At 42.8% G+C, this 144,179-nt stretch overlaps 2 protein-coding genes across 4 annotated transcripts; one reads left to right on the forward strand and one right to left on the reverse strand.

Annotated features, from left to right (window-relative positions):
- The first annotated feature begins 30,313 nt into the window (after positions 1 to 30,313).
- FBXL4 (F-box and leucine rich repeat protein 4) lies at positions 30,314 to 95,486 on the forward strand. Of its 3 annotated transcripts, none has more exons than XM_086631279.1 (9): positions 30,314 to 30,344; positions 36,286 to 36,451; positions 37,254 to 37,844; positions 47,368 to 47,713; positions 57,251 to 57,495; positions 68,104 to 68,317; positions 85,147 to 85,218; positions 86,432 to 86,744; positions 95,061 to 95,486. In XM_086631279.1, exons 3-9 carry the CDS (start codon positions 37,336 to 37,338, stop codon positions 95,222 to 95,224), a joined length of 1,863 nt encoding a protein of 620 aa, XP_086487405.1. In that variant the 5' UTR covers positions 30,314 to 30,344; positions 36,286 to 36,451; positions 37,254 to 37,335; the 3' UTR covers positions 95,225 to 95,486. The 3 variants fall into 3 exon arrangements, with proteins under 3 accessions (XP_086487405.1, XP_086487407.1, XP_086487406.1); XM_086631281.1 differs by lacking the exon at positions 30,314 to 30,344 and adding an exon at positions 31,249 to 31,298; XM_086631280.1 differs by lacking the exon at positions 30,314 to 30,344 and adding an exon at positions 35,109 to 35,238.
- A 26,224-nt stretch (positions 95,487 to 121,710) lies between these two features.
- On the reverse strand, positions 121,711 to 123,030 carry POU3F2 (POU class 3 homeobox 2). The gene has a single exon (XM_009986192.2). It carries the CDS (start codon positions 123,028 to 123,030, stop codon positions 121,711 to 121,713), a length of 1,320 nt encoding a protein of 439 aa, XP_009984494.2.
- Positions 123,031 to 144,179: the final 21,149 nt, after the last annotated feature.

The following is a 144,179-nucleotide window of genomic DNA, read 5'->3' on the forward strand; positions in this document are numbered from 1 at the left end:
GACCTAAAATCCATGTCTTCAGAAAAAATGTCTGCACCAGCTTTAGATGCCAAAATGAAAGGCAATTCTGAGAGACTTATATTTACAATAACACGTGGGAGAAAAAATCCTATGACCAGGCTACAGTTTCTTTCAAGCTGGTGCAAAATTGTTCCTTAAGAATAAATGCATCCCTCGTCCTGAATTGGGATGTCTGCAAACGCATCTTCTGACCCTTTGCAAACATGAGACCTCAGCTCGGGAAAAACACAGTAGGCTTAAAAATCTGATCAGTCTGGCTGAGACAGACTCCGTGAACCGCAGGACTTGCTTTTCATCAGCGAGGCGGTTGTTCACCTCCTGAACGTTTCAATCAGTCGGCTGGCAGATGTGCTGCTGGACAAGCCTGCACGCTCAGCCCCGCCGTGGCTTCCAGCATTGTTTGGCAGCACTGCGGCAGGAGCGAGACAAAGATAAATGGAAGTGCGAAAGCTGTATTTACACAGCATTTAAACATACTTTATACTGGAGATCGAAGGGCTTGCTGATAGGTGACACTGCAGGTTTCTATAGGGAGCACATCTAGTAGAGCCCTTATGCCTCATTCGAGTCAAGCAGCTCCCATGACTTTACATAAGGGTTATTGTTTTGGCTGAAAAACAGGTTTTTTGTAAGTAAAATCCAGACAATAGTGAAGTTTGAACCTTGATCTCAGCAATGCAAGAACATTGCTCTCCTGGAAATGTTCTTCAACTGTTCAAACATCATCAAAATCTAAATAGGATATAAATCGAATGTGAAAAGGAACATGTACAGGATGCAGAGGTCCAGCAAAAAAAGTTACTTTAAAAATACGCTGATTTTGCTTCGTAAGCCAAAAACATGAAGCAAGAATAGAAGTATTACATTAATTCCTTATTGTTTGCCATTCAAATAATGTCTCCATTTGGCATACCTTTAGACAGTAGTCTTACATTTCACAGAGTGTGAATATTTAAGCTGGAAGAACATGAAGCTGCTAGAAGTATTTGTAACAAAGCATATCTTCACAGAGAGGCCTGTTTGCAAATTCACATAACGCTGGCAAAACTGGAGTAAATTTATGACATTTTGAAGACTGTCAATCCATTTCTATCATAGGGTGACTTTGGAATTTTACGTTGAAGACTGGCATAAAGGAGATATCGAGATATTACAAGATATGTCTTTAATGAACAATATTTTATGACGTAGATCTAAAAAAATCACCACGCTTACCATGTGTCTCCTTTCAAGAAATCCTTTCTGATTCTGTTGTGACTCACTGACTGAGAATACAGACTATAAATGGCAGTAAACACAGTGGTATAAAAGAATAAATAAATTTTCATTGTAAAAGGTTATTTTAACCAGGTCATCTTGGCTGGTGAATAGAATATTTATGGCACGAAGGCAGTCAAAATCTTGATGTTACTGCTCTGCGAGTGCAAGGGATGGAGGACTGTTAACGTTACCAGCATCTCTGTTAGACATTAAGTACGGAAAGGGATGTGAGTCATGCATGTTAGTTGTACAACCAGTGCCTCAGCACCCTGAAGAGGTGTATCCGTTGTTCCACCACAGCAAACGCAGTGGGATTCAGCTGCCGGCTGTTCCCTGCAGGCAGGTCTGTAGAGGTTTGTGGGAACTCTGGCCAGAGTTGCGAGGTGTTACTTTTTCTCAAAAGCTGGTTCTGATCCTTAGAGGATCCTCAGGATCCTCAGTCCTGATGAGACTGGATCCCTGGAGAGATGGGGTCGATGACTACAGAGACGTATATAGCTGCTCCCCCATCATATGCTGGTAGTTACAGCCCCTTCGGCTCCTGCTGTTCCTCCCTGCCCATGAAACTGTGCCTGCCTTATTGTAGTGCAAAATAATTCAGCAGAAATAAAAGTAAAATACTTCAACCAGATGAAATTTAAATAGTATAAAATTGTGATTTGTGAAGCAAAACTGCTGAATGAGTAAAAGAAAAAGAAGCATGAAAGATTTCTTATCAGTTTTTCCATTTCAAAAGGCTCGCCTGTGGAATGACCCATCCAGCATTCTTCAGGCTTTAATTAATTAAAAGCAGGGAGAAAGTTAGGATTTTGGCGCAGGATAAATACTCCAGACTTGAAGAGATGTTGCTTTAATGACCTGGATGCTATCCAGGAAGTACGCAAAGGCTAGCAGGCACTTCTGACAGCTAATATATCTGATAAAAAAGAGCATTCTGGCCAATTAAAGAACTGGGATAGAAATAATGGTTTGTCACCAAGTGTGTAACTGAGGCCAATTGGTCCAGATTAACCAATGGGTTATCCTTTGTAAGTGAATTTAAAGGTCACGATGAGCTGTCTTGGTGGGTAAAAGATAAAAATGTTAAATTAATATGGTGGCAAAAGATTTTCAAATGTGAGACGTGGAGATAAAAATTAGATTTGCAAATCATGTGAAATCACCTGGAGTGGACTAAGCAAATTGCTCTTATGGCAGAAGGTCATTAAGAAAAGAGTGTGAATAAAAGTATGAATTTCCATCCACCGTAGAAAGCAGAAGCCTTCTTTAAGTATTCATAGGCAAATGTTCTCCTGAAGGACTTTATTATAAACTAACAGCTGGGAGCATATACAGCTGTATATGGGGAGAGGTAGGGCTGGTTTAGGGCAACCTAGTTTCCACCTTCTACAATAAAACAACTGGTTATGTTATTGATAGCTGACCTATGCGATACTACTAGACCATGAAGAGATTATCTCTAAGCCAGCTGTAAATTTCCATCGTGCTGACTGTCCTGGGGACAAATCTCATCGAGATGGATTTTTCCAACATGCTTTTCTCTACGATCTTCCATTGCTCACAAAGATGTAAAGTTTTCCACTGACTCTGGACAAAGAAGACGGTCACAGACCTCAGGATCCCCACAAGGCCTGTGGGGAGCCCTAAGATGTCTGTGGGGATGGAGCTTTGGTGTCCCTGTTTTGGCTATGGCAGCTTGTGACAGAGTGGAGTCACTAAGGTTACGTCGCCTGAGTATCCCAAACTACAACCAGGCACCTGGGGAGAGAGAACTGAACCAGAAAGTTTGCACTCAGTGCTGGGGAGTGAAATCTGTTCTTCCCAGCCTTGCTCTTCACCTTGTCCTTGCTCAGCCCTGCTCTCTCCCCAGGGATTGATGTAGGTGGAGATGTGAGTGGCCACTAATGAGATTAAAGGATGTTTACACTGTAAATGATTGTCTGGCTCCCCAAATCCAAGAGAGCCTATTTAGACACAGTGCGATGTCTAGCTGAGAGCTGAAGCCTCTCCGAACTTGACTGTCCCCATGGGAGCAAGGTAAGACGTCTGGCCTTCATGCCTACTCCATGCACAAGGGATGTGGAGGCTGCCCCATGCCTCTGGCTCTCATCTGCCAGCACTGGAGTCTCCTATCAGAGCACCCAGCTAGGTGGCTGCTGCTCGCTGCTGGCCAGCCAGCTGCTTCTCACGAGCACCTCTGCCCCATCCCTCTCCAGAAAGTCCTATTGTGCTACTAACATCAGAGAAAGCCTGTCCACCAAAAACTTGTGGTTTCATGCGCATTGCAGCCAGCAACTGTATTCAAATGGCTCTGTTTCTGCTACTTGAGAGAGAAGATTCCCAAAATAAGGCAATAAATACCCACAGTAGCTGTTGCTTATTTTCACAAGCACCTGCAACATGGCCATCATCACTGCAGCACACAAAAACGTAGATGTCTATAACAGGCCGAGCCTAACTGGCCCCGTAGGTCAGCTTCCCATCCATGCTCAGTGTTTCCTTCCCACCTAGAGTGGGTAACCTCCAGCCCCCCAACCAGGGGGATGCTGCTTGCTGCCTCTTCTGGGTCCCTCTTTCAAGCAGCTGAATAGCTGGGGAAGAAGCCTGTCTGCTGCCTACCCGGCCCGGGAATGAGCTGCTGGGGATGGGCAGGTGGGCACTTTCCTTGTCTTCCAAGGCTGCTGGTGAGGAGAAGAGGAGCCACGACAGCCTGAGTGCAGAAGAAAAGAGCAGGAGCAAGGAGAGGCTGCAGCTGGCTGTCCCTTCCCTCCTGGTACTGTTTGCAGCAAATGTTTGTATTTTAGCACCCTTCTTCCAGCCCCAGGTCTTCTGGAAGGATATGGGTGGCTTTGAAACCACAGAAAATAGCAAGGACTCCAAGAGGTCTCAAACACTGTTAAGAAGTCTAGAGCTCCACTCCTGCGCATAGCATCGAGATACTGGTGCCAGATGATGAGATTTTGTGACTTCAGAAATAGATTATTGCAAGTATATAACCAGTGATCATAAATGGTATTTATTTTTCTTTATGTGAGTATCTAAAATAACCAAAACACGCATAAAGCAGCTATTTATTTCTCCGAGAAGCATTTAAAATACTTGTTCTTCCATGGATTACCCGCGTGAGTGAATGAACTTGACTAACCGGCTGATTCGGAGCCAAATTTTCAATGGATATTAAAAAAGATGTACACATACCTAGGAAAGTGTGCATTGCCACATGAGGTAAATGCATGCAAATGAAGATATCCAAGTACAATGGCCATAAAGCTTTGATGAAAGGTATTTTATTGACACTGAAGTGACCTTGTTGAATTGCAAATTTTGGCTTCATTTCCTTTTCTGTAACCAGCTGAACGGCAAAGAAAGGATCTGATTTCCTGGAAGCAGGTTTGTCTTATCTGTTAATATATAGTCCCACCTTTTACACTGGGTGAATATATTTATAAGTCTTTGGTTGGCATAATTTGGGACAAAAAGAAGATATCTTGATTTTTCAGGGAGAAGTGGTTATTTTGAGGATGAATTCTAGAGAAGTATTCTGACATTTCTATAAAGAAAATGTAGAAGCAAATCACGTCTAGTCAGAGCATTAGCAAATTGCCCTTCTAGTAGAAGGAATTACAATACTGAAACTTTTGGTGCCTGGTTTCCTATAGGTAGGCTACCTTACAGGGCTTTATAGGAAGCAAGACAGCCAAGCTGAAGTTAAATCGTACGTGAGATTCCTTAGGATGAGAACTTCAGAAATATTAAGTGGTATGTGACCTTAATGATTATTTTTGAAAATTACTTTTGAAAGTGACTTTGAAAGGAACTTGGGCCAAGGCTGAGCTTAGAAACATGAAAGCTCATGGCAGCGCACGTGGGCGATGATGTGGAAAATCCTGATGGCTGCTCCGGCTGTGGCGGTATCCGCCTGGGTCTGCCTCTGCATGGTGGTGGCTGTGGTGGAACTAGCAAGCTCTTCTGATACCTGCTGGTGAGGTCGGTTTCAAGGCTGTGCTCATTTGGTGCCATTTCAGGAATTTCTACATCACACTTAGCGGCACGAAGGTCCCGTTGATTCTCAATTCAGTGCAGGCTCCCCAGTCCCTTACTCACTTTTGAAGGCTCACTTAGGAAGCTTCTGACATCTTTACCTTAAGTTTCTTTGCTGGCACCTTGAGAGAGTGAGGGTCCGGATGCGAGTACCCATGTAAAATAAAAATATGCGTATTGAATATTTGTTATTTCAACGGAACCACTGTTCTGTTTAGAGATGGCACTGCCCACTCGAGTGCTAGAGTGAGAAGCATCCCATCTCAAACCACAGAGCTGGCAAAATCTTCTTTTGAAATCACAATATTTTCTTCATGAGATGCAGAATATGGGGAAATAAAGCTCAGTCGAACTTTTCCTCCTGTCTTGGTAAGTAACATAGAAAAAATATACCCAACCAAACAATAAACAGAGCCTTCCTGACTCAGCTGACTTCACTAGTCGGTGCCTCGTTTGCTTCCCTTTCCTTAGCTGTCATTGCTTCTCGCCCCCTGTAAGCAGCTCAGCCTCATTAAAAGCAACGTGGTGAAACTAGCCACATCATTATACTCACTTAGACGGAGCTCTCGTAGCCAGCACTTACCGTTCACAGTAACTGCCACTTAGGATCTGTGAACCCCCTGTTGGCACCTTCCTGGTGGTTTGTTGGGGTGGTTTTATTCTTTGTGTGTCTTACTTTGAAATTTACATGTCTTCAGAACAACTAAAATCCACAAGAACAAACTAATTAATGGATTCCAGTTTTGACAGCTACAAGAAGACAGATGAGAAAGTAACATGCTTCTGGCAGCGTGTTATCAATTGGGAGGCACCAGTGCATTGCCTCTACGTGGTACAGTGAGCTGGAACCGACACTGACAGATGACACAGCCCTTGACAGTGAAGCCCGTACAAGCTGACAGCTCCACTTGCACTAGGGCAGGTCCACGCTTGGCGCTGGAACTGAACCAGCTTGACGTGCAGAATATGCTTGCTTTTATCTTCCCCTTGCCTGTACGGCGGACAGGCTGAGCAGCACGGGCAGGTGGATCTCAGGACCTACCTTAGAAAGTTACAACCACGAGTGTCAAGATTTTACCAGTAAAAATAAACTAAAACAATTCACAAGTATCGTTATCTTCCAACCAGCGCTTCGCTCTCCTGTTTTCTGGAAGTAGGGTGGCTCTCTGGTCGGTGGGACTAAGGGAGTCTGGTTTCCTATGGACCAGTGTGTTTCCTATGGACCAGTGGGTGTCTCCTGCTTGGATTCTCGAGTGTCTGCTAAGGGGCTTGCTCCGAGCAAGCCTCTGCCACAGCTGGCCCCCCCCCAGCCTCCTCTGCCATGTGGATCCTCCAGTGTAGAAGAAGGGCTGAACGCACACATCTGCCTTTCCTTCAGGTGGATCTCTCTTCTCTGGGCAGCTGCCTGCTTTCACAGGACTGCAGGAGCTTGTGTCTTTGGGCCTGCTACCCCTCTGTCAAATTTGGTCAAAACTGGCCAAAGGGTTGAAGGCTGTGACTTAAAGTTTAAGTTCAGATGGTGCTGGAGGGGAGAGAGGGCGCGGATGCAGATGCAAATACAGAGCATGACAACGTAGACTTAATTTCCTTTGAAAACAAGGGTAGTACAGCATGGGTAGAGTTTCTTCACGCCATACATTCACGACATATATCTACAATCTTAAGATTAGATTAAGTCTGAGTGTAGAGGCCCCAGCAGCCTTATCTAATTCTTCCCTAAGGGAACAGGGATGCTAGAGGCACCAGCGTAACTGCTCCATGTCGTGGTGAATTACAACCCTGCAGCAAGTACCCCTTCACAGATTACTATGATAGATCTTTGTTCCAGTTCTCCTCTTAGTGTACATAGATGAGCTCAGGAAGAGTCCGTACGCTTTCCAAAAAGGAACAGAATATCAGAATCAATATTCTCTCATGGATTTAAGAGAATTTTGTCTTAATGAAGAAACAGTCTGGTCAAATTCATTTGAAGCTTCCTTTCCTTCATCTCTAATGTCGTAATTTTTTTCAGATCACATTACGGAGGAACCAAGAGCCCTATTAAGGGGAAAACCCGAGTTTTATGGCTCCAGCGAGGGGATTTATTGCAGTCAACACATCTCTCTCCCTCGCTCCTTACGGCTCCATGTGGCACTCCTGCCTGCTTCGCTCCTCTTCATTACAGCCTCCTTCGGCCCTCGAGAACAGCTGCCAGTGCTCCCTTGGCCTAATGCCGGGGTGACACGAGCCATAATACCAGCAGAAGCCAGGATGGCGTTGGGCGTGCTTGTCTGCATTCAGCAGCTGTCAACAGGAGCTATTTGAAAGATAGATGGGGGTTTCCATGGCTTTGTTGGTGCACATGTGCCTCGGAATAGGGCGCTTAACTAGAAGGAACATAATTCCACTAGCTTCACTGGGACTATTCGTACCCTTAATATTGTGCTCATGTTTTAGGAACTAAATCTAATTGGGACCTAAATTTGTGAAATTTGGTGTTGTGCTGGATTCCGCTGTGCTGTGGCTACCCATGCATGCTGTAATTTCAGCTACTTGAGAGCTTGGTAGTATGATGTAACAGGAGGTACGTTTCACACAATCTGTTTTCGACTGTTTTAAAACGTAAGAGGAGAAAAAGGTTCATTAAATATTGGTCTACAAAAAAGACAGCTGGGTAATTCGTTTGAAGTGCTTTTCTCTGTGAGGCTCTGTGAAGAGAAAACGAAGTTTTTTTCCAGATATTGATACATTTTCTTACTGTTACATATCTATGTGATGCATAAATAATAGATCTGCTGAAAGTCTTCAGAAAAGAATTGTTTAGTGAGGACCAAGATTAACAGGACTTCCCTTTAAGTCAACAAGAAGGAACAGCAACGTGATGGTCCCATGTTGAGCCTTGCAGCCTGTATTTCCTCTGAAGCAATGGAAATCCATGCTGTCATCTCCACTTGGTCCCCCTTCTCCCATTGAGGCATCGGCCTGGGTGACAGTGTGAGAGCTCACAGGCGCCAGCTCAGTCAAGGCAGCGTGTTGGAGGGCAGCATCGCCGGCACTGCCTGCCCGAGTCGGGCTGGTCAGGTAGGGGTGGAAGGCTTTGTTGTAACGTTGCAGTAGCATACCATAACTGCGTTTGAGCAGACTGTTATCGCTAAGTTCTTTCTTTCAAGATCTTACACCTACTTGAAAAGTTACCTTTCAGAAAGAAATTCAAATGTCTCTTCTTAGCCTAAACCAGTTTGGAATTAATGGAATATAGAAAACCAGCTATTTTAATCACATCTTTTCATAGGCAAAAATAATGTATTTCCTGGATCTAGACATTTGAACGTATATATTGCACCAGATAATTTTTTAAAGAAAAAACTTACAGAAAAGATGAGAGAAGGCTACATGGCCAGAGTTCTTTCTCTCTTATTTCATACCAATGAAAACTAATTTTATATAAGCAAATAGAAAAACGTCACTGGTGTTCGTAATTTTTAGGCATTAAAAAAAAACCCTCTCTGGGGATAAATATATCTTATGGATATGGCTCGTGATTTGAGAAAAGTCTTCCCAAGCATAGAACAAATATGTCATGGGAGGTGTTCAACGGCATTATACCTGAGTGCCCTGGATAGTCTTCTGCAAAGGTCAATAGAAATAACTATTTAGAAACCAGGCCCTCCCTTCAATCCCCCTAATATGAAACTGAGCAGTGAATTGACTGCCCTTCGTAATGCACCTCGCAGCAAGAATCTAGGGTGTTTGACTATTCAGAATGGAAGGTATTGTCCTTCAGGTGTTTTCTTCCTTTGAGGTTTTTTTCTTCTATATCGGTTGCGAGAGTCACCTCCTTACACACTTACAAAACAAAGCAAGATCACTGAACAGGCAATTTGTGAACTCTGCCTATCTAGGTTAGGAACTGAATCCAAATTTAAACTAGATCCAGATGAAATATTTATGAGTATGCATAGACAGATATTTACACAGAGAGACATGGATATAGACAAATCCAGATTATCTGTTTTTCTCCTGCATGATCAGACTGCTCCTGGATTGCTCACTTAGATATATTTTAAATGGTTTGCATTTATATTCATGGTGTTGCACATATCTGTGTTCTTGCTGGTTTAGATGTATTTTAAAATATGATACCAAAATTTTATGGAGCCTGATAAAGTTGGATAGCAAACTTTCTTAAACAGAATGAAATTGTATTATCTAACATCATACAAGGCTATCCAAGACAGTCTTTAACTTCTTTAAATACAACATAGACCATGCAATTCTTTCTCTATGACGTTTTTTGAGTAACTTCTTCTCAAAAACCTCCATCATTTATACCTGCAACCCAAGAGTAACAGCCTTGTCTATCAAGAAAATCTCAAGCAGAGGAGTTTGGTGAGCCAAATTTGCTGGTGGTGTAAGTGGGAAAGCTCATTGACCTCACGGAGGCTCTGGCAATTTGTACTAGAGAATAGAGTCTGACTTTTCTGGTGTATCCACATTATGGACATTAACAAAACACACTTCAAATTTCAGCTCAGTATGTACTGTGATACCATCAGCATGAGAAAAAGCATATTCTACACAAGGGAAAACGAGCTTAAGTTTTCTCTTCACATTTTCACTCCATTGACTCTGTCCTGCGTTCGGACAGGTAAATGTAGTGTCTCTGACTGCTCCTTGCTTCTGTTTTGAAGCCATCCATGGAAGAGAAATCCACCAAGGGCTATCAAAAACAAAACACACTCTCTGGCTCAGAAAGCCCCTGAGATGCAAATTTGTGGTTGCTAGGAGAGTATTTTGGGAAAATACCACTGTGTGTTTTCTCTGTTCTCATACTTTTCTGTAGCCATCTGCCCTCGGACACTGCTGAGAACAGGGTCTTGAGCTAGATGGACCTTATATGCGTCACAGTCAAAGAGGCTAGGAGAAGATGTAAACCCACACCAGTTTAAATTCTCAAAGTTGTCCTACAAGTAGAAATGTTTGCCGATACTCAAGAGTGCATTAGATTCTGATAATGACATTTTTCTATTTTCTAGATGGCCCTGAGTCTTTTCCTCAGAAGTATATGGTTGTGTTTCTTTCTCAGAATTAATAATGAGTAATCAGATGAATCTTATTCAAAATATTGTGCTCAGAATGTACTCACAATGCCCCTTGTCCCTGCCTCTTATATCTGGGAAGGACCAGCACTTTGTTTTTTGTCACAAAATCACACCTGGCACATGAGAAATGGAGTTCCATTCTGTGCATGGATTTTCTGCTGTAACTCTGGAGGATAGAAATGGGGAGCTGAAAGTGGTGAGGGCAGCAAGGGGGGAAAGAGTTCCACTCCTTTGAGAGTATTAAACACTAAATAAGAAACTAGAACTGTCTCGTTTTTGTTTGTGTTTTTTTTTTTTTTTAAATGATGTTTTTTCACAGTAGATGAAGTGAGGAAGAGATTATCCGGTGATTGAGTAACAGGGCTGAGATTCAGGACATGCAACTTCAGCTTTTGCCCTGTCCCAGCAATTTCTTGCATGTCTGTAGACGTCTGTCCATACTACTAAATGAATACGGACTGAAGAGGAAGTTTTCACTCCAGCCCCCAGTTATGCACCCTGCTAATTGCTTTCCCACCCCTGGTTTTGGTCTGGATCACTGCAGACAACCCATTCGCGGACAAGGCACAGGTACCTTCTCTGCTGAAGTCACTCACAGGTCTGTTCCTTAAAGGCAGTATGGAGGAGATTGCATTAGGTCTGACTCCTCCTGCCTGGCACAGGTCTCCAGCACTATCTCACCCACTTTGCACCCTCACATCGCCCTCCAGGACATGTTGCATGAAACCCTTAGTTTTGCAAAAACACTGCGCTAGTGAGTTGCAGAGCAGGTTTCCTATTATTCCAGCAGTTCAAACGGAAGAAACAGATGGAGGAAGTCATGGTTACATCTAAAATCTGCAAAGGCACCTCTTGGCCCAGAAGAGACTCAGGTGTCGTGTGGATGATCTGGAGAGAGCTGAAAGGAGTATCTCCTGCTTTCTTCTCTGAGAAATCTGAGTCAGCAGCTGTCTTTAACAATATTTTTAAAGCGGCTAGGTTAACAGCTGGAAACTCTGAGCGCTACTGTAAGCTTAGTAAATAATAAAAACAAGGCTAGCTTTTTGATAAAGTAGTTCTGGTAGGAAAGAACAAGATTTTTCCATTACTCTTCCTGAATGTGATGCCTTTAAAGGGTGGCTCATTGGAAATGTATATTGCAATTTTATTTCAAGATATTCTCAAGAATTTCTTTAATTAGCCATCCATGTTTACTGTGCTTGTCCCTTATAATATGTGCAGTGTTGTATTTGCTATCTGTAATCTCTTTGTTGATTTTGATTCTTCTGAAACGCATTTTTCCCTCCAATGCAAAATACCAAAAGGGCTTTCATTCAAGAAAAAATGCTTGGCATCTGAAAGCTTGGAATATGTGGGAGTCACATCCTTTTCGTACAGTTTCATTTAGTACAGTGGGACTTTAACTCCTTAGTGTCTCCTGCAAAAGGAATAAAAGGAAGTCAAACCTATGGAGCTTGCAGTGTAGATGCTCAGGGAGAGGGGAAGGTTTCAAGGGAAAGCCCAGCAGCTGCTGCTCTCCTGGAGAGAGGGCAGGTGGGAGAGAAGGAGAAGGAGCTCTCCCTGTGCTCGCAGCGCTGTGTCCTAAGAAGGCAGACAGAGCATTGCTCTCACCACTGCAAAATAGCTATTGCAGGTGCACAGCAGCTGTAACTCTGTAACTCTGAGGCTGAAAACCTCTGCAGGCTTAATAGGCTGCATTTTCAGTTGTTATAGATCAGGTTTTGTGCTGTTAAGGATCAGGCACAATACCTCCATGTTAAGTGTTTTACATTGCTCCTCTTTTAATTTTCAGTACTGTTCTGACTCCAGAGTCAGGTTAAAAGTTCTAGAAGCTGATGAGAAAGTATTGGGTGCTGGACTGGAAAGAAAATAGACAATATTCTGATCTTGTCACCTTCTTAATTCTGTGGTTGATCTGTGGGCCACGGGGGCTTCTCTGCTCCCCGCTGTCTGTAGCTGTTCTGCTTTGACAGCCTTGCATGCTGGTTACGGTCTGTGTCATTATGCACACTTTGCACACTAAATACATTTTCTCCCACCCATGAGCCACCATCTCCCTCTCTTGGCTACAGTTTTTCATCTGAGACTATATGGCACAGGCATAAGAGCAGTACAAATGCAGGAAATGTTGAAACCGCAGCACCAAACAGTTCTTCCCAGCTCCTAAACTGGCTTAGCATCCAACCAAGGTCTGGACTGCACAAAAGCAAGAGAGCTATATGGTCGTTCTCCAGAACGACCCTTGAGGGCACCTGCCCTCAAGGAAACAGCCATGGGGTAAAGGAACAGCCATGGGGCTGATATACTCTTTTTGCACCTGCAGAATTGCCAGAGATCTTTACAGGCTTTTTACTCTGCAGGATGAATATAAAAGAAGGCAGGAACCAGTATCTGGCTCACTGACAAAAAGATTTCAGGCCAAATGACTCACCTCTGGAGGAGTCAGACAAAGCTTTTCAGAGGACATGACTTACAAGGGAATTCAGTAGCTGAGATTTATTTATTTTTCAGGGCTTGTTGAGCTTTTTTTAGCTCTTAAACAGTAAATCTGCATACACAAAGAACATAGACTTCAGACTCATGAGGTTTGAGGACTGACTTCAGAAACGGTCACTTGTTGTGACTTACTCACAGAAGAAGAGAAATAAGGTTTTTTGAATCTTATTGTTGACCAGATCATAAGACCTTGATGCTTGTTTATGTGAAGATGGCAAGCTGAGCATTTGCCTCTGGTTACAAACACATCATCTGTGAAAGCATCCATCCTGAAAGACAGGATTTTGCTCCTTATGAGAACTGTCTCCTTTTCTCTCGGTTCTTCAGTTGAAGCTTTGCCAAAGAGGTCAAGTAGACAGTAGTCTCACAAAACTGAGAGTCACCTAATGTTCTCAGTGTATTCAAAACTCCGACGGTTTCTAAATATACTGCTAGAGAAGGATCAGAATGTTCAGGAAAAGACCCCACTGATAAAAATGTGAACATCCAGTACAAATAGCCAGACACAGAGTAAGATGTAATACAATGGACTACTTGGAGCGTAATTCTAAAGTTGTATCACCTTGAAATTCTTCACATTCTGCGCAATAGTTTATACCTTAAGCCCTTCAAGCATTTACCACAGTATAAACTACATATGTCAGAATAAACTCACAACTTACTGTGGAAATCACTGAAAATTAACTGGTGAGTTTGCCTGAAATTGAGGCTATTATAACATGTGGTAGTTCTAATAAAATGTTTACTTTTGTTATAATAACTGGAAATTATTATACTACACAATTTTCAAGTAGAACCTCCCCACTGAATTAAAAGGGTAGGAAATTGTTTAACATATATTGATATTTTTTCCCTTTGAGAAGTCATATAACAGATTTGTTATACGTAACACTTTGCATCTTCAGAACAACCTCTTCTACATGAGACAGAGAATGATTTGATATCTGCTTCTGATAAAATTACAGGCTGCGTATCATTGCTGCTTCACTAAAATATGACTTGAAATAGTCTGAATTAAACTCTAAAAACAACAGTTCCAGATTGACAGCTTTTGCGTACCCTGCAAGTCCATTTTTAATTAACCAATTTGCTACAGATAATATAACTGCAAACAAAACACATTTACAGAAAGTTTTTGTGTTCAGAATTTTAAACCTACCAGTAAAAACCTTGCCACAGCATTGGATAAAAACAAATAAAATATTACACTTTTCTGTTCTATGAGTGTTAATTGGGGTTTCCTTGTCACAATGAAGGGTAATACAGAAGGTGATCTAAAGAGACTTCTGATAATCCACTGTACCAGTACTTACAGATGGCACTTTTACTACTACTACTGGCCTGACTTACTCATTTCACTAGGTTTACATAATATTTCTATGCTTATCTGTTGCAGAAGTGAAGAACAGTCATAAATAATGTAGGAAGTCTCCTAATTATAAAGAAAAACTTACGTAAGAAATTAAAAAGAGTATTTTACCAATGGACTACAGCTGCACTTTACAATTACAAGGAATTATAATGGCTTGATGAGCTAAATCATGTAGCTTGTCTAAGCACAACAAGGTGAGCTGGAAAAAACAAATAAAACTTCTTTCTGTTAATAGTTCTTGTACTGGGACCAGATCTCATAGTCTACTACAAGGTGGAAATGGCAGCAGCACAGGAGGATGAGTGGGGAGATGTGAGGAAGGTGCTCGATGCCCAAGAAGCTAAGGTTTACATAAATGGCTCCTTGCCCGCCGCTTTCCTGCCAGCAGCAGCATGCAGTGTTAGGCAGACACCTACTCTGCCTACGTCTAAAGCCAGGTCTGCTCAAGGTGCTCCAGTTTTGTCAGAGCTGGAATTTTCAGCATTTATGGATTTGGAGACCTGAGGAAGGATTCAGATCAATATTAAGATACCTTTGCTTAGGGTTGCAGACATGGGTTTCAGTGGCATCTTGCTTGCACTAAGCCTCCAGCTGCTGGTCTGGAGGGGTGCAAGTTGCTCATAGCGCTGTGCAGATGCCTTAGATACCACAGAACATCTCAAATAACACCCAGTGCCTATATTTAGGCAACTAAATTGAGCCTCAGGAGTCTACATGGAGATTTCTACAGGCGATCAATCTAGGTATTTAATCTTCCTTTGTAATCTGTGAAGTTCTACTCTTTACAGACAATGGAGACCTGAGTTCGCTCTCCATGGTCCACTGAAGGTATTGACAGGGTCCCTATTTACTGAGACAAGGACTTAGATACCTGCCTCCTATGTAGACATCTAAACATATGCATTTACATCCAGAGCTGAATTCCACTGCAAATTCTGATTTATATTTTGGGTTGTTCTGTTCTCATCGAAACTAGCCATTTTTTTATTGCTACCTAAATTATGGTGATGTCTAAGATGCGTGCTGCTTGAGATTAAATAACTCATTAATTAAGTCAACTTTAAAGTCTAGCTGGATGGTGGCAAAACCAGCACATTCACCTGTGGCACGCTGGCAACATGGTAACAATGTGATCTGGTTACTACGGAAGACTATGGAGAGTAAACTATGAATTCGATGTGAGTGTGAAGGTTCTCTTCCTGCTGGCATGTAAAACGGACCACTGTGGGAAGCAGTATTGCTTTTAATGGAGCTTTTATTGTTCTTTATTGCAAGATAGCAAACTCCTCTCAGTCTATCAGAACATGGGACTACCAGGAGGTGTAGAAAATGTTCTTTGCTCTTGGTCATCTGTGCATGGCTCCAGGCAATTCTGTTTGTTCCTTAGCTCTGTCAATACCAAACTGGATTAGAAATTAAAAAAAAAAAAAAAAAACTATCAAAAGTGAATTATTAAGTGATTTCTTAATTTCCTTCTAATCTTGTACTTGAGAAGCCAAAAAGGAAAATGAGAACTAGTCTATTTCATCTAGGTACTGACTACAGATCAGAGAAACAGCAGAAGGAAGTAAAAAATAACACTGGACTAGGCTGGACTTGAATGGTCTTGGCTGGATGAAGAAGAAATGCCCATGGACAAACTTGGAGAGCTCAAACACTATGTAAAATTTATCTAAGTAACTTTATTCACTTGGATTCAGCTTGTAAAGCTTGGTGCTTAAATAGGATATATAGTCCCAAATTTGGGTGTTGTAATGGGCAATTATTCCTTGGTGAATAAAAATGAGGCAGAATTTGTGCCTCCTATTGCAAATACCTAAGTATGAAAAGTTGGGTTCTAAATATTTGCCTTCCTGGCTCAGAACAATTATCAGACATTATATTTTAAGGAGTACACTTTATAGCTTGCAAATAACAGTCATGTGTTTTAATGTCTTTAATTTTACTGGCCTGACTTTCACATATTTTAAGAGCTCTCTACCTCTCCTTGGCAGCATAAGAAATTTATCTTGCCAGAGGGATATAAAGGGTCTGTAAATGAAAATCAGGGCTCAGTTATTCTATTTCTGAACATCAAGGTCTCAGGTATTAGGCTGTTCGAGATTATTGTTACCTACTTAATATGAAAGTGAAATCATGCAATGAAGAATGTGTTAGGATGAGTGAAATATTTCCCCCTTCTGCTGTCTTTTGTTTCCTTGCAGTTAAGGGAAGCATAAAATGTGCAATTGAATTCTGTTTGGTTGATATTAAGATAATAATTTCACGCACATACCCATACAAACAATGCCGCAATGAAGACTGAATACATTCCTGCAGCCTATGAAAACTTGCAGTAAATAGCCCTACTCTAAATTAACTCATAAAACTTTTCTAATTATGCATGCTAGAAGGGGTAAAGGAGAGTGATAGCAGGAAATCCCTTTTGCCTCATGTTACGGGTTTGGAAATGTAGTGACATCATTCCTATTGCCAGGCACTAGAGGAGATCATAATGGGACATAATTGTTGCTTGCTCATTTGATTGAACTCCAAAACTATATCAAATAACACTTAATTATACACAGAGAATATCATTACAGAAGAGAACTCAGAACTGAGAGCTCAGTGTAAGCAGAAGCATTTAATAATTATACAACTCCTGTAGATGCAAACAGATAACTTGCTGCTAATTAGTCTGGAATTTTACGCTCACGATATCCTAAGTAAATTTAGTGAAAATTAGTTGGGAGCCTGAACATACAGTTTTACTATAGCTCCATCTGGTATGTGCCCTCCGATTACCCAGCACGTTGGCTAGCTGTTTGAGGGACACATTTGATATCTGGCCAAGTCTAAAGGTCTGCTGGAGGTAAAACAATGCCCACCCTTTTACAAGGGGATCATTGTTGCTCAACAATAAAGCTCTCTGGCTTATTTGAATGTCAACAATTCAGAAAAGTTGATGTTTGGAGCCATCAAATAAAATGTTTTTGTGAAACAGTTTATTATTTCAGTGGTAATTATTTGAATCATTCATGGTAAAGGATGTTTGCTAATGAGAGCTTGGCTGCTGTAAATTCCAGGGAGACTGAATGCTCTTTGTGCTGACAAAAAGGCCCAAATCACTGGAGAGCGACTGACTGGACAAATCATTCATCTATGCAAATGCCAGCTGAAATGGTCAGATGCATTTATTACCCTCCTCATTATAGCAAACAAGGCAGAAATCGTGACTGGCAGTTATCAACTTGCCCTGAAGTGTGATTTGTTCTCCTACCACTATTTAAATGAGAGGAAGAAAGGCATGCCACCAGGGACTTTGTCGGTTTATAAAAGAGTAAATGTCACATAGCCCAGTGCTTAAAGACTTTTGATTGACAAATGTTTTATTTGACATATCAAACAATAATGGTTTTCATATCAAATAGTTCATATTTGTTGGCAGAAATTTAACCCTTGGAAGAGTGGGAACTGATTCTTCAGAATGCTCTGAATCCAGATGGAAAGTTAAAAGTCAAAAGAAACTCTATAACTGGGTGGACTGGAAAGACTCACACAGTACTGTAGAAAAATGTTTTCAATAGAGGCTTCAAATGAACTGCTGTCTTAGTTGCTTCATGAAAGCATCTCACATCAAGAAGGCTAATAGCATAGAATCATAGAATCGTCTGGTTGGAAGAGACCTTCAAGATCATTGAGCCCAACCATTCACCCTGAACTGTCAGGGTCCCTAAACCATGTTGCTCAACACCAAATCTACACGGTTTTTAAACACCTCCAGGGACAGGCACTCCACCACCTCCCTGGGCAGCCTGTTCCAATACCTCACAACCCTCTCTGTAAAGAAATTCTTCCTGATATCTAACCTAAATTTCCCCTGGCGTAACTTGAGGCCATTCCCTCTCGTCCTGTCATTCATAACGTGGGAGAAGAGACCGACCCCCATCTCCCTACAACTTCCTTTCAGGTAATTGTAGAGAGCGATAAGGTCCCCCTGAGCCTCCTCTTCTCCAGACTAAACAGTCCCAGCTCCCTCAGCCGCTCCTCATAGGACAAGTTCTCTAAACCCTTCACTAGTTTTGTTGCCCTTCTCTGAACCCGCTCCAGCACCTCAATGTCCTTCTTGAAGTGAGGGGCCCAAACCTGGACACAGTACTCAAGGTGTAACAGAAGGAAATAAAAGAGTCACTTTTTTTTTTCCTAAAGGGAGTACCATAGCAGTTTTAGAGATCTAAACAGGACCTGCCTCATCCTCCAACTATGCTCCTAAGACACTTATGCTTGTATCAGGACAGGATATAGCCTGATTTGTTTGAGGAATGTATGCGTTCGATAACCAGAGATATTACTGAAAAAAATAAAAACAAACAAAAAAGAAGCAAACAAGAACACCAATCAGAATTCTTATTTGTATATGTATTAGGTGCATGTATTTGTTGCCACCTTTCATTTTAACAAGCACAGGCTTTTGTGTTGGTGATCTATCATCACTGAATGTGAACCAATTATTATATAGGTGGTTGTAAGACCCTGCATAAATATTTACAAAATCGTATGTCCTCTGGTATTAAACAAGAAAGAAATTACACGTGATTAAATGATGCTTCACATGATTTGCTGATGATGCCTTTTCACCTCTGTTAGTTGGTGCAAGGATCAGATGGAAAAAGCATGTATGCTATATTGAAATGTGAATGCACACTTTAAATGTATGGAGACATTTCCTACGTGCTGAAAATGGATGACCACAGCAGCAACTTGTTCTGCATATCTCCGCTAACAACATTTAAAAGTCCCTGCCTTTTCACATCGTTAAAAAGTACTTGTCATCGTGCCTATCACTACTGCCATTAGAAACACAGGATTTTCCATTCCAACCTGAAAAGATGATTCTTAATTCCAGTATCTAGCGTGTGGAGGCAAGTCGGCCTGGTGCTTCCGAGTAATGTCCTTGGCCAGTCGCGCTGTGCTGCTTTGCGTACGGAAGGAAAAATCCTCCACAGATATCCTGGACCCACAAGGACATCTGGTTAAATATACCTTGCAGACAGCAGACTACAAATGTTTTTGCTGATCACAAAATAATCCAACAGTAGTATTTTATTTTGTGATACCGTGCGAAGATGACTGTCAGAAGATAATTATTGCAAATACAGGGAAGAAAATATTCCCATTTTTTCTAACATAGCTTCTATTATTAGATCTAAGTGCCCCTTTGCATTCTGTTCCTCATGTAGTCTGAACATATATATAAAAAATAAAAAGTCATTTGTTACCAGCATCCTCTTTATAGGCATTTTGAGATTACCCTCCTGTCTTGGGATCCGGCCAGCTCTTATTTATGGGAGTCTCTGCTTCTCCTCCCTCCTATGCCCCCATATTCCCCTTTTATCATCCTCATGCTCCTGATTTCTTCCTCAGTCGCTCAGAAGCTGGTGTGTTTAAATGTTCCCATCGGTCCACCATCCTAGCTGCCATCAATCTCCTTCAAACCTGCCACATCATTCCAGAGCCGCTGCTTCTGCAGGTCTTGAGGGTGCTGTCACAAGGGGCTGATTTAACACGGTGGGAGAGGCAGACAAATAGTTGGCTGCAGAGACGGGACAGGCCAACGGAGCTTTCTAAAAGCTATAAATAGCGTTCTCGGTTTCGAGGATTTTGAAACTGAAGAAGGCAAGGTGCTAATGAGGCAGGGAGGAGCACCTGCTCTTCCATGACATTGCTGGCCTCCACCTTCTCCACTGGAGAAAAAGTTCAAGGAGTTGATTAATATAGTTCAGGAAGGTTTCAGGATTAATTTTCAGGAATGTGAAGTAATCAACATTTTCTCAAGCAGTTAGTATGTTCAGTCAATAACAATGGCACCTTCAGGACTAACTATGTGCCCAGAATAAGTGATCATCATGAAGCCAGGGACACGACAACACTCAGTCTAAAGGGTTATCGTAACAGAAGAGGGAAAAATCTCACTAATAATGCTGAATATCTTTCATTAATGCATACTGGAAGCTAACAGCAGACGGAAAAAAAAACGGTTTCATTTTGCTGGTTATTCCAAGTAACTTGGTGTTCCCTGCGTGGAGGCGAGTGGGCTGCACACACACAAGCAGTTTTCTGTGCATCCCAAACCTCCTTAACCCACGCAGGAGCTGCAGATGTCACTGTAGCTTCAGGCTCAGACTGATGATTCCTAGCTATGTCCTCCAAACAGTAAGGAAAGCTTTTGGTGCCAGGAAGCAGAGAAATCGATAGATTTTAAAAAAACAGATTCAAACTAAACACCATTCTTCTGGTGAAACTGCTGTATTCAACAGCTAAGAATGAAATCGCTCTGCCATTGAAAACATATTCCAGTGTTCTTAGCAACCACACACTCTTACCTTGCTTATGGACGAAATAATTAATTACAGTACCAGTAACTCACTGGCAAATCTCAGGCACACTATGTTGGAAAAAAAAGCTCCAGGATGAACTGACCTACCTACGATCTTCCTTAAGTGACTTTATAATGTGGTAATAATTCCAGACACTTCAAAGGAGTTACCCTCATTCAGAAGTGTACAAATCAGCAGAGAAGTAGGCTGAATATTTTATATATAGTTGTAGTCAAAAACTATTTAACAGTCATAATTACGTGATATCATTGGCAGATGTGCTGAACAGCCTGAAACTGAAGGGAGAATGGAACAAATAAAACAAACCGTGAAGATATTTCTACACGAAAAAAATTGTTCCTTACACAGTCTGATCTATATCCAATACAAAGATATTAATACCAGTCTTTTCATTATTCATAATTCTTTCAGCAACTGCATCCAAATTAACATAACCATCTATTTCCATGTGAGCAGGAATTCATGCTAATTGTACATTAATTCCCAGGATGAATAATTGAGGTATCAGATGCAACAGCTTAAAAAACTAAATCTTGTTTAGTGCTAAAGTAACAAGTTATAAGCCTTAAGTTAATCAAGAAAACTATACATAGGTCTTCATTAACATACTGGGAATCAATCCACAGCTGATAAAACCACATGCAGGTTTAACAGTGTGCGACTATCATACTTAACTCAGTCTGAACACATCGGTGTCTTTGAAGTTTCGCAGTGCTGGTAATTATATAGCTAGGAACCATCACCTCCCCATACACTACGAGCCCTCTTTCCAAAGAGATAATGATGTGTGGATGTGGAAAAGGAATTATTTTAAACGATGTCTAGTTTTTCTTGTTTGAGATCAGCTAACATTCACTCCCACTTCCCTGTATTTCTCCCTGGCAATGCTGCACAGAGAACTTACATGCAGATGTCCTGCCTATTACAATTCCTCTGTGTACTAGTATGACACTATGTTACTTGATATTGCTGCCTATTCACCTTTTCTTTGTAAATATTACCTAGATCACAAACCAACTTCATCAAATATGGAAAACAGCCAAACTCCTGCAAGAAAATATGATAATTTCAAAAGCTAAAACATGCAAAACAGAAGGGAGTTAGCTAAATAAACTAAGACCCAAGGGCTGGAGAGCCACTTGTAACTAACTGCTCACTTGTTTCTGATTAGCTGTAAGATGGACACAGAGCATTCAGCTCACTAAGGTAGAAAACTCCAGTATAATTACTAGACAAGAATGAAAAAAATCCAGCTTTTATATTCTGATTGTTTGAATGCCAACATGGTATCCATGCATACTTCAGAAGTTACTTAGTTCAGTCGTTTCTATTGCTGTAGCAAATTCATTCCTAAACAGGGAATGCTTGGGTCAGACATCCGGACGGGTTGTTTTGTGTTTGCCCCATATCCACACTTAAGCGTGCGTGCGTTTGTACACGTATGCATGTTAGAAGCATGCAAACACAGTGTAACTGTTAGCTGTTGGTATAGCAGGCAAAGGAAGGTAGCTACAAGCTTCTAGTTAGAAGCTGAAGCTCATTAAGTCTTTCCTGAAATTGGCTGCTAAAAGCTTAGATGTTTACGGAAGCGACAGTCTCTTTTCTCACACATTATCTGCTGGAAACGAAAAGCAGAAAGAACACAACTAGAGACTTCTTGCCAGTTTTACACGCCTGCCCTAGCAATATGAACCCTCTTTCTCAATCCATTCTGGATTGCTCTACATTCTGGAAAAAGGCTTGAATGACAACCTCAGCTGGATGACCTGAAGCCACTTAGCCTCAACTCTGGGAGGACTGAACTTCTGCTGATGTACAGTCCTTATCTCTTTGAGAAGATAGGTTCCTTTTTTGTGCCCGTGCTTGCTGAAGAGGACTCATTAGGTTAACCAAGAGGTCATCAGGTCATTAACTGTCAAGTTGTGGTAGATTTCCCATGACTTTTTAGGACTTGTATAAGTTTAGAGCTCTCAGATTTCCCTTCGCTAAAATTCAGGCATAATTTTGTTTTAGAAGAAAGCAACAAAATAAGATGCTAAATTCTAGTACATATTCTGAACTCTTCCATCACAAAATAAACTTTGCAACGTGCTTTGTATATTTGCTCTCTTTTTAAAAAAAAAAAAAAAAAAGAAAATGCACTAATATCCCCTTAATTTTTTATGGGTACATTTTCTTATATTGTCTTTTAACACATCACTTTTACTTTTTAAACTTGCACAATACCTTCAGCAGTGCAGAAAGGTACTAAATAAGCACATGGTTATACTGTTAGCGTATTTACATGGCTGAAAGCAGCTTTTCTGCACACAGTGAATGCACATGCTACTTTCTGACAGAAAACTTTTGCACATCTGATCCATCGTGTTGGAAGCCTAAGACACCAGTTGCAAAGCACCACCACCAACTTCTCCATTCATTGCCATTGATAACAATGCTCACATTGATCTGATTGGAACAGCAACATGAGCTTCACGGTACTTTTCACAGCTTTCCAGGTTTCTAACCCTTAGGTGGAATCACCTTACTGTTTAGCATCTGTAACTCTTCAGCCCTGCTGAGCTCTGATTTGACTGATCATGCCATTGTGAAACGCGGCAGCAGTGGATGAGCCACAGGCAGCTTTGTAGCCATGGAACGCAACTGACCTATAAAAATATCTCCGGTCATATGAACATATTATAAAGGGTTTAAAACAGTTATGTGATGCTTGATGAGAGGCTAACAATGTCTTTTTGTGAGGCAAAATGACATGTCTCTATTGAAATCAATATGGTTCAGCTCTGCAAACACTGAAGTACTGCACTGCAGCTGTACCAATTCCCTTGGTTTTTCTGCTAAAAAAACGCACAGCGGGGACATTACACATGTCTATCTCAAAACTCCCAGTCATCTGCTCCTTGCTGCCAGTCAGTTCATACTGCCATTATGCAAGAAAATACGAAATGGCTGATATATTTCTAAAGAAAAAGTACTGGCATGATAACGGGGACTTGAGCTGATTAACAATTACTACCAATCAATATCATAAGCCTGATAAAACGCAGTCTTGCTAATTATTAGAACTTTCCTTTCACCATGACATTACAATAAGACCTTGTTCAAATGTACCTTGCAGCTCTCTAGTTATGAAGAAGGAATCAATTGCCCCCGTTCCTTGAGCGTACATGCCTGTGATACTCCTCCGCACTCCTAGCAGGCTGCAAGGAAAGCCGACAGCCTGGAAACAGCCGACAGTGCACCAGAAGCACTTGGCTTTAGAAATCTGACATTCAGAAGGTTAAAGCAGCGGGTCCGGTTTGAAGAAAGTAGGTGCTTTGCCAGAATTGCCTCTGGGAAAGTTTTTATGGCACAGACACCTAGACCATTTGCTTGTCCGCTGGAATAGAGAGATGGCGGTAGCCCAAGGGCTAAGGGAATTTCCAACTTATTCTTTCAATTGTTATTCAGGTGTCAATGTTACTGTGTACCTTGCTAAAATGTTATACAGGTTTTACATTCCCACTCTTAAATTTCAAATGAATGCAGTAACAAGCTGTGCAGTGTCAACACAACAGCTTAATAAGATTGTATCTATCTCTGTCTCTTTAGATCCCTATATGAAGCCTATCGCTGGTTAAAATTAGCATATTATCCTTACTGGATCCTACTGCTGCTGACAAAGGATTCTGATTTAAAACTTGTCTGAAGATTCTCGCACAACAACCTCCTTGTATACAGTAGATTTTACTATCTCAGATTCCCTAATCCTCATTAAAAACCTCACAAAGACTTCAGTCAGCACATCCTTTCCAGGCTTTAGGATTATTGCTCATATTTCTGCAGAAAGACGAAAAGGAAAGATTTTTAACCACGATATGTTCAGGTAATACAGTACTTTGATAAATTAGGATTTTCTTACTCCTTATGCTTTTTTCTTAAAGCTTAATTACAGATCGTGCAAAGTAATTCCACAGTAAGGGCAGTGCTTAGCCATTCAAATGCTGAAATTGTTATTATTAAATAATTTGACGATGTATACTAGGTACTTCACAGGAGACATACCAAGACATCGCCTTTGCCTCAGTGAGTCTACTGGCTGAATTCTCTGCGATGTACTGAACACCAGTGCCAAGCAGCAGAGACACGGATGAAATACTGCAGTAGTTTAATTGTGTATAAAATCTAAGCACATACTTGTACTGTGGCACATTCTTCTCTTTATCTTCTAATAAAAATACAGGAAAATAAAGATAAAATGCAGCAAACATGATTAACTACACAATACGGCATTTTCATAGAGAGCACAGCACAGAGACGACGCTACACAAAATATTGTCACATGGAAAAAAAAAACAACAAACAAACCACAGGGAATAAAAAATTTCCTCTGGAAAAAAACAGAGTTCAAGCTGACAGAGAAACCAATGACTTGTTAGGCCTGGCTCATGGAAACACCCACATACATGTTTACATTTACTCAGTGAGGAGTCTCATTGACTTAGTATACTTTCTCTTCCAATTCAAAGAATATATGTAATTTCACATATCAAAAAGCAGTAATGCCGGTCCAAGAGGCAGTGAGATGCTTCCCACGCCGGGTTAATATCCTGGGATGCAGAGGAAGCCAGAGGGAACAACTCACACAAACGGCAACCGTGTTATGCACACGCACTCAGTGCTGCTTTGCAGTTAACACTTGGCTGAGTTTGTTGTATTAAAAATAACTCACTGATTAAAACGATTTCATTATTTTTAGGGTTCAGTTTAACACTTTAAAATATTAAGCTTTGCAAAGTGATAACAAAATTCAGTTCAGTTTTCTGCTGGGAGCAGGAACTGGTGACTTACAAGCCAGGTAGTTTTGTGCATGATTTGTTTATTTTCGAAATGTTTTCTCAAGTGATAGGTTAGAAATAGCCACACAGGCCTCTCTTTTTTTGCAAACTTAGGTAAAGTGTTACCCTGTTTTCGGGAGGAGCTGCCTCCTAACTCTTTACCCAAGGCTCAGGTAAGCCTCATTGCTTAATCAGCAGATTCTTTGTTCTCACTAAAAATCCCTTTGCTACACATGCTTTTTGAATGACCACCTTGCCTGGAAAAGTGGATCTGGACGTCTTCTGGGAGCGCAGAACATAAAAGATCCTTGGAGCTCAAACCACCAGACACACTAGCTGATGTAGTGGGATCTTTACTTCCTCCTACGGAAAGTTTCCCTCTGGACATTTTTATCAGTCACCACAATGGTGCCTTGTGGTGACAAGCGAGTTAAAGTACCTGACCATGGATCCAAGACCCAGCCACATGTCTCGGGAGTCAAAAGTAACTGAAATGTCGTTAGCCATATCATTCCCTTGTGTGCCTTTGGTATAGACACAGATATAACTTAATCACATTTAAACATGCCAGTTGTATAGCCTTTCCATCCTTTATACCTAATTTGAAATAACAATATTCCTACTGACTTCAGTAAGATTTCCCTCTTATGAGCAAACCCATAGCACTGCTTACCATAATGAGCAACAGCTGAAGAAGCAGGATGTTGTTAAGACACGAATTTGGTGATTACAAAGTTTGATTAATACACAGAAGATAAGTCTCACTGCTGTTTTACAAATGGAAGGTTTCTTGTGCTGTTCTGCCACCGCATTTCCTTTCGATGCAGAGGACCATTTCTGGAACAGATTTTATGCCTACTTTTACTGCTGATGTGTACACAGAAATACGTATAAAGTGTTTATGTGGTATAGCTCACTGGAAATTATCTGTCAGCTCCAGAAGTGAATAACTGTTGAATAAAAACAGATCATCAATTGATTTCTACAAAGGCTGTGGAATGACAATTTGACAGTAATTTGGGGCACATCTTGAATGCACATAGCTTAAATTTGACACAGCAGCCTAGACAAAAAGGACACTGTCAACCAATGTCCTCTGTCCTCTTCAATAAATACCAGTCTCTATGCAGTTTTAAAATGCTGCCTGCTGTTGGACGACCTCTGTGAATAACGATGAAGCTGGTTCTGCGATTTGTCGAGCTCGGTATGGCTCAGAGTGTTCATACATAGCACATTCTATTTGCTGTCTGAAAGCCTGAGCACGATCTATGCTAAGTGGAAAGAGGTGCACCTCCAAACGGTGACATTGTCTGTGTGTCTTAGGCACCTGTCATAGGAGTGAATGGGATAGGCTGGATCACCTGGAGGTAGCCATGTCTCCCCACGGATTATACAGCAAGCCAATCAGACTAGATCAAACACACAACTTCTACAAAGCTAAGTTTAAGTAAGATGAATCTACGATAATTCCAGCCGCTGTGACAGGCAGATGAGCGGACTGAGAGAAAAGCTTTCAATATCTGTCTGTTTTCTGCACTGATGCCAAACTCAATCTCAATACAGTCTTCAAACAAACACAGGATAGGAATGATTTGGCCAAACATAGACCTCTGCACGGACATCTCAACTAGTTGCCTGTTTTTCCTTTATAGTCAATAGACAGAAATAGAAACTTTTAGGTTCCTATTCTTAGGTCATATGTTTAATGCTAAAGTAGAAGTCTTAAATGGGTTAGATAAATCATGCCTTCCAAGCTTTCCCTTTCACTTCATTTGGAAAGGGAGGATAGCATGATAAGTACAAAATCTAAAATGAAAACAGTAACGTAAACAAAATAAAATTCAAAAATTCAGCTTCATGCCTAACATATTTTCTGACTCACCAAACTTGTTCATAGTCTCATTTCCTATTTTTTTTCATATTACAAATTCAGATTTTGAGATGGCCACTGCCTGGGAAGGTAATTATTGAAAGCACCTTTATAAGCACGCTGGAGCTAGCACCTGACTGCAGGATAGAAGCAAGGCTAAATGATGCAGAAAGGCACACTACCTTCCTCTCCTGTAGAAGCAGTGCTTAAATGTTGGAGCTTACATTGTTATTTTAAAATGGTACGGTGGAATCTCATGCATCTAACAAAAGTATGTATGCACGTGTATTTCTGTGTGTGCACACACACGTGCTCGGAGGTGCGTGAATCGCCTATAAACCCCTCACCCCGGCACGCCTGCTTGTGGAAAGCAGGGCCGTGTAGTGGCCTATCCGCCACTGCCGTTAGCAACAGAGAAGCGCTCTATCCTAAATTTATAGATTTCTATATTTGGAATTTATTATAAATGTATAGAATTGTGGTGTTGTGGTGTCCACATGGTGTTGTGGACACGCTGGAGGGAAGGGATGCCATCCAGAGGGACCTTGACAGGCTGGAGAGGTGGGCCTGTGAGAACCTCATGAAGTTCAACACGGCCAAGTGCAAGGTCCTGCACGTGGGTCGAGGCAATCCCAAGCACAAGTACAGGCTGCATAGAGAATGGATTGAGAGCAGCCCTGAGGAAAAGGACTTGGGAGTGCTGGTGGATGAGAAGCTCAACATAAGCCGGCAATGTGCACTTGCAGCCCAGAAAGCCAACTGTATCCTGGGCTGTATCAAAAGAAGTGTGGCCAGCAGGTCGAGGGAAGTGATTCTGCCCCTCTACTCAGCTCTCGTGAGACCCCACCTGGAATACTGTGTTCAGCTCTGAGTCCCCAACACAAGAAGGACATGGAGCTGCTGAAGCGAGTCCAGAGGAGGGCCATGAAGATGATCAGAGGGTTGGAGCACCTCTGCTATGAAGACAGGCTGAGAGAGTTGGGGCTGTTCAGCCTGGAGAAGAGAAGGCTCCAGGGTGATCTGATAGCAGCCTTCCAGTACTTAAAGGGGGCCTACAGAAAAGCTGGAGAGGGACTTTTTACAAGGGCATGTAGTGATACGACAAGGGGCAATGGATTCAAACTGAAAGAGGGGAGATTTTGATTAGATCTAATGAAGAAATTTTTTACATTGAGGGTGGTGAGGCACTGGAACAGAGTGTCCAGAGAAGTTGTGGATGCCCCATCCCTGGAAGTGTTCAAGGCCAGGTTGGATGAGGCTTTGGGCAACCTGGTGTAGTGGAGGATTCCCCTGCCCATGTGATGTGCGGAAACAGACTCCACAACTTGGAAAGTTGTAAAGTAGGTATGTTTATTGCAGCGCTGGGTGCACGGGGGATCGCTCCACCACAAACGTGCACACCCGCCGTAGCAGTTTTTCTTGTATTTATACAGACATACTCATCACCCCCTCCCCCAAAAGGGCAGTCTCTCCCTGGAGATCATTTCCATAGCCCCCGCCTCAGGATCCGCCTCAGGCTCCTCCTTGACACGCCTCCTGGTGGTCGTGGGCAGGGGTCTTTGGGATGAAGGCCGTAGGTCTTCCTCGCTGTGTGTTTCCACTTCTTCCCTAAAACTCTAAAACTCTTGTTTTGGCTGGGCCTGTAGAGCCAAACCGTTTCCCTGGCCTTGAGTGGACACCTGGTTGTCTCCTACTTGTTATTGCTTGAAGACAAATGTTAGTTCTCGTTAGTCCTTATCTCTCCTCTTTGTCTGTTTTTCTCCCTATGGGTCACGAGTTACAACCTTGCCATCATTTATTTTGTCTCTCTTACCGGCCTTCTTTTCGGGTAGTTAGTGTTTCAAAGCAGGGATTAGTATTTGATAACTTCTAGCAATTCACAGAGCTATTTCACAGAGCTATGTATTTCCCAGAGTCTTATGCCTATTCTTATACCTATCCATAGAAATAATAGCTGATATAGTCTTATGTAGTCTTATGCCTACTCCTATACCTATCCCCGTATCACATGGCAGGGGGGTTGGAAGTAGATGATCTTTGAGGTCCCTTCCAACCCTAACCATTCTATGATTCTATGATTCTATATTAAAGCATTATACAAGAAGTACCTTAGATACCAAGTATTTTGGATCTTTTCTAGATTTTTCGAACTACTTTTTCACCGCCTGGTCAAAGTGAGCAGCACCATTTTCTACCGTAACTGAATGGTTCCAGCTATCAGATAATGCGGAGCACCGCCGGGAGATGCCAGGAGACCAGACAGACTGACAGCAATTTTGGCGGCCGCAGCAGGAGCTGGAATCGGGAGCAGCGGTTGAGAGAGAACGCACCAGTGCTTGGGCATGCGTATCAAATTGAAGGATATGGAAGCAAAACATGACACTTCCCTTGCAATATGCCAGTCGGGGACCCAAGAGGCACCACAATCCGCTGGGGCAAGTGCTCATTAAGATCGATTAAAACCAGGGCTGCCCTTACACCACGACGGGGACTCAAAGCACCACGTCACAAGCACGACCCGGCTGGGCCGAAGCTAAGGAGAGACTTACGAGCCGCCTGTCAAACAGCTTTGGGAGAAACCAGGCTGGGCAGGGGGCAGGGCAACCACGGGGCAGGGGGGCTTCCCGAGGGCGGCTCCCAGCGCCCGTCCCGCGGCTCCAGAGGTAAAACGGCACAGGCCAGAGCGGGTCTGAGCCACAACCAACAACACAGTAACGACCCGCCGCCGCCATTAAAATACAGAACGGGACACCAGGCCGGGCCGAACCGACGCCTCCCGCCGGAGCCCACCCGCCGCCTCCCTCAGCCCGCGGCTCGCCGCCCGCCGCAGCCCTCCCGCCCCGCCCCGCGCTCGGGCGCGGGCACGCGCAGCCCGCGGCCCCGCCCCCGCGGCAGCCCGCCGCCGCCGCCGCGCCTCTTCCTCCGCCGCCCCGCCCCGCCGCCGTGCGGGGCTTCCGGCGGCGCGTGGCGCGGCGGCGGCGGCCCGTGCTGCTCCGCCCTCCGGACGCGGTAGGGTGGCGGCTCCGCTCGGGCGGGGGAGGGGCAGGCGCGGGGGGGGGGCCGCGCTGCCGACCGGGGCCCCTCCCCTCGGGACGCGGCCCGGGGGAGGGGGTCGCCTCGCCTCGGCGGGGGCGGCAGGCGCCGGGCGCCGCCTTCCGCGCCCCCGCCTCGGCCTGGCAGCGCCGCCGGCCCGCCGTTTAGCGCGGCGCCGGGCTCTGGAGCAGCCCGGTGCGGGTGTGCCGGTCCTGCGCGGCGGATGCGGCCGGCCGCCCGGCGGAGGCGGGGACCGGGCCGTGGGGCCGGTGCCCCGGCGGTGGTTGGCGGGGACGGGGCGGGCTGCTGTCCACGCGGCGGGGAGGGGACCCGGAGGGCAGCGGTGGCACCAGGCGGTCCCGCCTGGTCCCGGGCAAGGGTGCCACCCCGGTGCCCGTGGGCCTCAGCCGGACCTGTCCCTGGGTAGAGCGCAGGTGCCCGGGGTTGCGAAATGGTAGGGAGGAGATGGAGCACGGCGGGGGGAAGGACCGTGAGGCCGGCAGAGCTGGGCACGGGCTGCGCCTCGTCTCCTGCGCAGATCCGTGTCCGGGCTCTCCGTAGGTGCCGACCGCTTCACGGTGTCCGTTCTGCTGCCCCAGTCACGCCTTGCTGCCCCAGTTGCCCCATCACGACAGAAGCAGGATAGGAGCTTGCCCGGCAGTGGCACTTATGTGCTTTTTAGGTACATACTTTGAGGTGCTTCACTTCGTGTGGGCTGCCGTTTATTGTCAGTGCCGGCTGGTGAACGGGCCGTGGGGGACAACTGGGTGGCCTCCTAAGCTGCGGCCAGCGCGGCGAGGAGGCAGCTGGCCAGCGAGTAGACGCTGTGCGGCACGTGGCTGTGTGGCGAGGCCGTACAACATCGTCAACGGAAAAACGACAAGACAAATGCGCTTGAGTTGCTTCTCGAAAGTAATACTGAATGGGGAGGTGTATATATATATATACTAATTTTTTTTTGGCATGAGGAGGTGAGTTTCACCGTAGCTGGAAGGGCAGTTGGTCAAGATGAGGTGGTACAATGCTGGTGACTTTAAGCTTTGCGTAGAGTGAGTCATTCTTAATAGAGGCTACATGATTGTTTACGCATATTGAGAAATGATTTCTGTTATGTGTGAAGGCAACCCCCAGAAGACAGTGGTCGCCTGGAACGTGTAACAGATGCCTAAGGAACTTTTTCTCTGTTACGCTGCAGTGCTAAGCCACACTATGAGTTCTGCTCCTAGCGGTGACGAACAGGCAATCAGTGAAATAATCTGAAATTTTGGGATTTTGCATGTTTTGATGCTCATGACAGCAACAAGCAAGATTTTAAATAGATAGAATTGTCATAATGTTCATTTTTTTTTCAAACTGTAAGTTTTTAAGTTGCAAGTATGTGAAATGGCTATGTTTTAAGTGTCAGAACACGTTACAGGAAGTAGGGCCTGAGTTTAAAGTATGCTGTAAGAGTTTATTAATTTTTAATTAATATCAACGTCTAGTTTTAACAAGTCGAGTGTAGATGTTGGTATAATCTGGGTAATTAACAGTGAGAGATGCTAACTTGTGGTAAAAATACTCTGTTTTAGCTGGTAATGTAAGGTTCCAGTATTCCCTCTGTGCATTAATGTGCAAAGATAATTAAGAGATTTCCCATTTACCACCTTTTATCTACGAAGCATATATTAAATTGCATTAATCTTGCTTCAGAGATAACGCAATCTATTGTTTTTGTCATTTATGCATTCTTTGTAATTTGTCAACGTTGCTGTTTCTTTTATAGTCAAATGAAAGAAAACTCTGCACAGTACTCCCAAGTGTGAGATTAGCAAAACTGGTGTAAAGAGGAATTATTACCTCTCTGGCTTTAGAAATCAAACCTGGTGTATACATGACTTGTATATACAACATTTGCTTCTCTGGAAATAGTAGGAACTCTTGTCTAACACACACTTTCCCAGGGATGTCTCAGGAACGAAATATACCATCTTCGTTTTTTTCTCTAATATCTGTTGTTATGTTTTTACACACATCCTTTGCTTTGCAGCCCCTCTAAACCCGTAGTGTTTTTCTGTGTATTTTCCACCTTTGCTCAGCTTCTGGTTGGTGAATAACTGTGTAACTACAACTTGTTTCTGCTCTCATGGGATGAAATTGTGAATGCTGGGGAGCTGAATTTGCAAAAACAACCAAAATTAATAGGTACAATAATCATTAACAGGATGTGTTGCTTGGAAGCTGGAAAACAGATTTGTGTACATAAACTTTCTGTAAAAAGAGGCGAAATAGACCAAAGCGATCTAGTGCTTTTGAATGATTTAGTTTAATTAGTGACTGTTCCCGTGAAATCTATAGAGAAGCCATAAGACTTTATCAAGGTTTGTTGTGTTATAAAGAAGGAAATAGTGAATTACAGTCTTTGAAGGCTTTCTGTATGTGTAGCATGAAGGGAAGAAGTGTTAGTCGTAATAGAAAAAAAGGCAATTTGCCCATGTGATTCAAATAGTTGTCAATTAAATAATGATGTGAATAGGAGAGATTTTAAATACTCTGATGGACCGTAATGTGTTCTGAAAGAAGATGGCATCTCTGTCTTAAGAAAGTTTTATTCCAGGTCTAGTCCAGTTTTGTTCTCTGGAGTCCCGTCTGTCTTGTAAAACTTGAGGTAACGTTTCCATGACACTTTGAGCTGGTCTGACTTGGGGCTTTTGCAGTCTTACTGTCCCCTCGAGCCAGCACTGACTTCGTGTGCACTGGCAACGAGTTAGTTCGGGGAGATGAACAGACTGAAAACTACACTCACTTCCAAAAGTGGTTGGTTGGTGTCTGGCTGGACTGGCGTCTGGCTCCAGGACTCATCTGTCTCCCCAGCAGTGCCAGCTGGAGAGGTGGCTGTGAAGCAGAAAGGGATGGGTCTGTGCAGGGCATGAGATGGGGCATCAAAGGTCAGGCAGCCCCAAGAGAGGCTGGGGACAGCATCAAGTCTGGAAGTGCAAAATGGTCATGTAGGCATAGGACAGCACCTCACAATGTCACTGTACATTCATAGCACCTTGCTTTCTGTTTCTAATCGAACTGTTAATGTCCTCTGTGCTAGTCTGTGGTGACCACTGAAGGTCCTGGTATTCAGTAGTGCCATTTCAGTCCATTTAATGATGTCTTGACAGAAAAAAAATACGATACGAAAGAAACCAAATAAAAAAAGGGAAGATGGCTGGTGCTTGGGCGGACGATAGTAAGATACGTTTGCAAGAAACCTTTATTAAGCTTCAACTTGACATAATTATGCCTGTACAAAAGAAAATGGATAGTATACAACAGGACAAAGATGCTGCGAGAAATTGGAAGGTATAGTTGCATAGGCCCAAGTGGATCTCTTAAAAATAATGAAGCAGTTTGGGAGGAGGATGGTTTGCATGCGCATGAGCTGCTCTGTTCCATAGCTGTTCATCTTGATGCTTGGCATAGGCCTGAGTCTGCATTTTTATCTTTTTTGCAAAGTTAGATCCCTTTAGTTGGAAATCAGCTTGACCTGTGGCAGTTCCTGAAAAAAATCTCTTTATATCATCTGACCCTACTGATCTGTATTTAATGTAATTCTTTCACTAGCTTATTATCCTTCAGCCTCCTGAGCAGTTTTTCATTTGTCTTTTAACTACGTGCAATTCTTAATGCTTCTTTTAAAATGCCAAGAGTTTCTGTTTCTATTCTAGTCCTAATGCTTATTTATCCTTCTTTTATAGTATTTTTCTGTTTCCTTTAACTTGTCATAAACTACTAAATCCTATATTACTTTTAACTCTTTAAAAGTAATTTTCCTCCACTTGTTTTGTTTTTAGACTAATGTTTTTCTGTAAGCTGTATGCTTTGCCGTGTTTCTGTCTACTTAATAACTTTAAAGCTTGTTGACTGATGCCAGCCAAAATTGACAAAGTGTCAAGGTGTCAGTCTCAAGAATATCAAATATTTAGAAGTTTTATGAACATCATGACGTTGATAGAGGGGGAATGACCTAAATTAATATTTCTGCAGATGGAAAATCTGCAGCATGATTTCAAGTTGATCTGCTCTGTTAGACCTGGCTTAAACTGGCCTGCTAGTTGATGTACGGCTCTGAATTAGCTGGGGGTTTTGCTGCTTTTTGGCAAGCTGGTAGGGAGCACAGCTGGGTTTCACGACAGCAGTCAGAGCTCTGGTTGTGTAGGATGCCTGTGTGAGATAAGTGAGTCACATCTGGTGTCGCAGTACCCCAACTGAATGATTTTAAAATTGACCTCTGTAAAGCCATAATTTCCATGGAGCAGCCTTCAAACCATGTTAATCAGTGAAATTTAGAGTTAAAAACTGGTGTATGTGCTGGTCTATGTATGATTCTAGGGCTTGACAGCAGTAAGTTTGTTGAAGTTCAATGTCTGTTGGCATATTCTGTAAATACATTTTTCTTTTTAAGAGGGAAAAATCCAGAAGGAGAATGTATTTGTAATCTTCACTTGCATCTTACAGCCGCTCCATGCTGAAAAGATAAAATAACGATTTTCAGTTTTGAGTTGTTTTTTTGGGGGCTTTGGGTAGATTTTTTAAGGAGGAGAGATTGGGGGTTGTGTTGCTTTTTTCCCCCAGTGCCTTTTCTAAAAGGTGGTTCAACAGGATGTTTGGGGGAAATGTGGCATTATTGGGTTTTGGCATTCCAGGAGAGCTTGAAGTGGATCCAGCATATCGTCTTAGGCATTCCCTTCTGCACTGAATGTCGGGAGTAATTCATGTTGTTGACAGCTATGTCAACATGTGAAACTGAACGAAGGATGGGAGCTAAACAAAAAGCTAATAATAGAAGAGGCAAGAAAGTGAGAAGTGAACGCTTCATTAGTAAACTTTCTCACTGTTACGAGTAAGAGAGTCCAATAGTGCAGCCTGTCCTTATCTGTTACCACAAGCGCTGCCTTGTTGGCAACGTTGGAGCTGTTTGTACGTGTGTGTGTGTGTGTCGTGAGTGTGGGAAACGAGCAGTTTACCCAAGAAACACGCACAGTCGATCTACGTAGAGGCATACAAAAGTCACTTTGATTCATCTTCGTTTGTTTAATTATTTACCCTAATTTAAGTTTATACTTCCAAAAACTCTATAAAAGTTTAGTCTCACTTGTACCCATTGCACACATTAAATATGTGATTTGTCTCCCAGGCAATGTGAGGCATCGTGTTAATTGTTGTTTGATGTGCCCTCTGCAATAGAAGAGTCACGTCTGTTGGTTCAGTGATTACCACACTATGTATCCTGTGATAATCTAACTGGCAACTCCAGTACAGGCTGTTGAAGAAATGTTTATTCTATTTTGAGACATGCTTAGTCATCCCTGTGTTGGCCTCTGACAGGTCATGGGCATTGCTCGTTATTCTTTCCTAGTAAATCCCACGAACAAGCTAATCCAAAGGTCAGTTTGTGAGAAACGGTCTGTGGCACTGGGAGGACGTGAATTCTGGGGTGCTGTGTTATTGCCCAAGCATGTTGGGTACTCCTAGTAGAAATTGGAGAGTATGTTCCGCGTTTCGTTGTGTGTTGGGGAATCTAACAGTTTACATCATGCAGGTACAGAGCAGCTGCTAAATATGGGAGAAGCATATGTAAGAGGATCTTTGTTAGTAGGGAATACGATACAGCCTCTCTGTGTCCTGAAGACAACATTCAGCTGTAAATATTTTTTCACTGTTTAAACAGAAAACTTCAGTAGAGAGAACTTTAATTTGGCTTTTTCCAATAGTTAATCCTACTTGCTTGTTTGTTTTACTTGTGATTTGATATAGGCCATATAAAACACATTGGTACCCTTCATTATTAGAATGTTTTGTCTTGATTTTTTTAGGTGGCCTTGTGTGCAGATCTAGTACATTTAGTGTCTAACTGAATAACATAAATGAAAATATTTTCTCTTATCAGAAGTAAAATGCTTTCTATGGAGACTTCTGCTGCCAAGACTCTTCTGAAGACTTACTTTGTTGCTTGGCTTAAAGGAAGATGATGTTGTTAATGAATTCTGAATATCCTTCAGGAGGCTGGTGACCCTTCTGTAGTTGGTGAATATTGTCATGGACAACTTCAAAGGGTAAAGACAGTATTTTTGTGAGACCGTTTCAAGCTAGTGCTCTGATATAGGAAGCAGTGAGTTAAGTTTTTGGTTTAGATTAACTGCTCAAAACTCTTTTCACTCTTAAAACTATTCACAAATTATGGGAACAAACTTGAGGAACGAATTTGTTGGAGTAGCTGTCAAGCTTTCTATATGAACTGTCTTTGAAAGGTGAATTTACTGTCCAGTTTATAATGTAGTCTAGATATACTTGAGCTAGCTTGAAATGAGCTAATCTGGGTCCTGGGAGCAGTCTTACTGCAAAATACAAGCAGTGAAGTAAGTTGGGTTTTGTTGAGCTGTGTATTGCTGCAACCTGACTAGGTACCTGAATGCTTTGTTTACAGTCAGGTTCAGTTTAAGTATTTCAAAACTATACCATAGATAATTTTTAGCTGTACCTTCAGATGCTCTTCTGCAGTTGTTTACTGCAAGGGCTAGATTTTGTTTCATACTTGATTTCATTTCCATAAGTCAGTGCAAGATTTTTTCTCTTAATAAATCCCTGCAAATAATGCTTGATTTAACCATTAGTCTTTTCGTTGCTTGAGGGCTAGTTTTGGCTAATGTTTCTTTATAGTATTCTCTTTTCATAAACACAGTAAATGGGAAGCTACGCTTAGTAGCTTCCAACTAAATAATTGTCTTAAAATAAAATATAATAGTTTATTAATGTTTTAGTAGCAGTACTTTGTCTAAGAGGATACTCGAAAGCATGCCGTTTGCTTTCTAAGAATGTTTTATCTGCTCACTATGTTTATTCATTCTGTTTTATCAGCTCTTTTCCGAAACACCACAAGCAGTTACTGCCGCTTTATAAAGGACTCCTGACCTTTTGCATCTTCCGAAGTCCTATCTAGATGTCACCAGTGTTTCCCATGTTAACAGTTCTGAGCATGTTTTACTATATGTGCCTTCGGCGCCGAGCTAGGACAGCAACGAGAGGAGAAATGAACAGCCGGAGGGCTATCGAATCAAACACTCGGGCCTTACCTATCAACGTTGAAATAGTTCAGTACGCCAAAGAAGTGTTGGATTTCAGCTCTCACTATGGCAGTGAAAACAGCATGTCGTACACCATGTGGAATCTAGCGGGTATTCCAAACGTCTACCCTAGTTCTGGTGACTTTACTCAGACTGCTGTCTTTCGAACTTACGGGACCTGGTGGGATCATTGCCCCAGCGCTCGGCTGCCCTTCAAGAGGACACCAACCACCTTCTGTAGCCAGGACTACGTGGAACTCGCTTTTGAGGAACCTGTGTATCCCACTGCAGTGCAAATTCTGGAAACGTATCATCCGGGAGCTGTAGTCAGGATTTTGGCATGCTCTGCAAATCCTTACTCACAAAATCCACCAGCTGAAGTAAGGTAATTTTTTTTTTCTTCTTTATGCTTTGCTGTTAGATGTGGTAGATTGCTACAAACAATGCTGTTTAGTGAACTTTACTTCCTAGTATTTCTCTGTTTCGTATCTGACCCACTAATATTTCCTTTATTTCTGCATGTTTTTAAAACGGCGGTGATATGTTATTGTAGGAACTTAAGAGATGTGGATTTTTTTTTGTAGGAATTAATGCAGATCCTAATATCAGATTTGATTTGTGTAATGATAGATTTTGTATTGAAATTTTTATGAGTAATTACTATGTATGTACTAAAATCACTTTTGAAATAGCATTCCTGAGTTCTTCTCTTTCTCCAGTAATAAAAGAAAATCGTGTAGAAGAGGCTGAGGACTCAATGGTTGCTGTACCATCCTGCTTCAAGTAGCCATAAACTCTTTCTTCTCTCTGCTTGCTTTAGGTTGTAGGTATAGTACAATCAGGCACTATAACTATTCATATGGAAATGAGGCCAAAACCAGAAGCACAGAACAATCGGACAAAAGGTGATGCCATTTGTCTGATCTTTATTTTTGCTCTGATCAAATGGTGTGAGCCACACTACGTTTTTACACTTGCTTCACAGGCTAAAAGAATCTGATTTGGTCCTGTTGGTTTTCCTCATAGTAGGAACTTCTGATGAAGTTCCATTTGGGGGGCAGGAAGATGAGCACCTGGGGAGTGGTAAGACAATAAAGAAAAACACTGTGTATGAGGTGCGAAGCTCATAGTGAGGAGATGGGGACATAGAAATGGAAGGAGAAAGAGAACAAGTAAAAGCACATAGCGGGGGAAAAACATTGGGAAAAGCTATCAGTACATGCAATGAAAGTGTTCTGTATACATCAAAAAGAGATGAAGTGATACCGAACCCATAAAGGAAAGGAGAACTGACAGAAGAAAGGTTTAACAACATATATCCTGTAGAAAATAATATGCCAAGAAATACTGTATTTCTTTAAAATGCATGTTTTGGTGGTATATGCAGTGTTAGCTTGGATGCTGGGTGTTTTTTCCCTGACCTGCCTTTTACAGATATAGCTGAAGAGCATACTTTTAGGCCTCACTTAGTAACCTTGCTTGCTAATACTACGCCGCTGATGTTTACTGAAAACCCCTAGAAAATCAGGTGTCATGTTGTATGTTAAAAATTCCCAGTTGATCTGTTTTGTGTGATTCTATCATCTACTGTTGTTTAGTGCAGTTGTTTTACAACTCTCTAATGAGTATATACTGTGTAGCTCTGAAGTAAACATCTGAATTCAAGGAGCGGTGATAGGTCAAACTGATAATAATAGGCCACTTAACTTCAGAAGTAGGAGTGTGTTCGGCAGTGTAACACAGAACTTATTTATGGGATGGTATGTGGTGAAGGCAGCTTTTAAGACTTTTGAGCTTAGAACCTAATGTGAAGTGACTTTTGGCCAATTCATCTGTGAACTTAGATTTTACTTTTTGTTTTATGACGTAGATTTTACTTCTTAATTTCATGAAGTAGCACAGATTTATGTAGATATTATTTCTCTAACTGTTCATAATACTGCATTACAGTAATAGCAAGATAGAGTGCTGCAGGGCGATACGAGGATATAATTCTGAGGAATAAGTAATGCTATTTTATAAAAATGTCTGTTTAGATTTTGGTTCTTAAAACAGTACACTTTTTTAGTTTTGTGTAAAGACCAAGAAGGGTTCAAGGAAAGCTCAGGAAATGTTAACTGAAGGAGCTATTTAGTAAGGTGCACTGAAAAAAAAGAGAAAATTGTTCAGAGAGCTAAAAAAAGATGGCAGTGAAAATACTAATGTAAAACTTTTTGGGAAGTGCTTTATGACTCCTCTTGGGATGTGGTCAGAGTGAGAGCTCAGACTTTCCCTTCTTCATAAAAAAGGATAAAGTTTCTGTAGGACCCTGCTTTTTTATTTGTAGGCAGAAGTATGTTCTGTTCTGCCTAGCTAGGTTAACAACGTTTTTATTTAGAAGGAGGTTGTCTCAGGGAGCCTCAGAACCAGTTGTCTGTGCTGTATCTTCAGTACTTGCCAATTGATGCTAGAGAAGTGTTAGAGGGATTTCAGTTTTTTAGTTCTCTTTCTTTTGGCTTACCTTTCCTCAGCAGAACTTGTCTGTTCAGAGCTGTGCATTTAGTTTGTCTCCTTCTTTCTTCTGAGAGAGGCAAACATGTCTGATCCATGGTGTCTTGAAGGGAAGATGAGGGAACCCTTTCTCCACATAAGGTATGCGGTGTTTTTTCTCTCTTCATTTGATCACCTTTATGAGGGGAATATGAAGAGTTGCAAGAACGTGGTCTCTTTTCTGCTTCAGTTCTTGGTCCCTTGTTTTCACTTCCAAAAATTTTCAGAGATGTCAACTAAGATTTTTTTTTTTTTTTTTTTTTGGAGGTGAAATGCTACTAATAATCTCAGGTGATTCTGTGTTTAACTGATGTTTTGGACTCGAAGAACTGCTGCACTGTTTTCTTCTGTTAAGAAAGGCCATGTCCCAGTTACTCGAAGGGCACTTAGAACCTTGTTTTCCTCTTCTGACTGTTTTGATACTCAATTTTGAATTGCCTTATTTCCTAAAAACCTTAAAGTGCTGCTTTGTTTTATCTGCTGACTCTGGATCTGTTTCTGTCTGAACACCAATGTAGAAAGGGCAGGTCATTAGAAAGGTTCCTTTTCACCAGTTCTTGCTTTGATACAAAAAGAAGGCCAAATTAATGATGGAGTCAAAACTGTTGAGAGGAAGAAGTCTGTTGAGACATGTTTAAATGTTATGCTTAGTGGATTATACTAGTGCAGCTGAGTAATCTTTTTTTTTCCTCTTTGTTTAGTATTTAAAGCATCAGCTCATCCAAGACTGCTGTATGAAAAAGCTTCTAACGTAGAAGAGGCTCCGTAAGGACGTGGTGTACCACAGTCCTTGCCCAAGAGGACTTCTAGAAGTCTAGAATTCCAGAGTATTTTATCGTCTAGAATTCTATTTTTCTCGAAAAATGGCTGTAGCCCACGTAGTTGGCCAATGCGTTGCTGTGTATCTCCCTTTATGCTTCAGTTGTGTGAAAGAACGACTTATGCAGGTGTTCAGAAAAAGGTCTTTAGTCATGTTCCTCTGTTGCTGGTGTACTGAATGCTGCTATCAGTTACAGCTTTGTATGACACTCTCTCAGATCAGCTTTATTCAGAGCCTTTTGAGAGGTGGGATCAGTTCTTCATGAAATGGCAATAAGCCTTTATTTTACAGAATGGAATGCAATCGTTCTCAAATAATCTAATGCTTAAAACGCGACAGTTAAGTTGAGATTTTTTCATTTTGGTTTAACCAGCTTCCAGCAATTTGAGGATTCTCTGTCCTCACATATCTTTTGCTGCCTTAAACATAGAAGACATTGCATCACTCTCCTCTGCATAAAACAATTTTTAAAAATCGTAAATGTCAGAGAAACTGCTGTCTTTACACATGGAGACCTTTTGTGCCTATCGTTAGTGCCACTTACACCTTGACGGTGAGAAGTGTGTGGCAATTTCTGAAACAATACTAACGTATGGTAGTATCCATGCACAGGTTTCTTACATGAGTGCATATCGGAGTGCAGAAAATCCAAGCAAAAATTAATAATCAGAGGTTAAGACAATATTGTAGCATACAGTCTCAAGTTTTATGAGGTAAAGAAATCCCTCCCTTTTTTGTATTGACTTGTGCTACAATTATTATAGTAGCATAGCCTTGAGATTTTGTACCGTGGTGCACGTTCTGTGTACTTAGGGTTTGGTGACAGTGATGTGTCCCTCTTTGGCCAGCTGAAGAGGCAGAGCTCCAGGTAGGCATGGTGAGGATGCTGCACCTGACAGTGGTGTGAGCCGAACCCAACCAATAGAATTTTGTTTCTGGTATTGTATCAGATTGATGGATAAGATGTATCTAGCTTCTATGAGGAGGAAAATGTTTTCTTTCCTGTTTCTTTTTCCTCCTCGTTTACCCGGAGGGCTTACTCTCAGAGATTCCCTAATGGCTTCTTTGGTGTTGGCTCTTCTGAAACTCTTTCATGCTCCTAATAGGTAGCTGCTGTCAGACAGGAAGAGTTTGTGTGTGTTTTAATGGGAGCTTTCAAGTCAGAAATACTTTTTTAGAAGTTTTTCAACTTTTTCCTTTTACAGAGATAACTTTACTTTTTAGATTTGGAATATAAAAGAAAAAATCGGTTCCTATTCTTTTTCTGTTGTGATCTTTTTTGAACTTAATTCGATAGTTTCTCTTATCTCATGTGTTATAGTGACACCATGTATTCATGTGCTTTTATAAAAGCTCAAAACCAGAGATTCCTAACTAGTCTGGGATGTGTGGCAGTTCTTGGGGTGGTGTTGTACAGCGTATGTCCTTTCTCCTATGCGATGATTACTTCTTTTGTAGATTGGAGATTGTTCTGTCATTCTTTTTTTCTTGTTTTCCACAGATGAAGTATAACACTGATTAGGTTGTTTCTCACAGGTGAGATACCATCATCATTTGACTGGCTGGGAGCAGTTCCAGGAGTACCAGTGGCAGCATTCTGCCATGTGTGTTCCTACCATTTCTTTCGATTTAATTTAATTTCTCTCATGTTGTTTAGAATTTTGCTGGATGCTCTTTTGAGCACAATTCTGAGTTTGATTTGTAGATGAACAGCTTGGCTCAACGTTTCTTAGTTTAGCTGTGTTTGCTGCATGCGAGGTTCCTTTCTCTTTCTGAAGGTCTTGAAGCCTGTAGATGCAAAAGCTGCTGCAACCAGAGGAAGATGAAGAAAGTAGAAGGTGCTCTCTTCTTCTATTAATTATATTTAGGGGATAGACTCTCTCTGGAAGTATAGTCCAGGTGGGAATGTTGCAAATTTGTTTGCTGGCAGCCAGGATTGGGATCAAAATGTTTGATGAAAAAAAAATCTCCCCTTCTGATGAAGGGAGTGAAACCAAAAAGGCAGTGTAGTGAACGTAAAATATCACGAGTCTCTTGCTTGTAGAGAGGCATTCAGATGGTTCTTTCATTCTACCTTTTGTTCCCTGTGAACCTCAGATGAAGGCACCCAAAACACTGCTGATACCATCAACACATTGGAGTGTGATAAGGGACCTTCCGGGCTGTATCTCACCTACAAGTAACACACAACCCAAGTTCTAGCTGTTAGCATCTCTACTTATAACTTGTTTTGACATCTTCAGGGAAACAGCTTTTCCTTGTCCAGATGACTGTCATAGAAAAACAAATTTGGGGTTCATAGGACAGAGTCATTTTTGAGAGACCCATAAAAAGCTCATGTGGACAGAGCAGTTATTTGAAATATCTTTTGCTGTTTTAAATGCCCTGAGCATTCTTGGAGTCCTATCTGCTCTCTCTGGTATTTCAGAATTGAACTCTCAAAGTAGAAATGAAAATGTGCTGCATATTCCCCACAGTAATTAGATTGCTGTGAGCTCTGGTTATCACCTTGATCTGAACGGTTCTAAAATTGTTCTCATGATGAGTCTTCCCTGCCTTTTGTATTTGCAAACTCAAAGCTGTGGCCAGGGGTGAACTTTCCAGGTTATGTTGAACCTAGTATGCTGAAGCATCCCTGGCATGTTAGCAGACAAGAGACGTTTTCTTGTGTGTAGCCTAAAGATTATTTACAGAGCACTGCTTGGATAAGAGCAGATGGGATGTATTATAATCACATATCATGATTATAATTTCTGAAGAAGTTGCAATTTAAGCAAAGGCATGGCCATATTATTCTCTGAGTTTCCTTATGTTCTCCTTGTTGGTCTAGCTGAAACTTTCCCTTCTTTCAGCTTTTAGCAAAGCTATAAGTTTCTTGAGACAGGGCATTTATTTTTTTGTGCTTGAATCACACGTAATACTTTATTCCCTTTCTACACCAATCTTAATTTTACAAAGCAAGAGATCTCAGCAGATTGCAGGCAAAGTTTAATTTTGTCCCGCTGAAGAGAAATCAGATTACTTTTCCTAGGAGCCGCTTTTCTAAAGAAGCTTTCTTAGAGATTTTCTTGAGAAGTAACCAGGTCTACTCAGACATCGTCATAGCCATTAAAAAGAGTTCCAACAGCGTTAGGTCAACAAAAAAAATTAAACAAGCATTAAATATCTGCTCGCATTTGACACAAACCTTGCAAGTATGTTTCTCAACCTAAAAATCACTAGACTGCATTTTCCTTCACGGTGAGGGAAGGAGAATGGAAATTTATTTTTTTTTTTACCACATTGGTGTATGGAGTCTTTAGTATCAGAAATTTGAGCAGAATGAGTTCCTGGGTATCTTCACGAGGTAGAGAAATCTAATGGGAAAACTGAGTCCATTAAAGCTGAATGGAAAAACTTCACTTAAAGTCCTCATTTTCTTCAGTCGTTAGAGAAGACATTACAGATGTTACGGCGTCTCGTACAGGCTTTACATGGCAGTGCAAAGACTGAAACTTTCTAGCACATAGCTGGTGAGACCATCTTGTCAAAGCACTCTTACTGCCACATCTTTGATCAGCTGTACTGTATATCTGCAAGACTTGGGGGCAAACAATGTCCTACCTTCAGTCATTTGATTCTGCTTGATTTTTTGAGAGCTAGCTAACTTAAAGAGGGGAGGAAAAGGAAAATTGCTTTGACTTCTTTACAGGTATTTTTGGGGATTCAGTTTCTTTTTCTTGTTTTAGGTTAAATAGTTTATCAAGCATCTGAAGTTTGGAACAAGGGCAGGCAACCTTATTAGGGAAGCTGATTTTGGTACGTACTCTCAAACCAGGGCTGACTGTCAAAATGCCTTTCTTCCGAAGGATTTTGAAATGGATGGCCATAACAAAACAATGCTCCAGAACAGGAGAAACTTCAGTTCTTACTGAAGCCTCTTGGAAATTTAGGCTTTTTTGGATCTATTTCCAACTGTGGAATCTTCACTGCCATTCATATTACATGTAACGCATTTAAGTGTTGAAGTGCTGATCCTAGATGAAGAGACCATTTCCATTTGCAGTACTGGGTGTATTAAGAGTATGCCTACACTCAGGAAGAATTTACCAACTCTGACTTGGAGCAATTGCTGTGGCCTGTTGTGTGTGGTGCCACCAAGGCAGAGAAGAACATCAAATCAACCTGATAGACTTGAGGTTTTCCAGTTAAACCACCAGCTAACTCCTTTAAAGTGCCGTTGATGAAAACAGTATAAGGACAGTGGAAAACAGTCGCCAATCTTGTTGTTCGTCGGCACTTGGTATGTAATGTGGAGTTTCACAAGACTGTAAAATCATGCTACGTGTCTTTCTTTTTCTCTAGTTTATTACAAAGATTGGAAGCTAGAGATGCTGCTTGCTGAAGGGGGTTATTGCTCTGCAATTTGGTGAACCTAGACCTCCAGATGCGTGGTTTTTTTTTGTTTCCAGAGCTCTGCTACTGCTAGATAATCCCTCTTTCCAGGGCACCAAAGGAGAAGTCAATAACTGAGACACATTCTTTTAGAAGTTGATGGTCTGACGTGTGCTAAATTAGTGGAAAAAATAGCCTTAGGTTTCCCTAAGGGTAGTTTGAGTGGGTATATGAAAGTGTCTAAGCAAAATGTCAAATGGTGATCTGGATGTGTTCAGGAAAGGTCATGTGCCTTGCCAACATTAAGTATTTGCTTAGGGAATCGACCTATGTGAGAGGGTGCGACAGTGGGACTACATCTGTTACTTTTTGCCCTGAGTTGACATTCATTTCCTAAATGAATGAAATCTTCTGTTAGTAGTAAGTCTGTCTTATAAAAACTGTTAGCCTTAGGGTAGAGTTGTCCACTCTCCTGTGTTGGTACTTTCTGATGTGCCATATATTCACCAGTCCTGCATGTTTGTTTTTAGTTCGTGACTTTTTTTTTTTCCGTTGACAGAAGACTTCTGCAGGCCTCTTATTCTACTGTAAGGTATTTGTGGAGAGCAGCATGATGTAGGATAGGAAGATTTATCTGTGCATACCTGAAAATGTCTGTCGTGAAATGGAAGTTTCAGCTGATACAGATTAATTTGCCTATCCTTGAAATTGTAGCAAATAATCAAGCTTCTAAGCCCTAATTATACCGTGTGCTATGTTTTAATTAAAGTCCTTACATATATTTTACTTTCTGTCGTGTTGGACAAAGTTCAAACGTTTGGTGCTGGAAAATAAAGCATGTTTGATTTTTTTTTTGTTGTTGTGGTTTTTTTTGTTTTGTTTTCCCATCTGCGTTCTGCAGTACATGTGTGTTGAACATTACTTGTGAGTTCAGAGTGGTGGTGTCTTGGAGGGAAAGCTGAGATGATGAGGTATTAGGGAGCAGATACAATGTTTCTGAGACCCATGTGACAGGACAAGTAGCCCGAGAGAAATCCTTGAAGCTGGGACTAGTGTGATCAGAAAGAGATGGAGCAGATGTGGAAGTGCCTGGATTATTTATGCACGTGGGATGCAGAGATGTCTGTAAGTGTACTGTCAAAGGGAGCAGCAGCAGTGGCTGCTGGAGGTTTCCTTCTTTAGGAGTTAACTCAATTTGAGGGAGGAAAAGATGGACATCAGTGACTGAAGGGCCTCTAAAATCCATTCACTGGATGAGGACACGTGCAGATATAAAGAGCATGTTTCTGTTTTCATGCCTTTTGGCAAGTTTGGGAGTGCTGAAGACCTAATGAATGTAAGACTTGATTCTCCAGATTACTCTATTGGCAGCAGGTTTCACTGTCATTTACCAGAGGAGATATGAGGTCTATGTGTGAAAGTAAGGATGTATGTATGGAATTTCTGTGCATGCCCTGAGCCTCCTCCTGGGCCAAAAAGGAAAAGAACTTTGCTGTTTAGCAGTTTGGAAATTCTAATGTTTTTTGCCAAGGATCCTCTCAAAAATTACTTGAAGATTCTATTTTCTTTGGTAATTTGACAGTGAATTTCTTCTAAAAGGAATAGTTTGCTTGCCTAGACAGATAAAGTAAAGTTTAGGTTATTTTTTTAGCAATTTGCAATGCTGCAACTTGACCAGATTTGATATTAAAGAGTCTGAGCTGTGGGGTTTTTTCTTTTTTCTTTTTTGTGAAAACCTTTTGTGTGAAATAAGAGTGATCAACTGACTGTATGTTTGGGTTACATGGTTAAGACTGTTCTCTGCATGCTTAACACTAACACACCATCCTTGTGAAGACATCTGTAATCCATGTGTTACTATTACCTTACCATGAGATGTTGAAATAACTTGTGTATCAATAACAGTACTCTAACACAAGTGTGTGACTATGGGTATACAGCTTGTTTTGTTAATTAGCAATGCAGAGAAAACGTGCTAAGATCATGAATTAGTGTGCCCTGTTAAATTCATCCTTAGGATATTTACCAAATCTAATCAGAACTTAATTTTCATTGTCTTTTCAAACATGTTTCTCACTTGTTAAATACTTCTTGCAGAGAAACGCTCTTGCTGTGTTCAGGAGTTGCTTTAGTAACTTTGATTTTAATCCCTATACTGTTTGTGTGTGCGATTTTTCAATCACAGGTGGGAAATCCTTTGGTCCGAGGCACCTACAAAGGTGAATGGTCCTCAGGCTCGGCAATTCACACCTTGTATCAAACAGATAAACTTTCCCACAAACTTAATCCGACTGGAAGTGAACAGCTCTCTTCTGGACTATTACACTGAGTTGGATGCAGTTGTACTACATGGTGTGAAAGAGAGACCTGTGCTTTCGCTGAAGACTTCAATGATTGATATGAACGATATTGACGAAGATGAGGATGAAGAAAAGTATGGCTGTGGAATGGACACCCTTAATAAACAGTTCAGCATTGTTACCCTCAGGGAATGGCCGACTAACGGATATTTTGATAAACTGCCTTATGAGGTAAGAAAAGCATGTTTATGCTCAATGTATTTGTCTTGATCATTAAGGGTGCAAAGGTGCTCTATAGGGTATGGGTCAAGATTTTTTTTTCCCATTAGAGTTCTTTGCATTTTTTTGTGAATGTTCTGCAGTTATTGTATAGTTATGCTGGAATTATGTAAGTCTGTCTACTTCCATGGATGTGTATTGTCAAGCTGCGCTGCTGGTATTTGCACAGTTATTACACTTCTTTTCCTCAAGAATCTGTCCACTCACACACAATTTTTACACGAGTTTTTCTAACCTTGAATTTCTAGCTCTTGAACTTAGAAGATCCTGGCAGTTTTCCAGTAGTTTTAGTCCACATGCTTGACAAAGAAGATATATAAAAAAGATGGAAGTGGAAATAGCTTGTAATAGGCTAAAAGTTTATTTTCCTGGTATCTGTCTTACAAAACCTCAGAACTTTGTTCTTGAAACTGCCATAATATTTTCGTGTTATTATGAAATAAGCTTCTTCCATCCAGCTAAGTTTTGAATCATGGTGCAGGTAAAAAGTGTTATAACTGAACTTCTGTTTTGTTTTGATGTTTGCTACTTTTTATTCTATCTTTAGTGCAGAAAGCAGCTGTGAAGAAACTACTGGTTTCAGATCCCCTGACAGCAGGGCAGTTGCAAGTGTGCTCAGAGTCAGCGTAGATAAATATTTTCTTTCCTGTAATTTCCAAGATAATGAGATTGTGAAGTATGATTGCTGAATATTGTGTGCAGGCCAGGGAATTCTCAGTGGGATGTAGCCATTTATGGAGGCTAGGTACCCTAGTTAGAGTAAGAATTGAGAGATGGAATAATTGTCTTCACCTCCCCTGAAATAAATGGGGCTTGCACGTAGTGGAAAGGAGCCTTTCCTTGCCAGTCAGACCTCTGGACTTGAGCAGAGACGTGATTGTTCCTGCTCTGCAGTGCACTGTGATCTGGCAAAAGAAGCAAGCGTTTGTTTACTGTGGTAACTCATCAGATGCTCAGAGTGGCTTGAATCAGAGTCACTTTTGAAAGTGAAGGGAGGATGGTGAGAGATGCTGTCACTGATTGCAGGGCACTTCTAGAAATATGTGATCTCATCGAATAGTATTTTGGTTTTGTCACATCTTTTGCCTCTTAAGTACCCCAGTTCAGCATGTGAAGGCCATAATTGGGTGACCGTGTGCCCTAGTAACCTGCAGAAGTTTGCTGTGCTTGTAGAGAGGAAAGAGAGAGGAAGACAATGTAACAACTCTCTCCATCTTTCTCCTGTGTATTTATCTTCTCTAAGTCTTCAGTTCTAGAGAGTTTTGTTGTTGCTGCAGTGAAATAGTAAACAAGGATACTAACTTCATCCTGAGCTAGCTCTATCAGTGTTTTGTTCCCCCCCCCCCCCCCACCCCGTTCATATAGTGTTTAATATGTTTTACTCCAGGTGCGTATATATCAGTACTGAAGTAAAGAAAGTACTTCGTGTATGCAAAGGTGATTCCAGAACATCTTAAAATGTGTAACTGTTTGAAAGTTTGAAAACATGTTGGTTTTAGTCATTCAAAGAACTTAGTTGTAGAGAAAACTTAATTTAAATCTTTTTTGGAGACTGGATAAATTGATTTGTAGTATAGTAGACTACCAGAGAGATTGTTTAAGCTCTTTTCTGTTCCACATGATTATACATACTAAGATTATAATTTAAGAAGTATTTGTGTAGTCCTGTTACTCCGATGAACTTCTGCCTTCATGTACTTTGTTGTGCCTTTCAGCTTCCCTGTTTGCGTACCAGTGTCCTTTTTTATCCATTTTTTAACATGTTTGGTTTCATGAATGCATTTATATGGTCTATCAATACCAAGCATGTTTTGGTTTTTTTTCTTCTGCTTTGATTTAAGGAAACTGAAAATATGAGTGGAATGTTTATCAGAAAACTGCAAAAGGCTATTTCTAGTCTGCTTTTGTGACAGCAAAAATCCCGATTTCCTACTTTCTTGCTCCAGCTGGAAGGTTTGGGTATCAGAACAACACAAGTATTATACTTTGTAGTAGGACAATTTTTATCGCATCAGATACAGGAACAGTACTCTGCATGCTGTCTTCAAGACTGACAAGTGTCAGATTTTTTCTGGGAAGTGTTCGAACCTTGTAATGATGAAGTAAGGCAACTGCTGACTCCTTCTGGTTTTGACTGATAGATTAGATGAAAAATTGTATTTTTTCATACGTTCATGTTGATTGTGAACGTGTAATTGTCCTAAGTCTTCATACACATCCTATTCCTTATTTGAGCTGTTTCAGGCTTTTTCATGCTACCTTCCATAATTCACAAAATACACAGGCTGAATGGTCTTCTGTGCTAATCTTAACATAGGCAGCAGTTCCTCCAGCCTTTGTTTTGCCTTCGTTGTCTTTCTGAAAGACTTCCATAGTCTATTCTTTCACAGACTGTGGTGTTCCTCAAAATGGCATTAGGAATGGCTGGCTGCAGCGTGAGCTCTAAAAACATTTTAAGAGTCTAGATTGCTCCTGCCAACAAAAGAGAAAAATGCTCAACTCCTAGGGTACAGGCTTCCTTAGAAAGAAGTGTGAAATCTTGGATGAACTAGGTGAGAGAATTTTCCTTCCCTGCTCATGGACGGTGTTAACCAGCCCGTAGTAGCTGTAAAGTACTATCATCTGTTCTCTAGAATTACCTTAAAATTGAGGAAGGATTTTTCTAGGAAACATTTCATGTCCTTGTCTGTCTTTCTCTGTCTTTCTCTATTATCTTTGACTAACTTGAGCTACTTGTAGAGTGGAAGGAGTAAGGCCGTAGTCTTAGTTGGCTTTGCAGGAATGCTTGGAACCTGAAGACTTGAAGAAGTTCAGAGCCTTTGAGAAATGTGAGGAATACCTGCCACAGCGTACCTGTTCTGCGGTTTGAGATGGGTTTGAGACTCACCAAGATGTGCCAGGTACCAAGAACCTAACTTTTCTCCTCCAGAGAGGAGAGTCAGGAGAAATCTTGTGTGCTGCAATCCAAAAGATATTTCTAAAGAAAATTAGAAATTTTTTCTGGGCAAAAAGACCAGGAAGCCCGCGTGGATGAGCAAGGAGCTCCTGGACCAACTGAAAATGAAGAGGTTAGCCTATAGAAGGTGGAAGCGGAGACAGATAGCCTGGGAGGAATACAGAGAAGCTGTACGAGTGACCAGGGATCAGGTGAGGAAGGCTAAAGCCCTGAAGGAATTGAATTTGGCAAGGGATATAAAAAGCAATAAGAAAAGCTTCTATAGGTATGTAGGGGACAAAAGGAAGTCCAAGGAGAATGTAGGCCCCCTCCGGAAGGATACTGGTGCTCTGGTTACCCGGGACATAGAGAAGGCTGAGTTACTCAATGACTTTTTTGCCTCAGTTTTCACTGATAAAGCCTCTTGTCTTACCACCCAAGCTGTGGAAAGAACTAGCAGGGACTGTGAGGATGAACCACCGCCCACTGTACTTGAAGAGCAGGTTTGAGAACATCTGAGGAACTTGAAGGTGCACAAGTCTATGGGACCTGATGAGATCCGTCTGCGGGTCCTGAAGGAACTGGCGGATGAAGTTGCCAAGCCACTGGCCATTGTATTTGAGAAGTCGTGGTGGTCTGGCGAGGTCCCCGATGACTGGAAGAGAGGGAACATAACCCCCATTTTTAAAAAGGGGAACAAGGAGGACCCGGGCAATTACAGGCCGGTCAGCCTCACCTCTGTGCCTGGCAAGGTCATGGAGCAGATTCTCCTGGGAACCATGCTAAGGCACATGGAGAGCAAGGAGGTGGTGGGTGACAGCCAACATGGCTTCACCAAAGGCAGATCGTGCCTGACCAACTTGGTGGCCTTTTATGATGGGGTGACAGCATCGGTGGACAAGGGTCAACCGATGGATATCATCTACCTGGACTTGTGCAAAGCTTTTGACACTGTCCCGCACGACATTCTTCTCTCTAAACTAGAGAGGCATGGGTTTGATGGATGGACCACTCGGTGGATAAGGAATTGGCTCAATGGCCGCACTCAGAGAGTAGTGGTCAACGGCTCGATGTCCAAGTGGAGACCGGTCACGAGTGGTGTCCCTCAGGGGTCCGTGTTGGGCCCGGCCCTCTTCAACATCTTTGTCGGTGACGTGGACAGTGGCATGGAGTGCACCCTCAGCAAGTTTGCTGATGACACCAAGCTGTGTGGTGCTGTCGACATGCTGGAAGGGAGGGATGCCATCCAGAGGGACCTCGACAGGCTGGAGAGGTGGGCCCGTACCAACCTCATGAAGTTCAACCAGGCCAAATGCAAGGTCCTACATCTGGGTTGTGGCAATCCCAGGCACAAATACAGACTGGGTGGTGAATGGATCGAGAGCAGCCCTGAGGAGAAGGACTTGGGAGTACTGGTGGACGAGAAGCTCAATATGAGCCGGCAATGTGCTCTTGCGGCCCAGAAGGCCAACCGCATCCTGGGCTGCATCAAGAGGAGCGTGGCCAGCAGGTCGAGGGAGGTGATTCTCCCCCTCTACTCTGCCCTCGTGAGACCTCACCTGGAGTACTGTGTCCAGTTCTGGAGCCCCCAACATAAGAAGGACTTGGACCAGTTGGAGAGGGTCCAGAGGAGGGCCACGAAGATGATAAGAGGGCTGGAGCACCTTTCCTATGAGGACAGGCTGAAAGAGTTTGGGCTGTTCAGCCTGGAGAAGAGGAGGCTCCGGGGTGACCTTATAGCGGTCTTCCAGTACCTCAAGGGGGCCTACAGGAAAGATGGGGAGAGGCTGTTCAGGAGGGCCTGTTGTGATAGGACAAGGGGTAATGGTTTTAAAATAGAGGGAGGTAGATTCAGGTTGGATATTAGGAAAAAGTTTTTTACCATGAGAGTTGTAGAACACCGGAACAGGTTGCCCAGAGGGGTGGTGGATGCTCCATCCCTGGAGACGTTCAAGGCCCGGTTGGATGAGGCCCTGAGCAACCTGATCTAGTTGGAGATATCCCTGTTCCTTGCAGGGGGGTTGGACTAGATGACCTTTGAAGGTCCCTTCCAGCCCTAACCATTCTACGATTCTATGATTCTAATACAAATTTTGAAATAAAAAGATACAAATGACATGTTTGCCATTCCTTGAAGCCAATTTTTCCCAAAGCTGCCTACGAGATTTATGAGCTGTTCATGTCTACTTGGAAGTGAATTTCACTGCTAAATGTGGATTTGGCACCTATGTTCCAGGAAAATGGGTCTTGAATGTAAGATCTGCATCCCTTAAATAATACTTGGAAGAGTCCAAGCAATAAGCAGGAGCATTTTTAAGTTTTAGACACTTTTTCCCCTCAACAGTAAGCTTCTTGCATCCTTTCAGAACAAATATTTGTAGGCTTTCAGATAATCAGCAAGATTTTGTACCTTTCTTCGGAAAAAGAAACTCATGAGGGTCTTAAAAGCTGTCTTAACAGCTTTTAACCATATGGCACAAGATTCTTTTCAGTTAATGGCCAATATACTGCCAGTTCCTATAGCAGATTAGACTAAGCAGTGGCACATGGAGAAGATCTCTCCAGCTTTAGTTCTCCTGGAGTCTCTATTATTTGATTGTGCAGTCTGTCAGTAAGATCCTTTTCTGTTCTTTGAATCAAGAAGGGACTTAAAACCTTTACAGCCTTTTGTTGCTGAGAAGAGCAGAGCCTTTAGCCTGGTGGTGTAAATAAAGCCCACTCTGCCAAAGCATGTTATGTGAGTAGAATAAAGAAAAGAGAGACTTAAATGGTTGTGTTTTATGAAACAGATGCAAGATCCGCTTTTCATGTGTTCACGTGCTCTGTTAAATGTGTATGCATTTGCTGGTGCAAGCTGTAGAATCATGGAACTAGGGACTGTGTTTTCTTAAACTATGCTGAGGAATGTCAAAAGCCCTAGAATATTGTCTTCTCCTTCCTGCCTTCCCTCTTTGCCTTTTTGCACGCGTAGCCTTTGTCCTTTATCTGAGCATGGCTTAGTATCGATTCTAATTAATTAGAGTCTAATTCTAATTAGAGCTCTAGCTGCAGAATGAAAAAATTGCAGGTCATTCATTCGCGTGTTTCTGAATGAGAGATTTGCGTAGGCCAATGTTTTCCATATTGGAGGGACTCACCTTGAAGAACTGAAAGAGGAAATTTGCAGAAAGTGCAGATATTCTAGGTTTGACCAGCATTCAAGCATTACTTTCTGACCAAATCAAGTTCTGTGTTATTGTACTCTAGCTACAGAAAGTATTGTATTGTGTACAAATGGATATCGTTTACTGTTACTTAGCAGAAAAACTTAAAGAAGATGGAGAAACTTTTGAGTAAGTCAGTACTATTAGGAGCTACACCATTGGTTAGGTTTTACTCCATGCATTGCAGAGTGTGATGGAGATCCTGTCTGAGATTATAAGCGAACTTTGTTGCAGCGGGTGAGATGTCTGGGTTTTTTTAAGATTATTTTTTTAAATTAATAATTTAAAATATATGCATGTATGTAAGATAGCAATCAGGGACTATGATGATGGTAAAACACACACAGATCAGGTATGAATCAGGATCTTTTTTGTGCTCAAATAGCACACAATGAATTTGTATACTGCTATTTGTTGAATTGTTGTGGAGAATTATGGTTTGGACACCCCCAGTTTTTGGACTGGTTTACAGGTTGTCATTGTAGTGGATGTTGATCTCAACACATCTCTAAAGCTGGCATGTGCCATGTGTGCCCTGGAAATGGGAGAGAAAGTACTTTTGTACTTTCCGTCCATCATAGCCTAAAAAGGCGATCAGTGTTGTATAAGTTGTATTTTGTTTTCCTCTTTATACTCCTTTGTATTGTTTTTCCAATAATCTGTGGTTTTACTGATCAATTTATAAGAAAGTGTGAAACAATAATGGTTGCCATAATCTTTCATAAACACAGAGTAAAAACAGTTGTTTGCGAGAAGCTGTGTCATGAAATTCGTTTTCAAAGCAGATACTCAATTCCGCAGCATTCTTGGAATCACCATGAACATGGCGTAGCACAATACAGCACATCATGTCACATACTCATTATGGCATCAAATTGTACTTTATGCTAGGATACACATACATAAAAAGCGGATTTCTGACAGACACCAGGTTCCAGACTAACGGTGATTAATGGTTATTAGCCTTTAGGTTTGGAACCTATTAACTTTGTTAATCAAAAGCTAGAAAAAAGAGTACTTTATATCTTAATGTCATGGTAGTGCCATTTCATTATGTTTTTTCATTCTAGATATTATGAAGTAGCATAATTTCAATAAAAAAATGAAGGACTATTTTTTCTGAGTTGAGACATTAATGTGGTAAGAGATTTCATCTCAGGTGGGGAAAGGTTGAAACATCCTGTATATTGTGAAACACTAATTGAAGTCATCAGCTTGTGTAAAGGGACATTGGTGAGGCATTTATAGTTTCATTCACCATTATCTTCACTGCTCAGAAGTTAACAAAATAACTTTTTTTCCCATTGAAGAAAATCTGTGTTGCTTTGTTTTTATCAGACATTATTATGCCACATTAATTGTAGACATGAGTTTAGCTACATGCAGCCTTTGTCACTGAGCTCTCTGCTCTAGAAAATTTACCAAATAAACATGGGGAAAATCTGAAGGAAAAGATGTTCATAGAATAGATATTTAGGTGCCTTACGGAATGTGGAATAGCTGAAAGATTGCAAAATAATTTGAAGCCATCTTCCAGAATATTGAAATTTAAAATGAATTGATGGTCTTAGAAAAATAGATATATGTTTAGATGTCTGCTATTAGAATGCCAAACAAAACTGCGTTAAGTAACTTTTAAGCTGAAGTATGGGTCTGAGCCAAGCAAAAATCAAGGTACTAGCTTGGGATTGTATCTGTGTTAGCTCCTAGTTGTTTTGCTCTTTCTCAGATAACGAAAATGCCGACAACCTAAATGTCAGTTGGGAGCAAACTTTGTGGATTATAATATATTAACTGCGGTTATTATATATGCATATATGTATTTATGTGTATATATATTGCTGTCACACTGAAGTGCCTATGTGGATCCTCTGCATCAAGCTGAGGTGGGAGTTCCAGGAACCTGCAGAGGCAAAAAGCCTGGGCTGTTTTTAGGGAGGAAGGAGGAGCGAGGAGAAGGGAAGAGGGAAGGCTTGAAATCAAGCTTGAGAAAAACTGGAGTATCTGCAAACACTGTGTTTTGGCATTGGAGTTGAAGTTAAATTTTTTTTGAAGAGTCGTAGATGGTGTTTGAAATCCAAATACTAAATCTGGAGCTGAGTAGGAAGTAACATTTTTCGTTTAGCAGGAAGTTGGATTGTTTTCTTATTTCTTCTCTTCCAAAAATGAAGGGGGGAGGAGGGGAGGCGAAAGCTAGCTGCATAATAAACTGGTGCATTGGAAGTACAATCTGTTTGGATCTCACTAAAAGCTTCATTTTCATTTTATGTAAACCATTTTACTCTGATTTTTTGCGTTTTTTTCTTATGAATCCTTATAAGACATTAAAATGAAATATTATGGTATTTTGAAAGGGCCACAGGACTCTTCAGTTTAAGCTGTTTTGCTGTTTGGGTTGTGGTTTTTTTTTTTAAATTTATACAGATTGATTTTGGTGCTTGAAAGTGCTTAATCAATTTTAGTTACATAACTTGAGTGCAGGTACTTATAGCTGTTAAAGACCCCTATGGTAAAGTAAACATTAATTTTTAGATTTCATGTTTCAAGTTCATTTTCTCTCAGTTATTAAACTAAAGGAGATTTTTTTGTTGTTGAATGTTTTTGTCATTTCCTAAAGTGAGTCTGTCTGTGGTGATCTTCCTTTACAAAGGAAGACTGAGATGATTCAATCTGGTAAAGGTAAAAAGGAGCCTTTCCAATTTGACTCTGGCATAGACCAAAAATGCTCTCAAAATATTACAGCAAGAAAGAGATTACTTCTTAAAAGAAGATCTGAATATGTTGAATTTTTAACCTAGTTGCATAGTCAGGCATGGATGGGAGAGGATATAAGGTGGAAGACAAAACACTGATTTAAAAAGCAGGAAGCAGACAAATAAATCTGAAATTAGTTCAAGGTGTGGGGAAACCTGGGACGTGGTATAGTTTTTCCATGTACTCTGCAAATATGCTACCATGTTAAAAAACAAATCCAGAGAAGAAAGAGGATGCCAGTTCAGTGTTCTGATCAACAGCAGTGCAGACATTGTGAAGGGAAATATGTAAACATAGTGTTTACATACATATCACTGTTTAAATTAGCATGGGTAAAGAAACTTCTAATTTGAAAGCTTCCTGTCGCTTTCATATGCTGATCTACTTTTTCCTTTCCTGTTTAATGTGTTGTCAAATGGAGAAAGCAGCGCAGTCCTATTTAAAACTTAATCAATGATTTATTCGAGAAGTTACTTTTAAGTAGAAGGATTTACTTTTCTTTGAAGCTAGAACATCTTTTCTTATTCCTTTGCAGTTTTCTCTTAACGTTTCAAGTGCTATATGACCATCTGTGACTTTTTTCTGTTTTTAATATAGCTCATCCAGTTGATTTTGAGTCACCTTACAGTACCAGACCTGTGTAGACTAGCGCAAACTTGTAAGCTACTATATCAACATTGCTGTGATCCTCTACAGTACATTCATCTCAGTTTACAACCTTACTGGGCAAGGATTAATGACACATCTCTGGAATACCTACAGTCTCGCTGCACTCTCATCCAGTGGCTGAATTTGTCTTGGACTGGAAACAGGGGAGCCATCTCTGTTTCTGGATTTAGCAGGTCAGTGCTAAACGTACAGAAGTATTTTGACAAGCTCTATTTGCAGAGCTGCTGCACGGTAGTTTCACTAAGTGTTTGAAACCTTATTAAAAGACGAGAAATGTCTTTCATTTGCTGTAAAGGGTGGGATTGTTACGATGTAGAAAAAAGCAACAGCTAAACCAGTAAGAGATACTAGATGTAGCAGCAGAAGTCCATTTCAGTATGTAGAGTCTGCGTGTGCCAAACTGCCTGTGACCGTAAGGCTTCTTCCAGGGGGAGTGGTGTTTTGCTTTCTCCTGGGCTTCTAAAAGACTCCACTAGAACCAAGCTGTAAAAAGTCCGTCTCATGAAGAAAAGGTTTACAGTTGTTCTTTGTGCAGATGAGTCATCAGGAGGACTGTATTAGAATGGCTGCAGTAATAAACTGATTACAGTGCATGCTTACAAGGTATGGGCCCTAAGTAATCACTGGAGAGCAATGTAAATGCAAATATTTTCATAAAAATGATTTAAAACATTATCCCTGTTGGGAAACAGGGGCTTTGCATGTTCATCTTCCACTGAGCTGAAAATATGACTGTGCTGTAGGTCATTAAAATAGCAAATTCACAGGGATTCTTCTGTGTGTAACAGCCGCGTTCCCTGCTTTTTTAACATATCATTTCTTGCTTCTTTGCTCGTTTGCATTAGTTAAACAGCATCTATCAATGCATTTCATTTAAGCAAAAATTGCTGCTTCAACTAAGAGGTAATCAGCAATGGCAGTTGAAAGCAGAACTTGACTGATAAGAAACAGAAATGTTTAATATATCTGAAAGAAATTGTCTTAACTCTCATTTGTTTTCTGAATAAAAAGGTTAAATCAAGTATTCAAACATTTTCTTTCCTTTGCTGCCTGGATGCCTTCACTGAGGAAGTAAGATAATTTGAATAAATGCTTTGTCAAGATGAGAATGTTGCTTCCCATTTTCCTGACCTTCCAGTATAATCCAAGAGCCCTATGCTTTATTGTGTTTATTGGTAGTAAAAGGAGATGGACATCAGCTAGTTTTTGAGTAGGACACAAACATTTCTTCTAAATTTGGATTTCATATTAGATACATTATGCAGAGGATAAATATGCAACCTGTAATTGGGAATCCAACTCTGAAATCATGAAGTGCTTACTTTCTGACGCTTAGCTTTTAAGTCTGTCTTTGAGAACTTAAAAGTATGTGCATCTTCATGGAATTTTTTTTTTTCATTTTCATTATTGGATTTTTTTGACCATGTGGTACATTGCAGTTCTGGCATTTCTGACTTCCAGTTAGTTGAAAATGACTTTATTGCTAATGCCTGGGTGGTTTTTGGTTTTGATTTTTTTGTTTGTTTTTTTTACTTCAGTGCTGAACTAATAGTAGCACTTATATGTAGTCAATGTTTCTAAAATAATAAATATTCATTGTTTGACTGTTAATAATGTGTGAATAAACATGGTCAATTTCTGTTCGTTATAACGGGTGATGTTTATTTGTCACAAGGAGGAAGAGTGTTCTTCGACATTGATACAATTGTGAAGTTACCTCTATTGTAGGAAAAAGTATTTCTTGGAAGAGATACATGCAGTCTGGGAATGGAAGATGCAGTTCAGTCATAAATTTTTGAAACAAAGTTGTAAGCTAAGTAATTTTCAGGTGTGACTTCTCAGAATTTTCACTTCCCAATCAAAAATTCTCCAGTGTAGCCAGATCTGGTTTTGAAAGTTTTCTTTTTCCAAATATGGAAACAATTTTGCAACTTTGTTCTGTAGAAGCGTCTTTTCTAGTAGAATTTCCAAACAGAAATTATCCTTGACATTCATCATCAGCGTGTTTGTCAAATTTGATAGCCCTTCAGGAAAGGAAAATTGGCTTCTCTTTTGCTATGGAAGTATCTATTAATACAGAAGATTAGATGTGTTAGAACAACACTTGCTTTTCAAAAGCATTAGTGTAACTTTCTTTGAAAAAGTAGCTTCATGGTAAGAAATACTGTTCCTCAAAGGAGAAATCTATCAAGTAACGTTTTAATTCTGTTGCCCTGGCTATCATTAAGGTACCACCACCATGTGGATATTGCAGCATCCAGGGCACGTCATGAAGTCCCACAATTTTTCCTTTTGAACTTCTAGATGTTCCTCACTTAGACTGATTTTTGGGAGATATTATGCAAAACAGTTTTGAAATAATGGAGGTACTTTGACTTTCTTAGAAAATTTAAGTGTGGAATAGAATTCCTTTCTAGTTTATTCTTCAGAATATTGAATATTGCAGAGGAGGTTGTCTGCTGGCTGGGGAGAGTACATTGTTGCTTTTATCAGTTACTTGCTGATGTTAGTGTTAATGAATTGTCCTTTGAAGAAATTAAATACTTATGTATTTCTCTCTGTCTCTATATGTAAGCGTAGAAGACATTACTACTACATTTATCAGTGTAAAATCTTCTCTTACAGCCTGCTGCATTAATGTTTATGAATCAGTTTCTTGGTTTCTCTTTATCTTTCTCTCCTTGACTCCCTTTCTGGTCTTGGTATTTTCTATTTCTTTCTGCAAAGGAAATTTTTTAATAAGGCAATGAGATGTGCCTTATCTAATAAAAGCTGCGTCTTTAATTTTGAATTTAATTGGTGAAAAAGTCTTCTTGTAACTTGAGATTGAATTGAAATGAGTCTAAACTGCTTGTTCCAATACTTCAAGTTTATAAATTTTGTGATAAGTGGCTGCATAAGCAACCGTGAATGGGTGTCAAGCCAGCTACTTGGAGATGTAGAGAATTCTGCCTAAAAGTTGTAACAATTTGTAGGACTCTGTTATGTTGTTTTTAAAAGGCTGACCTGTATCTGTCAATTCAAGGAGAAAAAAATGTTGTTTTCTAAATGAAATTTGTAAATAAATTCACAAACACTACAAGTTGCTGCAGTATAGAAACAACGAAATGCTAAACCCAAAATACATTATCCTCATAGATAACAGCATTTGCCTTTTGCAGGGCCTGCTTTTTATTTTGTTTTCTTTATTTTTGCACTTTTCTCAGCATTTGAGGTTATAGTTGGCACTGTTGAATTCAAAACTGGTAGAGTTAGCTTCATTCTTAAAACTATACGGTTTAGGTTATGATTTCTGCAAGTCAGGGCATGTTTAAATGCTACTCTTCCTCGAATTTCATTTTGGCAAATATCTTTCAAAAACGTGGTTTTTTGTTATCTGTGGTTTCTTATGACAGTCTTAGAAGTAGTAGCGTGTGTAAACTTGTGTGTTGCTTTAAAAGGTTCATATAGACATGACTGTAAGAAATAATTGAAAATATATGTTTTTCTTGCAAAAGTGTATTAAAGTAGAAATTTTTTTTAAAGAGTAATTTTAAGAAATGTGACTGTAGCAAATACTGTATTATCATGAGAAGATAGAATGCTTCAGGCATGTGAACATCCTGAGGCAAAGCTGAAGGTATTTTAACTTATTGATAATATCTTCTCCTTAGGGCTAAAAATGACGATCATAAATTTTTCATTTCAGCGTATAATATAAATAAAATAAACTTTGTCGTTTAGATTGAACTAAAAGTGTATGGAAAAGCGAAAGACAAATGAAATTAGTACCTGAGCAGTCTCAAGTGTCTGGAATGCAAAGTGACAGGGAATAAGCAAAGATTTCACAGCAAGAGTTACATAAGCAGCACTGGATTTCTCTTGGTGTTAGAGGTACGGTGAATTTCTTCATGCCAGGGGAATATTGGTGTGGGAGGATAAGACCTATATAGGAAAAGTGAGGCAAGTTGACTGGAGGTACGCTGAATGTCTAGATGCTGAATAAATGCTCTGAGGTTTGAACAGCTCAAGGACAATGACAGTTTAAAAACCGAGTTCTGCATGCAGATTTCTTTGTAGCATTGATAATGTCGTTAGCTTACTTAAACTCTTTTGCTTTAAATATCTGAGGTATTAAGATTTTTATTTACCTCTGACATTTTATACTATGAATATTAGTTAATAGTGTTTTACTTTAGGGTTAGTGATGCAGTATTTACATGTCAAGTACGTCCAGGAATATTTGTTTAAAAATTTGGTTAGAATTCGAAGACTTTAGCTGCTATTTAATAAAGGTTTAACTTGGTGAGGTTTTGCCGCAAAACAAATTAGCAGGAAGGTCAGAGAAATTAAGGAAACGTGCATCAAATAGTCACAGAAAATAGGAGTAATGTGTGACTTGACAGGCATTCTCAATTTAAAAATCATATCTGTCTCTTTTTTACTATTATTTTTTTTTTAGTGAAACTTAGGGTTGCTGTAACTGAGATTAAGTAATAATGTTTGGTTTGGGTGTTTTTATTGAAATAGTTTAATCTACATTGGGAAAAGCATAAGATCACGTACTTAATATTCTCCTTACTTGCATGCTATGTTTTAAGGTTTACTGGCAAAAAAAAAAGTTCGATACATGCTAGGGTGAAAAATAACATTGGAACGATTAGAATAGCTTAGAGGAAGGGAAGATGACTTCATTTTAAAAACAAGATTGTCTTGCTCAGTCTCACTGTCATGCGTGCATTCTTGCATGTGCCGAGACAATTGATGTGCGTCCAATGCAATTTGTCCAGCGTGTAGTCTCACCGTTCTGTGCCACCTCTGTCCTTCATCTCCTAATCTGCGTGTCCTGAGAAACTGCACATACATATGTTCAAGGATCTTGATGACCTGCTAATCTGATTTCCCCCCAACACACACCACTACCAGCCCCTGTATTGCCATTTGTTCTTTCTCAGGCTTCCACACCTGTGCGTACCCGTTTGTTCTCCAGTCATACCAATCTTAACACTTGTGTTACAATTATCTGTACTAGATGCTGCTGCTGTTTAGTAACACAGCAGTTCTGAAAGGTAAAACGTCATTGTGAGCATAAAAAAATCTGGACATGACTTGAAGAAATATGTTTACATTATTTCCACAAGTCAAATCTCATTGTTTTAAATTACAGAAGTAAATTTTTCAAAGTTCATTTAGGTCCTCGGATCTCTGCTGTAAGGCTGGTGTAGCATGTTATGATCTAGAGTCAGTTAGGTACTTGGAATTTTTTTATATTAATTGCACTGTCAGTGCAGAGACTGTGATCCCAGAAGTTGGTGTCTGCTGATGAATGAAAGTATCAGAAGCTGCCATGCAAATATGCAGTCACCACAACTTTGGAAGCTACCTGGAGTAGCAAACAACTCACTGACTGAAAGGAGGAGGGATGTGCTAGTCCTTCAGTGTTTGAGAGGAGAAAGTGGAAAGCTTAATTAAATTTAAACTTGCGTAGAACATTACGAGTTGACTTTATTCAAATATGTAACCCTTCTGTGCAAAGTAAGTAGACTCTGTCCTTAGTTATGAGAACTGGAGGGAAAAGAAGAGATTTTAGAACAGTAGAAAATAGAATCTTAGAATCGTTTAGCTTGGAAAAGACCCTTAAGATCATCAAGTCCAACCATTAACCTAACACTACCAAGTCCACCACTAAACCATGTCCCTAAGTGCCACACCTACATGTCTTTTAAATACCTCCAGGGATGGTGACTCAACCACTGCCCTGGGCAACCTGTTCCAATGCTTGATAACCCTTTTGGTGAAGAAATTTTTGCTCATATCCAGTCTAAACCTCCCCTGGTGCAACTTGAAGCCTTTTCCTCTTGTCCTATCACTTGTTACTTGGGAGAAGAGACTGACAACACCCACCTCACTACAACCTCCTTTCAGGTAGTTGTAGAGAGCAGTAAGGTCCCTCCCTCAGCCTTGTTTTCTCCAGACTAAACAACTGTAGTTCCCTCAGCTGTTCATAAGACTTGCTCTCTAAACCCTTCACTGGCTTTTTTGCTCTTCTTTGGATACACTCTAACAGAAGCTGCCAGGGATACAAGAATGGTACCTTTGGTATGGCCTTGGATTAAATGCAAGACTAACTGCAGGGCAGGTTGAGATTATGAAGTCCTCTGCCAAGTCTGCGCGAGTAATAGTATTGATAGAACTACAGTAAGAAAGACAAGACCTCAAGATCTTAAAAGTGGAATGAAGAAGAATAAAATCCAAGTGTGTTGATGATTTTTTGACATTATTCTTGTCTGGTGGCAAGCTGTAGGAAGCAGGAGACCTGAGTAGCCAGAGGGAGTGTGTTGTTGGTTTGAAGCAAACTGCCATGGTTTTCAGGAAGTGGTGTTTCTAGGAAGGAGATGCAAAGGAGGGCTCGGCAAATGGGTCAGTGTTATGTCTGTCAAGTAATGGAGGTAACATCCCTGATTTGGATGCTAGCATAAGGTAACACTGGAAGGGAAAGTGCTAAAGAAAAAAAATAATCTATCTAACCTTATGTTGTTCATAAATGGAAGTTGCTGTCCCCTGCCCCCCATCCCCCGAATTGTGCACCAAATTTGGTGGTTTATATGTCAATGACTACACAATGAATACCAAAGATTTTAATTGAAAACAGATTTGATAATATCAGCATGATTGAAAACCGTTGGGATAATTGTATTAAAGGACTATAAAGTAACTTTGAACCATGGGAAATGGGGTATTGAGTAAGTGGGGATCATTATGCTAACAGTGAAGTGTAGGTTTTGGATCCAGTGCAGTTCCATTAGAAACCATTGGAGTAAATGTGATGTGTTCAGTACCCTCATAAGCATATGTCTAAAGGTATTTTGAGGATTTTGTCTGAAAGGTCTTATGCAGCCAGTTCTGACATGAAGGGTGTTGTCTCTTGTGCTTTGATATTTTAATTTTGGATCTTCTTTGATGTTTGGCTCATGGGATATGCTTATGATACAGACATGAATTACAAGATTGGAAGTTGTTAATAGACTAATGACCCCATGATCATGATGGGTTTAACATCAGCATGAGCAAATGGTGTCCTGACTGCTAACAGATGCATTTGATGTTTCACAAGGATTTCACTAGGACTAACTCGCTTCCCAAAAGCTGAAGGGGGTGAAAATGAGCAGCAGTTCTTGAGAGCAGGCAGAAAGTGCTGGAAAGTGAGATTTTTTTTTGTGTCATTTAAAAAAAAAACCAACCACCACGCCCCAAAAAAAATCCTAAACAAAAAAACCCCACAAACAAAAAACCTCTGAAATATAGTCTAGAATGAGGAAGAATGAGGATGAACTTAGAAGGAAAGGCCCAATCTAGTGCCTAGCAATGTAAATGTACATGTTCACATTCTTCTAGTTTGTTTAGTCAGTCATATTTCATAATAATTGTGAAGGGAAATCACTTCAGAAATTGTGTATAAAATATTGATAATAAAAGCAGAACTAAAGGGATGGATGACTGTGCAGAAAGAAGAAGAGACTAAAAGCAGGAACCAGTCTATTCTCAGTGATTAAAGGGAGAGGTACGTGAAGAAATGTTGATTTGGGTAGAAGGTGCTTTTTTGGGGGTGGTTTGTTTTCAAATGAGCTAAGTCAGAGCCAGCCATCCAGTGTCTGTTGAGTCTCAGAAGTATGAAGGCCATGTGACATTTGTTCTGAAAGCATGAGAACCCATATTCTACCTTGCCATATGGCTTTGGAGATCCATGTACAAGGACATTAGCAAAAACCTCTGTCCTGAGCAGCCTGATAAGTGCAAAGAAAGATTGAAGTGTCTTGATTGTTCAGAGAACTCTGCAGTTCTGCCTAATGTTCTCTGCCCTGTGCTGGCTGGTGATCATGTTCCTCCTCCTATTTCTGTTCATCTCTTTACTTCATGCCTGTTGGCTCATTCTTGTACCCTGCTGCATGTCCCTTATCCCACTTGTTTAATGACTCCTAAATAACCTTTTCCAAAAAGGCAGTAAAGCCATGAAGAGCGATGCTCGTGGCTATCGCCGTGTATGCTCTGCCTGGGTGTTTCAGCTGTAATGAATTTAAATAAAACGTTATGTGAATAATAACTCCACGGGCTGGTGAGCCTGGAGTTCTTCTCCAAGTCTAGGGGTTAAATGAGAGTTTCCCTGACCTGGTATTGTTAACTTTGAATAGTCCTAGAAGGAGAAAAACATTGATCTGTACCAACATGTATAACATCCAAGCCCTGTTACATTATATGGCAGTTAACCTAACATCCATTATTGTAATGGAGTAATTCATAAAATATTTATCTGTTAGCAAATTAAAAGCTAGAGGTGTAATAAGTGGCGATTGACAAGATTTTATGGAAAATATCATTCAAACAAACCTGATAATTTGTTGATGAAAGCAGCTGTGTGAATGTATTGTTAAAGCACTCATTAAATAGAGGAATTGGCTAATTGGTAGTCAGCAATGAATCTATATGTCTCTCCTCTGATTTCCAGGAGATTTCCAGCCTGTGTTTCTCCATGGCAGTGTTGAACTCTATTGCTAGTCTAGAATAGCAGTTTAATGTTTAAATACCTGATGTTAATTGTTGTGAATTGTCATGTCATTTCAGCTCTGACACTCCCTTAAGAAGGCTTACCAGTCTAGGTGAATTCATTGTATCCAGTATGAAAACAGCAAATAAGTGCTTGGTGTTTCATTAAAATCTGATTTTTACAAGCTAAAATAGATTCTAAAGAGAGACTGCAGAGTTAGACAAAAATAACGGAAGAGTAGTTTGAAGGCCATACTTGGCAGAACCCCTGTGGCTCTGGGGCTTATTTCTTCCCATTCATGTCTCAGACCCTCTCTTTGTTTCTGTTTGCGTAGGCTCATAGAAATGTTGGATGTTAGGGACCTCTGAAGGTCATCTACTCCAGGCTCCCACTTGAAGTGCCAGTGTCCCCAACACTAGATCAGGTCAGTCAAGGTTTCAGGTGACTCTTGGAAAAGGCCCAGGATGGCTATGCCACCCTGGAACCCCCTTTCCCCTCTGTATTGCATGGGATCTGCATAATCAAACTAAGGCCACATGGTGTGTGAGATGAAAGGAATAAAGAAAAGTGATGATGAATGGCAGATACAACCTGAGTGAGTAATGAAAAAGTAAGGAAGGGAGAAGCTTTGAAAACGTGGATCGTGAAAGACAGACTTCAAGTCCTCTGCTGCTCTTAGTGTCATTGAGGAATGCCTCCTTGAACGTGTGTCTGCTTTTAAGACAAGCAGCTATTTCATCCGAAGTTTCAGCAGGAGCAAAAGCTTGGAAAGACTAATACCTGTTTAGTTGTAGCACGAGTTTTTATGCAAGCAGGAGCCTTGTGTCTCTCTGTCATTTCTGCTGTATTAGTTAAACCCAAGAAGTAATGCTAACTTTGCCGTGAAAGTGTCAGAACATAAAGCTGCTTTATCTGCATGAAGGTTTTTGCAGGATGGAACTGGTAATAGAGCAGATCAGAATATTTATTATGAGAAACTAATTTATACTCTCACAAGTAGCTCCATTATTCTAGGGAGTAACAAGAGGAACTCATTGCAACCCATAGGTTAGGAACTTGGTTTTTTCTACTGGAGAAACTGTTAAAATAAAGTATAACAAAGTCGTAGCAAATGTGTGTGTGAGGGTTCCTATTAAATATCAAACTTGAGTCAAGTGATTGATTTACAGCTTGAAGGTTATCTTTACAATAAAAAGAGACATAAGCTTATGTGTTTTTAATTAAAGCTTGGGTTAGATGTAATAGAGCTTGAATTTCTGACACAAGATCTCTGACAGAAGGTGTAAGTCATGCAGAGACCATCAAAGTTTCTAAATTTTGAATATTTTGTCTTCTAATATCTTAAATTTTTATATTTCCAATGAAAGTCATTTGAAGTAGTCCTTAGGAATCTCTGTGTTCTAGAACAGCGTTGATTTTGACTTCAGTGTTCATGAAAAAAATGAGATGTTTTTCTGAAAGTCTTAAAATACTTCTGAATATTTCATCCATTTAAAAGTATTTGTTTAACCTCATTTTTACATTTTCAGATTTTTCTGAGATAGAAATACAAAATTATTGGTGAACACTTGCAGGCTGTTGTCAAAATTGTCTTTGGGGACTGTTTAAAAGCATTTCAGACATAGTCTATGTTGTACTTTGCTCCGTTGTCTTGGAGTAAATGGCAAAAATGAAGCATGTTCCAGCTTTCTAAGCAGAAACAGAGTTTTGAAGACTAATGTTAGTTTAGTAAAAAGCCCTCTTTATGCCATTCTCACCTCCAGTGATTCTTTTGCAATTCATTTTCAAGGTGGAATTGTTTTTTAAGGCTGCTTTAGTGACATTAGCCTTCTTATGCCATATGCAACATTAGATAGCCTTCTGTGTTTCTTAAAATGTTGACAAATATTCCTTTTTACAAAACATTGTATGGTATCTAGGTTACAAACGGTATCAAGTTAATGTCGATGAAACAGCCTTGATTCTCAGACTACGTTTGGTTTCTTAATATTGCTAACTCAGCACCTAATTGGTTTGGTTTCTTCTGAATTTGTACAGATTTGACTCAGAAGTAACTTCTTCAGAGGGGTTATGATTAATTTACTTTAACCTAATCATGTTTTCTGTTAGTTAACTTGAGGTGACATAAGAGCTGTGGTCAGTAGGCTTTTCATTGTCCAGAGGAACTATTTCCTGATTTACATACTAAAGGTTTTGACAGTATTCAGTCTCTCACCTGAAAGTACGTTTATTTTTCACTTAAAATGTGGGTTTTTTACAGGTTCTTGAAAGTTTGTGGCTCTGAACTAGTACGTCTCGAGTTGTCTTGTGGCCATTTCCTGAATGAAACATGCTTGGAGGTCATTACTGAAATGTGTCCAAATCTTCAGGAATTAAATCTCTCATCATGTGATAAAATACCACCTCAGGCTTTCAACCATATAGCCAAAGTGGGCAGCCTAAAGCGTCTCATTCTCTACCGAACAAAAGTGGAGGTAGGAACAAGTATTTTTAACCTTTGCAATAAATACCTTCAATCCTGGTAAAATTTTATTTTTTTCATTAATGAAGAAGTGAATTAGAATTTCGCATGTAAATTCAGAAAATCCAAAAGTAGTTTCAAAAACCACAGGATTTTTTTTATTTTTAAAATAGCTTTTGGATTTAATAAAAATTAATAAAAAGCCTGGATGTTTTAACTTGCATGGAAGATCCCTGACTTTTCACCAGCTGTTTTGAGCAATGTAGTGACATCACAAATGTGAAAGCTTTTCTCTTGTTTTGAAGTGTACTCCAGACAGACTGTATTTGGCAGTATAATTGGGAAATTATCATGTTTAGTAACTTAACTGTAATTCTCAACATTTTCTGCCTTAGAATTACTTACTAATTACTAGGTTCCTACTGTCTTTGTGTATTAGCAGTACTTGAGAGATGGATTTTTTTTTTTTAAATACTTTCATTTAGAGTGTAAAAATTACTTCTTTATACAAGTACTCAACTGCCCAAATCATGGTTATTATTGTTTGGTTAAACACATTTCTTATCTAAGATGGAATGGTTTTACATTCTACAGTTGAGGAGACTGTTGTAGTTTACTACATTTTACCAATGTTGTATTCTAGTAAATTCAGCAGTTTGAATCAGAAGCAATTCCATTCCTTCTCACTAGCTACGTTACTCATGTATTAAAGCCTTACTACTCTGGTTTACATGGAAGCTCTCCTACTTGTTGTGGTTCTCTTGTTGCAAAAGCTACTGCTTAGCAGAGCTCCAAAATGTCGGGGGGAATATGTCTCTGCATTTTGTTTCTAGCTCTTAGTTCTAAGTTAATAATTTTAAGAAGAGTTTGTGTGTGTTATTCCTGCTTGTGGTTTTGGTACACAGAAGTGGGGTTATGACACTGGATTATGTAGGGTGTTAAGCTGTCGTGTACTAGAAGAACTGAAGCTAGAACAGTAGGTTCTGTCTACTAGATGTCTAAGGGGCATCTCAAGTCATAGTACCTTATTTCATTTATAAACAGTTCACACCGAACATACATGCTACAAAGTCAGTTGCATCTTACTGTCCTTTTTTTGGTGTCCAACGTCTAGCTGGCTGTCTGTAGTGGCGGTTTGGTAATGCAAGGTAGCTGGATTAAAGGGTAGGCTATCTGGGTGGTTTACGTTTTCACCATGAAGCCAGTGCCTCTCAGTAACTTGTTACTTTGTGGTAGTTACTCTGTGTATTGAAGCAATTATTATTTTCTTCAAACTAAAAAATAATTTGGTGAGCCCTGCTTTGAAGTGCCTTTTGTATAGAGCTGAATTGGTGCCTTGGGTGTATCTGTTCTGTTTGTATCTCACTAGACTTTCTGTAAATCTTGGATAAATCTCCTTACCTCGCTTTGAGCGTGTGCTCTGTACTTCACAAGGCTTTTTCAGATCCAAGAAAGATGATTGTATCAGAAGTAAAGATTGTATAACTTTATTTTTTTTTCTACTGTTGGTTGATCATGATCTGCTTGATTCTACTCGGGTAACTTTTAAAGTTTAAGACTTTGTCATGGTGCAGCAGCTGAGATATACTCTGAAAACGTTTGGTAACTGTCTCATTTCTCAGCTATCACTTTACTGACTAGAGCTTGCAATTAGACTGAATATAGGTATTAAAGATTTCCTGACCTTGAAGCCCTTAAACTGTGAAGATTCATTTCTGCCTCTCATATGTATAGACATACATCTGCTTGTAGCTCAGAACATAGGTTCATAATCAAGCTTACTTAAGATTGTGCTTCTATTTTACACATAAGTGTAAACATAAAGCACTGTTCCTAACAAATGATGGAAGAGAAATTTCTAGAAATTTAAATAGGTAAATTGGAGAGGATACTTCTGTGTTAACTTGTTAATATAAAGCCACTTAACAATATACATTGTTCATCACAGGTGGAAAAGTAAAAGGGAAAGAATGAAGATGTAGCATATGATGAATTAGAGGATTAGAGTTACAAAAGATTTATAACATTACCTTTCTTGCCATTACCTTCTCTTAATGCAAATCCTTGTTTTTCTATGCAAAATAGGCTGCTGTTCCTTCTGTACTCTTCAGCTGGTACGGAGATGTTTAGTAGTTGGTGTCTAGCCACAAAAAAGACAGGATAGATAAATTTATGAAGCATGCTCTGGAGTGACTTAGACTTCTCTAAAGCTTATCAAAGAACTGTAATATAGTAGTGTTCTTGATTTTTCTGAAGTTTCTGCTACTACTGGTTCTTCATTGTTGGAGCTTCTAAGGAGCAAACAATGGAACAAAGCTAATGTTTCATCAAGAGCTTGGTGTTGTATTGGTGCCAGCTGGACCTGCTCAGGGAAAGGAGTCTGAGGCCATGAATCCACTAAGGAAAACTGATAACTGATAACAAGTACATGGTTATTAAGAGAAAGTAAGTAAGAAGGTGAGAAGAACAGAGCTGATACATGTATTACAGTCCTCTGTAAAAGTTCTGTCTCAAAATCCAGAAAAAAAGAAACCAAACCCAAAATCTGTTTATTCCATTTAGATCACTCTTTTCCTAAATAAATCAGTGGTTTGCTTTTTTTTTCTTAAAAATAAGCCAAAGACCAAACAAAATAAAGCACCAAGTCTCTTGATCTAAATTTTCTTCTCTCATTGTATTCTAGAATGGTAAAGGTAAAACTCTTACCGTAATTATCAATGTGTTGTCATTTTTTGTGACAGAAGGATGGCATCCCTGTTCATCCTATGTTAACTGCCTAGATGTAAAAATGGGGTGATGTGCTTCTGATATTACTGGAGATTTTGAGGTAATCACCAAGATGTGAAGAGGGAATGAAAATGCAGAGAACAAGTAGGTAAAAAGTTGACGAAAATAAGTTCTCTGATGCAGTATCATGATTTTCTTTGTGTGTATCTTACTGCACGATTAGAGGCAGTCACGGGAATTGAAGTGTAGTAAAATTAGATCAAATGAGGATGGAGACCGCGTTTTATGCTTGTAAACAGTCTGATGAATTTATTGTTATGGTTGATCAAGGTAAACACTTGAGTTACTTAAGCAAAGTGATCGTATTTTTAAAAAGGGGCAAAACTAAAGAGTACAAGAAAAGCAAAGTAGGGCTTAATGCTCTAATTGGCTTTTAAAGGAGGGCCACTCTCTGCATCTTATTTGTGATGCCAGTGAAAAAGGGGTCATTTTCCAAATCCACAGTTGTCATTCTCTGTTGAAAATGCAATGTTGTGTTAGAGCACATCTGGATACATAGTACAATTTGTTCTTTTGGTTGTGAATTTGGGCATGTAAATAAATAACATAGGATATGGGATGAAGAGTCTCCATCCTTTTTGTCAGTCTGTGATAAAGCTGTTTCTCTTTTTACATGATGCTTTATAGAGTACAGTATTAACGTTTTCATAAAAGAAATGGTGTTTTGATTAAATGAAAACACATTCCCATGTACCTGCCCAGGTGTAGGATTTCCTTATTCGGATTACATCTTGCAGTACTCTTTCCTTTTTGTTTTGTTTTGTTCATTGTTTTTTGTTTTGATTTTTCATGCTTAAAACAAACAAAAAAAACCGCTTTTAACATTTACATTTAAAGTATTTGTTGTACTTTTTCTGTTTATATACTGTGAAGCTAATGGATGAATTCTAAGAAAATACTCCAGAAAATTGACTGCTGTTAATGGGTTTTATATGTTGGGCACAGAAAACCAGATCTTGAGGAAAATGGAATCTTAATAAAATTGACAACATATATAATCATCTGAGCAATTGTTATGACGGTTTCTTATTATTTTAGCAGTTTTATTTGAATAGTTTTGTATTTAAATATATTCCCATTGTCTCCATAGTCAAAGCTCCGATTTTTAAGTGTATGTTTTTAGTGAAATGGGCAATTCTGGTATTCTGCTGCTTACTGCACAGTGCTGCTAGTTTGGAAGATAACGGTACCATCTGGAGGAGTTTATGGTCGTTGGTCCTAACCCCGCTGATTGTTGAGGCCATATGTAATGTTATTTCCTTGGCTTACTGAATGAAAGTTTCTTTGTACAAAATCGATTTCAAACCTCTGAATTGAAGCTTCCAACACCCTTGAACTACTCCAACCTCTCTGTTACAAAAATGAAAGTCCAATGACTTTGAGTAACTTGTTCCAGGCCAAAAAAGGAAAAAAAAAAAAAAAAAAATTGTCCTGTATCGTTATACTCCTCCCCAATAAATGCAACTCCTTTTCCCAGTGCTTTAAGTTTGTTATTAAAAGTTTCATTCTTAAAGGTTGTTTAATTATGTATGTGCTTGAAATAATTTGTAACTTGCTTTGAAAAACTAATCTCAACATTTTTATAAATGTAATTTCTGCTGGCTCAAGACCCCTGTTATACTGGTGGAATTTTTGTACTGGTGGTTTTGGTATTTACTGATACATGACTCCTCAATACTTATTCATTGAGAGTGTATTCATAGCATAATTTAAGCACTCATTGGCATTGATACATTTGAAGAATACAACGAACAATGGAGGTATTATTCTATACAGTAATTGACAATACGCATCTTTTAAGGTTTGAGTATGAATATTATCTTGATTTAATGTTTATCATGAAGTATTCCATCCATATAAATAATGCAGCCGAAATTATATTTTAAAGAAACCAAAGCCACAATTACAGTAGGAGAATTTGACAGTCTCATTATTGCTGGGTGTAAATTTTAATGGAAGATTATATGTTTCATGTTGCATGATATCCTAGATTCTTTATAATGTGTGAAGAAAATTTTTTTTTGAGTTTTTGAAATTTGTATTACAATTATAATTGAAATGCAATGTGAACTAAATTTAAATAAAATTGCAGTGGACAAAGGACTTTGTTTTGCACGCATTTTCAAACAAGTCAAACATTAGCTCTGATGCCTTTAACCAAGAGCAGATTTGGAACTTGGGCAGTTGTAAGAGAGGACACTGGAAATCTTAGATACCAAGAAGAAGTATAAGAATCTTAGCAGTAAATGTAACAGCTCTTACTTTTTTTTGAGCAATGAAAGAGTTAATACTGCCATAAAATTGTCTATAGAGTTTTCAGAAATAACCTGTTGTGGGTTATGCTATACTCCTGAGAGCCATTGTCTGAGGTTTTCAGCTTGGATGAAGTTTCGTTGGCGTGGGTACAAATCTTTAGGATTAAGAATTGCAAGCAACTAGTGGAAAAAAAAGTGAAAGCCTCTAGCTAGAAACTGGCTTCTTGGAAGGAGGTTGAGCCGGTGACAAACAATCGTGCAGTACAGGGCCCTGATGGTGCCTTCTGATCCTGTGTCAGGCTCATAGGGCTGAATTTGGTCATTTTGAACCTGTAAGGCAAAGAGTGAGGGGGAAGAATGAAAGTCTAAAATAGATTTGCAGACATAAGGAAGGGCATAATTTGACCAAATGAAGCAAAACCAAAATGCAGTAATTGGATTAACTACAGAGACTATTACTTTCATTGAATTAATTCAGTAATTGCCATGTTGCTGTATCCCAGTCCCTGCTGTGCCCCTGGCACTGCCGAGTAGCTGTAGAGAACAAAAAAGTGCCCCTGTACGTCCTGAATCCCAACTTGCAAATTTCGCTGTGCCTGTTTGTGAGGAGGCAAGTGTTTTGGCTTTTGAAAGGCTATATCTGCACTCAATAATAAGGTTCGTTCCACCTTCATTGTATCAGAAATAGTGTGGCCAGCAGGACTAGGGAGGTGGTCGTTCCCCTGTACTGGGCACTGGTGAGGCTGCACCTCAAATACCGCATTCAGTTTTGGGCCCCTCACTACAAGAAAGACATTGAGGTGCTGGAGTGTGTCCAGAGAAGGGCAGCAAAGCTGGTGAAGGGTGTAGAGCACAGGTGTTATGAGGAGTGGCTGAGGGATCTGGGCTTGTTTAGCCTGGAGAAAAGGAGGCTGAGGGAGGGACCTTATCCCTCTCTACAACTACCTGAAAGGAGGTTGTAGTAAGGTGGATTTTGGTCTCTTGCCTGAGTAACAAGCGATAGAACAAGAGGAAAAGGCCTCAAGTTGCACCAGGGGAGGTTTAGATTGGATATGAGGAAAACTTTCTTCACCGAAAGGGTTGTCAAGCATTGAAACAGGCTGCCCAGGGCAGTGGTTGGGTCACCATCCCTGGAGGTATTTAAAAGACATGTAGATGTGGTGCTTAGGGACATGGTTTAGTGGTGGACTTCGTAGTACTAGGTTAACAGTTGGACTTGATGATCTTAAGGGTCTTTTCCAACTTAAATGATTCTGTAATTCATTTCCATGTACTCTTGTTCTTCTCTTAACTGATGCTCATACAGTGTTCGTTTTGCATCTGTTTTTAAACCTGTGTCAAAGTTTTGGAGGCAAACTGTGTAGTTCTTCATCTCAAAAATGGTCCAATAATCCAATTACATGGAGTTGGGGGGAGGCGGAGGGAAGAAGGGAGGAGCTGATTTTTAAGAAGTATGTTCCAATTCTCACCCTTCATGTTTCTTTCCATGTTGTATCTTCCTAAGTGATACCTGTTGAATGCTTGAGGAAGAATAGACTTCTTGCTCTAATGCCAGCTTATACTGTAAAGGAAAATGTTTTTACTGCCATGTTTATTTTGAATCTACAAATGAAAATCATCTATGTTAATGTCTCTATCCAGAAGGCATCACTTAAATACACTTGTGGTTGTGGTAATAAAGAGCAGGGTGGAGGGTTGTTGACTTCTGCAAACATCAGTTGAGGTGGAGTGAAAGGGACTGGCTCCTACATTGACAACTTTTTTCACTTTGGTTGGAGAGGCCAGCTGAGCTGCAGTCAGATGGGCTGGGCTAGACAGTCTCCAGAAGTCCCATCCAACACTCAGCTCTTCTGTGGTTCTGTGACTTGATGCTGATGGCATTAATTGAGGACTTAACCCATGAGTTTGTCCTCCTGGTCTTTGACCAGGACAGCGGCCAGTTGTGAGATGCACTGTTTCTGCATGCAACACTTTTCCCCATCAGTAAAATTTATGTAATAGCAACTTTCTTATTCCGTAGCTGTGGTATGAGGATAGATACACAGGCAGCTTTGGAGTGCTCAACATAGGGACGTGTGTAAGGACTCGAAATACTGTACCCTGATAACGTGCTTTTCTAAGTTGTGGGAAGTTCAGTTAGTTACAAAGCTCAGCCTCTTTCCTCTGCAAAAATTGAGAAAAGGATTTCTAATGAAAGCTGACTGAAGAGGTATAAGCATTTCTGTGAGCTAAATGATTGGAAACGTTCATTGATTCGTCTTGTCTGAGACTACATCGGTATCTTGTTCTTCCTAAAGGCACAAAACTACATTGTAAAGGATGAGATGACCTCTTCTATTTGCTTCCTCATGAAATGGCACCAGTTAGCCCAGGGAACTGAAGGACTTAAGCATAAAACAAATTTGGCCACCATTTAGTTCTAATTTGGCATGTGATTCCCTGCCATTTTAGCTGTCGTTTTCTGTAACATTTCATTTAACCGAAAACTGACATCCAGAGAAGTGAAAATAGATGAAATCAAAAGAAAGTGAACAACTCAAATAGTTTTGTAGACCTCTAGGTCCAATTTTAGTTTCCATAAACAGTATACTATGTATTTTGTGTATTGTTGAATGTTCATGTACTATTCCAAGATATATTCTTTCTGTCAAAAATAAGATACTCGGGATAAGTATTTATCCTTAGAACTCAAAACATTTTAAGTAGTCTGAAAATGAATGCTTTCTAGGAAGCCAACAGATATGAAAACTTTTCCTGAAAACTAAAGCTAGCACTGTATAAGTATCTAAAATTCATTTTGTGTTTGTTTTTTTTTTAAACTGGTTAAACCAATGACTTTTGTGTGTTTATAAGCACACATATCTTATCTCCCTAAACCTCCCAAATTCCCTTGTGTGTTTAATATAGTTGTTTCAAAGTATAGTGGTAGAACAGGTACATAACTGAAATTATCCTGACACTTTAAAGTACTGGGGGGAGGGAGAAAGAGAGAAAAAGAAAAGAAAAAAGACCAGAAGCATATTTTACATTTGCTGAAGCAGATTTAGATAAGAATTGTATTTCACCATTACTATACCTTTTTTTCCCACATTATTAATATATTACGTTCTTCTTTCTGTGAAAAGTATTGCTTTTTGGGACTATTGTAGGTTGATTTTGAGTTGGTTTTTAGATACTGAGGTACAGTATCTTGAAATTCAGAAAGCAGATTTTTCTACCTTTTTATAGGCAATATTGATTTGCTCTGTTGTACCTTCCAAAATAAATGGTTTAATAGAAATTTACAGAATTCTGGCTTTGCATCTGATGTGTTTTTTTTAATTAGAATAGCAGATGCCAAGTAATTTCTGACATAGTTCTTTCACAGACTGCCAGAAAATCCCCACACCCAAACAGCTGATTTTTAGCTGCTTTCTTGTTCTGTATAATGTCCAAGGGAGGGGGGAAAAAAGTATTCTGAGTTTATATAGATTTTGAATCACTGTTGACAATCTTAACAAGATTACCTTTTAAACTTGCATGAGGTGTTTGTAATTACAAATATTTATAGCAATAGCGGCACTCAGATTGAAGTAAAATTGTCTGCTTTCATCTGAGATTTTTTGTTTGGTTGATTGGTTTTTTTTGCCACAGGTAGTTTTTGCAAGTTTTTGCATGGTAAAGCTTTTTTTGGTTTAGTACCAATGAAATAGAACTTCACTGACTAAGATAAATATTGTGATAAATTATAACTGTATATTTTCAAATGGTTGATGGAAAACACCAATAACAATGTTTCTGCAGTGTTTTTGCTACCAGAAGTCAACATTGGAGGGAAGAACTTTCTCTCTGTTGCTGAGTTATTGGTGGGGGGAGAGGATTGGTTGTTTTTTTATTTGTCGGGGAGTCTTTCTAGAACCTCCTCTTACCCAGTTTTACATATGGGAATAAATAGCCATTCCAAAGATACCTTAGTCACGTATAGTAATATCTGTAGTCTTAAAGAAATGAGTCCAGCGATATGCCACCGTTGAGGTGCCTGGTCTCCACTGTTTGCAGGACCACGTAGCAGTAGCTATTCACTAAGGCATTTTTAGAAGTCCTAAAGCTGAATTAACATTTAGTTAACTGTCTCGATTATTTTCCCTGAAATAAGAAGTAATTCAGTTCATTTTCTGAAATATTCTGGCAGAAGCTGTAGATGTCAGATTGTAATAAAGAGAGGGGAAGCTGCTGTACTAAAGAGAACAGGTCAGGATGTTTCCTTTGGTTGGCCTTTTGAGGAGGGGCTCTCTCTCCAAAGCCTCAGCCATAGACCACAGCAGCCTTTTTCTGTCTGAAGGGTTCCTCTTGAGAGACATGAGGCTCGGCAGGAAAACTCCTCTTGCCAGCTGTTGCATGGGAGCGCCTGCCCCAAGGGAGATGAACGGGCCTCAGTAAAGCCTTCGTTCTGGAGGGGTGGGGGGGTCATGCCCAGCTACAGCAATGCTCTAATATCTATTGCTTCTCTGGCTGTTGCTTGAACTCTGCTGCCAGTCACATGGTATTTTGCTGTGCTAGCCACATTATTACTCTGGTTTTCCAACCTTCACCTTTGATTGGTTTGTCTGACTTTGGGTAATTTGAGGAGGACAGTGATAATGATGGAGATGTAACTGCCCCAAAAGAGGCAGCGAGGGTGTTCCGCTTAGGTTTCTGTAAGGTGTTCAATCTTGCAGATGAAGCAGCTGAATTTGGTAGGTGGTAAAGCAATATTTCTTGTAAGAACTCACAGTGGGTACGTGTACATAGGGACTTAATGCACACCATTGGAATATCTGCAGACCACGTATGACATGGATGATGTTTTAAAGCCAGCTTAAATGCCATCACATCTCTCAGATGATGATCACATAATATGTGTGACCTGTCTGTATTAAACAAGCTGGTATTTCTTAGGTCCCTGCACGTGTCCCCTCTGTTACCTTAGTTCTTATGGGTGAAAATGACGGTTTGAACTGTTGGTGTGAAATTAGGAAGGGGATAAACTTGTAGTCGCTAGTCTGCCCTTCCAAACAGTTTGGCCTCTATTCCCATAGTTAGGCTGTTCTGTAAAAACTTCCAAATAGCTTTTTGATTCTTATTACTCGATCCCCATAAATAACCTGTGTGAGACTGTTGTCTCAATGTCTGGCAATAAGTACCACATGTGTGATTACTCTCCTTGATTTGCCAAGAGCTTGTGTGTAGTTTTCTTAAAACAGATACTGGTTTCTTCCTCTCTGCTTTCCCAGTGACTTGATAGTCAGCTTTTTGTTTCACCATGGGGTTCTTCATCCATGTGTGTTCAGCATTAAGAGGTTTGGTTTTACTTGTGATAACTTGGCTGATCTTTTTATTATTATTTTAAGAAAGGAGTTCTTAACCTGTTTGGCATGTTAACTTGCTAGTTTCTGTATCATCTTTACTTTGTGACTGTGTGCAGAAAGTTGTGATTCAGACTTTGCATGTCTTTTGTATGTGTGGTATGTCTCTCTTGGTTCTCCAACAGGATGATTCTAGCCTGTGGCATGCTGGGAGTCTTGTGTTAACCTGTAAGGAGAATTCCCAAAGTAATTTTGTACACAGTAACGTGTGCAGTAATGCTTAGGTGCAGGACAAGACAGTTGCGCAGGAAGGGAGTTTGTCTCTGCAGCAGTAGAAGTAGCACTCATGGTTTGTGTGCTGAAGTTTGAGATGTTTTGATCTAATCTGTTCCCACGTTTGTGTGTTTGTCTGACTGAGTCATCTGGTCCCAGCTTCCCTTGCTGTAAATTTAAGCCTTTTGGGAACAAAAGGAAAGCTCCTCCCAAATCATGAACAGAGGAACCTTTCTGTGCAGTTATGAGAATATTTTGATTCATCTGCTGAAGGATCAGCTTTTGAGAATACAAGTGTGATTGATGGGCCGAGAGAGACGTGGAAGATTTCATTGGCCTGGCCTTAGTCTGATTGTCCAGTTCTCCTTTCTGCCTGCTTCTCAGGTTCCAAGAATTTTAAGGAATTAATTCAAAAGCCATTGACTATGACTTTTATTAGGAAGACAGAATGCTAAGAGTACCCTGCAGAGTTACCTCCTGATTACCACATTTACCCCTCCTCATTCAGGCAAGACTGAATTTCCTGTCTTGGATTTTCACTCAGATTATTAGTTGTCACTAAATGGAATAGTATTGTCAGGTGTTCTGTCTGAGAAATAGGCTCCCAAAATGTAACTGCATAGTATCAGATGTGTACTGACTGTTTGATGTCCTATAGTAATTGCCTAGTTGCTGTATCAACCTATAGCTAAATGTGTTGAGAAATGTAAATTTGACTTCTACACAAACACTGTGTGACAGCTGGTGATTTGGTACTGGATTTTGAGTTCCACAAGTCTTTACTAGCTGGCTGATCAAATCTTTTGGTCCTTTTCCTGTTTGTCTTAAGAAAAGGTGATTGTGGAATAAGGTTGTCTAAATATGTTATCCAGTACAATTGGTTAATATAGTCCTAAAGACGCTGATTCTAACCTAAAAGCAACTATTTTTTACAATATTTTAACATAGATCTGTAGAGTAAGATGAAAATGCTACCTAGAGACATGGGTAAATACTGTGATAGCACCTGTTATTAAATATAACAGCCTCATAAATTTATATGCAAAGGCAACTCACTGCAGACTCTTCAAGATGCATTTTCTAATGGAGAGATAAGTAACTGAAATATGAAAAAGAAATGGTGATCTTTCGGAACGTTATGTTAATTCTTTGAAATCATGCAAAAAATGCAATATTCTTGTTGTGATGAGCTTGCAAACGTGGGCACGTTATCTGATGTCTGCCTGCAACTAACGTTATATAAGTGTGTGAACGTAAGTGGAGACAACAGGGTTTGGGGAGGATAGGGCAGGGAGAGCTAGAGATGAAGTCATCATTTGGAAATGATAAAAAATAATATAACTTTGGTTGTCCTCACATATTTGGGGGGCGGGGGGCAGATATTAAAAGATTTTTTTTTTCTACACAACTTAAATTTTTACTGTTAAAAACCCAAAATTTAAGACCTGCATGATTCAATTTTTTCTTGAAGAAAGAGGTTAACTGGAGAATTAGTAACTGTGATTAAAAACGTAGCAAGCAAGGGAAACTGTATTTAAAGAAGGGAGGAAGCAGTCTTTAATGAGACTTTAAGATTACTTTCTCTCAGCATTCACTTCATAGAAAACTTTGAAGAAAAAATTGCAGGGGAATAAAAGTCCCATAAAAAATTTAGGCTCTCAAGTTGTTTCATCGAGAGGCTGGAAGAATTCCCAACTTATGTCAGACACAGTTCTTCTGAGAAGGGGGAAAAACAGCCCATTGTTTGTTCCCAGCATAAAAAGTAACAATTTTTAAAGTAGTTTTTAAGATTTCACTATAAAAAGAAAGTTTATAAAAAGGCGCAGTCTGTTTCTTCGCTATCCCAGTCCTAAAAGTAAAACTTTGTTGTTTTTCTTAAACTTTTCCTTTAGAGGCACACTGTGCTGCTGTTACTTTCATGCATTTTGTTAGTGTAGCCATTATGCGATAGCCATATTATAACATATAATTTGTATTTTTTTTTTAAACCTTTGGTGTTTGTCTTTATTTTTAATCTCGGTCTGCTTGACAGTGAAACCGCAGTGAGTAAATGGTCAAATACTCAAAGTGCATCTTTCACAGGTGAGCCTTTGTTTACCATGGACAGAAGGGGTGTCTGTTTGAACAGGTACTGAGCTCAGGCTATCTGTTGGAGGCTTTCCTTACCATACTAGCATCAGAAATATTTTGCACTTCCGGCTCAATCATGAGTTTTAAAAATCCTGGAAAAAGTCAAGCAAGATTCAGTCTTGCCAAGTGTATTACTCTGACATCAGTATTTGGTTTCTCCACTGATGGGTTGTCCATTCAAACCAGCAATGCTCTTGCAACACCTAAGTCAAAACTCAAGTGTGATGTCTAAGACATGTAGGGTACAAGTTAGTTCAGTATCAGCTATTTAGTTGAAGTGTACGCAACACATGAATGTCTCCCAGGCTGGCCTGTATTAGAGAGTGGAGGACTTTCACGTTTGGGCAGACCTCTCACATGTCTCGTGGAGTAAGTTAGGATTTCAAGCAGTCATCTCATCTTTTCTCTTGTCCAAGGCAGGATCAACTCTGTTGGTGTCCTTTCTGACAGACGTTTGTCTGACCTGTTCATAAAGACTTCAGAGGCTCTTCAGGCAGTCTGCTTCCCTTTTCTGAGGTTTAGGACTAACTGCCATGCCCTAAAATATTTCTGTAATCTGCTCTGTGAGGTTGTGTTTAGCAGCAGTATCATATCCTTCTGATCAGTATGATGCCGGAGTCTTCTCTCTTAAAGCAACTCCTGCACTGTGTGTTTTCCTCATCTGAAAACACCTTTCCTGGGAAGAGAGAATAGGGTGGACCGTTTTATTTGGCCCCTCTGGACTTTTCCTGTTGTCTGTGCCATCTTATAAAACTTGATTATTTTAGTAGGTTTTGTTGTGAGCCATCTTATAAAACTTGATTATTTTAGTAGGTTTTGTTGTGACTCGGATAGCAGCAGAAATTTAGACCACTGACGCCATGCCATACATTACTCCACAAAGACAAGTAATTCTTACCTTAAGTTTGTTTCCAGAGTGGTTTGGGTTTTTTTCTTTCGTTTTAGTGGTGGTGTTTCGTTGTGGTTTGGTTGTGTTTTTTTTTTTAATCATCCACTCTTTTCTCAATCTCTGTAAAGGGGAGCAGATTTCAAGCCACACCTTATCTTTAGTTCTGGAAAAACTCATAATATCTCCAAACTATACATGTCTTGGCTACTAGGATTAAGAATAGTATTACATGGGTAGTCTTTGATTTGGATGTCTCTGCTCGGCTGAGAAAATGAAATTAGACTCTCTTCAGGTTAAAGCTTGCTGATCCAGAATTTAGGTGGCCTCTTAGCTCCTCTTGTGAAGCACTCTGTAACACCTGAAGTTTGGCTTGTGTTACAGCTTCAGGGTCGAGTGATTGCCTTGCTCTTCTCCTTTGCTTAAATCGCTCATCTTGTGTTGCAAGTCAGATGACTTGTGCAGACAGATGGCTTGAAACAGACAGGTTATTACAATGATAGTCCTTCTATATGTAGTGCATATGGATTCTGTGAGCTGCCATCCTCTCCTGCTATTTTCATGTCCTTTGCCACCTGGATTCTCAGTTGACTGAGGCACAACTAGGCATGCACAAAGGGTTTTTTCTTCTTTCTTGACATACACAAACCCCACCTCAGTTACAGAAGAACAGACGCTGCTTCTGAAAGAAATCTGATTTGTTGTGTGTAAGCATATATGTGCCCCAGAAGAGGAATTAATATAGCCAGTATAATTAATGTTAAGTAAGTAATTGTTTGCTCTTGGGCTTGATTTGGCATGATTTGTGCTGGTACAATACGGTGTTCTAATAGGCTTTCTTCTACTGCCCACATTCCTAATGCTTTTTAAAAATTGTTTGTTTGTCTTTTTTAAATAGTTGTTTAAAATAATGCTTTAGGTTTTGTAGGTTGTGAAAAGACCTTTGAAAATGCGGACTCAGTGCACATCAATACTGGAAGGACTATCTCAGATTAGAGAGGGACTAAAAACGGTATTCTCAGAGATGCTCAAATTCCTGTTCAAGTTAAAAAAAGTAGCTCAGTTATCTAATCAAGATAGCTTTGAGAATATTAGTCTTCCTACCTGTTTCACCCCTCTCTGAAGAAGTATGGAATTGATCTCGCATCCTACGAGCTATTGAGAGTGACTGTTCACTTTTGCACTGCTTATGTCAATTAGGGAAAAATACTGCTGTGTCCCATCCTTTCAGGTCAGTGTTTAAATTCCAGCCTGGAAATCGTTATGAAATGTTACTAAAAAACATGGTGGAATGCAGCAAGGTATTCATATTTCCCGTGGAGTCACCTGAATACCTACAGAAACCCTGTTTAGAACTGGGTATGCAGTCAGAGACTGATTTATTTAGCTCTGTTATTTAAGGTTTGTAGAGAGAGGTTTGGGGATTTTGCTTTTAATTTGTGCACCTGAGTAGGTTCTAAAGCTCAGAGCTTTCACAGAGTTAGATAGTAAAGACTATGTCTCATTCTCTTGTAGTTACTCGTTTATTCAGATTTAATGATCCAAATGAAGCATTTACTTAACAAGTACATTATTTAAAACGTATTGGATATTTACACATTTACTCACTTTAAAGTGTTCTTAAGTGTTACTTCTTTAATAATGACTTTTTAATGCTGTTGTATTTAATTCCCTAGCTACCTTTCTCTTTAAAAACATGGATGAAAGTAAAGCAGGCAAGCGGACAGTAGCTTTGTAATACCTCTGCAAAGGTATATGTGAGGAAGGCTTACTCATAGCTTCTACTTTTAGGCTGCCTTTGGGAAATCAAATCTTAGAAAGCCGAGTTGGAAGCTGACGTTCCATACATGTCAAGTGTTGGGTATTTCTAATTGCTCCCTGGAGACACCTAAATTAGATGCCTGAAATGGTCTCCATGAATATACCCCATGCTACGTCCCTGTTCTGTGTCTGCCAGCCTTTCAGTGCGAGGGATCAGATATTTCTTCACGGTGGTGTGACAAAGGATCATGTTCCTGCCAAGTTTCATTAGAATCTAACAAACTGAGGAAACTAAGTAAAGCATTTAGCTGTAAAATTCATGAAAACAAGTAAATTCATATTTTTTATAAAAATGTATAAATTATACTACCTGTGCATACAAATACTGTTGACTGGTGTTCTTGTAGGAATTCCACTTATTCGCAGTAGGTTGTTTTGTCCCTAATGTATTGCTTGGTGGTTTTCTGCTAGAAACTGTTGTGTATCCTGCAGAAATCTACAGGCTTGTTGTTAATACGTTATGAAACTTATTCCCATTTTCAAGCACATACAGATTACAAAGTCCTAACAAAGCGATGAATGTTGTAAGTGTGATGGGCAGCTATATATGATGTGCATCCCAGACTACGTTATTTTTTGCACTGTGTATATTTCCAACTACAAAACAAGATATGGCTGCAGACAGTGCAGAAGAGTCTTTTTTGTATCTCAGAAACACAAACAAAAATCCATGAAGTTTCCCATGCTGTGGAACGGAACAGCCACCTACTTTACGTTTTGTAAGATGCACCTGATGTTCCAGTCCCGTTTAGGCTGAGCGATGCACAGTCCTTCCTGAAAAGAGCGGCCATGTTAAATGGCAGGAACATGACCATAAAATACACATTATATCTGTTTCAGCCTGCATGCAAGTAGTGACAGGCGCTCAATGGTTGTCAGCATCCTTGTCAGCACGGAGGCTCCTTTGACATTAAAGTCACCAGCTCGGTCCTGATGCTGCGCAGCTCTATTGGCAGTTCCATCAGGCTGCAGCCCATCAACGAATGTCAGAGCTTCCGCTGTTCCTCTGGTACGTCGCCAGCCCTCTGTGTTTTCGGGCTGGCCTTGCCTGTTGTTTGAACTTGCCACGCTTCTTCAGCAGCTTCCCTGTGGGAAATGAGCGGATAGGTCATGGGTGTGTAGGTATCTTCAGGGCAATGCAAAACCACATCCAAAGTGACTTGCATAAAGGTTTGTAACGATTACCGTTGCTTTAAGCCAATCAATGGGTAGGGTACCCAGGGACTCATTAAGTGGCATTTGTGGTGTCTTTTACAGAGTTTTGAGCTGTATTTCAGGAAATGTGGTGACAGCCTTTAATGTCTAATTGACCTCTTCTCTTTGTTTCACTTTCCATATTTCCTTCTGATGTGTTCCCCCGTGGCAGCAAACAGCCCTGCTCAGTATTCTGAACTTCTGCTCGGAGCTGCAGCACCTCAGCCTGGGCAGCTGCGTCATGGTGAGTACTTACACCACGTTGTGGGGTGGTGGTGGGGTGTGCGTGTGTGCACAGACAATTGCTTTGGAACTCAGTCTGGGTTGTGTTTCACAAAGATGTGTTAAATGCTAGGTTGATATTACGCTCTCTTGAAAGGTCCAAGGTGAATGCAGCTTGGTCATATACTTAAGGGTTATCTACTGATTTAGTAGGCCTAAAACATAGCATGTAGGCTTTTTCATAGTCCTTCAGCCACTTCCTAAATTTTTGGGTATTCTTTATATGTGTAATCCCTTTTTCTTTCCAAAACTAGTAGTCAAGACTTACTTATTTTTATTCAGACCAAATTATCATTCCTAGCAGATTAACACATTTGTGTGACCCGGCAGTAGTAACCACGAGATAAATATGTTCAGCAAAAGCTGTTTGAGTCATAGAGTTGCTGGGTGCACACATTGATTTAAAGAAAGAGAGTACAGAGATAGCAATTACTATGTGAGCTAAGTTGCATGTGTGTGCCAGAGGTGTATGTAGTGGGATTCTGGCTTGCTGCTGTGGCAGACGCGCCAGATAACTCTTCGAGAAGACTTAGCTGACCTTCCTTGTAGTTCAGGAAGCAAATGACAACACAGAATTGGCTCCATCTTCCCTGCTTAGACTCATGGACAGAAGAGGAAGGCAGCGTGACTGCATTTTTTCCAACAGTCCTTGTCTGCCTATGGTTTTTGATAGTGGATTTCATTCCTCTGCCTGTATAGTGGAACCCTGTTTCAGTCCCTTTAGCTTGCCCATGGTAACTAAGACAACTTCCATAACGAGATGCAGCAACTGACCAACCTAGAATGGAAGTAAGCACGTTCTTCAATCTGCATGTGCTTATGGCTGTAGTGCCTGTGGTCATAAAAACAATTTTAATTGTCTTTTAAAGGAAAAACAACTGTGAAAAAAAAAAAGGCTTTTCAAAGAGAATAAACTTTTCACTACATTTTCAGCAATCTTTAGTATTAAGTGAATTTAAAAGCACCTGTCTGGAGGTTGGTAGGAAATTTATTTTACTTTTGTCTTTTGTAAAAGTAGACCTCACTGTACTCTACAATTAATACTTTTCAGAACTCTTTAGAAATGACAAATGCTTAAGACCGATATGTAGGTGTGTTAGCAAGCAAATCTTAAAACACCTATGCATGTCTGGACAGATGGTATACATTGGACAAAATGTTTGCTTTCCTTGCAGATCGAAGACTATGATCTTATAGCAAGCATGATGGGCGCAAAATGCAAAAAGCTTCGCAGTCTGGATTTGTGGAGATGTAAAAACATAACTGAGAGTGGAATAGCAGAATTGGCTTCAGGCTGCCAGCTTTTGGAAGAACTTGATCTTGGCTGGTGCCCTATGTTACAGAGCAGTACAGGCTGTTTCACAAACCTTGCACGTAAACTCCCGAACTTGCAAAAGCTCTTTCTGACGGCCAACAGATCTGTGTGTGACACGGACATTGAGGAGCTTGCTGCTAACTGTACGCGTTTACGACAGCTGGATATATTGGGTAAGAAAATGTAGGACTGTTGGTATTTATCTTATTGTATCTCAAAAGCCTTGCAATTAAAAAGGAGTGCTTAAGACAAAACTCTTCTAGGCATATTTTTAAATAAATATTTCTTAAAATGATGGCTAACATATGAAAAAACCCAGAGGGACGTTTTACTCACTGCAGTGAGTTTCTGACTCAGAATCCAGTGGATTTATACCAACCATGTAATTTGAGTGCTTAGTATGAATTGCTTAAACTGTGATTTAAGTGCAGGATTTTTCCAATAACTTATAGTTTCATCACCATTAGTTTTTTTTTTTTTAAACTGAAATCTTTCTCTTTTGACTGTCAGAAGATCCAATTTTTTTCCTTCTTTCTGCTTTTGTTTGTTTTATTTCTGTGAAGTGTGACAAAGTATATTTATAGTGTGAGTCTGTGATCAATAAACAGATACACGTGCTTTTGCGCAGTACAGATACACCAAGCAATATTGAATTTCTTTGTCACTTTTACCAGGAAGGGAATTTGACTCATTAAAGAGGAAAAGGAACTAACAACAAAATTTAAAGTGGACTTTGTAGTAAGGTGGGAAGGAAGTGATGAGGGGCAAAAGGCACAGCAAATCTTAAATTTGTTATCCTCTGCAGTTTCTATAGTTAAAAATATTTTTAGAAATCATAGATAAGTATACCTTAGACTCTTGAGTAAGGACTTTGAGAAATGTAGTTTTGCATGACACTGAATTTATTTTTTTTAGGTGGAATATGAGGTTTTCTTTTTAAAATAATGTAGGACAGCAGGGATATTTGTGACATCAATGTGGGAGAATTTCTTCATGCTTTTACTACTTATTTTCATAGGGTTAGTTGAATGAAAGGGAATAAAGTAACTGCATTGTGCATTTTTAGTATTTAATAATTTTAGTGAAAATGTTACATTTAGGTTGAGAGAGGTGCTGGAAAGAACTGAGACACATCAACTCTAATAATGTTCCATGCAAGTTTAAGGCTATCAACATTTCTGATTACAAAAAAAATATCGTATGGCTTCAGATTGTCACTCCAGTGTAGTTAGTACACTCTTCTATCATGAAATGTGGTTTTACTCTTCTCTGACTGAGAAAGTTGTCTTCCAACCAACATGGGAAAGGAGGATGAACAGATAAAAACTTAACTTTATGTAGTACAAATTGTAAAGGTTTGATGTATACATATGTCCACAGGAGGTAATGTGTTTTGTGCATCCTTGAGGGAATCTGTTTTGTAGCAAGATTATCAAGGGCACATTTCCCTATTCAGACATGAAAAATTTCCAAGTGACATAACGAATGAAGTCCTTCATAAACACGGATGTTCTCCTGACCACTCACTTCCATACGTTTCTATTAGAATGGCATCATGTCTGCCCACAAAGTGATCTGACCTTTTCACTGCACCAGAGGCTGCCCAGTGAATAGTTCAGCTGTTTTAAGCCTACGATAGTCTACTACTTCTGTTGCCTCTCTACCAGCAGTGAAGGTTTGTTGCCATGCTTCTTTGGCATTTGAATTCATGTTTTAATTCAGTTTGACATCTTTATGATGTTTTAGTGGAAAAATAGTGCGTGAAGGTGGAAAAGGAATTTGTTCTGTTCGCTGTGTGCTTATTAGTATTCCTAAGTCAAGTGGATTTGTAGTCCGCTTTTCCCAGTGAGACTGCATGTTGGGTTCAGATAAATGCTCTTCAGGGGCTATCCAGTTGGATTATCTTCAAGATGTTACCAAAAACCTTAATGTCCACCTTTCAGACTATGCTTTCTTCCTTCAGAGACTAGAGTGGAAAAAAGGTTATCTTCTGCTGTAAACAAGGCAGTACAAGGTGATACGATATATGTGAAGGAGTTAGCCAACTTTTTTGGCAACAGCAAGGAAACTGTTCGTTTCTTTGTCTGAATATGAGAACCGTTGCAGTCTGAGGTTAAAAGGAAGAGTTGTCAAGTAGAACCACATCAAGTCATCTGGAGGTATTGTTGCCAGGTGTTCAAATGTAAATGCAGAAGTCCCTGTTGTCTGAACTGAAGAGCTAGTCTCTCGCCGTGCAGGAGTACCAAGAAAGTCAGAAATCTCTATGTGCTCAAACTTTTGGTGGCTGATGCAGGGCCATCCTGTTACTATAAGCTGTGTAAATGCTTAGTATATTTTTTGTTCTTTTGAAGAGATGTGACAGCAGCTCTGAAGCTGTTAGAGGCCTGGGGTCAGCCCTCAGCTTTGCAGCCTTGAACAGTGGCTCTTCTCTGTGATGTGAATGAATGAGAGGTGCTCTCATTATATCCTTTGTCATCTCCCAAGTCCAGAAACGTCTGACTTGTCATGCATTGTGAAGGGTGTAGAGGTACTGCTTTGAGGTTAGCGGTGCCTGCTGTAAGGAAACTTCTTTTGCTTCAACAAAGCTGTATAAAAGCTTGAGGTTTTTTGCTATATACAGGCACTTACCTAAGTAGGGATCAGAATGTCTTACCTTGCACTGTAGTCAGCAGCGTTGACAATACTATACTGGTTTCTCTCTGCAGTTGTTAGAAGTTATGAACTTGCCAGAGAAAACGTCTTGTTTCAGTTATAGATTATTTATCACCACAGTAGCTTCAGGACTGAAAGAGTCCAAGCCTCTGAAAGAAATCTTTTTGAACTGTGTGTCATTCATTTAAGTGTTACAAAATGGATGTTATATATACCCTGGATGCTGGTTTTATGTGGTAGGTTCTGCGACTTGCTACCTATCCGTCGTTTCCTTGGTCTCTCCATTATTGTTTGACAATTCCCTTGTTACAGCATCAGAGGACTCTGTAGAAGATGAAAATTGCCAGTTTTCAACGGCTCCATAAAATTATTGGCCCATGTAAAGCATTGTTTGATGAGTGGCTGTGTTTGTGGTGTGTGAAACATACTTCAGAAAGTAAATTTCTGTTTAAAAATACAAATCAGGAGTTGGATGCATATCTGCTGTATTATAATGCAATTTGGAAGAGGAAGCATGATGTAAGTGTGTCACTGAGTGCAGGAGAGTGTGCTTCTTGAAGTTTTGGTTCTGAGCATTCTTTCACCTGTTACATACTGAGCTACCTGCTTACAAGTATCACTTCCTTCTCTGCCCGCATCCTTTCCACTGACTGATGTGGCTGGTGGGTTTCCACCTTGTAGTAGAATGATCCGGCTGGGATCATCTGACAGTTTTATAGTGATGGAGTACATCATGCAGTGCTATCAAAAGTTAAGTGGACACCTCTAGACCTATAGTTAAGAACTAGTCTTTGAGCTGTGATCAGCGTTGAGCAATGTGGTGAGTCAGATGACAACCTGAATTGGCAGTGCCGCAAACTTTTCTTGTACATCGTACCAGCTGCTTAGTTATGTTGCTGTGGAGCTACGAAGAGTAAGTCATCTTACCTCACTTCCCAAAAGTCCTGACTGCCTCTGTCCTGCGCAAAAAGAGTAACGAAAAGTAGACACCCTTGTTACCGCAAAATTCATGTATTCCTATCTACATACCAACACCTCCCACACCTTCCTGAGCAACAGAAAACCCAACTGCCCCCTTGCCAGCTGTCAAAATTTTCAGCTTTATCTTGAGAGCATCAACACATAGTTAGTCAATTCAAACATGAAAATGTGTAGAACGTTAAAATTTAGAATTTGAGTTGTGTGCGATAGATTGAATAAAATGTAAAGAATAAAAGGCTAGTCTGGCTTGTCTAGGGGATGAAAGAAAAAGTAAGAATGTTTGAGGGAATAGTGCTAGTTATTTTCAGGGTCTCTACTCTTAAATATTATTTGGTGTGTAGTAGTATCCCTTGCCCTAGAAACTGGGGCTGTTTTTATAGCCATCATACACAAGTCTCCTGAACAGCTCTAGAATTTGAAGACTTGGTTATATGATAGATATGACTGAAATAATTTACATCTAATAAAAATAGTTATTCTAGCAAAGAAATCATTACTTTGAAGTGCCCTTTACAAAGGCAGTAACAGAATGCTTGCAGGGAATAAACCGAACAACAAATTTAAATAGCAGATTTTGATATACCAGTTGTGTATTTATTCTGAGAAATGGCCAATTAGTCCATGTAGGAAAAGTTGTAGTAAGTAACAAAGCCTCCTAACTCTAGAAAAATACACTGTGTAGCTAACTAGCATCTTACAACAGCCTTCCAGTACTTGAAGAGGGCCTACAAGAAAGCTGGAGAGGGACTTTTTACAAGGGTGTGTAGTGGTAGGACAAGGGGCAATGGCTTTAAACTGAAAAAGAGTAGATTTAGATTAGATATAAGGAAGAAATTTCTTATGGTGTGGGTGGTGAGGCAGTGGAACAGGTTGCCCAGAGAAGTTGTGGATGCCCCATCCCTGGAAGTGTTCAAGGCCAGATTGGATGAGGCTTTGAGCAACCTGGTCTAGTGGAGGGTGTCCCTTCCCGTGGCAGGGGGGTTGGAACTAGATGAACTTTAAGGTCCCTTCCAACCCTAACCAGTCTATGATACATTGTCAGCCTTTCAAAGGCAAACGGAAATGTGCTATATTACACTTCTGAAATGCTTTTTATTATACTTTTAAGAAATATGTATCACTAATTGTACATCGCGTAAATAAAAGTAAGGCTGTGGATGATGTTTGCTTATCCCCTGGTTTGAATAACCAAACCCCAACTAGATTATTGGCTTTTTTATCTTTTAGAAAAAGATATTTCTTAACATAAAATTTAAGTCTGAGGAGGAAAAAAGAAACAAGTGCAGTAAAGCATGTAATTTAGGTTGGCCTGTTTAGTTACAAATCCATTAGCAATCTTAGTCTTAGATGAAACGGTAGGAGAACTGTCAAAGTTCAGGTAGGAAGGAATGAAGAACATCCTACACAAAAAAATCTGTGACTAGGCATCTAGATCTAGTATTTTTGTAGAAACGCACATTTGGATCTTGAAGCTTAAAAGCTGTGATGTGTAAACGAGACTGGTTTTAAATAAAGGTGCTGAGGCAGTAGCAATTTTAAGGCTTGGTGGAAAAAACATGAGTAACATAATGTGATGTTCCTGGAGTTTCAATTGGAATGGTAGAGCAGATCCTGCTGGTAGGACAGTGGTGTTATGGTCAAGTGAAGTAAATAACTAAAGCCTTCTACAGAATTTCTGTGTGTGGCCATAGGGACTGTTTACATCAGCCACCAGATGGTTGTGGTGACAGTGATCGTATAAAGATAAAAGAGTTAAAAATCACTATAATAATAATGACAAGCTTTTGATTACCTCCTCGTAGATGAGGTAAAATTTGGGAGCATGATAGCAAAAGCTGTTTTCAGGTGATGTTAAATGATATCTCAAAGCAACTAATCCGAGAGCCTACCATAGAAGTGAAGACCATGCTTAGATAGCCTTTACTTACACAGAAGAGTACAGGAGACTACTAAAACCAGAGGCATCTTTCTGGAAATGAATCCTGTTCAGAGAAGAAAAATAGGAAGATGAACTCTAGGAAGCGAAACAAAATCACAGTGAGGCAGAATGAGATACTAAGGGAAGTATTGGCTAAAAGTAAATGCTAAAACTGTATTTCAGATATGTTAGAAGTAGTTTATAGGAGGGTTACTGAGGTTGGTAGATACTCCAGATGTGAAGAGTCACTCCGGATGTGAAGAGTCACTCGGATACAAGAAGGCCGTTGCAGGATAACGGTTGTGTGTGCCTTAGCGTTCATGGCAAGGGGCATCAAGTAGGCTGCTACATCAGAGCCATTCTTTCCGGGAGATTAGCCTGGAAAGCTGCCTTAAACTGGAATGCCAATACAGAAAGCTTTTGAACAAATCAATACATTGAACAATAATAAATTGTTAAGACTTAATGGTATTTATGCAGCAGTTCTAAATGAGCTCAAGTACAGGGCTGTGGAAATCTTAATCTGTTGTGTGATCTGTCACTTAAATCAGCCTCAGCACTAGAGGAATGAAGGGTTACGAATGCACCACAGATCTTCTGTAGAGGACGCAGGATAGAAGCTACAAAGCAGTAAGATTTTCTTTTACTGTGTGTAGAACAGTTGCAATGGTAAGAGAGAAGGAGTCAGTGGACATGAAGGCCATTGTATTTTGAAGGAGAGCTGCAACTCCGCGAGGATAGTTGTGCCTCTCCAATCCTGTAGAATTCCTTGGAGTTCTTGGTGAAGGTGAGCACTGAATCCAGACCATAGATTGGATTTACTAAAGCTTTAGCCAAGGTTGTTCTGCTTTTGTAACTTAGCTGTCTTCTGGATTGTAAGGAGTGTTTCAGAGTTAGACAACAGAGGACACGTAGACAACGTATCACCTCTTCACAATTAAGTTACACACTGCTGTGATTATCAACGGTCTGTGCTGATCTGTTTATAAGCAATTGAGGCAAAGGAGTGAATAATGCCAGAAGGGAATGCACAGATACTCAGGGTAGAAAAATCTTAAACTGAAGAACTGAACACTGAAAAATTGCAGAATGATCTTATGATACTTAGTAAACAGGTGATAAAGCAGGAGGAAAACTGTTGCATGAAGTGCAAAGTAATCCCATGAGACAAAATAACATTAACTAAGCATATGGGGTTTGGCTTTGTATTAATTACTGTTTTGTAGGAAAGAACTCCTGTGGACAATTTTTAGAAAACATCAGCTCATTGCTCAGCAGCATTCTAACAGACAAACAGAAGGTTAGGATTTCTTAGGAAAGAAATTGAGAAAACACCATAAGACATCATTATACAGTTACTGACTGCTCAGTGCCCTGTGTAGTTCTGGTCATCCAATTTCAAAAGTGCTAAGTGAGCGCAGACACAAGACAACAGGGGTCATCTGAGATACAAGAGAGTCTGGAAAACAGGCAGCCTTGAGGGAACAGAAGAGATATCCATAGGGTTATGAATGATGTGGAAATAGTGGACTGGGAATTATCTCCCACTACTTCTTTGATTCATTGCCCCTTATTTATTGCAATTAATAGGCAGTGGGTTTAAGGCGGGTTTTTTCTTTTTTTTTTTTTAAACATTATATAGTTAAACTGTAGAAGTCATGTGAAGAGGCTGTAAGTATAAAGAAGTTCAGAAAAGTAGTAGCATTCATGAAAGGTAGCTTCAGAAATCCTTAAAATGATAATTTTTGGCAGTTGAGAGGATCCACCAGTGAAAAGCTGCTTTAAAAATCTGCTTTTGATTTTTTTATTTTTTTTTTTCGGTAGGAGGGGAAAGCGTTATTGGCCCTGGCTGTAGACAAAGATCCTGGACTAGATGGCTTTTTGGGGTGCAGTTCAGCTCAACAGAGGGCTGTGCAAGTTGAAGTATCTGCCAGCAGGTGTCTGCAGCCAGGTTGGATGTAGAAACTTTTTAGAGCCAGGAGAGCTTGATGAGCAGTTTAGCCCACTGTAGACATCCAGGCTTGGGTCACTTGCTCAGAGTAACCCGCCTGGCTTCCAGCCATTCCAGTAAGGTATGGATTTCCTCCTCTGGGTCCAGCGTCCTGTCCATCAGCTCTGTGTGGATGTCCTACATGGTGTAAGGAAGCCCAAGGGGCACTAAGCACTTCAAGGCAACTGAATCCTATGTCAGTGCCCATTCAGCCCAGTCACATGCTGAGCACCATTGACTGTACTGACTATATTTCCATCAGCTATAATGGGTGTGTGGATGCGTGCTTATAAACACCTATTTATTTGATTTCTGACTCCATCCCACGCTTGATCTGAGCCTATGTGACACTTAGGAGTTCAGTCGCTGTGGTCATGTTTTTAGCAGGGGTAAATAGTGTGGTTTATGTTACTGTTAGTGTATACATAGATATGATTGGTAGCCTTTTGAACAACTGCCCCTGCGTGTGCGTAATACCCATGCTCGTTCCAGAGTTCTAGAAGCCTTGCTGATTGATTTGGAATTGGAATAGCCCATAGGAGCTCGTGTGCTGTGCTGGTCATTGCGGTCAGCAGGAGAGTCATGAGAGCACGAGTGTAGCGTACTGTGTCACTTGTTGCCAAAGCCTGTCGTCTGGTTCCCTGGGAGGTCTTGTAGCTGTGGGTACCAAGGGTCAGCTTCTGTAGTTGGAAATTCCTGTCGAAGCTGTAAAGTTACTCCCTGATTGATGGAGTTGGTTAACAGTTGGGTTAGGAAAGCACAACAGGCTTTTTAAAGGCAAAAATTCTGCACTGTCTTAGAGAAACTTCTAATTTTAAATAAATTGAAATAATGTAAATAAAAATTGCATTATGGTAGCATTTGTTTTCATGACACGGCAGCTTTAAAAAAATAGGCCGTTCTCCATAACCTTACAAATCTTTTTTTTGTTTCTTTGTTTTTGAACAGGGACGAGGATGGTGAGCCCTGCATCTTTAAGAAAATTGCTGGAGTCTTGTAAAGATCTTTCTTTACTCGATGTGTCCTTCTGTTCGCAGATTGATAATAGAGTTGTCCTAGAACTGAATGCCAACTTTCCTAATGTGTTCATAAAAAAGAGTTTCACCCAGTAACTCACTACGTATGCTGCTGTGGAATTCATTTGACAGAGTTGTTTCCTGTGAATTTGCGCCGAGTTTTTTTAAAGAAGAATGTAAATCTCTTATGAAATAGCGGAAAGTATTAATTATCTACACAAATGGGTAAAATACATTTAAATATATGATGCATTTCTTAGAGTTGATATTGTACCTAAGAATTGTTTTACACTATGTTAATTGATGGCACTGCATGTTTTTAAATACCAGCCATGTGTGTGGCTTTAATAAGAAGAAAATGAATAACGTCTTCTTATGTGTCCCTTTATAGGGTGTTACACACAATAAACTTTGTTAATATCCAGGTGGAAGCAGAAGTTCAATATTTAGCAGTAAGATGTGTGCTTCCTTTTTATGTATATGTGTTTGTGTGTGTATATATAAATGTATACAGATGTATTTGTATATACATAACACAGATACTGTAGCATTCTAGTTTGGCTCGCAGCACAAGATGTTGTGCTCTGGCCTATAATTAGTTGTTTGAAAACCTATTTAAGCTTGTATATGAATGGATTGAAAAGGCACTTTGTCTTCTTCATTTTCTTGGCAATGAATTGTATCTGATACATTTTTCTCCCTTCTTCCACCTGAAATAGATGTAGTGATGTTTTACGGTCCAACCTAAGTGACACAACAGATAAATGCAAGAACCTTCTGCCTGAACTTAGAGCAGAAACGAAAGAGAAAATTGCCAGCTGCTTCTCGATATTGGAAGTAAAGTTTGAGCCAGGTACTTAGTATCATAACTGGTAATGTATAGAAACGCCAGAGTAGTTTTCTTTTCAAATTTCTGTCATGATGAAGACTTGATTTGTGATACATCTGGGTATCACGCAAAGTACCATAAAAAGTAGAACTTAGGGTAATGCATTAGCAACTGTCCCTTACACTGACATCAAATCTACTGTCAGGTGTAAAAACAAACATTTTGTTCAGTAAAACAGCAATGAAAAGATAGTGAGTTTGAAACAAGGGCAATATGATTCAGTGATTTAATAATCACCAAACCTTAGTATTGGATTTGTTTTGGTTTTGTGGATTTTTTTTTTTTTCCCAAGAGATGATTGCTCAAAGTACTATTGCACTCTCTCTCTCTCTTTAACACTGTTTAGCCTCTGGAGAAGGAAAACTGTGTCAATGGACAAATTCTAGAGGTTTCTTCCTTTTGCACTTCCTTGGATGAAGTTTTTATCTTTTTTTTTTTTCTTGAATGCCACTACTAGAGTATGTTGCTCTGTACAGCTCGAGTTTAGAATTTTACCTTTTTAGCCACTGTTGATGAATACAGACCATGAAATACAGCCTGTCATTTGCTATTGACTCCACTATTCTTGTATCCATGGCACTTACTACCTACTGGAATAAAAAGGAAAATATTTTGTCTGGCAGAAGTACATTATCACACCGAAGATCACTGGCAAAGAATACTTCAGTTTATGCAGTAAGTAACCAACCGCTCCTAGAGGACTGCCACGAATCATTCAAGATTTGACGATCTCTGTGACTCCTGAATGAACGCTTTGAACTCTTTGTGCTGGTGCCAATACTTTATAAACCATGTCATGAAACAGCTACAGAACATTTATCTCATTTTATAAAAAGACCTTTTTTCTTCAAATGTTTAAATTTTACAGAATCTTTTGGGAATTCCAGATCCAAAGAAGGGCGTGCACAGTTGGCTTTTTAATTTTTCCTCCACACAGATGGCACTATGGGATTTCCAACTAGATTATGCCATTCCTTTTTTTTTTTTTCCCCAGAAAACTGGGCATCGTCAGAGAACTTTAGATTCAGATTTACTTTTTTTTTCCACAGTGACAGATGTCAGCTTGGGTGTGATTCTGTGTGAGACCTCATTTCTTTCAATCAGGTTTGGGTTGATTTATTTTTCTGGGAACTTAACTCCTAACTTTTTTTTATCTACAAGTAATATTTTTCATTGTAATTGAGTATTAAATATTCTTGTTCTAGTTATAGGAGAACACAGGTTCAGATAATGGGAGTTTACAAGGAACAGTATTTCAAAACAAATGTTTTTGTTGTGAAATTTCACTTCTCAGGGTACATCTGTGTTTATCTCCTTTTTTTTCTTAGAGATCCTTCTTGTTTGTTTTTCACTGTAAATAGAATGGGATGCGGATGAAGTGATAGCCATTGTGCCTTCAAACTGGTAAACTTGGTGAATAATACAGTTTCACTTCTACAGCATCAGTAAATCAAATAAGTATTTTTGTAATCATATATGCGTAAAGGATTTCATTCTCTATTGCTTTTTAGGTAGTATAAGGGAGGTTTAAACTGATTTTTTGTTCATACTGAAGGATTTTCTTTTCTTATATTGTGCCTTCTGTTTGAAATTGTTTTTGTCAGGAATTCTCTATTGTCACTTCAAAAATAAATTGAAGTCTACTTTTTGTTTGCGCTGTTAAACCTTGGCTATTGCTAACACATAATTAATTCAAATAGCTGAGAAATAATTGGGAAAGACTTTCATCTATAGTTATAGACTTTAACCTTCAATCAGCAAGTAAGAAGCTCTTTTGGCTATGGCTTTATACGTCCAAGAAGTCTTCCAGCAAAGAGAGGATAGACCAGACTTGACGTTTCTGATATTTCCAGGATAAAGAAAACAACATGCTTTTAGACCTTCCTTATACGTCGCAAAGAAGTGAGAATAGATCACTGTCTTTTTAGTTTTACTATTTTGTACTTATGTGTGTATATCTGTCCATACATATGTATGTATAAATAATATATATGCACACATATGCTTGTGTGTATATCTGAAATTTTTTGTATATGTGTACATACTTACACATATATGTGTAAATCTCAAAGTTTTTCATGTAGGAATTACTTTAGTGAAGTGAATGTAATAGCAAAAGGTGTTTCATAGCAGATCTGTTTTCAGCTGTTGTTTTACTGTAGCTGGAGACTGAGTCCCTCGCCACTCGTGCAGCAGGAAAAGCCTGGGCAGGAGGTGTGCTGGATTTCCTGTGTCGCTTTGCCGAAGTGCCTTTTGGTTTGTCTGCGCGTGAAAGGTGTTACAGGGTATGGCAGAGTGTGAATGCAAAGTCCGATAACTACTGTGGACTGTCTCCGCGTGAAGCAGTCATGTGGAAGAAAATTTTTTTCTAGTTTCATTTAATCCAAAATGAATGATGCCGATTCCCCCATTGGAGAAATTTAATTATTCTGGAATTAAGTCATCATCTCCAATACTAGACTGTCCCTCAGTCATGTTATCTAAGTTCTGCTTTTACGGATCTTCTTTTTTTTTTTATACTGTCCTTTAATTTTGTCTTTTTAAAGCAGTGTAGAAGATGTGGTTTGGCAACAGATGCTAAAGAAACGTTGCTAACACATCCAAAAAAAAGAGGCTTGCTTCGAAGTGCTTCTGTTCTTAAACTAAAGGGAGGCTTCCATACTATCTGTATGAAATTGGTGTGGGACAATATGTAGGCAGAGATGTCATTCTTCTGGTCATTTTACAAATTGGTATGATAATTTAACTGTTTAAAGCATCTCCACAACTCTTGAAGGCTTCAATTCAAGAGTGTACTTGTATTCCTAATTCTGAGCTGTCTGGCTAGATAACTCTAGAGAAATGGATGGGGTTTCTATTGTTTAAATGAAGCACAAGGAACGTTTTGCATAGGAGTTTGGACCCTATAATCCCTGTGTACTAGGAGGTCCAAATTTCAGACAAAAAAAAAAAAGGAAGACCCTTATATTTACTGCCTGATTCTTTCCTTGGAGCTCTCATGCCAGTTTTTCTGGATGCAAAATGTCCAGTAATCATAGTACATAGTGAGTAGAATTCATCTCACTGAACATTAGCTCTCTGAAAGTTAGACATCTAGATTAAGGGAGGAATCTGGGAACCTCTAGAGAGCTATTAATCTCCTCCTAAGATAGATATTTAAGGAAAGTAGAATGAATCATGTTTGGGAGAGCCTCTCTGGAGACTATGGAAGCTGTGATTTAGCTCAGGTTAGACACTTGGCTTTAGGATACTAAACTGAGATTAGTTCTATCCAGTGCTGTACTACCTGTCTTGGAATAGCAAAAATCAAGACTGGAACAACATTCATCACCAAACCTCAAAACCCTCCAAAATCCATCCCAAAAGAAGCAAATTACAGGGATGCTGACAACTTGAAAAGTCAGTGTCTTAAATGCCAGGATCTACTTCTGCCCCTGAGTCCCTTGCCAATGCCTATGGCATGTTGTTTGTTTGAGGTTTTTTGCTTTTGTTTGTTTGTTTGTTTGTTTGCTTTTCGTCTTTTGTTTGGTTTTTTTTGGTGGAAATCCCCTTACCCTGTTCTGAAATCTCATGTAACTACCTGGCTATATGTATAGTTCTGTAAATGCATGAAATTAATGGACAAGCATAATTAATGTATTGCAGCTATTTTGATAATCTTTCATATTGCTATAATTAAGACTATGACTAGTTTAACTGCTCTCCTGTCATCAGAAATGTTACCCACTGTGCATTTGTAAAAATTGTATGTTTAGTCCTGGTTCTTACTGTGTGTAGTTAATTGCATCTTATGGGCTATATTTCCCACGTTACATCTGCAAGACTACTAAATTTACAAAAACTAGATTAAATGTAGCATTTTATTACATGGAGTATGGGAGTGACTTTATATATTGATTTATATGTTCATTATTACTCTTTTGCAATGATTCCAGAAGTTGTACGTTTTGAAATTACTAGGCTAAGAGTTCCTGGTTTAATGCATCTGTATATGCTGTGTTAGACACAGTCAGCATTTTTTCCCAAATGAGGGCATTTGTCCTTCACTGAAATAGTGATTTCTGTGATTTTACATTTCTGACTTGATAATGAAATCCTAGAAGGGCTCTTTATTAAATATTACCAGGCATGAGACAGGTTCTGATAACTGACTTGAGGAAGGGCTGAGGCATGAGTCTTCTGTGTTACAGATCCTTGTGATTGTAAAAGATGATTGTCAAAGGGCCTCGGCAAGAGGTGGCTCTTTTTAAGAAGATTCAGCCTTAGTGATAGCAGGCAGTGGTGAGATTTTCCTTTTTAGCTAATGGACTAAGTACTGTTATTTTAGTTTGAGTCTCTCTAGTTTCTCCCTGTCTTGTTTTCATTTAAGAATTATAAATGGCGTGGTTAGGACAGACATCCTCAATTGGAGAGGATCCTTTGTGAGGAATGAAATTTTTCTCATGCATGTTTCGTTCCCCTTTTCTAAAAACAAACAAATTAACGAACCCTCAGCTATTTGGAAGTTGTCTCTTTTTCCTTGAATACTGGTGAAATGCAAATGTCAAGAAAGCTGAGAAGAGAAACAAAGGGGACTTAACGAGATTTATCTGAGAACTCATGAAAGAGTGGCCAGAGCTATTTATAGATGTGAAGAAAGTGCGTGCATTGTTCTAGATCAGCTATTCTCTTTCCCAGACATTCGGTTTTCCATATAATTTCACATGCTTGTACTTCTCAGTCAAGATTTAGCATATAGATGCTCTTAATATTGACCTTTCATATGCATGCTTGTGCAGTAATTCCTGGTATCTCTTGATTTTTCATTTTTATGAACTACTTCAAAATATTTTCTCTTCACCTACAGCTGCCCAGCTGTATTTTTGTCAAACTCTGAAATGATTTTGTGTGTGCACACACAGATCCATGTAAGACTTGGTTGCTTAGGATCTTTGCAATTGGTTTTGAGGTAAAAATGGCAAAGAGAAGGCTCAGGGAAAATATTACCAATGTATAGGAGTACCTAATGGAGGGGGCTGGTGAAGAAGAGGGAGACAGATTCTTCTCAGTGATGCCCATGGACAGGACAAGAGGCAACGGGCAGAACGTGAAACAGGAGACTCTGTCTGAACACAAGAATACACGTTTTATGGTGAGTGTGGCCAAGAAAGCCTGTGGAGTCTTCATCCTCAGAGATAATTCAAAAGCTGTTTGGACATAGTCCTGGACAACCAGCTGTAGGTGGCCGTGCTTGAGCCATGGGGGGCTGGATCAGATGACCTCCAGAGGTCCCTTCTAACCTCAACCATTCTGTGGTTCTGTGATCTGAGACTGGCCCTTTGGTTGGTCTGTTTGCTTCCATGAACTGATACCTGAAGATGGTAGCAGACAGAAGGGAAATAGTGCTTATCTTAAGAAACTTGCAATGTTGAGAACAGTCACAAGAATCTTGTTCATTTCCTTTTTTTTTTTTTTAAGGAAAGTCATATTTTTCTTGGTTTAGGTTAGTAGAAAAATCTAAATGTAACTTGTTAAAATTTTTGTAATGTTTTTGATATACAATTCTGTAATATACAAAACACACATGATTAGTTTACAGGAGTGTTATTGTCACTCTGAAGTCTGAAAGTTAGTCCAAGGACTAAGATAAATATCCCTGTTCTTGGGTTCTGATAATAGTTTCTGTTTAGAAAATGAGTTGTCTGTGGTACATTAAGAGCAGTTTCGTTTGCATTTTTTAGCATTTGTTTACATAGATCTTATAATAAATTGAGATTATCATGGTTTAAGTGCCAATTGTTTGTGCTTGCTCTATTGGAAACTGAGTATAGTGGTTAGCTGTTCATAGTGTCAAAATACGAAAATTTGAATTCAGATGAAAAAGAGGACAAAGTTTATGAAACACTGAAGTGATCTCAGGGTTTTAGGGAGATACAGTGTGCAATTGAAGTGAATCACCATCTTTTGTGCATTTATTTGCTGTTATACCATTGTCAAGAGCTGTTGGGTAGAACAGTCCTCTGCTCTGCCACGGATTTCTGCACATACACACTGTTCTGAAACTAATAGAAGCAAATTAAAAACAACTGTTTTGATTGTGATTTGGAAACTAATGGCTAGTCTATGCTTGGAGATATTTTGGAATAGTTACTGAAAGTGAATTAAAATAACCAGGAATTGGTGTGTTTGCAGGGGGGCCGTGTACTCTCTGATTTAACTTTCACCTACAGACAAGTCCTAATTACCAGTTACCCCTTGAACCATCTTGGTGAAATCGATGTGATGGTCTCATTCTGGTTCTTCCTAGTGAGCATAAAGCCACCACAGCTTTTTAGCATCTTGCAGTGTTTTGCATTCATCTCCTTAGCAGTCAGGCAGTGGAGCTGCGATGTGTCGAGACTGGCCTGATCTCTGCAAGTGAGGTATGTGAATTGCTTGGGGAAATTTCCTGCTCAAGTTTATTCCTGTGTGTGGATGAGAAGGAGTGGCATCTCCAGGCCTTCAAATGTAAATACTTGAACCCAGCACCTGGATTCATTTGAAAATAATAGGTCTCTCTCCCTGCCCGCCCTCCCTCAAATAACCAGCAACAAAATAACTTGCACTGTATTTATGATTTAATAGTATGGTCTGTTTTCTGCCGCAACAATAGGAGTTTGAGTAATGCTACAATGAACTCCTACAATGTTACCTTTTAAAGGGATTAATTTATATAAAAGATGGAAGAGCAGCAATAGAGGGAACAGTTCCGGACACTATCTGTAAATAGCTCTGCTGTGCATGCTATGCCAGTAAGCACCAGAAGCAAGTTACGCCTTTTTTTAATAACAAGTCGAGGACAAAAGGGATAATTGCCTCGAAGCACATTTTCTATAGCTGGAGGAAATTTGTATCATCCGATTTTAAATATCTAGGGAAGGTACTAAAGTTAAGAAACTGATCTCCTGAGGTCCCTTCACTCTGGAAAGAGAGGTTGCTCCACAGGGTAATTCAGATAGGGAGACTGATCTTAAATTGAGGTCTTGAACCTCTGTAGAAGCTGAGGTCTATGTAGACCACATAAAACTCTTGTTGGAAACGAGCTTCCTGAACTACATGTGCTATCCTAAGCACGTGTGGATTCAGAGTAAGATGCTCCCTATTAGGCCCTTAGCTTTTCTTGCTTCCATCAAAGGCCACCACTTGCTTTGCTCAGTTGGTTGAACTGTATCTGATTGCTCCCTACAAAATGTCGTGGCTAAAACTAGAAAACTTCTTTGTTTTCTAGTAGCTGAGTGTTTAAAATGACTTTTTCTGTTTTTTACCCTCACAAATTGGGCGTTGAAACCTGAGGGAGGAAGAGGACAATAAACTTCAGTGAAAAGAATAACAAGCAGCAGGTGGGAGTGCATTGGTTGTGCATATGACTTAATTCGAGTTAGCGTAAATGAGGATAGCCACTTCCGATTGTGTTCCAAGGCTCCTGTCGTGGTTTAGGCCGATCCGGCAACTAAACTCCACACAGCCGCTCTCTCTCACTCCTTCCCCAGTGAAGTGGAGAGGAGAAATAATAAAAGGACTGAGGGTCGAGACAAGAACAGAGGGAGCACCCACCGACCATGGCCCTGGGCAAAACACACACATAAAAAGAAACAAAGCCAGATCTTAAAAACAACACCTCCCACCCTTTCCTTTTCTTCCCGGCTCTACCTCCTCCCCCAGCGGCGCAGGGGGACAGGGAATGGGGGAGTGCAGGTCAGTTCATCCCATGTTGTTACTGCCGCTCCTTTTTCTTAAAGGAGGAGAAGTCCTTGCACCCTTTTTCCCTTGCTCCAGTGGATCCCGTACTCACAAGGAAGATAAAATCCACAGACTTCTCCAGCGTGAGTCCTGCCCGCAGGATGCAATCCTTCCCCATCGGATTGCTCCAGTGCGGGCTTTTACCACAGTCTCAGATTCTTAGAGAGTTGTTGCCACTTGCTCAGTCGTGGGTCGTTACACAGACTCTAGATGCCTTTCTACATTGTCATGCGTCCCATGCTTCATGACTTCTCTCAGGCTCAGGCATCTCTTCTCCAACGTGGGCTTCTCCATGGGCTGCAAGTGGGTCTCTGCTCCACCAAGTCTGTCCTGGCTGCAGGGGGGCTGTCTGCCGTCTCACCATGGATTGTAAGGGAAACTCAGCTCCAGCACACCTAGTCCCGTTCCATCTTCACTGACCCGGTGTCTGTGTGGACGTTTCTCTCAGATCTCAGTCCTCTCTGGGTGAACTCGGCCCAGCGGGCACCCCGGGAGCGAGGCGCTCCCTGAGTTCCCCAAGTGGCTTCGCCGCGGCCATCCTCAGCGAGTGGCGCCGGCCCGGTGCGGGCAGCCCTGGCCAGGAGCCGGGAAACAGGGGCAGTGCCCTCCTCCCTTCTCTCCTCACTCCCGGGCAAAGCGCCTTTTCTGGTTCCTTTGTCCCAACTTAAATAGGGCAATTTACAGAGGTGCCGATTGGCTCAAGCCTGAGGGGGATGGGAGTCCAATCTGGTGGGCAGAACTGGGTCTGACCCGATTCTGAAACCAGGGAAGTCACAGGGAGAAAATCCCCTCTCCTGCCACAAGAACCCCTTTACATCAAACCATCACAGCTCCTTAACTTTTAGATAACTTCATCTCACTACTATGTCCAAAAGATGTCCAAACTGAGGTCGTTTATTTTCACCTCATAATGGCGGTTCAAGCCCTAAAGTGTAAAATGCTACTGCGAACGTATGAGAACATGCAAGTCCTAAGTGGCTTCGATAAGTTTCCTAAGGTCCCTTGAGCAACAGACATTGGAAAGTTTAGAGCTGATAATGTATTTAAAGCATGGTGAAGGCAGTGGTTAGCAAAACCAAAAGTAAGAGATGGGGGGAGGAGCTCATAGGTGTGTTTTTCTTGGCTGTTTCCTGATGTTAAGCTCCATGGGCCCACGAAGCTAACGTCGGCCACTTTGCACCATTGCAGTCCTAAATATAGTGGATATTCCAAGAGCCGTGTCTGTATGTGCGATCTTAGATCCCAAATTTGTTCTCTGTGCTGTCATTCAATAAGTCACTCTCATTCAGCATTAACCCCATTTTTTGTTTTGTGCTCCTCTTAGTATACTAGCAGTGTTTACCTTATCACCTGTATATTTGTTTTTAATATTCTCCTCTGAAGCTTGTGCACTTTTTTTTATAATTATGCAAGTACTCGATTATATTTAAAAATTATGAGTTTTCCCATGTGAGTGTTCTGCTTGACCAGTAGTAAACAGGAGGTACTTTCAGATTTGACTACTTGCATCTTTGCTCCCTGTGTGAACCTAAAGGTCTCTGTGCATATGGAGACACAGCTCAGGCATGGATACTTGGCTCCTCCTTGTTTTAATACCTTTGTCTCATATCCCTTAATATGTATTTGTGGTACAAGGTAAGGGTTTACTTGAACACGCATAAAACAGAGATGTTAGCCCTGTATTTATAAATGATTGGATTTATTGTGGAGAAATCATCTAATGCCTTATATTGCTGACTTAAAGGTAGTTTCTTTTTATCTTAAAAAGTTAATTACATATTTACACAACAATTATTTGTATTTAGTAAATTAAGACTGGTTTATTCTGACACATTTAAAATATCATAATACTGTGTTGTACAGTTTTATTCTGTTACTGCCAGTATAAAGAAGTTAATGTCCTCACTGAGTTGTCAGTGTCTGCTAATTCAGAGATGACAGAAACGTATTAAAATATATTCAACCTATAATATTTATTTTGCTTTGCACTTAATTTGTTTCCCTTTGACTGTGTTGCAAAATACCAAGTGTACATAAAATAATGAATAAATAAAGCAAAAATAAATTATTTGTCTACATTCATTGACCTTTTGTGCATTCATTTTAAAAAAGCAGTGAAATAAAACACAAAATATGATGCATTTAGTGGAACAGTTTGAACATATTTTTATCACTGTTCATTTTGAAAAAAACTACCCTGGATGTTTTTAGATACAAATTTGTGAGCTAATTTTTTTTTTCGAGAGTATTGCTGTTTAATGTTTCATTTACTGTAGCCCTATAAAAGCACATGGAACTAGGTGCATTACACAAATGTTTCGCTGCCTGAAACGCTCTGTACTTGGATCACAAACCAAGAGGCAACAGATGGATACAGACAGACAGGATATAAAGCAAAATGTGGAGATTACAATGTACCAGGAACAAAGTAGTTGTTGAATTTCTTTGAAGAATAATTTCCTACTCTGATGCAAATCATGTTACCATAACGTATTAATCCTCTTTAATTATATAGATAGTGATACGGTTGTGTTTGATTGATGTAGAACTCGAATAATATGTGATAAATTCTAAATTTAGCAAAGATTTTACAGAGTTCTGCAGCTTTGAAAGTGGGAACCAGAAGGGGACACATGATGAGTAGGGCTTGACTTGTGCGGAACAACCTGAGTACTAAATTGGAAGTAACTGCTTTGTTACTTTGTCCTCCTGTTTTCTTGAATTATCTTGTTTATTGGTTCAGAATTATTCACCAAATTATTATTGATCTGATTAGTGCCCATTTTATTTTAGACAGTTTATTAAGTGTAAGGTTCACTGATACTGTTAATTAGAATCATAGAACGGTTTGGGTTGGAAGGGACCTTCAAGATCATCTGCTTCCAAGCCCCCTACCACAGACAGGGACATCTACTAGACCAGGTTGCTCAAAGCCTTGTCCAAGCTGGCCTTGAACACCTCCAGGGATGGGGCATCCACAGCTTCTCTGGGCAGCTGTTCCAGTGCTCCACCCTCATTGTAAAAAATGTCTTCCATATAGCTAATGTAAATCTCCCCTCTTTCAGTTTAAAGCCATTGCCCCTTGTCTTATCGCTACATGCCCTTGTCAAAAATCCCTCCCCAGCTTTCTTATAGGCCCTCTTTAGATACTGGAAGGCTGCTACAAGTTCTCTTCTCCAGGCTGAACAACCCCAACTCTCTCAGCCTGTCTTCGGAGGGGAGATGCTTCAGCCCTCGGATCAACTTCATGGCCCTCCTTTGCACCCATACAATTGTTCAAGACAACTCTCCTACTAAAACAAATACCAAGCTTCGAGTTGTTTTCTTGCATTTCGAGGAAACTTAAGACTCTTTTAAAAAATCTCCAGCAGTTACAGAAGTGTTCAGCTGCATTTATATTTTGTAACACAACTTTGTCTCCGGCCAGTATCATTTCAAATGTGCTAAAACTGCCTTCTAGCACCAACTTAACAGCTGCTGTTGCTTCTAGTTACCAAAATGCATAGGACAACACTGGACCCAGCTTCTGTGCGTCTTGGACAAAACACAGCTGACTTTGTTGACACGTGCTAAGTACAGTTTCAGACATCATTTTTGACTGCCCTGTTCTTGATGGGTACTTGTTTCTCAGTGCTGCTTTCCCAGTATTGAAAACTCACACATACAACTGAAAATTGTCTCATGTCTCTGTTGTTCTGTGTGCACTTCTGATCGTGCAAACGGCTTTAAAAACACACAAGGACAGGTTTCAAAGTATTTCAGGATTTCCAGACTTTAATGCCTGAGAGCCTATGATACACTTTATTACATTATTACTTGGCAGGAGTTTGTTACTATTTGGGGAGGTGAAAGCAGTTACATGTAAAGCTACGTGAGTATTGAGAACATGTTACATGTCCCGAGGGATAGAGGAAAGTCTAGTGTTCTGCAAAAACATTCAAAAACGTAGGCATTTCCCTGTGACTTTAAGATGTGATTGGCAACCTTCACTGCATTTGAACAGAACACCATAGATCTGATACCATGCGTGCTGTGATTTTTTATTTACTGGTAATATCATGTACAATGCAGGCATTTATTACTGCACACAGATTTTGACGTGACACTTTCCCTCACGGTTTTGAAGAGCTAGAAATAAAAACTCCCTGATGCAGTGATCAGGCAGTATTGAGCTGCCAAATATCTTTAGGAGTTAAAATCAGCACAGCAGCATTTTTGTAAAAAAGTCATGTCCATCTCTGTGAATGCAAATGCACACACAAAAAAAATTAAGTTCAAAATTCAGACCAAGAGGTTTTTGAGTACTTTTGGAGCCCAGTGATACAGTCCACATAGTTCCTTTGTAAAAAGGATAAATTATGTTCAGAGTTGGCCTCGCTAACTGGCTACAAGCTCAGAGCTTGAACAAAATAGTCTACATTTTAAAACTACTCTGGGTGTCACAGAAAGATGTGACTGGCAATTCCACTTAAGTTGTTTTTTCTAGTACTTGTATCCAGTAGCAAACGTAACAATTTGGGCAGCTGTTAGTTTAGCACAGGAGGCCTCTCCTAGAAGGATCAAGAGTATCTGGCCTAAATTAGTCATTTTAACAGTTGCTAAAAATTATCAAAAGCAGCTCAGAGCTAGTTAAGACTGGAATGGGAATTTGAATGAAAAGCTTTCATTACATCTAAGAAAGTGTGATTGATGCAAGCGATCATCATCCTTGCTTTGAGATAGTGCTGAAGATGGTTGGGTCTGGTGTCCGCTATCACTGTCCAATGCCTGTTCCTGGGCTGCTGCTGCTGGGAGCAGCTGTCCCCTTGCAGTGACCCCAGCACAATGTCAGAGCTCTGAACTGCCTGGTTGGGCGTTTTGAAAATACGTGAAACAAGTGTGCTTTGGGATGAACTTTAGAGAACTTACTGTGTGGTTTCTCTGTTTAGAGAAATCCTTACTGGCCTTTTTGCAGTCGCTTCTCTTTGGTAATTGCAAAGTGTTTGTGTGCAACATTGTCTGACCCATACAGAGAGTTTGCTGAAGGTGATGGCACGCTGTTTTCAGCATTTGCGTATTTATTTTTTTCCATACAGGGCATTGATAGACTTGATAGGATGCTTTGGAGTCACTTTCATTCCTCCAGCAGACATTTTTCTTTAAGGTCTGCAACCTCTACCTCATGTTGAGCGTAAGATACTCGTCTTTTTAAGTGATTGGGGAAGGGAAAAAAAGTGGTGGGTAGGTATAGAGCTTTCAGGTGGGTGCCCTGGACTGTGTCATCGTCAGCACTGTGCCTGCCGATTGACCTGGGGACAAGTAACTAAACTTGTAATTCACTTCCTTGTAATTCACACTTTTTTCTGTGTGATCAGGTAATGTTTACTGTGTCTCATACTAATGACATTCATGGAGAACTTAAATGTTATGCAAGAGTAAGTAATTATGTTTGAATTGGCGAAGAGAAAGGATTTCATTGTAAGGGCGAAATGCAGTGGGTACTGATCAAACCCAGAGATCTACAATGCCGCTCTGATTTTTTTTTATATACTTTTAAATAATTCAGTATCTTCAGAGAATGACAGCAGCTTTCAAGTTAAAGTATTGATCCATGGGTGTTCTGCTGCTCTCCAGAAGACACGGAGGCTTTCACATCTGTGTCTTCACTGCTCAAGATGGGAGATCTTTGGAAAGGAGGCATGGATCAGGATTAATAATCTCCATCTAATGATCAGGTGCTGTCACCTGATAGCAAGAAGTTGGTCTCAGAGGGGTGGGTTGAATACCCACCTTTTTGCAATTTACTAAATATGCAGTCCTTAGGTGCGTTTTGCATTTTTCAGTTGGCAGGAACTGAACCTGAACTCTGGTAGTTGGAGCTGCCATATTCAACTCTGGCTTCAGACTGGAGGAGGTTAGTGCCATTCATCAGGTGATGCGAGAAAGCAAGCGTACTACCTTGCTCCCTAGCATATCTTTTTCCTCAGAACAACACTGTCTCCTTATAAAAACACTTTTTCCCAGAAGTCTCCTACAGATTATGAGTTGAAATTTGGAAGAGTGAGGGAACTCCAGCTCCTTCTTGCATCTTTCTGTCTGCTGGACAGTTAGTACCTGTCGTGGCCCTGCTCACACAGAACAACAGGATCTGTCCAGAAAAAGGCAGAGAGGCCGTTCCCTCTGGTTGAGAAATAGCAACTCTATATTTTGTCTCAAAACTAACAGAAATGAGAAAATGGGCCGTATTCACTGGGGGTGCTCTTCTGTACTAGGTAACGGGTTGGGATTGTGGCACTGCGATAAGGCTGTTATGTTTTACAGTGCTCGCTGCTGTTGCAGCCGCTGCCTCTGAGGTCTCCTGCAAACTCCACAGCGTGTCCTTCTTACCCCAGACTCTCTGGACACTGCTGAATTTAATCTTAAATAGAAAGCTTTTGGGACATCGAAACGACAGGGCTTCCCACTGCCTGTAACAGCCTGTGGCCCTGTGTTTAGGCTGTGTGTTTCGGACTAGTAAGTGCTGACCACCTACTGCAGCTAACCTTATTTCACCTGGTAAGTGTTAGGTCCAAGGCTGGTGGTAGAGCATCACCAGGAGGTGGGAAGCCTTGGATTCAGGCCAAGGGGAGCTGAAGGTGTAGCTGAGGCTTAGCTGTGGGCGAGCCCCCTTCTGCCCTTTCACTGGAGATGTAAAGGCAGGAATGCAGGAGTCACGGTGCTGGGCCAGGCAGGGAAGAGGGAAATCGATTTCAGCCTTGTGGATAGAGCCCATGGGAAGTGAAGGGAAGCGAAATCTAACCCACCTCTATAGATATGTAACTTAAAGTGGCCTGGCCCCTGCTGTGGGTGAGTCGGCTGGAGAGATGGCGGCATGAAAGCGGAATGGACCAGCTGCCCCTCTGCAGGTCCTCTGAAACACCTCCTTTCCCTTAGTCAGCTACAGAAGGCATGTAGGCAGGCTGGGTTGTCCATCCTTTTTCTGACACGATTTGAAGGGCCAGACATTCATCATTTTAATAAGGGACTGCTTAAGTTAAGGGCCTAGATTCTACCAAAAATTACAACTGTCTGGTTCGTGATATGATTTGTACACTGAGAGTGTTCAGCAAAATTAGTACTCAAAAGGTCAGTGTTATCCAGCTCCCCAGGCCCATCAACAAATAAATCCGTCCTTACTTATCTTCTGGTTTAAGAAGGGTCCCTGAAACAAAGCCAGCTTTTCCCTTTAGAGACTGAACCTTCGTTGTGGCTTTCTGCCTACTGCGAACAGAGCTGGCACTGACACAGGCTTCATCCCTAGCGGCAGGTGTAACCAGTGCTTACCTTCCCGCTTCCAGCCCTGCTCAGAGCGTCTTATTTCTGCTACCTGAACCTGAATGGGGCTGCGATTGATGTTCAGCTGGAAAACAGGTTGTTTTCACCCATGTCTACTCAGCGCTGCAGTATTGGCTGTCTGTAGTGTGATCAACTCTGTGCAGAACACTCATTTCTTTCTAAAACTTAATCTTTCTTCTGTTTGGTTTATTTTGTTTTGTTTCAGCTCAATTTGCTTGTTGATTTAGCAAGAGACTCGGAGATCGTGATATATCAGTTATCTGTTTTTGGCGCGCCAAAGTCTGCTGCAGCAGAATGTCTGAATGGCTTTGGTTCTTGATATTCACAATATTTTAACATTTTCAGCACCTACTTACACAGCGTGGCAAGCAGCAGTTACAAAACTGGTAGCACCGAAATAAACACAAGATGTAAACCTGTGCGGTCTCACCAGCGAGTGCTGTTGCGGGGGTCTGGGTCCCCCAAAGAGATGAACCCCTGATGGCTCTCAGGTGGCTTGGGGAGGGCGTCGTGGTGTTGGGTGAAGAGAGAGAGCATCCAGCCAGCACCAAATGGCCCTGCAGGAGACCAGGGCTGTCTCTGGTTCTCTGTTCCTGGGAAATGGAGGTTTCACCCAAAGGGGCAAAGGATGGTTGGGTTTGTTTTTTTTTTCAGTGACGGTCTGGCATCCGGGGTGATCCGACTTCAGCAAGAACAGAAACCATTTGGCGAAATGGTGGGATTGGAGACCCTCCCCAGGGACTCGAGTGGGGAAGGCGCCGGCAGAGGTGTGTAGAGCTCGGGGAGGGGGAGAGGGGCTGCAGACGGCGGAGCCGCGGGAATTTGCCCTTCTCCCGTTCCCCGGGCTGCGCCCTGTCTCGTCGGGCGGGACGGAGCGGCGGTGGATGCGCGGTGGGGCGGAGAGCGGCTCCCGCGGGCTGCGGGGAACCTGGCGCTGGGATCAGACCCCGCAGGAAACTTGAGGGTAGCAGCAGGAACGTCACCGACCCCCACGCAGCGAAGTCGGACGGGCCGAGCGCCACAGGTGACCCCTCCACGGGTGACGGGGCGGAGCGAGGCTCCGCGGGCGCGGGGGCCACGCGTGGCCGCTTCCACGCCGCGGAGGGGGGGGATGGCATGGGTTGGTCCAGTTACCCCACACGGCCCTGCGGAGCTGGAAGAGGGGTTGCCGCTCCATGGGACAGGACATCGCCCCAATCCTTTGGAAAGAGAAGCCCTCGGGGGTTTGCAAACGCACCGGGAGTTTGCTGGGGTTTTGTTTGGTTTCGCTGTTTTGGTTTTGTTTTTTTTTTAAATTTCAGCTAGACGGCGGGAGAAACAGCACGTTTAACGCGGGACTTTGCTGCTGCTGTGTGTATAGCTTAAAAAAAAAAAAAAAAAAAAAGAAAGAAAAAGAAAAAACTAGAGGAAGACAAGCGTATTCACGACTGTCTTCCCCCCACGGAGGCACCGTGGCGGACTCCGGTTACATCTCCACCGGCTGCCCCGGAGCCCAGTCCCGTCGTCCTTGCTTCCAAGGAGAGAGAGATCTCGGAGAGGGGAGGAGGGGGCGGGGGGATGCTCCCCCCTTGCCCTTCCCGGGGGAGACCCCGCGGTGGCCGGGCTGACGGCAGCCGCTAGGGGGCGCCCGCGCTCCACGCGTGGCACCGGCTGCGGCTCCGGCCCCGGCCCCGGTCCCGGCTCGCGGGGCCCGGACCGGGACCTGGACCGGGGCCGAAGCCGGAGACGCAGCCGGTGGCATCTTCCCCGATCCAAGAAGCGGGACGAAACGAGATTCTGCGGGAAGGACAAACAGCCCCGCACACGCCCCACAGCCACCACCCTCACGTTATCCCCATGTCCGCCCGTGTCGTCCCCCCCACACTCGCCCCTGGGAGAAATTCTGTCCCCAGCCATACCAGCGGCGGAGTCGTTTGTCAGAAGCTTTGGGAAGCCGTCTCGCCCCTTTGTGCGTCTTGCGGGATTTCTCCTTGCACAGGCAATTGGCAAAGGTTAGGAAGGCGTCTTTAGATCCCCTATAATCCCAGTTTAAATATTAAAAGTATAAGCAGCCTAGGCCCGGTATTTACCTATGTAACTCCATAGATTTCCCTCTAGACCTGGACTTCTAAGAATTTACGGGACGGTTTGCATTTCCTTTTTTCCCTTTTTTCCCTTTTTTTTTTTTTTTTTTTGTTGTATTTTTTTTTTCCCCACACGTCTTCGTATTTATTTAACAAACTAGCGGGAAGGTGAGAGGGGGGAGACACCAACAATAAAAGCAGTGTTTTTTTATGACCGAGAAGTAGCCGGTCTCCCTGTCTGTAACGTGAGAGGAAGGCGAGATTCCATCCCCACCGCCTGCTTTGTCACCGGCTGGGTTTAAGTGGCCGGTACATCGACACAAAAGGCAAAACCACACACACACATATCCCAAAACTCGACTCAAAACGTCTATTGGCTCAATAGTGAGGATGGGTGTTTCGATAACGAAATAACCTCTCTGCTCTGGTGAGCTCTGGGCTCCGCTTCCTATCTCCGCCGTGTTTAAAACGGCAACCGGCGCGGGAAAAGTAAAAAAAAAAAAAAAAAAAAGAAGGAAAGAAAAAAATCCCTCAAGAAAGTGTTTAAGAAAAAAATAAGTCTCCAACGGGATTAAGGTTTTAATTACAATTCCCTATCGAAGTAACATGTTTGATGAACTGATCTTATCAATTAATAGTAACCTTAATTTAAAACTTACGAAATAGATTTGCATCAAATATACCTCAGACTCCTTTTCTTTTTTTATAGGGAAAAAAAAAAAAAAAGGTAAATGCTACAACCGTAAAGTACCAAAGCAGTAGCAGAAGAAATTGTAAAGAAACGTGCTGCTGCTTTGGCTAGAAATAATTATTTGCGGACGCTTGGATGAGGGGAAAGTGTCTATCTGGTGGGGAGATCTATAAAAAATGGAAGCTCTTTTAAAAAGGAAAAATAGATGAATGTTTCCGCCCGCCAACGGTATCATTTCATCGTATTTTTGGCCCGCGCTATATTAAAGAGAAAAACAAGGTAATTGGAACATGCATCAACAGTTTTCCATGAAATAAGAGTTAAAAGAAGTAATAGAACTAATCACTGTCTCCTCAAATCAAGTAGAAAACATTTCAATGCACTAATTAGAGTAATTAGAATAATAAGACTGCCTATATGTGGTAAGACAATGTGTACAAACAACTTTATTTAATGTATACTGGTAATCAGCGATGCGTGCGTGCTTGAATGCTTAGTGCAATAAAATTCACCCCCGTCCGCCCAAACAATCAAATACAAATTAGTTTAATGATTGTGCCTGCTTGAACGTCTTAGAAATCCACAGGCAGAGGGAAATAAATAGCACCATCCTTGTTTGTGCCTCTCCCCTACTGACCAAGGAGCTGATGCCTCCATGGACTTGGCAATGAATGACTGCAGACATGAATGAATCAAGGAGGGAAAGGGAATTAATGAATGAGTCAGGCCGGCTAAAAACAAGTCCTAACTTTTAGACGAGCGCCTCTTACAACTCCCGGGACGAGAGGGGACGGGACGGGACGGGTTGGGGAAGAAGAGGGGGAGAGCGGTCTCGCCACCACTACTACGAGCTGCCTCTGCCCGGCTTTTCCTGCCGGGATTCGCCGCCCTTCGAGGCGGAGGGGAAGAAACGCCGGCCGCCAACTTCCTACTGGCCTTCTCGCTTTTTAATCCCCAAAACCAACATGTGTGCGGACACGCCCGGGGACACACGGAGCGGTACGGCTGATCCCGGCCGGCCTGGACGTTGCGGGGCCGCCGGAAGAACCGCGGCCGGGCCGGAGTTGGAGCCCGGCGGCGGGGCCCGGCGGCACCCCGGGACAGCCCGCCCGGCCACGGCCCCGCCGTGGGAACGGTGGGGTCCCCTGGGCCGGCCCCGCCGACCCCCTCGCCCCCCACGGCCTGCGCCCCGAGCAGGGGGGAGGCAGCCAGCCTGCCCCGCACCGGCAGCGGCTCTGTCCGGGCAGGGGACTCATCCTGCGCGCGGACGGGGCCAGGCAGACACTGGTCAAACTCCTCCTTTCCTCGGGCAGAAGGGATTCGACGTCCCCGCTCCCGGCCGCCCGCCCCCCCGGGGCAAGGGGGCAGCGCCCGCCGCCGCTCCGCCGCGCCTCCCGGCAGCACCGGCGAAGAGTTTCCGCCGCTCCTCCGCCGCCGCCCTCGCCCCATCCCTCTCCCTCGCCCCCATCCCTCCCTCGCCCAGGAGCCGACCCCCGCGTCCCGCGGGGAGGCCCGGGCCTTGCGGGGGCGGCGCGGGGCCGGGGGAGGAAGCAGGTGGGCGGGGAAGGGGCTCCGCGCCGGCACGGGCGGCCTCCCCGGCCCTGGCGCCCGGGACAACCGGCCGAGTTTCGCGGGTGTTTGCACAGAGTTAGCAGGGAGGGATTCGCCGTTCGAGGAGAGGGACTGGCCACGGGCTGTCGAAAAGCCCGCCGGTTTGGTGTACAGTTTGGTCAGAAGTCGGGTCTGAGAAGAAGCTCTTGCCTTTCTATTTCCCCTCTTCTGAAACACGCTTTGGGGGTGCTCGCACTAATTTCTCCCGGAAAAGTGCCGGCTCCTCCAAGTACCGCCCGGCCGAGCCAGGGTGAAACTCGCCTTCTTCGGAGCATCTTCCTACACGCCCGACGCCAACCTGCCCATGCCCCGAGCACGAAGTACCAACCTAGCGCCCGCAACTCTGAAAAAGTGTGGGGGTTTTTTCTTTTCTATTTCGAGATTAAAGCAATCCAGGCCCCCGCCCCTTCCGAAATGCAAAATAAATAGATAACCTCCGAAGGAGCAGAGGTCGCAGGAGAGCCACGTTTTCCCAGACAGACCACAACGCCCAGCCTCCGTTTTCCAGGCAGCAAAAGGCTGCCGTACGCCACCGTCTCCACGGCTTTATCTAAACCCAGGGGTTTAAGTCGGACTAAACCCAGCGCGCCCGCCCACCGCTGGCCGCTCTCCCCGTCGCCGCCGGGCCTCATCGCCCACCGGAGGCCGTCACCTCCCCTCCCCGGGCGGGTCACTCATCCCCGGAGAAACCCCGCACCGACGGCACCGAACAAAGAGCCATCAAACCCCCAACGAGGCGGCTTGGGACAAGTTTGGAGCCTGGGACCGCCCCGGCGGGCAGGGACAGGCAGCCGGGGAAGCAGGAGAAGGAGGGCGGGCGGCTCCAGGCTGGGGGGTCGGGGTCGAGGCAGGAAGCAGGCGGCCGGGATGGCGCAGGCAGCCAGGCCCGTCCCGCCGTATCCCCGCGCGACGGGGCATTGGAAAGCGGGGTCTCGGGAGGGAAACCCCGAGCTCCCGCCAACAAAACCCGAGGGGGAGAGAGAGACATGACGGGGCGGAGCCGGGGCGACCGTCGGGGCTCTCGCAAGTTGCCCGGCCCGAGAGCATCACTGGCGCGGTACCACCCCGGCCTGCCCCGCAACCTGGGCGATTTGCCGGATTATTTTCGCCCTTTCTCCGCTTCTCTTTCCCAAGCCCCAGGACCCTCCCTGCCCGCCCTTGGGAGAGTTTGCAGGGCTGAGCGGCAGCCAGAGCTCCCCTAGGCGGGCAGCACCGACCGCTGCCTCTGACTCCCGCGGAGCCGCCAACACGGCGGAAGACAACTACGACTCAAGGGCTTCGGGATACACAGTCTCCTCCCGCCTTTCGGTTTCGGCCTCCATCAGAGGGAGCGATCCGAGGAAACACGGCTTTTGCCGTTGACATCTCATCTACGACAGAAAGTCCCTGCCGGGAACGAGGGTGGGGAAGCCCTGGGAGCTGCCTAGCACCCTGACATCCACCTGCAGAAGTTGCATCCTACGGCTGCTCCTTTTTCTCCTCTTCTTTCTCTTAAAATAGAGAGAGAAGGAAACAGGGGAAGGGATTCCTCAACCGTCCGGCCTCCCCGCAACCAGCCGGGAAAGACGAGAGAAGTCGCTCCCATCTGATCAACCTCTCGCTGAGCAAAGATCCCCAGAGGAGCAGCCCGAGGCCATCATCCACAGCAGGGCGGCCCGGCCCCGAGCAACGACGGGGCACCGCCTCCCCCCCCCACCAACGCCTCTCGGCGGCCATCCCCGCGGCGTCGGGCCTGCCCCGCCGAGCAAGGCACCATCCATCTAAAGCACCTCCTGTCCACCCGACGCGGGAGCGGTCGCCGACAGCAGGGGCCCTGTCCTCGAAGGAAGAATATTCCCTCGGCGCCCACCCGTGTGTCCTGCAGAGGGCAGAGGCTCCTCGCTTTCCGCAGCCGGTTCCGCGGGCTATTGACCGAGGACTTTTAAATCCATACCCGGCTTCCACATTTTACCCGTCAGCACGTCTGCGGTCACAAAACACTTCTTCTTTCTGTCACTTCTCTTCGAAACTATTGATAAGATCATTTAGCTGAATCTGTTCGGGATGAGCGTAATATTGACTAAGAGTTAGAAAAGATGATTAAATCTAATAAGCCTAGAAACTATCGTAAAGGGGTAGAGGGAGGGAGGGAGGGAGGGAGAAAGGGAGGAGAAGAGGAGATACTGCACTTAGGAAACCGAGCCGGCCCAGAATGACTCGAACACACCGCCGCATGTGCCAACACCGCTCAGTTTGATGTCGCTCGCCAGCGCGCCAGCCCCGCTGGTCCCCAGCCGGGACCCCTCCGGGTAAAACCGACCGGGTCATCACACACACGCAGCCACAGACGCCTGACGTGATCGCCCCGGCCCGCCGGATGGGTGCCGGGGCCCACGGCCCGGCCCGGCCCGCGGAGCGTCCGCCCCAGCGGTGCGCAGCCCCGCGGGTGCCGGGACCGCACCCCCGCCAGCCGCTGGGCAGCCGGGTCCTTCCTCCCTCTTTTAAACGCTACTCCTCACAACTAAGCCCCGCCTTTCTGATTTCTTTCTTTCTTTCTTTCTTTCTTTTTCTTTTTCTTTTTTTTTTTTTTTTTTTTTGAATGAGACAGACCTTAAATTATCAAAAGGGAAGGAGAGGAGAGGCTTTTCTCCCCCAAGCCTTCCGCCAGAGCATGCAACCAACTCGAGGAGCAGATCTCCTCCCCACCAGCATCAAAGGCAGGACACCCCTACTCGCACAGAAATCAATGCTTCAAAACACACGGCTGCGGTTCGTCTGCGGAGAGCCACAACGCACACAGCTCCTGAGGCTCTCCTTCAAGACCCTGGAAGTTATGGACGTGGAACCTCTCGGTATAGGCATCAAATTTATTCCAAAAAATTCCATGAAATATAAAGGAATGGTGGTGCTTTTACACAAAACTCAACTCAGTATAAGTACTGGGGTGTTCTCCCTCCAAATCTTAAGAACTATGCAAATCTGTGCTATCTTTAAAAATAAAATAAAGATATTTCAATAATTAGAACAAACTATGAAGGTATTGTGCATTTCTGTTTTATGTAGATAATAAAATATTACTTTAACATAAATATATAAGGATCTCTGCGTTTTTATTTTTCCCCACAAGCACATCCAAATGTACCAAAACAAAGTATTTTTAAAGAGACTGAACCAAAAAAAAAAAATTACATCCCATATAGATTTTGTTCACCTACTCATTTAAAGCTACAGAAAAACAGTTTCCAGAACCTGTTTGCTTTAAAAGAAATAAATATACATTGAGGCAGGCCACTTAAAAATGATATGAAAATATTTCCCTGGGTAGCATTTAAAAAAAAAAAAAGAAAAATAGACAAAGAAAACATTGAAACTATTTCTGCATTGCAAAGGACAAATATTAAACATATATACATAGTGGTAAGGTTTGCGTGGTAACTTTTTTTTTTTTTTTTTAGTAAACCTATTTAGAGTTTGAGGCTTTTCTCAAACATCCTCTCGACTCCGTTTTCTGACCTTACGCACGTATTAATAAGTGTCTGAAAGTTCATTTCCTCCCTTTACCACTGGATCTGCCCTGATCTGATTCACTTCACTAGGCGCTAGTCCTCAACACTTTAAATAACAAGCAGCTCAATACATCCAAAAAAAAAAAAAAAAAAAGAAAAGAGAAAAGCTTGGTGCCCGTATCTTTGTAACAATTGTTGGAAAACTAGGAAAAAGGCTAATGCATGTGCCTCTTAGAAATCATCATCTGTCTTACCAAGAAGAAAGAAAAAAAAAGAAAGAGAAAGAAAGAAAGGGAGAGGGAAAGAAGAAGGAAAGAAAACCCAATGTCACAGGCGCTTTAAAAGACAATGAGAAACATACTCTAAAGCCTTAGCTACTGAATGCAATATTTATAGGAGAGTTCTGCGAGAGAATGCTTCTCTGTTTTTTTCTCCATAATTGTCCAACACTCAACTAAGTAAACTTTGAGATTACAAAAATGCTTTGTCTCTATAGCACCCGTTTGTGCTGACTAAATGTTCCCTTTATGAATTTATAACTATCGTAGTTTAAAGTTCCTCTAATGTATATGCAGAGCTGTGTGTGTGCATAAGTACACAAACACACGCACGCAGACACACGCACATACATGCGCTGCTCCGAGGTCCCGCTCCTCTGCTTCCCTTTAGAGCTTTTTGTTTTGCTTTTATTTTCCCCAGGTTTGTTTTTTTTTTCTGTCCCCGTGGGTTTTTCTCTTTTTTCTTTTTTTTTTTTTTCTGAAGTTAACCGTTTCCCATCAAGATAATGTCACGAAATGCACTTTAAAACTATTAACGAAGGGAAGAAAAAAGACTGATTGAAAAATGGCATTTTTTTTTCCCACTTCATTGCGTTCCCCAGTGAAAGACATAAGGCTGTCCAAGTTTAAAACTGGTTCTTTCCTTCAATAAATTATACCGCAATCTGACCAAAGGAAGTGGGGGAGGAGGGGGCTAGATACGAACAGGAAAAAAAAAAAAAACCGAAAAAGAAAAGCGAGAAAGAAACACACGCGGTCTCTGCGGGGGGAGGGGGAAGCAGCGTGTGTTTACACGCAGGTGTAAGCACCCAGGGACCCCCTCCTCGGGCCCGGCAGCTCCTCGGGCTCTCCCTGGCTCTGCCTTGCTGCGAAACTGCGCAATGAAAGAAAGTTTGGAGGCTGACATCGGCACAGGCTGCCCGGGCAGTGGGAGCGGGGATGCCAAAGGCACGGACGGGAAGCCTCGGGGAGGGAGGAGGGGAAAGGGAAGGGGGCTGGGATGGGTGGTCAAATAATCCCTTTTCCCTCTCAAGGAAGTGCCACTTTCTCCGGGGAAACTCTGGAAACGTGGTGTTTCGTCTCCACCTTTCCCACCCCGGGCCTTGCTTGCCCGCACTGACACGATCTGGAAGGGCTGCATATATATATATAAATATATATATATAAATATATATATATATTTTTTTTTTTTTTTTCCCCTCCCCATCTAGCTGCGCCTCGGCCCCCGGCCACACTGCCTGAAAATGAAGTTTACTTTGTCGATTTGCGTTATTCTCCCTTCTCCAAACTCGACTCTGGCCGTTGAAGGCGTCTATTAAGCAGTTACAAGAGTCACGCCTCTGGAGAATGGAAGCTGGCGGTGCATATATATGTGTATATAGAGAGATTATATATATGTGTATATATGTACGTCTATGCACGCATGCATATGTATACATACATACAGATATACGCATTCTTTTTGCTACGGTAAAAGGAGAAAATAAGCGTTACACATATTTAAGAAGACTTGTTTATAACAAAAGTTCACATATACACATAAAGCAAAGGCTAAAACACAGTAACATATTGTAGACCGGTCACTGGTTGACTAACGCTCACCGTGGAAAATGCAAGTCATTTGCAAAATTAAGGTCGGAAAGGAAGGAAAAAAAAAAAAGAAAGAAAGAAAAAGAATTTGTTTATGTAAACTTCGATTTTCTTGCAGTGCAAATTGGTACGGTTAAATACTGTCTACATCAAAAGGGATAGCTTTTCCTTTCTCTTCATTTTTTTTTTTCATATTTTCCTACAGGGGATCCACAGAAAATAAACACAGCAGCATGTGCCAACACCGAGCGACATTCCACAATGCGATCAGCCTTTGTGTGGCGGGAGGGGGCTGCGGAGGGGACCCGAAGCGGCTGCGGCCCCCCCTCCCTCCCCTCTCGCCCCCTCCCCGGCAGGGCAGCGCCGTGTTTTTTTTCACCAGCGAGCAAGGGAGTTTTGTGCGAACTGCTTCGCCCTGCGCCTTGCCCGGCCGGTGCCGGTGCCGGTGCCTGTCCTTACCGGTACCTGCCGCTGCCCCGCCGGTGCCTGCCTGCCTGCCTGCCTGTGCGCGGTACTCACTCCGCTCCGGTTCACGGGCACTCGCCTGGGAAAGGTCAAAATACAGCATCGCACCTGCTACCGTCTAAGGGACAGTCCGCTGCAGGTGCTTTGTCTGTCTGTCTGTCTGTCTGCTGTGATTCGCGCTCGCCCTCTTGCTCGCTCGCTTTTTGTTTTGTTTTTCTTTTTTTTTTTGCGCGTTTTTTTTTGTTTCTTTTTTTGTTTTTGTCTTTTTTTTTAAAGATGGGAGAAAATAATAATAATAAAAAGAAAAACAAAAAAGAAAAAAAGGAGGACAATCAAAAGTTGGGGGAAGGAGGAGAGGAGGAGGAGGAGGAGGAGGAGGAGGAGGAGGAAGAGGAGGAGGAGGAGGAGGAGGAGGGGCCGGGCGCCCCCGCCGCGAGTTCACTGCACGGGGGTCTGCACCCCGTGGTGCGGCGGCGTGTCCCTGCTGGCCCCGTACACGTCCTCGGCGCCCGGCAGCGTCCCTCCCGGGGGAGTCATGCGCTTCTCTTTCTGTCTCCTGTTACAAAACCACACTCTCACCACCTCCTTCTCCAGCTGTAGGCTGTCCGCGAGCGAGGTGATCTCCTGGGCGGAGGGCTTGGGGCACTTGAGGAAGTGGCTCTCCAGCGCGCCCTTGACGCTCACCTCGATGGAGGTGCGCTTTTTCCGCTTGCGGCCCTGCGCCGCGATCTTGTCTATGCTGGTGGGGCTGCCCGAGGAGGAGTCCGCCTCCTCCAACCACTTGTTCAACAAAGGCTTCAGCTTGCACATGTTCTTGAAGCTGAGCTGCAGGGCCTCGAAGCGGCAGATGGTGGTCTGCGAGAAGACGTTGCCGTAGAGGGTGCCCAGCGCCAGCCCCACGTCCGCTTGGGTAAATCCCAGTTTGATGCGCCGCTGCTTGAACTGCTTGGCGAACTGCTCCAGGTCGTCCGAGGTCGGCGTGTCCTCGTCCGAGTGCGGGTCGTGATGCGGCGGCGGCCCGGGGGGCGCGGCGGCGGAGGCGGGCGCCGGCCCGGCCGCCCCGGGGTGGGGGCCGTGGGGCGGCGGCGGGTGCTCGGCGCCGTGGTGCGGCGGCCCGGGCGGCCCCGGCGGCGGCTCTTCGTGGGCGTCGCGCAGGCCGTGGTGGTGCAGCGCCGGCTGCGCGGCGCCCAGCATCCCGTTGACGGTGAAGCCGGGCGGCTGGGAGTAGAGCAGCCCCGCCTGCGCGCCGTTGGCCGCGGCCATGCCGGGCGGCAGGTGCGCCGCGCCGCCCGCCCGCCACGCCGCCGCCGCCGCCGCCGCCGCCGCCGCCGCGTGGTGCCCGCCGCCGCCGCCGTGGTGCACCAGGTGCGGCGCCCGCCCCGGCGGCGGGTGCTGCGGCGGCGGCGGCGGCGGCGGCGGCAGCTCGTCGCCGCGCCCGCCCGCCTGCACCACCGCCGGCTTGATGTCGGGCTGGCCCAGCGCGCCCGCCGACCAGGGCGCCTCGCCGCCGCCGCCGCCGCCGCCGCCCCCTCCGCCGCCGCCGCCGCCGCCGCCGGGGCCGCCGTGGGACAGCGCCGCGATCCACTGGTGAGCGTGGCTCAGCGGGTGCCCGTTGCTCTGCAGCGCGTAGTCCGCCTGCACCAGGGCGCCGGCGTCGCGGTAGCCGCCGCCGGGCTGCATGCCGCCGGGCGGCTCGGCGTGCACCATGGGGGAGCCGGAGGCGAGCAGGCTGTAGTGGTTGGAGGCTGCGGTCGCCATGACTCGCCGAGCCGCACTGATCGCGCCGGTTAAAGGCGCCGCGCATTTGACAGCTACTTTTTCGCCTCGGGCGCCGCGCGGCGCCCGCGCCCCCCCGGCCCGCGCGGCGGGGCCCACTGCGAAGGCACGCGCGGCCGCCCCGCCCCGCCGCCGCACACCATTGGCTCCCCGCGCCCTGACGGACGCGGGCGCCCCTGGCAACCGCCGCCGCCGCCGCCCACCATTGGCGCGCCCCGGCGGCAGCGCCCCGCCCCCCGCCCCGCCCCCCCGCCCGCCCTCTGGAACCCAACTCCGAGGGGGAACGGGGCGCGGGGGAGCGGCGGCCGCGGGGCGGGGGGCGGTGGCGGGAGGGGAGGGGAGAGAGCGGGGGGCGCTCCGCCGCCGGCCCCGCCCCGGCCCGCCCCGCCGGGGCAGCGCCGCGCCGCACCGCACCGCCGGCGGGAGGCTGCCGCCGCCGCCGCCGCCGCCACCGCTCCGCCCGCCGGCTCCTGTTGCTCGCGCCCTACCGGGGCCCCGCGCCCCGCCGCGGGTCTCTGCGCGGACCCGACCGCGCTGCCCCGGGGCGGGTGCTACGGGGCTTCGGGGGGTGCCCGTCTTCCCGCCCCCAACTTTCTCAGCCGGGCCGAACGCGCGCAGCGCCGCCCCGCAGCCGGCCCCGCCGGCGGGGCCGGGGAGCGCCGCGCCCCCGGGGGCGGGGAGCCGGCGACCCCCTCCCTGCCCGCCGGTCCCCGGGCACCCAGTGCTCCCCGGAGCGCAGCGCTCCGCCGGGGATGTCGGAGCTTCGCACCTCGGCGCTGCGGAGGTGGTATGATGCCACTTATGCCGTCCCGGGGGGGACGGGGTGCCTGCCAGTGCCGCCTCGGCCGCGCTGGCGGCTCTGCATCGGTACGGAAGATTTGGGGGGGAGGCGGGGGTGGGGTGGTGATGGAGAAGGGAAACAAAAAAAAAAAAATAGAAAAAAGAGAGGGATAGGGGAGGAAAAAAAAAAAAAAGGCAACAGAAGTTGTGGCCCGAACAGGAAGGAAAGAGACCCTGGAACTGGATCCAGATTTCCTAGGAATGAGCAGCGCCCGGGCTGGCCGCCGCGAAAAGAGTTCACTGCCCATTTTTGAGCTGGAAGCCATAGCTTTGTCTCGAAAATAAACTGCTCACGGGGGTAGGTGCGCGTCGCAGGCTCCCGCTATCTTCATCGGAATAATACAATAGGGCGGACCGGGGAATTTATTACTACTAACAAGAAACAGCTTTCTTCTGCGAGTTGTTTATAAATCATCGTATTTAACGTGAGCGCTGGAAAGGCTCCTTGCCTGGAAATATTCCTCTGCGTGGGGGTGTGGAGGAGCGGGGGGATGGGCTCCTGAACATAAACATATAGAGAGAAGCAGCATAAACAGGATACCCAGTGCCCTGAGACAAGGGGCGCAGCAGGAGTTACCTCGTTTCGTTAGTTTAGCGGCGTATCAAGAGCTCATTCTGCCGGGGGAAGGGGGAGGGAGTGGAGGGGGACGACAAACTTTGTCCATGAAAGAGCGGAGATTCTTCCGAAGGGTTTCCCCCCCGCCCCTTTTCTTCGACGTGCAGGCGAAGGGAAGAACAATACTGCCTGTTCTGCGAGTGTCAGTGCCTCTGAAGTGAAGCTCTGCCTTTTGTTTCCCGTGTGGAAACAACTGGGCACCCAGGAATTTTATAATGTGATGCTCATTTTCTGGTATCTCTCCTCCCAATTAGGTGTAGACCAGTGAGTTGAAACAAAACAACAGGGCAAGTCCGCAGCAGGCTTCCTTCAAAGCATCGCGGGGACCGTCCTCGGAGAGCCTCCCTGCTCCCTGCGGCGGGGCCAGCCCCCCCGCCCCGCTCCCGGGGCCGCCGAGGCTCTGCCGGGGCCGGCTTTCCCACCAGCCCGCCTCCGGCTCTGCTGCCAAAAGTTCGTGCGTGGACGCGACACGAGGGGCCGCGCCAGGCGTCATTATCGGGGCTAGATTTTCACTTGGGTGCCTCCAGCGTGAGGTGCTCGGGCAGCATGGACCTACCGCGGGGACCCGTCGAGGGAACTCCCTTGTGCCACGGCCCCACGGCGTGGGTGCGTCCCACGGACAGCCGGTCTCCGTGGGATGCCGGCAGCGTCGGTCCCCGGTCACCCGGTCAGCGAGCGCCGGTCCCCGGTCAGCGAGCTCCAGCCATCACATTTTTTTGGGGAAAACTCCTCCAACCTTGCCCCGGTCGTGCATCTTTCCCTCCCCCCGGCCCTCCGTCCTGCCGGGATGCCTGGCAGGTGATGCCTGCGGTCACCGTCCTGCGTGCCTCTTAGCCCTGCCGCCCTGCGGCAGATCTCGAAGGCTAACGGTAACCACACAATTACCGAAGTAGCAGCACGGCGTTAGGAGGCGGACAAAACCCCAGCCCCGCGGCGAAGCCCCTTGCCGCCCCTCCTGCCCCCTCCCCGGCTGAGCGCACGCCTATGGAGTCGCAGCTGGGAGCAGCGAGGAGCGCGGCCGGTGCATTCAGAGCCGCCGCAGACTCCACCTCCTCGTCCTCCCCATCATTGTTAGCCCTGTCATTAATACCGCTCCTTAAGCATCCTTCGCTCCCGTCTCCCCCCGTGGAGGGGAGCGCCGGGGAGCGAGCGCCCGACCGCCGCGCTCCGCCGCCGCACCGCTGCCCGCCGCGGGCTCCGGCTCCGGCCGCCGCTCGGGGACCCGCTCGGGTCCGAGGCGCTGGGGATGTGAAAGAGACAGTCATGTGCCCCCTTTCTGGCGGAGCTGACCCCGCGGGATTAGAGGTCTCACCAGCCTTTCTTTCCTTTTCTCTGCTCGTATAAAAGCAGGTTGAAGGTGATGCGGTGTCTTGGGCAGACACTGCAGTGTTTTGATTCAGCTCAGCCCTTTTTCACTGTTCAAAGCAGCTGTTCAAATACTAGGGCTGCTTACTTTGACGTGAAGAAGATTTTCAAACAACCCCAAAAGCTTTGAACTGACAGGCCTCCTTGATATCTCCTTCATTGCAGTGGAGCTACTCGAGAATATTCGCTATAAAATACATAGAGCGCCAGTTAACTGGAGCTCTCTCCTGGCTGGGAGGCGAGGTACTGCATACACATCAGGTGCATGCAGAGGGAGGCTGGCGGGCTCCGGGAGCCCTCCCGGCCGCCCCACGCCCGGCCGCCCCTTCTCCCGGGGGTCTTCCGCCCGCCACCCGTCTCGGGCTGCTGCAGCGGGCTCCGGGCTTTTCCAGACCTTGGGCTCCCTTGGCGTTACAACTCCGTGCGTGCCGGAGGGAAAGCTGCCTTTCCAGCAGCAAAACCAAGAGCACGGCTCCTTCCCAGCCAGCATCGGCTCCCAGCCACCAGCTCCTCAGCTTCCCCGGCTCGGGGGGCTGTGGGGGGAGCGCTCAACACACGCTCCCTCCTGCCTTTGGGTGCGTGCGTTTGTAGGGTGGGTAGTATATAGCGCATATGCCTCTGCTGTTTAGAGGGGAAAAGCTGGTTTTAAACTCTGGTCTCGAAGCCTGGAGATAGACTCAAGCAGCTAAAAGCAAAGGAGGCGGGGGGTGGGTGGGTGGGGGGTGTGGGGGGGAAATCCCCGCGCCTCCTTTCTGCGTCTCTATTATCTTCCCATTAGATGTTGTTTTAGGAGGAAATGCGCCAGGAGTGCAAAGACGCGGCGAGTCGCTCAGAGAATTGCTGGGTGCAATAAACGTGAGGCTCCTGGAGCTCCCTTTAAAGGCCAACTTGGAAGATTTGTGCTTATTGCTGGGGCGCATTTAATGCACCTTTTGTGAGATGGGATTGTTTTGATCTCTGCTTCCTTTTTAACCTTTCTCTACGAGGTATTCAAGCCTGCACTTTCGTGTGGCTCTCTCCAATGTTGCTCCAAGGAGTCTGATTCGGTGGAGAGACCCAAGGCATGAATGAAACTTCAACTTTAAGGGCCTGCGGAGAGACAAAACTGGGGCCGGGGCTTCACAAGTGATTGCTTTAAAAAAATCCAATCTACACAAAGAGGCAGCTGGCTGCTTTAATGAAAACTGCTTAAAGCTGCAAGAACCGCAGCCTCAGGGATGTATTTATAAGATGACTCAAAAGCTACACTTTCAAGTTGCTTCTCCTCGGGGTAGATATAACAAACACATTTAACTAAGAAATCTAAACAAAAAGGACAGAAATTGATAACTTTGATTGCACAAGCTCACATTACCCATTGAAATTAAAATCCGCCGTCTAAATAGATTTCTCCACCTATCTCCAGAGGAAAGAAATTCTCTCTCCCTGCATATATAGATACGTACACATGTACGTGTAGTACCAGACACTTTTTTTTTGCCCCGCTAGAATACTGATTATCTCAGAAGATAGAAAGGTGTAGAATTTGGAAAAAAAAAAAAAGTTCCCGTAAAGTTTGTATTAATGTTCATTTCCAACATTCTCCGCAACTCTATTCTTCCGGCCACTTCATTCATCTGAGACTCTGCTATTTTATCTGCATCACTGTTTAAACTAGTAGGATATAACGTTCTAAGTTCAGTATTTGAAATTAAATTATTTGAATTCACGGATATTAATCTTTTCCCTTCATCCTCCCGTTCTGAATCTTGTCATTAAAAATGATCCACCCTTTGTAGTCCGCAAGTGAATATTTTATAGACAGATACCGCTAGGAAGACTTCTAACACGACGTCAACCAGTCAGACTTAGCTGTTGCAGGGATTACTTTGAGTAATTTATCAAAGGCAGGCTGCTAAATTTTGAGTGGTGAATATGAGGCCTTGGGGGGAAAAGAAGCAGGAGAAGCAGAAGAAGGAAAAGACAAATTCTAGCAGCCTACGAGATAAATTCTGGTTGGAGTTCATACAGCTTGTTTATTGAATTCTCAGAGACAGACCCAGATGCGATTGGTGCTGCCGAGTTGGCACCATTTAGTGTTCAAAAGCCTGGCTGGGCAGTGACCGCCCCGCCAAGGAGCTGGAAGGGCGGTTCTGCTGGTGTGAAAAGCAGGTGAATTGGTAGGAGAGGGCAGACGACACAGCCTCTCCGGCACGGGAAAATGGGCTCAGCCGGGACTTTCCCAGGCCTGCGCTGTCCGGAGAATTGTGCAGGACGAAACACAGCAATAGATTAAAAAAAAAAAAAAAAAGGGGGGGGGGGGGGGAGGCGAAAAAAGAAAGAAAATCAAGAGGGAAAAAAAAAAGAGAGAAAAATGCCCAGCTTTCTCTGACACATCTAACGGTTCCTTTTTTGTTTGTTTGTTTCGTTCAGTGATCACCTCTGATGGAGACGAGCGAACACCTCGGGAAGAGCTCAGCTAAATCGTGTCCCAGCTTCACCCGGGGACACGATCCTCCCTCCCCGCTTCCAGTTTTCGGGGCACTTCTGGACACAACTCCCACTCCTCTACCGAAACGCCTTCTCAGGGGGCTCTCTGTCGCCCCTGCCCCGCTCGGTCACTCGCGGTGCAAAGCAGAAGCCGTTCCAGGCCGGGGACGCTGTTTTTTCGCCGCCGAAGCGGCCAGCCCGGGAGCCGGGAGCCGGCCGGGGCTGAGCAGCGCCGGGGCCGCGGGCGGCACCGCTCCAGCCCCAGCCCCGCACACGGACACGGGGCTGAGGGTGGCTCAGGGGCGTCCTACCAGCTCCCCCCCAGACCTCTCATTACCCCTCTCCCCCCAAAAAAAAACTTGCAACGCAATGCAACGGGGAGCCAGCCCCCGCCGGGAGGGCAGAAATGGCCCGTCCCGCTGGCAGGGCGGCTGGGGGAAGCGGGGCTCCCGCCTGGGGGGCGACTTGTGTGTCCCCTCCGGCTCCCACGTGGGGCTCGGCCCGGTCTCGGTCGCCCCGCGCCGGGATTTGCGCAGGAGCCTGCTTCGGGAGGTGGGGGGAGAGGCGAGAAGGAGAGGGGGAGCTGGAAACTTTCTTTGGCTCGGCGAGGAAGAAGAGGAGCCAGGCGAGCAGGAAGGCTGGGCCATTGTCCACAGAGGGTGCATTTTTGTCAGGCTGGCGTTGGTTGCTATAGTGAGGAGGGAAGGGGAGAGAGAGAGAGGAGGGAAAGGGGAGGAAAAACCACCCAACCCTAAACCAAACAGAGGAGCACAGTTCGCCTCCCTCCGCTCTCCCTGCTCCAGCCGGCAGCGCTGCCCGCTCCCAACCAAAATAAGAGCGCGCCGCGGGCCGTCCCGAGCTCCCGGCGGGGCGAGGAGTCTCGGCGGCCCCGGCCCCGGCCCTGACCCCGGCCCCGGCCCCGCGGAGCGGCCGCGCGCGCCGCCCCGCACCGCGCCCGCCTCCGCGCATCCTCCGCCCGCCGCCCGCCCGCGGGGAGCAGAGGGGTCGGCCCGGCGGGATCCGGGAGCGCTTCTGGCTGCAGAGCAGCAGAGCCGTAGCGCTGCGGGATGCCCCGAGTCACACAGACCAGCACCACACCTGATCCAGCGCCTACTCACTTGGTCACAGTGGCTTCGCACCCTGCAGAGCATCCGTGACTCTGCTCCTGACACGAGCTGCGTGGGGTTTGGGGGGTTGTTCTGGTTTCCTTCTTCTTTTTCCTTTTTTTTTTTTTTTTTTTTTTTTTTTGGTGCCTAAATAATTGAAAGGAAGGGGGAAAAAATAACTTCTCCGGATGCAAATGAACAGCTCTTTAATTTTAAAAGAGACTCTTATTTTGCAGCAGTGTTTTTTTGTCGCCTTGCTATTGAACTTTGAAAATAGTGTGGCAGGGGAAGGCAATAATGAAGGGTCTCGGAGGCTTAAGATTTAGTTAAGTGAGTGACTCAAGATGGCAAGAAGAAAGTTAGTTACTTAGTTAATTGAGAATTATTCACCTTCTGAGATCGGCGCTGCGGTTTGTTCAGATGACAGTGCGAACTTGGGGCGGGGGGAGGCAGGAGGCAGGCAGGGGAGGAGGCACATTTCACTTGGGTTTGTGTTTTTTTGTTGCTGCTTTTTTTTTTTTTTTTTTTTTTTTTTTCCCAGGACAAGTTAAATTGCAGCTGAAGGAGAGAGGTCAGTATCTTTTCAAATCAATCTCTCTGTCTGTCTGCCTGCGTCCCCATCTATTCCCTGCAAAGGGAAAAGCTCCAACTTTGTTCCTCCATCTGTTCTGTATCGTCTGCAATCGACAGTTCTTTAGATTGCATGCACTCTTGCTCCCGATGAAGTGAAACTTTAAAGGTGTACAGTCACTTATCTGAAATAGGGAAAAAAGGCAAGCAGTCTTTTCCAATCTTACGGGAGAATTGTTCTCTTCCCGTACAACTGTTAATTTTCTCTCCTTTTTTTTTTTTTTTTTTTTCCCTTTCGGTCTCTTTTTCGAATTGTAGTTGACAAGTTTTATTTAAAAAACACTTTACAAGCCACCACTTAATGCATTATTCACATTTTTAAAAAATGCTTGAAAGAAATCACGTTAATGAAGAGAACATTTGTAGTAATTTGGTGGTAATTATCAGAATCACCAAATATTCGCAAAGGCTTTAACATTACGTGTTGGAAGAAAAGCAAAACACATTATTTTAATAGTCTGATATGCAAACTATGGACCATTCAATTACATGGCTTAATAATGCATACATGATGTGATCTTGTTATTGGGATAGGAAGGGCTGCAGTAATTCACTCCAAAGACCAAGTGTGCTCTTACATCCAGTAAAATCCATTGCCATGGATCAGGGGGCCCTGCCAAACTACATTTAAGAGAATAAAAATTAATGACTGAGAATTTGAGCGTTAAATTAACATTAATTATATGACCTGCCTGCTGGAAAGATTAAATTTCTTACGCCCTAATTAGATAACGTCTCCTCATACATCAAACAATTTCCATTTCCAGATTTCAGGATTAAAATGCAGACTGGGGAGACCAGGCTTGTTCGGTCGCCGGTGCCCGCCGGCCGCACGGAGCGCTCCCGGCCCCGTCCCGCTCCTCCGGGTTCCCGGGGCTCACCGGGGGCTGGGAGCGGGGCCGGGTAGCAGCTCGGGGTCAACCTCTCCTTTAACTTGAATTTCTCTCACGCAGCGCACCCGGACGTGGCGGCGAGGCCGGTGGGGGCGGGAGAACGCGGAGGATGCGCGGGTGCGGATGGGGATGTGGGAGCGCCTCGCCTGCCGCCCCGGGCTGCTCTGAGGTGTGGTCCCGGCACCCACGCTGACCCACGGGCCGCTCCCCCCTCACCACGGCCGCCACGAAGGGGTAGGGACGGAGGGACAGGGCTATCTTCCCTCTGCATGAGTGAAACTAATTTGTGTTTAATTGCTCCTCTCAAGAATAAAACCTCAGCTGTTCCCCTTCCCTCCCCCACGGAGACATGCGGGTTTTTGCCCGTGGGGAAGGTGGAAATCGCTGAGGCTCCCCTCCTCTCACTTGCTCCTTCTCTCCTTCAGCTCCACGGTCACCCACGAGCACCTCAGGTAGCCACTTGCTGCTTGTACTCGCCCAACTCCCCCCCTCCCCTCCAACCCCCTCCATCCCGACGGCTCCCAGGCCATGGAATGGACACGGGTGTGAGTGGCGGGGTGCCATGCCACCGGCGGGGCCAAACAGCTCGGTTTCAGGGCTTCGGGTTTCAGGGTTTTAACCTCGACTTCTGCAGGGGAAACAGAAATAAAAAAAAAAAAAAAAAAATAGAAAAAAAGAAGGAGAAACGACAGCGTGTATGTGCACCCGTGGGGTGGAGGATGCCCGGGGCTCCAGGCCACTGGGGACACCTCAAGCAGGGTTGTCCCCCCTCCGCTACAGTGGAGGGGAGATGACCCTGCTTGAGGCATCCCTGGTAGCCCCATCCTCCCCACAACATCCCTGGCCTGGTGAGAGGGTGCTGGTGGTGCTTCCTCGGGTCTGTGCCATGCTTCCAGGAAAGCTCCCAAAGAAAAGTTCAAGGAAGCCGGGATCAAACCAAACGTTACTATTCTGAGGCTGATTTTGGGAGAGGAGAGGTAAGCAGAGCTGGGATGGCATTTGGTGGCCTCGTGGTTAAATGTTAAAAGTCATGGCAACCTCCTCCCTACATAGAGAAATCTGTGAAAAAAGAGGAATCATAACATCATAAAATTTCACCTTGTTCTCACTTCATTCCGTAGTACCGGATAATTGCTTTTTCAACTCAATTGAAACTCAGTTTCTGTTATTGTGATGTTACTGCTCCTCCATGAGCTTCAGCATTTGTCTAAAACATTCGTGTCTTGTCTATTAGTGCCTCTTGCTCACTTTCTGGACTGGATTGATAACCAATTATGTTTAATGATATGTTAAGTAACAGCTTCCTGAAACGGAGTAGGTGAGGAGGCTGTGAAGGAGATAAGAGGAAATTGTCTTGTTCTTGGGCTGCCTCCCTGAGCTCCAGAAGCACCTTTCCTTCAGATACGAAGCCTAGGCCAGGCAACCAGACCAATGCCAGAAACAAGTCACCATCTCTTCCCATTGGCTTTAGTGGAAGAACTGAAGGGGCTGAAATATGTGTTGGAGAGGGTAGAAGTGAGTGGGTGATGCTGTGAAGTTGTGATCTTCAACAAAAACACACCTGCACTCTTCTAGTTCCCCAGTTATCACACTGAGAGCATAATAGCTTATTTGTTATGATAATCTAATAATAAGTCTAGAAGCTTTATATTGAAAGGAGGCTACAGCCAACATAACTGTTTCTTCCCTGAAAATGTAGATGTGGATGTGGTAGGATGTCCCCTTCTCTTTGCTGTCGTGAGTTTAATTTTAAATATTTGCAGTCGGGCATTTTTTCTCACATTCATATAAATTCGGTGATTTGAAAGAAGCTAAATCACTCTCTTGTTTTGGAAGCAGGGTGGGCAGAGACCTTGGCTTGAGGCACTGCTACAGGTGAAACAATAGTTGCGCTTCTGCAGCTGTGCTTGTCTCTCTGGGGGTGCCCACACCAGTTAGGGCAGTGGGGATTTCTCTATCGCTCTCTCACACAGCCCGCGAAAGACAATCAGTCTTTGTACGGAACAGCTCAAATAATTCATGTACCATAATCATTGTATATTCCCACTGAAGTGATGCCGAACAGTCGATTCTTCAAGACAAAAGATTTACCCATCACCGTAGATAACTGCTAAAGTGCTACATATCTAAAAAAATCCCTAAAACCCCTGTGATGGTAGATGTGTATGGACAAATTAGTGATGATTCCTGAACCTAGAGCTCCCCAGCTGAAATGGTAGTCTCTCTGCACGTGAGCTGAGTGTCAGAAACGAGCCTGGATCCCTCTCCTTTTGCCTACTAGACCCTTTGTGTCATGAGGATTGGGCTGTACAACACCCCCCTCCCCACCCTGTCGTCTGCTGTGCAAACATATGGTTGGTATTTCCTCAGTAGGGAGCCCCCAGCTGAGATTGCACCTGTGTATAGTCAACAGTAAATACGACTAAAGAGAGTTAACCTACTTATGTGCACCGAGAGAGGTGAGTTTACTCACTTTTATTTACTGCTACACTGCCGGACCGCGCTTCAGCATAAATTGGTTCAAGGTGCCTTGTTTCAGCAGTCCTACAGCGAACAGGCTTCTTAGTTATTCTGTAACTCAAAGGTGTGCAAAATTGCTGCCTAACTGGAAATAAAATTATCATAAGCACAATTATGCCTGTGCTGAAAGGACAAGGTCAGAAGAGAGAATCCAAAATGTCAACAAGACTAGTTCATGATGGATTGTCCGAGACAAAGCTGTCCGATGTTATATATCAGAAAAAGTTAAAAGATGATGTAATTTATATGTTAGACTAATTGTCAATTCACACCAGAACCTGAGGAACCTCAAAATCAGTTGTCGCACTTTTGGCCATATGGCATGTTTGGGAATGTGTGGTGAGGGTGGTTGGCAATACATGGTTTTTATCTTCGGCATGTCAGTAAAGCATTTTCTGAGCTGACAGTAACTTTGCATTTGGCAAATAAATAATAATCCTGGGAGACCCCATGTCAGTCTGCTTTCCCAACGACAACTCACTGTCCTCTAGAAAGAGAAGGTCTTTATGCAGCCAAAAGGGTTTCCGAGTTAGTCTTTTGCTCCAGAGTTTTGGCATTGTTGGTTCAAACCTCTTGGGCTGATCCGTCATGGTTAAGTTGGACTACTCAAGGGCAATTTGGTGGCTTTAGTGTCTTCTACCAGCCCTCAAATGTTTCTTGCAGGGCTTGTTGTGCTCCTCCTTCTTCATTGTTTCATTTCTTCCTTTTTTGTATAGCCATCTTTTACACTAAATCAATATATTTATCCAGTAAATATCCAGAAAAATCTGGTCAACATCCAGTAATCATACATCATTTTGGAAGAGGTACATATTCACAGCTGCTGAAAAAATAACTATGCTTAAAAATCTGCACGCTTTGGTGTTAAGGGTAGGAGTTGAAGACCTCACTGCTTTCTTTGCCTCCTATCTGAATGCATCCTTGTCGTTACAGGCGGGAATGGGTGAGCTGTTGCTTGTTGTAATTGCCTGATACTTTCAGCTAAAAAATTGTGGTTATAATGTTACTAGATTGTATCAACAAGGCCAAAATTTTCTGTTGTCACCCAGAGCTTCAGGAATGAGAACAAAGATGACAGCATTGAAGTTCCAGGCTGCAAAGAAAAGCTGTTATATGTCAATTTGGTCAAGTTAAAAAGACACCAGAAAAACCCCTCAAACAAAACAGCAGCAGGCATCTTTGAAGGTTCTCTCCTCCCTATGAAAACCTCCATTCGCTCATCCCTCTGAACCCACGCACGTGCACACATGCACCGTCTGCAAGCAGTAACTGAGTGTGGTGCCGCTGGAGATGCACACTAGCTGCATCTTCCTCTCTTTGTTGCTTCCCAGGACACTCATTATTTTTGGGCACATGAGCCAGACAGCAAAGCTCCCTGGCATGGAGGTGGAGCAGAAGGAACTGAGTGAAAAAGGAAGGAGAAGGGAAGATGGAGACACAGATTCAGGTGCACCTCTGGAAGTCAGAAGGGGGAGAGAAATGATGAGTTGGCCTTCAGATTAGGAGTGAGAGCTGAAGATGAGAAAAGTGGAATAGGAATGGTTTGGTGGAAAAATTAGAGCTGGGTGAAGAGGGAACCTGGATCTGAGGATTGGAAAGAGGATGCTGCTGTCTGAAAGACAAAAGGAAAGACAGTTTACGGGGGACACCGAGTAAGCAACAAGCTATATAGACAGCTGGAGTACCTACGGCTGGGTGAGTAAAAGAGCCTTGGACTTCTTGAGCCATGCAGGGAGGAGTGGGAAATGGTGGGAAAGCAGACACAGGCAGAATTTTCATCTGTGGTGGAGCAAAGACAAAAGTCCGAGGAGTGGGGAATGGATTGAGAGGGACTGGCTTCAGATGGAATAAGTGCCATGGCAGAACTAACTCTTCCAGACACAGCTGAGCTCTTTCAGTAGGGCGCTACGTGTCCTGGAGACATGCTGAGGGTGGAAATTGTGGCCATTTGGAAATTATATACCTTCAGATTGAAAGTGCATTGTCAACTTAATGAATAGAAGTGACTGTTCCCCTGTTCTGGAAATTTAACTCACCTGGACCTTGCATTGGACCATATTTATTTGTCTTAGACTAAACTGCAAAAGATAAGACCATAGATAGGGCTTTTTGATTTTAGTGTAACTTGCTGTTATGTCCATAATGAAAAAGGCACATGCTACATATATGTGTGTGTGTGTGTACATATTTATTTATTTATTTATTTATCCAGAGACATGTAAAAATGGCAGCTGAATGCCAGCTGTTAGATGCGATGTGGTAAAAAAAATAGTTCAATTGCTTATGATAGACACAAACTCTCTTCTTTCACTTGTGTTTTCTAAAGGTACAGGAAAGAGACTAGAAATGCAGTTTAGGCTAGATACCTAGAAGAGGGCTGAAGCTCGGTGTGGCAAAGCCTAATTTTTAGATGCTTTGCTTTCCAAAGGAATCCTCAGCCTGGAACTGGACCCCAGGTTATTGTAATTGCAATCCTGACAAGTGGGCACCATCAGCATGTGGCTGGCCTCAACCTGCTGATAGGAAATGGTGAGCAGAGGTAGTTGCCCTTCCCCTTCCCCTTCCCCTTTCCCTTCCCCTTCCCCTTCCCCTTCCCCAGTCACTCAGATATAGCTGACTACACTGTGGGTGCCGAAGTTAAGCGAAACTGATGTGACACCCTAGTTAAAGAGCTAGGCATTGCCAGTGATAAATAACAAGCTTTGAGGATGTAAACTCTGAATGTGGTCATCTCCAAGGACGATTCAGTACCTGGCCATGTGTATCTAGAAAACTAGTGGAGATGGTGTAGTTTTCCTTCACATCTGGTTCTGTTGACGTAAAACATCAGAACTCCTACTTGTGTTTTCGTTTTCTGCATCTGCATCAGGGTTGGTAAATACCCATAGTCTCCTCTTTGAAAAACCTTGAAGCAGAAAGTGAGTCTTTCAGTTATTTTTGAATAATATTTTTGAATTCAAGCACCAGAGCAAAGTGGCAGTTTTCTAGGGGTTCATCTTTGGTGAGGCAGGAGGAAACTACTGCTATTGCTGTTAACTTATTTGAACAGGATCTTGCAAAATGTCTACTGAAAAGCAGTGTTCAAATCGTCGGGATAGTTAAAGTGGATTTTGATGAGAGGTAAATGAAGGAATATGTATGCACATATGTAGGAATATGTATCTCCCATACCTGAGATATTTTTCTCTGTTAGTTATGGGTGAGATGTCATTTCTGCTTGACATTGCTGTCACTTCAGAACATCTTTGGGCAGTGGGTCTGTGAGGCATGCAGATAAAAAAAAAAAGCCTTTTACAGCTAAATTAAGTGTTGGCATCTCTCACAGGACTTTATCACATTTTTTTTTCCCTTAAATCTCCTGCTCCTGGATTTATGTAATTAAATGACAATCTGGGCTCTTATGAAAAATAAAAAATACAGTTTCTATACATTATGATTCTAGAGGGATGCTTTAAAAAGTGATTTGAAGATACCCTGAATGTGCAGCAATCAACAGAGAAATAAAATGAAAACCACATTTATTATTAGGAAAAATCTTGAAACTTTTAACCATACTTGTCATTTTTAAAGTTGACTTATGATTTAGATTAGACATTAAGAACAGCTTTCTAACTTCCAGTTGGAAAGCACAAGAATAGATTGCCTTAGAGTGGCAGTGGGAGGATTTTGAAAATAGATTGGACAAACGTCTGCCGGGAATGGCTCAGCTACAGTCGATTCAGCCCAGTGCTAAAGGATGCATGAGTGACCTCTAATTCTTCCAAGCTGCAGCAGGTTATGCTTTCCGAAAGCTGGCAGCAGTCCCCCTCCGCCGGTGCCGGTGCCAGTGCCGGCGCAGGAGCCCGGCTGGGTTACGCCGAGGCACGGTGGCCAGCAGATGCAGACGGACAGGCTGCCCTCCTCCTCGGGACGCGTGTGGCTGCAGGGAGCACCAGCACTGACGGGAGGGCTGTCACGGCTGGGATTCGCCCCCTGCCCCGTCCGACCTTTCCACTTGACTTCTCCAAGCGTATTTTTGGTTATAAGCAGTTCCTCTGGGCAGCCAGGAGCCAGGTAGGGAGTCACCTTCTCTGCAAATGTTATACATGAATAAATACCTTCCTAGGCTTACTTAACCCGAGTCCGCTGCGTGTCTGTTTCCCTGCTGACACACCATTAGCATCTGAAGCATCTATATTTCCTGAATCGCAACAGAGATAGCTTATCGTTCCAGCTGCTTATCTCAGACCTACCCTGTGGATCCAGTGGAAGGATTTCCCCTTTAGCATGTAACAACAGGTGCCTGATACTCACTTTGAAATGTTCCCCCCCTTTTTTTTTTTTTCAAAAAGAAGATTTGGGATTCTTGCCCTGTACATTTTGCATCTCTCTTTCCATCTCTATGCCCATATAGCTCGGTTTATTATTGTTGGACTGCTGGCCCATATCTTGCTAGCAGTGATATCAGTTTTATGCAATATATGCCCTGGGAAGTTTTGGATGCATTAGGAGCATCCTTGCCTTGTGGTTGCCAAACTTGGTATGCTGTTTAGAAAGTGGGCCGGCAGGGGATTAGGTACATATTCAGGAAACTCTTCTGGAAGCTGCAGGAATGTAGGAGTACAGGAACAAGTGTCCATCTAATTGTCTTTTTCATGTCTCTTTTTTTCTCTCAACAGCTCCTCTGGATATCAAGTCAGCACATATTATGTTATGAATAGGTTCACTTTTTGGTAAAAGAGTCAGCAGAAGCAAAGGTGGCCATTGCAGCTAGTGTGAAAGCCCTGGAAAGCAGGAGGGTCGAACTGGAGAGGAGCATACCCAGGAGACATCCCTTTGCGGTCCCTCTTCCAGGGAGACTCACTCCTCTCCCCCGGCCAGCCAGGTGCGGCATTGCTGGAAGCAGCTTCTCCGACGAGGTGCCCTTTCTTGCAAACATGGTAGACTGGAGTGTGCTTCTTGTTCCCGCTGCAGCCTGGAGCCGCCAGCGAGCCCCCGGCGTGCTCGGGCTGCACGGAGGTGCGCTTGCTGCTGTGTACGTCTCCGCAGAGATTGGTCCCAGAAAGATGTGACCCCTCTCGGGCATTGCTTGTGCGAGGTGCTGGCTCAGCCTTGGTGCCTGTGTTTATGCACACCCCTAAAAACTTCACTGGGACTTGTTAGGGGAGCTGCTGGTTTAGAAGTGCTGCAGCTTTTTTTACCGTAGCTGAGGTAAGAGAAGAGACACGCTTTGAGGGAGGAAGATGAGGGCAAGAAGCAGAACTTTATTCGTGCCATCCTGAGTACTGCTGCCTCTAAATCAAGTCCTTTGTCATGCCGTGAAGTCTTATCCGAAGCAGTGGAAAGGAGCACATAACTAACCACGGAGTCGAGATTCATTGGCTGGAATTTTATTGTAAGAGATACGAGGAGTGTGATAGACACACTGGTGCTATCACCTATAGATACGTTCCTTGCTGCTTTTCATCACGAGATTCTGCTTCCTCTTGCTTACATAGTTTTGCCATCTGTCTTGATTTGAGTGTTTCAGTGCTTGATGTTTTCATCCAGATCAAGATCCAGGAGACAAGGGAAAATATAAGCAGCCCATCTTTCACTTCAAACGAAGAGCTTTGCAAGTTTGCGAAGTTGCAAAATTTGCAAGGGGAGCCTTGCAAATGCAATGAGAAAGACAAACCACCTCAACTGCAGATATCTGCTTTTACTGCTATTTGAAAAAAAGTGATGCTTTTATGGCTAATCTATGAGGCTTTTTGTGCCTGTCCTGATTTGTAATTTCTTAATGCTCAGGACTGGCAGTATTGTTTATAGCTTTGCCAAACTTATAACAATGAAAGAGTTTTTTTTCCAGCTACTTTGTGACTCAAGGCAAACTATCCTGGAAGCAGTCAGTTTCTTGGTTCAATTGTTTCAGTGAATGAAATTAAGAGAAAATGATATATTTGAACACCCTAAAAAAATATCACAGTTATTTCATTGGGAAGATCTAGCACAATATGCTTTGGCACAGAAATTCAGAATTTTGTAGGGCAGAGAAGTGTCTTTAGCCAAACTCTAATATTTCTGAACATGTCAGGTTACAGCTGCTTGTTCAGCCTGGGCCAGATACAGTCCTCGCAGGCTCTGTATGCGTTTAACGTGCTTCAGCCTCTCCCCTTGCCTGGTCATGACCAGATCGTGGATGGAGAAAGAGATCCCAAGCAAGTGGGTTGGAGGAGGATTTCCCTGCACCCTCTCTTTGTGGTGACCTTATATTTCTGTGTTTCTGGGTAGGGGAACTGCCAATAAGGGTCACTCTCTTGTGATCTTTCGTGTTTCATCTTATGGGATGAGGCTGGAGTATGGAGAGTGAGAAACTACCAGAAGTGTGGAAAGATGGAGGGAGGATGGGGATTCAGGCAAGGGCAAAGAGGAGAAAGGGGAAAGCAGAGCAGGAACAGGGTGAGATTAAGAGGATGAGGGAAGCACCAGGGACTGAAGTAGGACAGAATACAAGGCTAAAAAGGGATATATAGAGAGAGAGGCCCAGGGGCTCGTAGCTCCCTAATGGACCTGGGGCAGAATCCGAGAGTGCCACCTCTCAGCATTTGTGTTCTGACTTTCAAGTAAGAGTGGATGTGCTAGCCTTGCCTGTGCTCCTCTGTACCGGTGGTGAGCGCTGCTTAAAAGATAACAGCCTATTACTGCCATTATTTCAAGCAAGGAATGGTGCCACAGAGCTAACTGTGAGTGGGGGACTTAATTCTCCTACCCAGTGATACGTTTATTTTAAAACGAGTAATAAAGTTTTCCTCCTCCTGAATTCCATCTGTCTGAAGGGTATGAAGGTTGAATAATAGAGCCTTCAAAAGTTACAGCATGCCAGAATTAAGTTTCTTTTCTTGTGTATATAAATTAAAATATGCTTGTGTGATCACACATCTGACCCCAGTTAACTACGACTGGAAGTCCAAAGTTGAATGATCCCTTGTGAAAAGTTTGATCAAATGACCGAATGCTTTTTAAAAGATTTTAATTGCATATGGCAATGATAGATAATAACCACGCATCGTGTGTGCATTATTTTCATCCTAAAGCCTCCCTCATAATGTGGGTGGAACACTTCATTCATCGTTGAAAATTAGCCCTCACCAGGGTAGGAAACCTGCCCTGTGATTTACTGGAGCACAAGCTCATTACACATGGTCTTCTGGTTGGAAGAAGTGGAAGAAACCATCACCTTTTTATTTCATAGAGGAGAATAGAAAACAGCATTGTGCAATGCGACGTTGAGTTATCCTCAGTAGGTACCCCAAACTCAGTGTAGATGAGTCACAGACACCAGTTAATGTTATATTGTTCCCTGTCATGATGGCCGGTGCTCACTCTGACCTTGCTGGCCCTCTGAGCCATGAGGTTGCTGGACTAGGCTGGAGTCCAATGGCCCAACTTGTCTGTGCTAACGAGCACAGAGCAGCTGCAGCAGCCTTATAGCCAGGGCCTGGTTTGACAGCTATTTTCCTCCTCCTTCTCGATCGCTTTTCAATCAAGCTCCAAAATGCCAATTTGAGGTGGGTAGAGTGAGTGTAACTCTTGGGAACAGAGGTTTATTTTTTTTTTCTGGCCTTATATGCGTCATAGTTTTCAGTGAGGGCACAGTAAAGGCAGAAGTCTTGGTTGCACACTGAATATTCAACAGACTGTTTTGCATCTACTAATTCTTAACTAGAGATGAGCCGTTGCTGCACTGAGGAAAATTAGGTTTGTCGGTTCATTCACATTTAAAAAATAATCTTATAAATCTGCATTCTCTCCACCCTACCTATGGCTTCTCTATCTCTGTCTTTGCACAGCATAAGCCTCGGGTTACCTGGGTTCCTGCTGTACATGCAGAACGTGCGGCGATCTGTTCAGTTTTAATGAAGAGCATTTCCAAAATTAATTACCTAGGAAAAAAAAATTATCTGACTGTTCTGTATAACATAGGACGAAGAACAGTGGTGGAGGAATGAAGGCTGTTGTGAACGTTGCCGTTGCACTCTGGAGTGCAGCCCCCACATCCTCCCCGCTCCCCGATGGAAATGTAACAGCAACGAAAGCTCCGCTCCTCTCAAGATTTAGATATGTTCCCCATTTCCAGCAGGTGGATGATGCCGGTGATCTGATGCGCCTGGAATTAAGCACGTCTATAAGGTGTTTGTTTTTGGTTTTTTTTTTTTTTTTTCTGAATTGAGATCTCCAGTTGTGTTATACCGAGGCTGGCAGTGACTTCAATTAGCTCTGGACGTGACGGCAGGACCCGGATCTCCCCGGCCCCGCGCTCCCTCGCAGGCTGTGCAGAACTGCCGCCTGAATCTGATTGCTCTCACGCTGGAAAAGCTCTTGTTCCTCTCCAGTAATTCTTCAGCATGCTTTTTAGGATTTGAAGCTATAAAAAGCTAAATACTAAGTCAGTGTTAAACATAACATTTTAACTATTTCCGATGTTTTTTCTTTTAGTAAAAAGATGCCCCCATAAAATAAGAAACAGTTCACTTTAAAATGCTTATGCAAGCACGATGAGTTTATTATCTTTTACCCTGATGTTTTATACATCAGTTAGGGTGGGGATCTTATGTGTGAATCTAACAAAAAAGAAAGAAAGAACGGAAGAAATGACAAGAAAAGAAAAATCGAAAGCCGTACGCTGACAGGTGTAGATGGGCTTAGATAACAAGGATTATATTCCAAAATCTAATATGAGGATGGGTTACATTCAGCCCTTGCCAAAATTAAAAAAAGGAAATCTGATCAGCATGATAGGCAGCTGAATTTGACCTAAAGACTTAGGGAATAAAGTGCCATTTGCATTCTTTTTCTTTTCTGCAGTCTCAAAGCTGTAATAAATAGTGCAGTAGAAAAGAAGTGGCAGTGGAATGCCTCATTTTAAAACTTTTTTACATTAATCTCTTTTCAAAAGGAATAAAATAAGAAACTGAAGGTAAACAGTTCTGTTTAATATATAAAAAGCATATAAAATGAGCTTTATGTTTTTATGTATATGTGTTTATACTTCTTTGATGACAGTAAAATACATGAGAATGAAAGAGAGATCTTCATTTTTCCCCTATGTATTTCATATGCATCTTTTTTTTCTGAGGTATCCTGGTGTCAGAAATCACTTGCAATATACATGATACAGGAGTTTACCGTGATAAACAGTTTCACCAAATAACAGAGTAAATAGGAGACTGTACGTACAGCAAATGGAACCTAAGTATTATATTATGTAGCAGAAGGAAAAAAAATAAGACAGCCAGTCTTCTCCTGGCTGCAGTGTTCACCCTCCACAGCAAAACACCTGTTTACCTTTCTACCTGCTGCACAGACAGTGGTGAGGTGATGGGTGTCCGGGCTGACCGTGCTGTGCTGGCTGTCCCTGCCCCAGCACCCAGCACAGGCCCCGAGGACAGCGGTTCAGGAGGGTTTGGCCAACCTCTCGGGACAGATGTTTTAAAAGAATTTGACTTCCGTGTATATACCTCACCCAGGGGCTGGATTTTCAGAAGAGCTTAGTGCTGGATGCTGGGCTGCTTGGAAATGCAGATGTTTCCTTTGGGTGCCTATTTAGGAACAAACAGAAGAAGGTCTGTGGAGAGCTGCAGTCCATGAAGTCATCTCCGTCTCTGGGGAACACTTCCAAAGCAGCAGTCCCAGCCAGGCTGCGTGTCCTGCTGGCTGAATCTCCTTTGGGCACCTCTCAGGAATGCCAGAGGTTGTCAGAAAGCAGCAGAGCACTAAAAATACATGTAGGATGGAAGACCCACCCTTAGTGAAGGCCACGGGATTTTTGCTGCTAATTTGAAGGAACGAGAGATGACTTCTGATGAAAATAGTCCACACTCATTACCGAAACCTTTGAATAAATCTTTGAGTGAAGCCTAGTACGTCCACAGCTACGAGCTAGTACATCCATCTATGTACCATACTTCTGTTCATATGTAAAACGATGAAAAAAGTGTGTTCTTAAGGACACTCGTAGGCTGCACAATGCTGAGCTGAAGCTTTTATTACATTGATTCAACTACTTTCTGCAGGTTATGTAAAGTAATCTTTCTGTATCTCACAGAATTTGCATCCTGGGAGTGATTGATACTCTAAGTGTGATGAAGCTGACTTCCATTCCCTGCTGCACAGGTGCGTGATGAATCCCGGTTTGAGGTGTGCTATTATTTACTGCCAAGGTTATTTCATAAATTCAGTTCCACACTTTTAATTCAGACCTTCATGCTTTCTGTGAGGAGGACTCTTATTAAGTCATCATTTCTCAAGCAAACTAAACCAAACTAAAAGGCACCAGTAATAGATTGGTTTTATTCCACTCCATAAAAGTGTGAATTATTGTTTTATTAGACATTAAAAGTGTGATTATGTGTGATGGCGTCATTGGATCATGTCAATGGAGAAGTGCCACTTTTCATTGCTAGCTTTAATCTGGGTGTAGATCACTTTTCGTTTTCTAGGAGATTTGTTAATGAGATTGTGAAAACTAACACACAAACTGGAAAGGGGAAAAAAATCTCAAAAACTGCCCAAGAGGTTAGCACTAATTTTCAGACTATCTGAGTATTGGTGTATGTATGTCACTTCCATTAAAAAGCCAGCGCTCCCATGCAGCAATTATTTTCCATTCTAGGAACAGGGAAACGGCAAAGCTTCTTGGGGAGCACGCACTAAAACTGCTGGCTAGTTGAT

Source organism: Tauraco erythrolophus, chromosome 2, assembly GCF_009769465.1.
Source record: "Tauraco erythrolophus isolate bTauEry1 chromosome 2, bTauEry1.pri, whole genome shotgun sequence".
In the NCBI taxonomy this organism is placed as follows: Eukaryota; Metazoa; Chordata; class Aves; order Musophagiformes; family Musophagidae; genus Tauraco; species Tauraco erythrolophus.

Bases quoted from the DNA above. Each gene is read 5' to 3' on its own strand.
- FBXL4 (XM_086631279.1), top strand. From the start codon at position 37,336: ATGTCACCAGTGTTTCCCATGTTAACAGTTCTGAGCATGTTTTACTAT. The intron at 47,714-57,250 runs GTAAGAAAAGCA...TTTTTAATATAG, and splicing joins TTGATAAACTGCCTTATGAG to CTCATCCAGTTGATTTTGAG. The intron at 86,745-95,060 runs GTAAGAAAATGT...GTTTTTGAACAG, and splicing joins ACGACAGCTGGATATATTGG to GGACGAGGATGGTGAGCCCT.
- POU3F2 (XM_009986192.2), bottom strand. From the start codon at position 123,030: ATGGCGACCGCAGCCTCCAACCACTACAGCCTGCTCGCCTCCGGCTCC.